At 48.1% G+C, this 144,179-nt stretch overlaps 1 protein-coding gene across 1 annotated transcript; it reads left to right on the forward strand.

Moving 5' to 3' along the window:
- The first annotated feature begins 34,750 nt into the window (after positions 1-34,750).
- On the forward strand, positions 34,751-98,511 carry LOC144773317 (rho-related GTP-binding protein Rho6). The gene is made up of 5 exons (XM_078658266.1): positions 34,751-35,340; positions 72,172-72,259; positions 89,022-89,131; positions 90,200-90,334; positions 97,542-98,511. Exons 1-5 carry the CDS (start codon positions 35,218-35,220, stop codon positions 97,785-97,787), a joined length of 702 nt encoding a protein of 233 aa, XP_078514392.1. The 5' UTR covers positions 34,751-35,217; the 3' UTR covers positions 97,788-98,511.
- Positions 98,512-144,179: the final 45,668 nt, after the last annotated feature.

The raw sequence follows: 144,179 nt of genomic DNA on the forward strand, positions 1-144,179 counted from the left end.
ATCGCTGGAGCTGTTCGGGACTAGCAGTGAAGAAGTCGGGAAAGGCCCGCAGGACTCGGGTGCAGTGCGGAAAGTGCACGCTTTACCAATGCAATGTCAATGGTGCGTAAAAGTTACAAAGTTAGTTAAAAAGGAACCTTCCGAGTGACCTAGAAGGATGAAACTTTAGACACAGACCCTAGAGGTGTGTACCAGTGTGGGAACACCGGCGGAGCTGAGTTACCTCACCCACAGGAAGCGGGTGCATAGGGTCGAAGTAGTGTCGGGTTTCGTCACGCAGGTCGATGGTGCTTGGAGCTGAAGATGCTGCAGGCGACTCGATGTGAAGAGTTCCGGTGGATCCAAGGGTGGATCTGAAGAGGTGAAGACCTGAAAGCAGAGGGAACAATGTTCAAAGTCACTAGCCAGTGACTACCGTGTAACCAGATTGGAACCAGGCGATGTCGGGTGCAAACAGGTGATGTCGTGTAGCTTCTCTCTGCAGCCACGTGGACACGAGGGGTCAAAGACGTCCAGGATTCGGTCACGAGCTGTCCCACGCAGGCTTCTCGCTTTTGGCGGTGTTGGCAACTTGATTGGAGCAAACAAGCCTTGGCTAGTGCAAGCCATGCAGGAATCGAAAAAGGCTTGTTACTCGGACCAGCAAGGTCAGAGCAGGTACTCCTTTTTACAGGAGCAAGGGCAAGTCTGGAGCAACCAGACCCGCAGTGAAAGTTGTAGGTTTCGTCGCCAAGATGGCCGCTAGCCACGTGGCAAGTGGCCGGGATGGTGCGTCGAGTGGCACGGTGCAAAAGGGCCCCACGCAGATCGTGGAGATGCTGGGGGGCTGATCTTTGGTGCAAATGCTGCTCGAGGTTAGGGCTTCTCAAACCCCAAAGCACAGCGTCGAGGGTGCCTCTGATGCTGCGCAGTCAGCGTTTCGGGGGTCTTCCAAGATGTCCGGTCCCACGGCTCTCAGTGCCTCCACGGGTCCCTTCTTTGCAGGGACTGTGGATCGGGCGGTGAGAAGTCTGGAAGTCTGGGTCTTGTCAGGCTCTGGGCTCGGGCTCCGGCGGGAGGCGGCGGCAAAGCAGACGTCGAGTTGCTGGTTGGTGCCTGTGTTCACAGGGTGGTCACTCCTTGGCCACAAGGGAGATTCTCTTCCGTCTTCTGTGCAGCAGAATGTCGAAGTGCAGTCTTCTTCTGTATTTCAAGTTGATTCAGGATGATCTCTAGTCTCAGGACACAGCTCCCACTCTTATTCGAATCTGGGGGGCCGGATCACCTACTAGGTCCCTCCTCTGGGTGGAACCAGGAAGGGGGGTGGTTACACCCCCTTTCCTTTGTCCAGTTTCGCGCCAGGACTGGGGCTGGAAAGCCCCAGCACCGGTTTGAACTGGCCTATGCACAGGGACACCTTGTGTGCCCCAGGCATGTCTGATTCTATTCAGCCCTGTCCTACCCAATACACAAAATCCTGTCTGGAGTGGTGCTAGCACCTCCCCAGGCAGGAAACCCTTTGTCCAAGCTGCCCTCGCTGGAAGGACTCCCAGCAGCAGGAGGTCAGACTTGTGTCTGTGGTGGCAGCATCCATTTTGGGATGCTAAGGCTCTGTTTAACTTTAACCGGGGTTCAGGCTAGGTACATGTCGTGTCCCTCTAGAAGGGTGGAATGCTACCCCCGTCGCCAGAACTGGCGAGGGGGTAGTATTCCAATTCGTATGACACCTTACTCGACATGTTTTGATAAAGCCAAACCCAAGATAGCATTTAACCGCGAGGTTCATAATGCACTTAAGAGTATATGGTATGGCAATATCATGAAACAGCTAAAGGACATGGTTCCGAAAGCTGCAGACAGGCTCAGCTCATGCCAGAGCACCATCTCACATATTTCCAAGCACTCTGCCTCCAGGATTGATGAGGTCTTCCATAGGAGTGGCTGATAGGAACATATGTGTCCATTTTAGGTTAGGTATAGGCATACTACACCTAAGTAAGGGGTGGTTACACCGACTTACCCCAGCTGAGTGATCAGCCAGTTGTGTCAAATATGGAGGCCAGGCCAGGGGTGGCACAATACATGCTGCAGCCCCTGGTAGGCCTTGGAAGCACCTATGCCCTGGGTACCTGGGTACACTGTTTCAGGGGCCAATAAGGTGAGCCAATTCCAATTGGGTATGTACCTAAGGTACATGGAGTCCATTTTAAGGAGAGAGCAATTAGCCTGGGGCCCTGAATAGCAGGATCCCAGGCCAACTATGTCAAAAACCAGTTAAACACCAGGCAAAAAAGTTTTGGGGTAACCATAGTCAGATATCCACCTTCCTACATAACCCCCCCCCCAAACGAAAGGAGATAAGGCTATCCTTGACCAGGTAAGCCTATATTGCCTAAGAGGCCATATAAGAAAGTACCAGCTCTGGCTTGGTTACCCCCTTTCTCATGGTCCACTAAGCAATCCCTCACCCTAAGGTTATCTGAGGGTCTCCACCAAAGGGAATCTCTACCTGTGGTGTGTCTTTGCAAAGGTAAAGGCTGGTGTTGGGATGGAGTACTGAAGTGAGATCCCTCTGTAGGACTCAGCTTCCTCCAATCACTCTCCACCATGTGTGCCTTTCTTTCTTTGACTGAGTTGCACTGTGCTCTCAGGGTCAACCTCTGGCTACCTAAAGCTGGAGGCTGGGTCCCTCTTGTTGGCTTACTGGAGGGACAGGTCAGGTTTGGGGCCCTGGGGTCCCAGGTTTGGCTGTGCCCAACGGAATCCATCTGTGGGAGGTCCCTAACTACTTTTAAGGGGGCTCCCTCAGGAGTTTTTAAAGTTTTCACCTCACTAGGGCTACTAGTTTTGGTGCCCCTAATCTGTTGATGGGGGTGCTTTATTTGACAGGGAGCCCTTTGGGGCTCACTGTCCTTCTTGTCCTCTGCAGCCCTGGGCTGAGTAAGGCAAGGTAGAGAGGGGCAGGATACCTGCTCCAGACTGGGTCCCACCTGAGAAGAGTCCACTGTCATCAGAGGCTCTGTCAGGCCAGGCCTAACAACCTCTGGGACAGTTCCTTCATCAGGGGTAAGATCAGTTCCCTGAGGAGGCTGATCCTTTCCTAAAGTCTGGTGGGAGGGAGATTTCTCTTCCTCCTCAATGCTCTCTGTTTGTGTGGAGTGATCCATCTTTTCAGGCTTCACAACACATTTATCAGTTTGAGTTTGGGCTGTGGCCATCACAGCCCCACCAACCTTTTCAGGAGGAGACTCAGTTTGGGTATGGGCTGTTACCATCACAGCCCTGCTAATCTTTTCAGGAGGGAAGTTAGCTAAAGATGGGGCTGAGGTTTGCTCAGCCCTACCAACCTTTTCAGGAAGGACATCTTGGATTGGGGCTGTAGCCATCACAGCCCCACTAACCTTTCCATGGAGATTTACCATTCTAGAATGGGTTTCCTGTTCAACCTCAGCCCAGGCTGAGATTTCTAAATCATTCCCCAGTAGACAATCTACAGGCAAGTTTGATGACACTGCCACTCTCTTTGGGCCAGTGACACCTCCTCAGCTAAGATTTACTACTGCCATGGGGTGATTGGTTTCGATTCCATCAATGTTGGTCACCTGATATGTGGCATCAGGTAAAAGTTGCCTTGAGGGGACTAGACATTCAGCCAACATGGTGATGCTAGCCCCTGTGTCTCTAAAGGCCTCAACTTTCAAGCCATTGATGAGGGGCTCCTGTCTATACTTGCTCAAAGTATTTGGGCAAGCAGTGAAATTGGCAAACCCCATGCCAGTCTCATAGACAAGAGTATCTGAGGTAGGGGACCTGGTTAGGCCAGAATCCACCTGTCCTCCAAAAGTAAACCCACCCAGATTCCTGGGTGTGCTCCCACTTCCTGGGGGATTACTGCTGACAGTAACAGGAGGTGTTGGAGCTGGCTTTGGAGGTATATTCTCTTTATTGCCATTCTTGGGACAACAGCTGTCTGTTTTGTAATGCCCAACCTGTTTACAGGCATAACAATAAGGCTTTTTCTGGGTTGAAGAAGTGTCTTGGGACCCACCCCCATCCTTGGAGTTTTGGGGCCCTGGGGAAGTATTTTCCTTACTTTTATCCCCACCCTTCTCTTGAGGCTTGGTAGTCTCTTTCTTTTGGTCACCACCCTGGTTCTTAGGCCTGATCCTGGTTCTGACCCATTTGTCTGCCCTCCTACCCAATTCTTGTGGGGAGGTCAGATCAGAGTCAACCAGGTGCTGATGTAGAAGCTGATTTTGACAATTACTTAAGATTTGCTCTCTCATAATTAAATTATACAATCCTGTATAGTCAGTAACCTTTCTTCCCAGCAACCAGCCCTCCAGAGCCTTAGTGGCACATTCAACAAATTCAGACCAGTCCTGAGTCTGTGTCTTCTGGGTGTCTCTGAACATTAACCTGTACTGTTCAGTGGTTTAGCCTAACCCATCAATCAGAGCACTCTTCAGGACCAGGTAGTTTCTAGAATCCCCATCACTAACTGTGAGGAGTCTGTCTCGGCCTCTACCTTCAAAGGAGAGCCACAAGATTGCTGCCCACTGCTCCTGAGGGACCTGCTGTACTTTGCAAGCTCTCTCAAGTGCAGTCATCCACTTGTGGATATCATCCCCAACTTTGTAGGGGGGCACAATCTTACTCAGGTTTCTATTGTCATAGGACCTGTCTTTATCCTTAGGGATAGTGCTGCCACCAGTGGAATCTAATCCACTCTCTCTAGGCTGCCTTGCTCTAGCAAGTTTCTCTTTGGCCAGGGCAACTTCAAATTTTTGTCTCTGGATCCTAAGTTCAGCCTCTCTCATTTTGGCCTCATGTTCCCTTCTCTGAGGGCTAGTGAACTCCCTTCTGGAGTTACCATGAGAACCTTTAGAAACATGGGAAGTATTGGACTCACCTGAGTGATTCCTCCTCCTCCTATGCTCCTGGTTAAGTCCATTTGGGGGTCTGAATGGGTTGGACCCACCTTCAGTCCCAAATAAGCTTAGGTTAGCCTGGTTAAGCCTGCTGACTAACACCTGGCTATTTCTACCATCATCAGAATCACTTTCTTCTCCCTCCTCCTCCTCTTCTTCTTCCTCAGGCTGAGTATTCCCAGGGGTCTGGTCTTCCTCATCTATCTGGATGACAGGGGCAGGGGCATCAGGGTTATCATCTTCAGTGGGAGATCCTCCATCTCCAGTCCCTGAGGGGCCTGGTTTGGAGTTCTTTAGAGCTTCAGACTGGTCTAACAGCTCTCTGAGGTGTCCTGCTGTAGGAGTAGGACCTGTTATGATTCCTCTCATGGAACACAGTTGCCTCAGTTCCTTAAATGGAAAGATAGCAAATTTGGATGGTGCCCTTGGAGGGTCACTCTCAACAGAGGTGGTTCCAGTGGATCCCTCTGCTCCAGACATTGCTCTAGTGTGGTGGATGTGTTGCAATCTACCTACACTTGTGTTTTCCTACAAAACCTATCTAGTAGTTGTAGTCAGGGTGTGCTACTCCCTATCCTCTACAACAACTAAGTTCAGTAGAACTTAAGTATATCTAGTCTTGTTTTAGTGTACCTATCAGGTACCTGTATGATCTTTCAAATGATATTTTCAAAGACTGTAATGGTAAAACAACAGCAAGCTCAAATCCCAATCCGCTGCTCACCAATGTGAGAAGTTGGCCTGGTATATGATGCTCACTAGTTCTAGTGATCACCTTGTACCATGCCAAGCAACCCTTATGGTGCAGGTTGTAAAGTCAACCTTATAGACAAGCTATCCTAGGGGTAGCATGGACTAAGCAGTCTTAGGCTAAACTCTGTAAAGGCATGTGAAGCAAGCTGTTTTACCATACACAATCCCTTGAATACCAAATGAAAGGACACCACACAGATATATATTGAAAATATATATAGATTTATTTCTACAAATAACCCTGATACTCTTTATGAGCACAGAAGCAAATGCGTTAAAACAAAACACAGTTTCAATACACAAAAGTTGCACAATTATGGATGAGCCCTAGGGGCCACCTAAACCATATACTAAAATAGTGGTATAATAACCACTATGGGGAAAGTGAAGAGGTCTAGGGCGGGGGAATCGCTGGAGCTGTTCGGGACTAGCAGTGAAGAAGTCGGGAAAGGCCCGCAGGACTCGGGTGCAGTGCGGAAAGTGCACGCTTTACCAATGCAATGTCAATGGTGCGTAAAAGTTACAAAGTTAGTTAAAAAGGAACCTTCCGAGTGACCTAGAAGGATGAAACTTTAGACACAGACCCTAGAGGTGTGTACCAGTGTGGGAACACCGGCGGAGCTGAGTTACCTCACCCACAGGAAGCGGGTGCATAGGGTCGAAGTAGTGTCGGGTTTCGTCACGCAGGTCGATGGTGCTTGGAGCTGAAGATGCGGCAGGCGACTCGATGTGAAGAGTTCCGGTGGATCCAAGGGTGGATCTGAAGAGGTGAAGACCTGAAAGCAGAGGGGACAATGTTCAAAGTCACTAGCCAGTGACTACCGTGGAACCAGATTGGAACCAGGCGATGTCGGGTGCAAACAGGTGATGTCGTGTAGCTTCTCTCTGCAGCCACGTGGACACGAGGGGTCAAAGATGTCCAGGAGTCGGTCACGAGCTGTCCCACGCAGGCTTCTCGCTGTTGGCGGTGTCGGCAACTTGATTGGAGCAAACAAGCCTTGGCTAGTGCAAGCCACGCAGGAATCGAAAAAGGCTTGTTACTCGGACCAGCAAGGTCAGAGCAGGTACTCCTTTTTACAGGAGCAAGGGCAAGTCTGGAGCAACCAGACCCGCAGTGAAAGTTGTAGGTTTCGTCGCCAAGATGGCCGCTAGCCATGTGGCAAGTGGCCGGGATGGTGTGTCGAGTGGCACGGTGCAAAAGGGCCCCACGCAGATCGTGGAGATGCTGGGGGGCTGATCTTTGGTGCAAGGGCTGCTCGAGGTTAGGGCTTCTCAAACCCCAAAGCACAGCATCGAGGGTGCCTCTGATGCTGCGCAGTCAGCGTTTCGGGGGTCTGCCAAGATGTCCGGTCCCACGTCTCTCGGTGCCTCCACGGGTCCCTTCTTTGCAGGGACTGTGGATCGGGCGGTGAGAAGTCTGGGAGTCTGGGTCTTGTCAGGCTCTGGGCTCGGGCTCCGGCGGCGGCAAAGCAGACGTCGAGTTGCTGGTTGGTGCCTGTGTTCACAGGGTGGTCACTCCTTGGCCACAAGGGAGATTCTCTTCCGTCTTCTGTGCAGCAGAATGTCGAAGTCCAGTCTTCTTCTGTATTTCAAGTTGATTCAGGATGATCTCTAGTCTCAGGACACAGCTCCCACTCTTATTCGAATCTGGGGGGCCGGATCACCTACTAGGTCCCTCCTCTGGGTGGAACCAGGAAGGGGGGTGGTTACACCCCCTTTCCTTTGTCCAGTTTCGCGCCAGGACTGGGGCTGGAAAGCCCCAGCACCGGTTTGAACTGGCCTATGCACAGGGACACCTTGTGTGCCCCAGGCATGTCTGATTCTATTCAGCCCTGTCCTACCCAATACACAAAATCCTGTCTGGAGTGGTGCTAGCACCTCCCCAGGCAGGAAACCCTTTGTCCAAGCTGCCCTCGCTGGAAGGACTCCCAGCAGCAGGAGGTCAGACTTGTGTCTGTGGTGGCAGCATCCATTTTGGGATGCTAAGGCTCTGTTTAACTTTAACCGGGGTTCAGGCTAGGTACATGTCGTGTCCCTCTAGAAGGGTGGAATGCTACCCCCGTCGCCAGAACTGGCGAGGGGGTAGTATTCCAATTCGTATGACACCTTACTCGACATGTTTTGATAAAGCCAAACCCAAGATAGCATTTAACCGCTAGGTTCATAATGCACTTAAGAGTATATGGTATGGCAATATCATGAAACAGCTAAAGGACATGGTTCCGAAAGCTGCAGACAGGCTCAGCTCATGCCAGAGCACCATCTCACATATTTCCAAGCACTCTGCCTCCAGGATTGATGAGGCCTTCCATAGGAGTGGCTGATAGGAACATATGTGTCCATTTTAGGTTAGGTATAGGCATACTACACCTAAGTAAGGGGTGGTTACACCGACTTACCCCAGCTGAGTGATCAGCCAGTTGTGTCAAATATGGAGGCCAGGCCAGGGTTGGCACAATACATGCTGCAGCCCCTTGTGGAAAAGTAAATTTTGCCATGTTCTGTGTCCCTACGAGTCCTCCATCTTATGTTATGTGTGCATGATTAAATATGCATATGTATCCCCCATGTTTGATTAAAGACGCAATTACAGTTGTGCCCATCTCTAGTATGCCAGTTTCCAGTTCTCGTGAAAGCTACGAGTATTAGGCCTATGTAAAGCTACGTTGCCACGTTTCTCAGTGTGCACGTTATTTCATTGTAAAGTCCCCGTTTCTAGGCCTCAAAAGGGCCCGGACACCAGATTCAGCTCCTGTCTCCTGAGCCTCGCTGAGGAGCGATACAGCCCCCACCTGTATCCTCGACCCTTCACTTACTTCCTGCCTCACAGTGCCCGGCTCAGCCTGGCTCTGCCTACGAGTCTGCCAAGAGTGTGTTATGATTCTAGTTATCAGTCCAGCCCTCCTTCTCTGCATTCCTAAGCTACTGAACCGCATCAATAGTTTCCGTCATTGTCTAGCCTTTACGTCTCCATGTAAGAGAAATACTGCATTTAATGGTCATTTAATATTCTTCATCACGCACTACATGTAGAATAATGCATGCTCCAGTCTTAGAGTCCGTTAGCCTCTCCCCTCCTGACTCTTAGTTTATATCAACATGTTCTCTAAACATCAGATACTAGATACTGTTTAGTTACATGTCGCCCTGACTCTCCAGACTTCAGTCTCTGCTCCTAGCACAGAGTTCATAGCCCCCAGCTTCTCCTAGTAACACGTCATTGTCAGTTTGCGCGCACCATTAGGTTAGAGGTCCCGGCTCCTTAGGTAGCCCCCTCCATGTTTCCGCCCCATTTATGACATATTCTGTTACGTTTACATCACATGTCTATGTATACGCCCCTGTTACACCCATTTTCACCCTTATCTTTCGCGACTGCTATTGACCACACCCACTGCTCCGCCTATCATATGTACTGTAATGCAACTGTTTTACTATATATGCTTGTGTATTGTTATTAAATGTTACGCCAGTCCTTTCCCCAGAGCGCGCCGATTCTGATCCTGCCCCCGGCAGCGCTGCCATCCTGTTCCCGTGCAGGTTGTCCTGTTCCTGTCCTTTATGCTGTATTAAACCTGCAAACTCCTACTACCTCGAATCTTGACTCTTATTTATTGAGCTATCTGTTATTCATTTATCCATTCAAAAATAGAGGTATTATTTATTTATTTACCACATAATGGCGCCCGAATAGGGACTTGCCCTTTCCCCACGCGCCGGTGAAGCCACGCCGGCCCCCTGACCCTCTGCAGCCGTGACGGAACCATACCGTGCACGTGCAGATATTTCTGCTTCAAGTATCCCTCAGGCCCACGGAGGAGACGGAGGTGGCGGTCCAGCATCCAGACGAGGCGGTGGAGGAAAGCGGCGAGTCCCGACCAGAGCCCAAGCCGAGAGTCCAAGGTCCGAGGTATCCGGAGGCCCACCCGTAACAGAAGTTCGAAGTTCGTCCGTCCGGCGTCGAAGCAGTCCAGTCGAGTCCGAGGCCTTCCGTTCTTGCTGCCCGGTGAGTACCATTGCTGGGGTAGTATCTAGACAGGGTCAATCTAATTGACTCTGGTCCGTGGGTTGGTGGTACACAGACCCAAAACGAAGTGTCCACTTCGGTGGATGCGGGTCCTGACGTGTCTCTTTATGAGACCGGTAAGTTTCGTACTGTTTCAGCGGTGCATCTAGTTTCTGTTCTAGTCAGTTCTGTTCTCAAGAAAATTCATGTATTCTGTTTTCAGTATTCCAGGTAGTATTCTGTTCGAACTGTTATTTTAAATATTTTTAATATTCTTCATGTATTTTAATGTCGTGGTATGAATGTGAAGTAATTATCGTGTTCATTGTGTATTGTATTGTGTCTAGATTACAGTTCAGTCATGCCCTTATTCTCGAAATTACGTCAGTTAAAAACTAGACAAGGTCTGCTAGAAGCAGCAGTTCCTGTCCCGCCTAGGGACAGTCCAGGTCATTTTATGTATCAGAAGCATGGCATAAGTGCCATATTATATCTAGATTTATGGGTAGAGTATACCAAAGAGTTAGAGGAAAAGTATAGATGGCCCGTATCAGGTACGTGGGATGCCGAGTGCATCATGAGAGTAGAAGAAGCATTATGGAAAAGGAAAGCCAGACAGTCACAGAAAGATGCCATCGAGTTATGGCGCAAAGAATCTCATAAAAGAACCGAAAAAGAAATCAGAAAGTCAGAACTAAGTAGAGAATCCTTGGAACGAGCCCAGGAAAGGGAACTAATCGAGATAGGTGAACGAGTTAAAACAGAACAGTCAGACAGACAGAGGCATGCCCTTATTAAGGGTATGTATCCTCTTCTTGCCGAGGGCTTGCCAAAAGCGACCCCGGAGGCATCCAGTAATTTTCCGGCACCACTAGTTCCGACTAAGCTACGTCACAAACCGACCGCAGTTGATATTTTCATCTCGTCCTATTTGGACGACACAGTCCCAGAATATGCGAATCCTGTTCCGCCAGTCCCTGTAAATAATGTAAATCTAGCTCCCCCAGACACCGGGGCACCTCTTGCAGTACCTGCTACGGTACCCCCGGTCCAGCCTACATTACAATTTCCCGCCGCGCTGGTACGAAGAGTATCAGTCGACGATTCCAGTTTAGGGGCCGCAGGAGGAGGTCCTCCTGGTACCCCGCCACCGCACCAACGTAGAACGTTGGCCAAGTTACATGAATGTGCGTTACAGCGTACGCCCAAATTTAAGTCCGTTGCAGAAATCCGACGAGCTCTCACTGAATGCCGCTATGATCCAGTTGCAGGTGATGATAGTACAGTAATATATTCCATCCGTGTAAGACGGGTGACCGGGTATTTAGACACCCTACCAGATATGAAAGGGGATCTAGACAGAATATATCGTTTCATCCGTACAGGGGATGATCCAGAAAGTATTGGCGAAGCCATGTCTCAAAGGAAAGCTGAGATCCAGCTCATGATATTAAAGTTTCTGATTAATTGTCTAATAAGAGAACAAGATTACCCGACTAAAGATCCGGCCGAAATGAAAATCCTGACAAGGTGGAGTGATAATATAGCCGAGGGTAAACACAAGACTATCAGTAGTATAGAGAGTATGTACAAGAAAATTCGTAAGGAAATACTAAAGTTACACGAACAACGTAAAGCAGCACAAGTAAGCGAGAAAGAAAATGACTCTACTGAAGAGGTAGAGGACAAGAATCCCACTAGAATAGCGTATGTAGGAAAATCTAGATTTCCATATCGCCATTTGCGCCTAGAACACAAGTCAGTTTTACATCATCCAGCACCAGAACAAGGTTCTCTGGAACAAGTATTTCAAGCTACCGATCACATTCTGAAATCACGAATCGGTTACAGTGAGTTAAGTACTATGCATGAACAAGGACTAGCCAGATCAGCAGTCCGATGGATTACTGATTCTACCACTTTTCCAGACGAAATAGTGGCACAAATGTTCCTGAAATTGCCCCCAGCCGAGCAGCGACTGGTGGGTATGTATATGATCCAGCACCTCATTACTTTGTATGAGGGTCAACATTCTGATCCAGGTCCGTTACACGATGTCCTGAACGAGTTACTCCAGTATAGATGGAAAGGTTTAGGTACCGATTTAATTAGTGTCATTCTAGAACAGCGCCACAAATATAGTATGTTTTTGAATCCGCATTTTGTTCATGTCTCACCTCCAGAAAGTAAACCGTTTTACATAGACAGACAGAATCCGTTACGAGAAGTACACCCAGTTAGGACAACAGATGGTGAAATGCAACGAGTGTTTGTTTACACTCCGATTACAAAGATGGAACTCTTAGAGATGAAAAAGTTAATTCCCTGTCATGATAAAGATCCAGCAGGGTTCCACCGAGAATTAAAGGACATGCTCCGTATGGGAGAATACACGTATCCAGATATAATTAAAATGTTAAAAGTCCTGTTGCCCGCAGGGGTATATGAGAAACTCAAGGAAAAAGAATGGGAGGTGGGAGAGAAAAAGATCGATTGGGCAGTTCTCGAAGCTGAAGATAAGGCACGAGTACCAGGTACCGGTCTAGGAGAAAAATGTAAAGAATTACCAGAACTGTTAATACAAGTTTTGCCAAGATTAATAGCCACTAAAAAGGAAGACTGGGATGCAATCTCAGCCTGTAAACAGAAACAAGACGAAGACACTAGTGATTTTTATTCTAGATTTGAAAAATGTTTTAGTATAAACAGTGGCCTCAAGACAAGTAGCGAGTCATACCCTCATCTTTTTGTTACTAAATTAGTCGAGAATTCAAGTCCACAAGTTAAGAATCGAGTTTTGAAAGTCGAAAGTACCTGGCAAGCTAATACCCCGTCCCAGATGTTACAGATGCTCCAATACCACCAGAATAGAATCAGAGAAGAGCAAGATCATGAGAGAAAACGTATGAAAGACACGAAAATGAAAGTACTAGTTGCACAATGTATTCCTCAAGACAGTCAGAAGAGGGGTCCGAATCAAGCCAGTCATCCTGCAGTTCCCGTTAAAGGGACATGCAATTATTGTAAACAGCCAGGTCATTTTATAAACGAGTGTGCAGTTCTGAAACACAACATAGCTACCGGTAAAACTAAAGAAAGACCACGTCCGCCTAGACAAGAACAAGTTTCACAGACTTCTCAGCCACAGAATGCACAACAGACAGTTCCAGTACCGCAGCCTATTGCTGCAACACAGCATGTTACACAGCAGATGTACCAGTATGCGCAGTCTGAGTATCCAGAGTATCAGCCATATTCATGAAACAGCCTAGAGAGGGAGGTAGGCTTGCCTCTCATCGAGATACCTGTAGATCAAGAGGGTCCCTATGTTCATAGTCAAGTATTAGGGAAAGACAGAAAGTTTTTGATTGATACAGGGGCAAGTAGGACCACCATCAGTCACGCCGAAGTTCCAGGGGCTCCGCTCTCAGGCTCAAGAAATGTTTCCCTTGGTTTTTCAGGAAAGCCTATTGTAAATGAGATATCTCAGCCAGTTACTCTAGAAGTAGGTCCATTGTCCAGCACTACTGATCTGTTACTTACGAAGTCATGTCCAGAAAATCTGTTAGGCATTAAGACACTGAAAGAATTAGGTGCAGTCATATGCTGCTCCCCCGAGGGAATACGATTGTTCCTACGTGACTTCAAGGGTCACTATGTATTACGAGATTTTGATCCGAGATTGTCCAATGTTCCGCAGCATCTATGGGCACAAGGTCCAACTGATGTTGGTTATATGCAAATCACACCCCATCGTGTGACTCTCAAGCCAGGTGTAGTGTTACCACGAATCAGGCAGTACAGATTGCCACCTGAGGCTGTAACAGCCTTATCCAAAATTATTGACGAGCTCATCGCTCAAGGAGTAGTTGTAGAAACTGACTCCAATGTATGTAATTCTCCGATCATTCCAGTCATGAAACGTACTGATCCAAATGCACCCCCAGTATATCGATTAGTGATTGATCTCCGAGAGCTTAACAAATGTATTATTCCCCAGTACCCAGTTGTCCCAGATATCTCTTCCCTATTGACAGCCATTGATTCTGAAGCCTCATTTTTTACAGTCATAGACCTCAAGAACGCATTTTTTAGTGTCCCCATTCATCCAGACAGCCAGTTTCTTTTCGGATTTTGTTTAAATGGAAGGAGCTCTATGTTCACACGCGCTCCTCAAGGTTTCACAGAAAGTCCTAGTATTTACAGTCAAGCACTTAAGAGACAACTAGACAATATTCACATGCCAACTGACACTGCCCTGCTCCAGTATGTCGATGATCTACTGATCACAGCCCGTTCTGAACGTGCTTGCGAGCGAGCATCCCTTACAGTCTTGTATTTCCTAGCCGAGATGGGGCACAAGGTGTCCCCTTCTAAGCTTCAATTCTGTGTCCAGCAAGTGATCTACTTAGGCCACTTACTGTCCAAGAGGGGTAGGCAGTTGATACCCGACCGTATCCAGTTAATAGCGAGTCTTCCTCAGCCCAAGACCCAGAAGGAGGTACGTGCTTTTATTGGCCTCACTTCTTACTGCAGACAATGGATTCCTCAGTATGCATTTCTAGCTAAACCACTGATACAGTTAACGACACAGGAGGCAGCCGTATCGACTGTCCTCCCTTGGACATCTGACCATACACTTAGTTTTAATGAGTTAAAGAAGGCTCTATGCCAAGCTCCAGTTCTAGCAACACCGAACTACAGTAAGCCTTTTACACTTTTCGTCACTGAGCGCGAAGGTACAGCATTATCTGTTCTCACACAAGATCAAGCAGGACAATACAAGCCCTGTGCTTATTTTTCGAGCACACTAGATCCTGTAGCCCAGGCTCTGCCTGCGTGCCTCAAGTCAGTTGCAGCCACAGCACTAGCTATCAGACAAAGTGATTCCATAGTATTAGGACATTCCTTGACAGTACAAGTCCCACACTCCGTGGAAGTTCTTTTAAACCGAACACAGACTCAACACTTGACGATTGCACGTTTAACAGGTTATGAATTGACACTGTTCCAGCCACACATAGAAATCAGACGCTGCAACGTTCTAAATCCTGCCACACTGTTACCGTCAGTAAATTCAAATCCTGTCACACACGACTGTGTGGAAGTAGTTAATATTATGACTAAGCCAAGACAAGATCTGACAGATATTCCATTACCAGATCCAGACCTGACACTTTATGTGGATGGTTCATGTATGAGAACAAGTACAGGAGAACTAGTAGCCGCGTATGCAGTGACTACTGACACTGAAGTTATAGAAACACACCGTATTGACACCCTGTCTGCTCAAGCAGCAGAGCTAGTTGCTCTGACACAAGCCTGCATACACGCCAAGAACCTGAAAGTTAATGTTTACACAGATTCACGTTACGCATTTGGAGTCGTACACGACTTCGGAGTGCTCTGGCAGGAGAGAGGTTTCATGACTTCTCATGGAACCAAGATTCAGCATGGTCTCCTTATTCAAGCTCTGTTAGATGCCATACACTTACCGACATCCATTGCTATCATGAAATGCAAAGCACATACGAAAGTTACTGACACTATTTCTCAAGGTAATGATCTAGCAGATCGCACAGCCAAGCTTACAGCACAGACACCAGACATTCCAGTTAATAAGACACCGACATACACTCCAGATCTGACTACCTGTATGACAGTTAAGGACCCCACTCAAGATGTCATAGATATCCAGTTACATGCTACTCCCGAGGAAATCAAGAAATGGTCCGAACAAGGAGAGGTTCAGACAGATCAGGGATGGGTAACGAAGGGTAAAGCCACATGGTTTCTCCCCGACTCCATGGTTCAAGTCATTATCAATACCGCACATAGTCCAGCACATTTAGGAGAAAAAGCTATGTTAGACAGTATCCAGAACATTTGGTTCAACAAGCATTTACGAGCTGCAGCCAAGCAGAAAGTCCGTACCTGTATGATATGTTGTCAGTTTAATCCAGGTAAAAGTGTTCCGGTGGAACAAGGTGGATTCCAGCCCCCTGACCACCCTTTTGAAGTCCTCCAGATGGATTATATTCAGATGGAGCGATGTTGAGGTTTCAAGTATGTCCTCGTAGTTGTATGCGCTTTGTCCAGGTGGACGGAAGCATATCCAGTCCCAGATTACACAGCCACGACTACTGCCAAGCAGTTGGTTCGTGAGTTCTTCCCCCGTTATGGACTCCCTAGAGTCGTATATTCTGACAACGGCCAGCCATTCTCATCCGAGTTGATGAAACATGTTTCCCTTTTGTTAGGGTACCAGTGGAAGTTCCATTGTGTACGCCATCCAGAAGCAGCCGGTCTCGTAGAAAGACATAACCAGACCCTGAAAATCCGAATTGCAAAAGTTTGTCAAGAGAAAGGTGTGGACTGGCTAATAGCTCTGCCAGTTGCCCTGTTCTACATGCGCATTGTCGCACATTCCAGATCAGGTCTGTCCCCGTACGAGGTCGTATTCGGCCGCCCCCCTAACATGTGGGGTACACCTAGACCCCGAAGTATTACCGATGTTTCAAGTAATATGCTGACAGATTACCTAGCTTCCTTGATGTCTGCCCTCAACTCTTGTCGTTCACAGGTTGCCGCCGCATTTCCAGACAATACCGAGGTGGCACCGCATGAAATCGTCCCCGGATCCATGGTCCTAGTGCGAAATTTTGATCGTTCAAGTCCGCTGGAGCCTCGCTGGAAGGAGCCCCGACAGGTCCTCCTGGCCACCCGTACAGCCGTAAAGTTGGAGGGACGCAAAGGCTGGGTGCATCTTTCGCATATCAAAAAGTTTTATGGATTGAAGCCTGTTTCAAAGAACATTTCCGAGGATCTTAAAGACTGCCAAAGTACTATTCTTAAGGACTGTCCCGCAAAAGACATTGCTACGAACCCTTCCCTGTTAGAGAAAACTCCGCAACAGGAGTATAAGCTTAAACTAAGGTCTAGTAAAATAAGTCAGCCAGTTTGATTGTCTAAGTCCTCCCCTAGGTGAAACGGTTAGACCGGTTTCTGACATGTATATAATAGACCCCCACAGAGAGAGAGTTAGTGAGAACTCTAGAAGTTGCACTATTATTTTATGTTTTCTGCTATATTTCAGCATTATGATTTCCTGCACCAGTTATGCATTTTATTTGTGTTTTTCAGTTTCTCATGTAAATAAGTCTGCTAATGTTACAGTAGAGCACACGTTTAGTGATCTGCCTCCTCATGAACTCTCTTACCGCCTCGCTATGCGTAACAATTCTTTTATCCGCATGTTACATTATTCACACCAGACCAGCAATGCCACAAATTGTTGGGTGTGTGGTCGACTCCCCCCTTTCCAGACACCGAAGGGAGTTCTGCCACTTTTTCCTTATCCATTTTCACATAATGGTTCGTGTGGAGCATGGTCCACGTTAACGTCATCCTCGACAGATATGTCTTTACTTAACAGTACATGTTTCCCAGACAAGCAAGGTCTTCCCCACAGAACAGGGTCAGATCTAGAGAATGAAGTTTATAATTTAGGTAATTATTCTTCGAATTTCATGGTCCTGAATGTTCAGTCTGATTCTACTCCAGACTTACCTGCTATTTCAGTACTACCAGTCAAAGGTGAATTATGTGTCCGAAATAATGGTTCCGTACATGTAGGCCATAGTGATTGTACTACTATTGTCAAGTATAGTGACAGTAGGAAATCTATTTTCAAAGCTTCACGTCATTCTTATTTTGTTTGTGGTCAGACCGCATATGTTCGTCTGCCCCTCGATTGGGAGGGTACATGTTACATTGCCTTCCTACTGCCACCAGTTTTCCTAGCCCCACCTGATTATCATAGGAATTCCCACCTAGTACATACTAGACACAAGAGAAATTTCCCGATTGTCGATTATACTGAAACTGCTCTAGAACAATACATAGATATCAATAAAGGTGTCTTCCCCTACTTAGGTACTGTTGTAAATAGTAAACTGATACGTAGATTAACCAGAACACTTGAAGCAGTAGTGATTGAGACTACTTCTGCTCTAGGTAACTTAACCGAAGAACAATCCTTTATGAGAATTGTCGTGCTCCAGAATCGTCTCGTCCTTGACGTCATACTGGCCGATAGGGGCGGGGCATGTAGAGTCATCGGATCTAGTTGCTGCATTTTCATTCCTAATAACGCGCCGTCTGTTTATTCAGCTATTACCAGACTCCATAAAATTGCCCATATGTTACACCAAGATCCAGGCACCTGGACATGGTCCGGTTGGTTTTGGAATATAATTTCCGCCTGGGGATGGAAAGTATTGTCATTTCTGGGTATTGCAGTAGCGATCATATTCAGTTGCTGCCTCTGTTTACAATGTGGCCCTGCGATTTGCGGCATTTGTGCTACATCATGTGTTCCTAGTCCCAAGTCCCGTCCTAAATCCAGTTCCAAGAAAACTCGAGACGAGCAAATGATACTGTATGAAATGATAGATGGTATCATGAATATTGATGTTTCCTGATGGAAACGTAGTGACAAGGAGGGAATGTGGAAAAGTAAATTTTGCCATGTTCTGTGTCCCTACGAGTCCTCCATCTTATGTTATGTGTGCATGATTAAATATGCATATGTATCCCCCATGTTTGATTAAAGACGCAATTACAGTTGTGCCCATCTCTAGTATGCCAGTTTCCAGTTCTCGTGAAAGCTACGAGTATTAGGCCTATGTAAAGCTACGTTGCCACGTTTCTCAGTGTGCACGTTATTTCATTGTAAAGTCCCCGTTTCTAGGCCTCAAAAGGGCCCGGACACCAGATTCAGCTCCTGTCTCCTGAGCCTCGCTGAGGAGCGATACAGCCCCCACCTGTATCCTCGACCCTTCACTTACTTCCTGCCTCACAGTGCCCGGCTCAGCCTGGCTCTGCCTACGAGTCTGCCAAGAGTGTGTTATGATTCTAGTTATCAGTCCAGCCCTCCTTCTCTGCATTCCTAAGCTACTGAACCGCATCAATAGTTTCCGTCATTGTCTAGCCTTTACGTCTCCATGTAAGAGAAATACTGCATTTAATGGTCATTTAATATTCTTCATCACGCACTACATGTAGAATAATGCATGCTCCAGTCTTAGAGTCCGTTAGCCTCTCCCCTCCTGACTCTTAGTTTATATCAACATGTTCTCTAAACATCAGATACTAGATACTGTTTAGGTACATGTCGCCCTGACTCTCCAGACTTCAGTCTCTGCTCCTAGCACAGAGTTCATAGCCCCCAGCTTCTCCTAGTAACACGTCATTGTCAGTTTGCGCGCACCATTAGGTTAGAGGTCCCGGCTCCTTAGGTAGCCCCCTCCATGTTTCCGCCCCATTTAAGACATATTCTGTTACGTTTACATCACATGTCTATGTATACGCCCGTTACACCCATTTTCACCCTTATCCTTCGCGACTGCTATTGACCACACCCACTGCTCCGCCTATCATATGTACTGTAATGCAACTGTTTTACTATATATGCTTGTGTATTGTTATTAAATGTTACGCCAGTCCTTTCCCCAGAGCGCGCCGATTCTGATCCTGCCCCCGGCAGCGCTGCCATCCTGTTCCCGTGCAGGTTGTCCTGTTCCTGTCCTTTATGCTGTATTAAACCTGCAAACTCCTACTACCTCGAATCTTGACTCTTATTTATTGAGCTATCTGTTATTCATTTATCCATTCAAAAATAGAGGTATTATTTATTTATTTACCACAGGTAGGCCTTGGAAGCACCTATGCCCTGGGTACCTGGGTACACTGTTTCAGGGGCCAATAAGGTGAGCCAATTCCAATTGGGTATGTACCTAAGGTACATGGAGTCCATTTTAAGGAGAGAGCAATTAGCCTGGGGCCCTGAATAGCAGGATCCCAGGCCAACTATGTCAAAAACCAGCTAAACACCAGGCAAAAAAGTTTGGGGGTAACCATAGTCAGATATCCACCTTCCTACATAACCCCCCCCCCCCCAAACGAAAGGAGATAAGGCTATCCTTGACCAGGTAAGCCTATATTGCCTAAGTGGCCATATAAGGAAGTACCAGCTCTGGCTTGGTTACCCCCTGTCTCATGGTCCACTAAGCAATCCCTCACCCTAAGGTTATCTGAGGGTCTCCACCATAGGGAATCTCTACCTGTGGTGTGTCTTTGCAAAGTTAAAGGCTGGTGTTGGGATGGAGTACTGAAGTGAGATCCCTCTGTAGGACTCAGCTTCCTCCAATCACTCTCCACCATGTGTGCCTTTCTTTCTTAGACTGAGTTGCACTGTGCTCTCAGGGTCAACCTCTGGCTACCTAAAGCTGGAGGCTGGGTCCCTCTTGTTGGCTTACTGGAGGGACAGGTCAGGTTTGGGGCCCTGGGGTCCCAGGTTTGGCTGTGCCCAACAGAATCCATCTGTGGGAGGTCCCTAACTACTTTTAAGGGGTCTCCCTCAGGAGTTTTTAAAGTTTTCACCTCACTAGGGCTACTAGTTTTGGTGCCCCTAATCTGTTGATGGGGGTGCTTTATTTGACAGGGGGCCCTTTGGGGCTCACTGTCCTTCTTGTCCTCTGCAGCCCTGGGCTGAGTAAGGCAAGGTAGAGAGGGGCAGGATACCTGCTCCAGACTGGGTCCCACCTGAGAAGGGTCCACTGTCATCAGAGGCTCTGTCAGGCCAGGCCTAACAACCTCTGGGACAGTTCCTTCATCAGGGGTAAGATCAGTTCCCAGAGGAGGCTGATCCTTTCCTAAAGTCTGGTGGGAGGGAGATTTCTCTTCCTCCTCAATGCTCTCTGTTTGTGTGGAGTGATCCATCTTTTCAGGCTTCACAACACATGTATCAGTTTGAGTTTGGGCTGTGGCCATCACAGCCCCACCAACCTTTTCAGGAGGAGACTCAGTTTGGGTATGGGCTGTTACCATCACAGCCCTGCTAATCTTTTCAGGAGGGAAGTTAGCTAAAGATGGGGCTGAGGTTTGCTCAGCCCTACCAACCTTTTCAGGAAGGACATCTTGGATTGGGGCTGTAGCCATCACAGCCCCACTAACCTTTCCATGGAGATTTACCATTCTAGAATGGGTTTCCTGTTCAACCTCAGCCCAGGCTGAGATTTCTAAATCATTCCCCAGTAGACAATCTACAGGCAAGTTTGATGACACTGCCACTCTCTTTGGGCCAGTGACACCTCTCCAGCTAAGATTTACTACTGCCATGGGGTGATTGGTTTCTATTCCATCAATGTTGGTCACCTGATATGTGGCATCAGGTAAAAGTTGCCTTGAGGGGACTAGACATTCAGCCAACATGGTGATGCTAGCCCCTGTGTCTCTAAAGGCCTCAACTTTCAAGCCATTGATGAGGGGCTCCTGTCTATACTTGCTCAAAGTATTTGGGCAAGCAGTGAAATTGGCAAACCCCATGCCAGTCTCATAGACAAGAGTATCTGAGGTAGGGGACCTGGTTAGGCCAGAATCCACCTGTCCTCCAAAAGTAAACCCACCCAGATTCCTGGGTGTGCTCCCACTTCCTGGGGGATTACTGCTGACAGTAACAGGAGGTGTTGGAGCTGGCTTTGGAGGTATATTCTCTTTATTGCCATTCTTGGGACAACAGCTGTCTGTTTTGTAATGCCCAACCTGTTTACAGGCATAACAATAAGGCTTTTTCTGGGTTGAAAAAGTGTCTTGGGACCCACCCCCATCCTTGGAGTTTTGGGGCCCTGGGGAAGTCTTTTCCTTACTTTTATCCCCACCCTTCTCTTGAGGCTTGGTAGTCTCTTTCTTTTGGTCACCACCCTGGTTCTGACCCATTTGTCTGCCCTCCTACCCAATTCTTGTGGGGAGGTCACATCAGAGTCAACCAGGTGCTGATGTAGAAGCTGACTTTGACAATTACTTAAGATTTGCTCTCTCATAATTAAATTATACAATCCTGTATAGTCAGTAACCTTACTTCCCAGCAACCAGCCCTCCAGAGCCTTAGTGGCACATTCAACAAATTCAGACCAGTCCTGAGTCTGTGTCTTCTGGGTGTCTCTGAACATTAACCTGTACTGTTCAGTGGTTAAGCCTAACCCATCAATCAGAGCACTCCTCAGGACCAGGTAGTTTCTAGAATCCCCATCACTAACTGTGAGGAGTCTGTCTCGGCCTCTACCTTCAAAGGAGAGCCACAAGATTGCTGCCCACTGCTCCTGAGGGACCTGCTGTACTTTGCAAGCTCTCTCAAGTGCAGTCATCCACTTGTGGATATCATCCCCAACTGTGTAGGGGGGCACAATCTTACTCAGGTTTCTATTGTCATAGGACCTGTCTTTATCCTTAGGGATAGTGCTGCCACCAGTGGAATCTAATCCACTCTCTCTAGGCTGCCTTGCTCTAGCAAGTTTCTCTTTGGCCAGGGCAACTTCTAATTCTTGTCTCTGGATCCTAAGTTCAGCCTCTCTCATTTTGGCCTCATGTTCCCTTCTCTGAGGGCTAGTGAACTCCCTTCTGGAGTTACCATGAGAACCTTTAGAAACATGGGAAGTATTGGACTCACCTGAGTGATTCCTCCTCCTCCTATGCTCCTGGTTAAGTCCATTTGGGGGTCTGAATGGGTTGGACCCACCTTCAGTCCCAAATAAGCTTAGGTTAGCCTGGTTAAGCCTGCTGACTAACACCTGGCTATTTCTACCATCATCAGAATCACTTTCTTCTCCCTCCTCCTTCTCTTCTTCTTCCTCAGGCTGAGTATTCCCAGGGGTCTGGTCTTCCTCACCTATCTGGATGACAGGGGCAGGGGCATCAGGGTTATCATCTTCAGTGGGAGATCCTCCATCTCCAGTCCCTGAGGGGCCTGGTTTGGAGTTCTTTAGAGCTTCAGACTGGTCTAACAGCTCTCTGAGGTGTCCTGCTGTAGGAGTAGGGCCTGTTTTGATTCCTCTCATGGAACACAGTTGCCTCAGTTCCTTAAATGGAAAGATAGCAAATTTGGATGGTGCCCTTGGAGGGTCACTCTCAACAGAGGTGGTTCCAGTGGATCCCTCTGCTCCAGACATTGCTCTAGTGTGGTGGATGTGTTGCAATCTACCTACACTTGTGTTTTCCTACAAAACCTATCTAGTAGTTGTAGTCAGGGTGTGCTACTCCCTATCCTCTACAACAACTAAGTTCAGTAGAACTTAAGTATATCTAGTCTTGTTTTAGTGTACCTATCAGGTACCTGTATGATCTTTCAAATGATATTTTCAAAGACTGTAATGGTAAAACAACAGCAAGCTCAAATCCCAATCCGCTGCTCACCAATGTGAGAAGTTGGCCTGGTATATGATGCTCACTAGTTCTAGTGATCACCTTGTACCATGCCAAGCAACCCTTATGGTGCAGGTTGTAAAGTCAACCTTATAGACAAGCTATCCTAGGGGTAGCATGGACTAAGCAGTCTTAGGCTAAACTCTGTAAAGGCATGTGAAGCAAGCTGTTTTACCATACACAATCCCTTGAATACCAAATGAAAGGACACCATACAGATATATATTGAAAATATATATAGATTTATTTCTACAAATAACCCTGATACTCTTTATGAGCACAGAAGCAAATGCGTTAAAACAAAACACAGTTTAAATACACAAAAGTTGCACAATTATGGATGAGCCCTAGGGGCCACCTAAACCATATACTAAAATAGTGGTATAAGAACCACTATGGGGAAAGTGAAGAGGCCTAGGGCCTGGGGAATCGCTGGAGCTGTTCGGGACTAGCAGTGAAGAAGTCGGGAAAGGCCCGCAGGACTCGGGTGCAGTGCGGAAAGTGCGCGCTTTACCAATGCAATGTCAATGGTGCGTAAAAGTTACAAAGTTAGTTAAAAAGGAACCTTCCGAGTGACCTAGAAGGATGAAACTTTAGACACAGACCCTAGAGGTGTGTTCCAGTGTGGGAACACCGGCGGAGCTGAGTTACCTCACCCACAGGAAGCGGGTGCATAGGGTCGAAGTAGTGTCGGGTTTCGTCACGCAGGTCGATGGTGCTTGGAGCTGAAGATGCGGCAGGCGACTCGATGTGAAGAGTTCCGGTGGATCCAAGGGTGGATCTGAAGAGGTGAAGACCTGAAAGCAGAGGGGACAATGTTCAAAGTCACTAGCCAGTGACTACCGTGGAACCAGATTGGAACCAGGCGATGTCGGGTGCAAACAGGTGATGTTGTGTAGCTTCTCTCTGCAGCCACGTGGACACGAGGGGTCGAAGACGTCGAGGAGTCGGTCACGAGCTGTCCCACGCAGGCTTCTCGCTGTTGGCCGTGTCGGCAACTTGATTGGAGCAAACAAGCCTTGGCTAGTGCAAGCCACGCAGGAATCGAAAAAGGCTTGTTACTCGGACCAGCAAGGTCAGAGCAGGTACTCCTTTTTACAGGAGCAAGGGCAAGTCTGGAGCAACCAGACCCACACTGAAAATTGTAGGTTTCGTCGCCAAGATGGCCGCTAGCCACGTGGCAAGTGGCCGGGATGGCGCGTCGAGTGGCACGGTGCAAAAGGGCCCCACGCAGATTGTGGAGATGCTGGGGGGCTGATCTTTGGTGCAAGGGCTGCTCGAGGTTAGGGCTTCTCAAACCCCAAAGCACAGCGTCGAGGGTGCCCCTGATGCTGCGCAATCAGCGTTTCGGGGGTCTTCTAAGATGTCCGGTCCCACGTCTCTCGGTGCCTCCACGGGTCCCTTCTTTGCAGGGACTGTGGATCGGGCGGTGAGAAGTCTGGGAGTCTGGGTCTTGTCAGGCTCTGGGCTCGGGCTCCGGCGGGAGGCGGCGGCAAAGCAGACGTCGAGTTGCTGGTTGGTGCCTGTGTTCACAGGGTGGTCACTCCTTGGCCACAAGGGAGATTCTCTTCCGTCTTCTGTGCAGCAGAATGTCGAAGTCCAGTCTTCTTCTGTATTTCAAGTTGATTCAGGATGATCTCTAGTCTCAGGACACAGCTCCCACTCTTATTCGAATCTGGGGGGCCGGATCACCTACTAGGTCCCTCCTCTGGGTGGAACCAGGAAGGGGGGTGGTTACACCCCCTTTCCTTTGTCCAGTTTCGCGCCAGGACTGGGGCTGGAAAGCCCCAGCACCAGTTTGAACTGGCCTATGCACAGGGACACCTTGTGTGCCCCAGGCATGTCTGATTCTATTCAGCCCTGTCCTACCCAATACACAAAATCCTGTCTGGAGTGGTGCTAGCACCTCCCCAGGCAGGAAACCCTTTGTCCAAGCTGCCCTCGCTGGAAGGACTCCCAGCAGCAGGAGGTCAGACTTGTGTCTGTGGTGGCAGCATCCATTTTGGGATGCTAATGCTCTGTTTAACTTTAACCGGGGTTCAGGCTAGGTACATGTCGTGTCCCTCTAGAAGGGTGGAATGCTACCCCCGTCGCCAGAACTGGCGAGGGGGTAGCATTCCAATTCGTATGACACCTTACTCGACATGTTTTGATAAAGCCAAACCCAAGATAGCATTTAACCGCGAGGTTCATAATGCACTTAAGAGTATATGGTATGGCAATATCATGAAACAGCTAAAGGACATGGTTCCGAAAGCTGCAGACAGGCTCAGCTCATGCCAGAGCACCATCTCACATATTTCCAAGCACTCTGCCTCCAGGATTGATGAGGCCTTCCATAGGAGTGGCTGATAGGAACATATGTGTCCATTTTAGGTTAGGTATAGGCATACTACACCTAAGTAAGGGGTGGTTACACCAACTTACCCCAGCTGAGTGATCAGCCAGTTGTGTCAAATATGGAGGCCAGGCCAGGGGTGGCACAATACATGCTGCAGCCCCTGGTAGGCCTTGGAAGCACCTATGCCCTGGGTACCTGGGTACACTGTTTCAGGGGCCAATAAGGTGAGCCAATTCTAATTGGGTATGTACCTAAGGTACATGGAGTCCATTTTAAGGAGAGAGCAATTAGCCTGGGGCCCTGAATAGCAGGATCCCAGGCCAACTATGTCAAAAACCAGCTAAACACCAGGCAAAAAAGTTTGGGGGTAACCATAATCAGATATCCACCTTCCTACAGTTATACAATTAATAAAAACAGATTGGAACCACCTAACCCCAAAAATGCAGACCAATAACAAATTTAAAAAATCTGTATGCAAACAAACATCAGCATTCATAGAACATTACAACCTGCTCACGAACTATCAGAATGGATTCTGTCCAGGGGTTATTACCGAGTTATCACAGATTGCAATGTGCAAGGATATCAACATAACTGTAGATTATAATGAAGAAGCTACATCTTCCTACTTGATCTGTTTTAAGATTTGAGCATGGTTCAACATCCTCTACTATGTTTCAAAACTTTACAGTTCAAAGTAACTTCCTGAATTAGATGAATTCATTACTTGAAGGCAGGATGCCCAATATATCATTACCATGCAAACCACAGGTGAAGCAGAGCGCATTATTTACTGTGCAAACTACAGAAATGGACCTCTTGTCCTTGTAATCTGCACTAAAGCCTCTTTCTCTTTACTCTCTGTGCATCAATGAAAAAACACACATCAGCAGAGCCTCCCTATGCGTCTCGCATGCCACACTAGAACTTAATGCCTATTCAAACAAGCATTTGCAATGCAATAGGTCTCGCAGTTGCGAGATTTCGACCCATTGGTATTGTAAATGACAATGCCTTTTATTTATATGTTGTTTTTTAAACACATAAATAAAAGGCATTGTCATTTACAATGCCAATAGCTCAAAGTTTAAAAAAATGCGAGACCTATTGTATTGCAAATGCCTGTCTGTCTTGCTCCTGAGTCTCGCACAAGGAAGAGACATGACTTTCTCTCCCCACCACTCTCTCAAGGAGGCTGCCCCAGTAGAAAACATAGGGATGTTTGCTTACCGGCTACTGAAAAACTAAACACAGTCCACTTAAATGCAACTACAACCGCTCATATGACGAGTCTTTCAATATCTACCTTCACATTGTATGAGAAACAAATGCAATAAGAACCCAAATAGTCAATTATAATTGTACAGAGTCAGAATACCAGCTGTCCAATCCAAAGAAAAAGGCAAGGGAGCACCCCAAAAGGATGTGATTACACACAGAACACAGTGTGTATATGCTGATATACAAGCCAAGTGTATGCACACAGAAACACTGCAAAGCATTGTTAGGTTTGGAGGTTTGCACAGCAGGTCTTTGATGCAGGTCCCAAACGTCTCCCCTGATGTAACTCTGCAAGGTAAATGGAAACCCATTTCAAGGATACACTCAAAGGGGAAGAGAGGTGGTGCGGTGGAGAATGGAAGGTCCAGACTGGACTTGACCGGAGCTGGAGAGGGGATGCCGCAGACACAGAAGTGTGATGGATAGTCTGGGCACAGTCTCACAGATCGGAATGGGATAACCAATGCAGGCTGCATATTGCAAAACATATCAGACCATGCGATTAATTCTGAACCGAACCATCTCCCCACATAAACATGCATAAAACCAATTGTTTTGGACCTTACCTGCTACAACCAAAACAGAAGGCGATGAAGAACGCATGGGTGAAGGGGTTACAATTCTTAAGAAAAGGAGAAGCAGGAAGAGCACAGCAGTACAAAAATGGGTGACAACAACAAAACTACCACAACATGAGGAAACCAAAGAGAAAACAAAACAAATGTGAGGGAGCAAAGCTGAGAGCAGACGACAAGCGGAAACCTGAAAACATACAAAAGTTGCTAGGCAAGTTGTTTCCGGCTGACTCTGCCTATATAGCCCTGGAACCTTTTCTATGCAATCTCCTTCTTGATCTGTGTCTCCTAAGCTCTAACCCTATCACTACCCTCAGCCTCTACAGACGCATTCTACAAAGCTTCTACTGTCCTGCTTCTTGTTTCAATTTCTGACTATAACACTTTACAGGTACCTCCCTTCCCGTCCCCGAAATTGGAAGTATTGGTTCTGATTTGACTGAGATCGAATCTTTACCTACACACTGACATACGTCAAGATCTTTACATTATGCAGAAAACACCCACCCACCCAAAAAACACACCATAAACCTTATGTACCTCGACTACCCCAGACTTTTGCTGTGGTCAGTTTCTATACAGCAGCCTTCACCAGGCCTGTAAGCCTCACTCAACCCTTTCTTATGTGCGCATTCCAATCACACACTTACCCATGGTGCAGCATGCGATCCATATGAGAACGTACTTCAACTCCGCACACGGGGATAGGAAGCACCATAAAAGTGCCTCTACTTCTATAAATATGTTATATTAACAGAGCTCTGTATAGTGCTATAGTACTGCTAATATGGATTTGCAGCACAGTCGGGTTCAGGTACTTTCACACCTTTAGCCTCTTTTGCATTTGCACGTAATCGCTCTGTTAATGAGAGAAAAACTAAAATTATGATAATGGGTGCTAGAGGTCTGAAATCATACAGGTCATGGGTCTGTAATGGTGTAAATTAGAGGCTGCAAAAGAGTATGCCTATCTGGGAGAGAGTATTTCAAACAATATTGTGTGGGCCCCTCAGGATAAATTACAGTTATCTAAAGCAAAGTCTATAAGCCTTGGCCTTACGCAGTTTTTTAATGCACAGGGTAAGAGAGATATGCGATAGCTTTTAAAAGTCTATGTAGCAAATGTAACCCCTGTAGAATGGTATAGTATAGAGGCAAGCTCAGTGTACTCTCTTAATAATTTACCTCATCGCCACCACATCGCCGGACGTCGCCTTTCTTACAGAAACCTGGATGAACGCCTCATCAACGCCCGACATCGCCATAGCCATCCCGGACGGCTACAAGATCATCCGAAAGGACAGCACCAACCAAACAGGAGGAGGCATCGCCATCGTCCATAAGAACACCATCCGCATCACGACCAGTTCTGACGATAACCTCGCAGCCGCCGAACACCTTCACTTCCAGATCCACACCGACCCCAAGACCACACTCAGAGGCACCCTCATCTACAGGCAACCAGGACCCCACACACAATTCAGCGAAGACATCTCTGACTTCATCAGCCCACACGCCCTCCTCTCCGAGGACTACATTCTACTGGGAGACCTCAACTTCCACCTGGAAAAGAATAACGACAGCAACACCACCACCCTTCTGGACAATCTTGCCAATCTCGGACTCAAAGAACTTGTTGACACCCCAACCCACTATGCCGGGCACACGCTCGACCCAATCTTCACCTCCAGCAAGCACATCTCCTTCAATCACACCACTGCTCTCCACTGGACGGACCACAGCTGCGTTCACTTCAACTACATAAAGACCACGACCTACAACCACCCACAACCAATTCCCCGCAGAAACTGGAACAAAATCACCACCGACCAGCTCTTCACATCGCTTCACCAAAACCCTCCTGCCAAATCATCGGACCCAAACCAAGCAGCCACCAACCTCACACAATGGATCACCCACAGCGCTGACGAATTAGCACCCTTGAAAAACCATCAAATCAAACAAGGTAGCAAAAAAGCCCCCTGGTTCAATGATGACCTTAAGAAATCCAAGAAGACCTGTCGCACCCTCGAAAAAGCCTGGCGAAAAAACCCAACCACTGACAACCTGATCACCTTCAAGAACGCCACCCGCAAACACCACCAACTGATCAGATCCACCAAGAAATCAGCATTCAAGGATCGACTCGACATCAACGCCCACAACAGCAAGGAACTATTCAACATCGTCAAAGAGTTCACCAACCCCACCGCCGGCACCAACGATATCACTCCCTCCCAAAACCTCTGCGACTCTCTAGCCTCGTTCTTCCACAACAAAATCGCTGACATACATAACAGCTTTGGCGACCAGTCCACCCCACCCTCCTCCGATCTAAAACCCCCCTCCAACACCCTTTGCGCCTGGAACCCAATCACCACCAAAGACACCATCCGCCTGATGAACTCCATCCACTCAGGTTCGCCAACCGACCCATGTCCCCACCACATTTTCAACAAAGCCGACTCCATTATCGCACCCCATCTCCGAGACGTCATCAACTGCTCCCTCAACTCCGCTACCTTCCCGGAAAGCTGGAAACATGCCGAACTCAGCCCCTCCCTGAAAAAACCCACAGCAGACCCCACCGAACTTAAGAACTACCGCCCCATTTCGCTCCTCCCATTCCCTGCCAAAGTCATTGAGAAAACAGTCAACAGTCAGCTCACCGCCTTCCTCGAATCCAACAAATCACTCGACCCTTCACAGTCCGGCTTCTGAGCCAAACACAGCACCGAGACCGCCCTCATCGCAGCAACAGACGACATTCGAACTCTACTGGACAACGGAGAAACAGCAGCCCTCATCCTACTTGACCTCTCCGCAGCCTTCGACACAGTCTGTCATAGCACCCTTACACAACGACTCAGCAACATCGGAATACAAGGAAAAGCATTGAACTGGATCATCTCGTTCCTCGCCGGAAGAACCCAGAGAGTCCGCCTCCCCCCTTTCAATTCGGAAGCCACTGAAGTCATCTGCGGCGTTCCACAAGGATCATCACTCAGTCCCACCCTCTTCAACGTATACATGAGTCCCCTCGCATCCATCGCGCGCCAACACAACCTCAACATCATCTCCTACGCAGACGACATCCAGCTGATCCTCTCCCTCACCAAAGACCCAAACACCGCCAAAACCAACCTACACGAGGGGATGAAAGAAGTGGCCGAGTGGATGAAGAACAGCCGTTTAAAACTGAACTCGGACAAAACGGAAGTCCTCATCCTAGGTCCATCCCCCTCCGCTTGGGACGACTCATGGTGGCCACCAGCCCTGGGAAACGCACCCAAACCAACGGACCACGCACGTAACATGGGCTTCATCCTGGACTCCTCCCTCTTGATGACCAGACAAGTCGACGCCGTCTCATCATCTTGCTTCAACATCCTACGTATGCTCAAAAAAATCTTCCGCTGGATCCCCACCGAAACAAGAAAGACGGTCACCCATGCACTGGTCACAAGCCGACTGGACTACGGAAACACCCTTTTACGCCAGAACCACAGCCAAACTACAGAAAAAACTCCAAAGCATCCAGAACGCCTCAGCCAGACTCATCCTAGACGTCCCCCGCCAAGCTCACATTTCCGGTCACCTGAAAGACCTCCACTGGCTCCCCGTCAACAAGAGAATAACGTTCCGTCTCCTCACCCACGCACACAAAGCCCTCTACGACCTAGGACCCGAATACCTCAACACGCGCCTGTCCTTCTACACCCCCACCCGCCAACTACGATCGTCCAACCAAGCCCTCGCCGCAATTCCACGCATCCAAAGATCCACCATGGGGGTCAGATCCTTCTCCTACCTAGTGGCCAAGACCTGGAATTCTCTCCCCACCCACCTCCGCCTTACACAGAACCACCTCTCCTTCAGAAAACAACTAAAAAACTGGATATTCGATAAGTAACGTACCCCAGCTCCCTCAAGCGCCTTGAGACCCTCTGGGTGAGTAGTGCGCTATACAAATTCTTAACTTACTTACTTACTTACCTTGTATTGAATCTGATCTGTGGAAGCGAAACCTTGGAATTAGTAGTTCTTGTTCGATTTAAATGATTCTTCTTGAGCTAGGTTTGATTTGGGATTAATTATCAACACTATTGTCGGATCATTCGTTATTTCTTTTAACTGTTTTGTAGCATAGAAAATTTGTTTAAAAAGATCCTATGGAGAGAACTTTCAGGGGATAGGAATGGGACTTATACATTTGGTAATATTTATTCCTACAGCTTGAAACAGATGAATTTGAACTCTGATGAGGTGATATCATGTAATAATAGTAACATTTTGAAGCTTTGTTGGTTGCCAAGATAAAACGAATTTCAGGATGATTTGTACAATTGTTTACAGATAAAAAGATTGCAATTGAGCTGTATGTATGCAAGGTGTGGTGTGATGCAACTTTACCTGAAGGCTAATACATGTTACTCCATAGGAAGAATATGTAGGGAATTTAAGTTTGGTCCAATACCAATCGGAGAAAACACATAGATTAAAGAATAGAAGAACCTATTTTCATCCAGGTTGTCAATATTGAGGTACCACGAAACTGTATTTAAGTCAGGTCTTGTTTTTCTGTCTGGGTTTTTTTCATTTACAAAGATAATTCATTTTCTGGGTTATTTCTAAGTATTTAATAGCAACCCACAAATAAGCACTTTATTTACTATTAAATCCGCCTACAGTAAATGTTTGATTTCGCCTGATGAAAATCTTTGGATCTTTTCTTGTATTGTAAGTAGTTGCTAATATATTTCAAACATTCTTCTGGTGATTACTGATTAACATTGATGTATTTCAATGTTCTTTATTCTTTTAATCGTGTATTATATGTATGCTTTATACGCCTTGTATGTGGTGTTAATTGTCTTCTCTAGAAGCACTGTTCTTCTTAGTTATACAAATAAGGTATTTTCACATCTTCGACTTGAGGGTTCTGCAGGACCAGAATGTTTTCTGTTTGTGTCAGTAAGATCATGTGTGTAAGGTTAACATTTTTTGCAGGTGTTTGGTTGTTTGTTTTGTGTAGTCGGAGATCTACACCAATTCCGGTATGTGCCATCTGAACAGTTGGTATGTGCAATGTGTTAGGCCCGCGGTCATTTGGGCAGCCGTATCCCTCTCCAGGCCTGTAATGTGATCTCAATTTGAACTCCCCCATTCACAAGCTTGTGCTCTGCCCTTCCTGTCGCACATCGGCCATCTTAAGATCTGTGCTGTGTCCCCAGTATGTCCTCGTTTATTTAGAGATTTTATAGAGCGCTCTGTGTCTCCCTTAGGTCATTTCAGAGTGCTGGGTGATACACAATGCAACAGAGAAGATGCATCAGCATCAAACAAGTATCGCGAGGGTAAGAACATGAAATGCGTTCATTGGCCCTTTCAGCGCAGCCCTCTATCTTTGTGATTCTCCATTTTGTGTCTTTGCTGACATGCAGAGGCAGGTGTGTTCGCCGCAAAAGTACTGGCCAGTGGCAACTGGCATTTATACCACTCCCACACACACCACCAGCTACACCCCGTCGGTCTCTCCAGGAACCCGCCAGCAGCGACAACTGGCTGTTTGTGAATCCTCACACCTTCGGGTGAGAGCCCTGGAGTCAGGGAGAGGTGAGAGGAGCAGATGGCGCCCAGGGTCACACCGGAGGCGGAAGGCCGCCAGGGTCATGGGGAGCATATAAAGTGAGGGAGGTTGCACCGAGACGGCATGTAGTGCAAGAGCCCTCACTGGGCCATGGGCGGGGGGAATGAAAATATTCAGAAAGAGCCTGGGGCAGTGAGGAATATCAACAGAGGAATGGACACAACAGTGTATTATTTGCAAAATTAAACAATTAGTTATTATCAACGAGTAGTTTGAGGTGTTTTATACTGCCATTTTGCACTTTTACCTCCCAGTCTTTCCTCTCCTTACATCGACTGCTAGTTCCTCAGGACGTATCTGCTGCTCAGCTTCTGCCGGCTGTTCACTCAGCAGCTACATCTAATGGCGACTTTTACTGTCACCTGCAGCCTCTTATTTATGTCCACTAAAACATAACCAACTCGGTTTCCCTTGGACGATGTGCGTATATATTAAATATAAACACAGGTGATTCTAAAGAGAACATCCTTTTGTCTGGATGTATTTTATTGTAAAGCAAGTAGGTCTTGAAGCTTTGGATATCACTAAAAAACTCCAAATTAAATAAAGAGGCAGTGAAGCACTCAACCCACACTCTCACTCCCAGCCACGTCCTCACTCACAACCACACTCAAACTAAGCCAGTCCAGTCACACATGCAGACACACAATCCCATCCTCTCACGCACAATCTCACCCACGATTGTATGCACACACCTCTACTGAAGCTCTCTGCAGGGACGTCTTAAGGATTTTGGGGGGCATTGTTTAAATCCGCTTTGAATTTATGATTCAATTTCAGCTCTTTCATGCCCTCTTTGGCCAGGCAGTGTACAGGTGCACTAGTTCAAATTCTATATGTATAAAATATTCAGCGATAGTGACGTGTTTTCAATATTGTAACACAACATCAGGTCACTAATGTTACTGCAAAAAATCTCTGTGGCTCCCTCCCATTTCTCATGTGAGGCCCCATTGTTATATAAAAGAAACTGTTTTTATATAAATTCTGCATGAAACATAAACACATTACTCTGCAAAATGTCTGTAATAGACTCTCACCCATCACCCACATTACAATACAATAAAAGAATCTGTTTAAGAATTATTTAAGGTCAATAGAGCTATAGGGGGGGGAGGCTGAAAGGCTGGGCCAGGGCCCACTTTTCCCCTGTCTTAAAACGTCTCTGTTATACAATACCCTCCCCCTCCACGCAAACACACTGTTCTTCTCCCGCACACTTCCTCAACCTGTTCCCGCTCCAAGGCGGTGAAGTTAAATGTTTGGGGCAGGGATTCCAGGAATGTACTGAGAATGGATGTACCACTTTTAAGAGGGGGGGGAGCGCCATTCCGTTACAGTCCACGGATGGAAGGAAAACCCCTGCAGAAGCTGTTGGTGTGTTGGTGCACTGTATGTGCGAGGTTGTTGCTGTGATATTTATGAGGTGAACTTCTGGGAGTGTGTTTCCACTGAAGCCTTTGGGAGTGGGCCACTTTTGTGAGGGTGTTGCTATTGAAGTCTATTTGAGACGAACCAGTTTTAGGACGGTGATGCGATTGAATGAAGTCTATGACATCCATAGTGTGCACGACTTTTGGTAGGGGGGATAACACTAACGTCTGTGCGACTGACCTCTTTTTGGAGGGAGGGGGGTTACCATTGAAGGCCGCAGGCGGTAATGAAACTGAGCTCTTTGGGGGCTAAAATACTTTTGGGGTCATTCGGCTTGTAGGACGCGTAATATGGGGGATTTGTGATCCCACGTTGACCGGTGAGTTACCCCCCTTCTTTCCATTACTGTAGGTACAATGATACACCTCAGCTAGCGCCACGCGACACTTCTACACAAAAGAATGGCGGCACCTCTGGTCTTTGGGTATGCAACCGAGGCATTAATGACAATCCGGTGTGAGGGGGGGGGGGGCGCTCGCCTCTCATTGGCCGGGGCCCTCGCCTGTCACTGCCTCGGGATTGGCTAGAGCCCTTTTGGGAATCCTCCTGCAGCCGCAGCCGCCACATTTCTCCGTGCAGGTCAGCAGAGCCCCCACCCCCAGGAGAGCCCGCCAAACAGCAGCAGCAGAGCACGCGCAGCCCAGCCACCGCCGCAGCGCGAGAACCGCCAGCGCCGGGACAGCAGGAGCGCGTGCACAGCCCCCTCCAGAGCCAGGGCCGACGGACCGCTGCACAGCTGCCCGCGGCCCCCAGCTTGGCCAGCCTCAGCAGAGCCCAAGCACCCGCAGCCGGGCGGCCCTCGGCGCGCTGCCCCAGTGGCGTAGTCTGGACACCCCTCAGACAGGAGCCACTGCAGCGGGACAGCCCGGGTCCAGCTGATATCCCAGCGCCGCCACAGTCCACTGCAGCCTGGGGGAGCCGCAGAGGCCTCTGCAGAGTCTGGGGTACCACCACCAGGAGGCCAGCCTCAGCACAAGGGGCCCAGCCCTCAGCAGATCCCGAGTATGAAGGAAAGGCGCAGCCCCCAGGCCCCCGCCGTGGTCAGGTGTAAGCTGGTCCTCGTGGGAGACGTGCATTGTGGGAAGACGGCCATGCTACAGGTGCTGGCCAAGGACTGCTATCCAGAGGTAAGTGTGCAGGGACGCGTATGCATGCAGGACATATTACACAGGCATCTACCCTCTGGCCCCGTCATCATAATCCGACCCCATTTCAGACCGTCTGTAACAACGTCATTTTAACCAGGTCGCCTTAACCCCGTAGTAGCAGACATCCTTAATCAGTCTCCCATTTAATCTGTCTGTCACCCTCCCGCTTTACCCCCTTTTACTCCCAATGAGTAGGCCGGCCACCTTACACAGTCCCACATTTAGCCCCTTTGCAAACAACCGGATCACTTCAGCCTGACCGGCGATGTGCCCTTTTAAACCATGCTCATTTAGCCCGACCACCTCAACTCTTCCTCTTGTACCACCGAATCAGACTACATTTAGGCTTTAACCCGTCTGTAACAAAACCGCTTTACCCAGGTCTCTGTGCCCCTCATGATCAGACCATCTTGACCCCCCTCTTTATTCCTAACAACTCCTGCATCCATGGCTCCTTAACCCCCTCTCTGAGTCCCCTTAAATATTTTCAAGCCAGACTACATTTCCCACCCCTGAAACCGGGCCAGACTTCTTTAACCAGCTCTCCATAGCTTTCTATAGCCAAACTGCTTCACCTCTGTGTCGGATAACCTTTACAATTCTGTGTTTCCAAACCGCTTTAACCGGGCCATCTTAACACCATAACTAGAACACTTGAGAACTTCTGAATCCACACAGCCTTTACCTTATGGAGACCTACTCCAACACCCAGACTACTTTGAAACTGCCTGTTCTAAAACCACCAACTAGACCCTAGTCTCATGGGCCAAGTCCAGGCCTCATCAGTAAGCAGTGGCATAGCCAGCGTGTCCCTGGTTTGGATGTAAGCCAAAAACGCGGTGTTGATCTGAGTCCAAGCTGCCTTAAGACTGAATATAGGTCACTGCGATGCAAACACACACCACACAAGACATTATAGCACATTTACCACAGCGATTACCCTTACAGCGCATCACATACGTTCAGCAACATTAGCATTACTGCACATACCACAGTCGTGCATTGCAGCATCACTACAATGCATTAATGCACGTGTGTGTGTATATACTCACACATATTTCTATAAAACGTTTTACTACTACTTAGCACTAACCATCTCTTGATCCTATAAGAACCGTAGTCCCCTAAACCCATGCCATCGATTGACCCTAAAAAGCCCTTGCTATCCCTACAAACCACCCATCTCTGAACGTTAAAAACCCCATGCCACTACCCACGCCTAAACCCAACAAATCCCTTCCTATCCTGAGTAATACAAATCCTCCTTACTACCCTAAAACCCCTTACCTATACCCATCTCTGAACCCCCAAAAACCCTTACCACTACCTATCCATGAAACCTAAAAACCTCTTGCGACCCCAGAACTTCCCCCAGCCCCTAAATACCACCAACCACAGTCTGCCCACACGAAAATTCCTAAATACCTTGTAAATGTAATGTGTTGAAACTTCCCTGGTTGTAATGGTAAAAGATTTGTAGTGATTTAAGACCATAAGAACTCCAAGATCTGAGTGTGAGCTGTCTTTAGGCCAAATAGTCAAGCATCCTTATTGCTTTAAGGTCTTTGTGGTCTGCGTCCTGGACACATTAACGTTCACGTCTTGTGTTCTGGCACCCTTAAGGCCCCCATGATCAATGTCCCACTTTTTTTTTTAATCCCCCCGCTAACTAAGTCATTTTTAAGAGCACCAGGGCGCCTTCAGATTGCTATTGTCTGAGCCCAGGTCTGTTTTAACATCTCTATGGTCTGAGTCTAGGCCAACTTAAGACCCTCTTGATGTAGGCTCTGACCACCTTAAACCTCCAACTCTCTGTCACGATGAGATTTTTCCTTGGTTTTCCATTTGTATAGTATATTGCTACCTAGGATGAATTGTCCCACTAGGTAGCACCAAGAGACATTATGAGAATGAATGTGTGCTTCCCGAGCAAATATATTAAAATACCAGTAATCTAGGTCTAGGGCACACTGTTCAGTGGTCTGATTTCTGCCACCTCAAGTCCTGAGGACTCTTCCTATTGTACCAAATGCCCCCCCCATGATTTTGATCCAGGCCAGCTTCTCTGTGGTGCGAATCTAGGCTGCCTTTAAACCCAATAGTCTGGGGCCAAGCTGTCTGCAGACTCCAGGGGTCTTGATCGATGCCACTGTTAGTCCTTCTTGTACTTTTTCTAAGCAGCCAAAATACCCCTATTGTCTGAATCCATCCCATTTAGGGTTTCGACTTACTTACTCCAAGGTGCCTTAAGACTCCCACAGTCCGGGTTCAGGCCACCCTGTGTCCTTTTATGGTCTTTTTCAAGTGTCCCAAAATACACCAAATATCTGGACAAAAAATGCCCTAAGTGTTCATGACCCTATTGCAGGGTCCAGGCTGCCTTATGGCCCACGTCATCCTAGTCCAGGCCACTTTATTTCTTCCATGGTCTGAATCATGCCTTGGTTAATTTTCCAGAAATATTGCTCCAGACCGCCAAAGGAAGTCATGAAAAGCTCAATGCAGCCTTACAACTTCATGGTCTGTGCTAAGGTCGTCGTAAGACCACATTCTAGGTTTCAAAGCTCCCTTTAGGTCCTCATAGTCGTGGTCCAGGCCCCCTTTGTGTCCCATGGTCTCTTTCCACGCTACCTTACGATGCCCTTGATTTGGGCTCAAGTCTGCACTAAGATCCATGGGGTTGGATAAAGGATAACTTTACCACTATTGCTAGTTAAAACATGGGTGTATGCTGCCTTAGGGCCATCTTAATGTTCCCCTGTCCCATTTTAGGCTGCATTGTTGCCTCTTGTTCTGAGTTGAGTCCTCCTTTATGCCCCGGGTTATCGTTGGACTACATTTAGATCCCCATGGCTTTGTTGCCAGCCACCTTAAGACCCACACGTTCTAGGTCTGAACGTTCTAATAAATCTGAGTCCTGGGCATCTTCAAGCACACATGGTCTTGGTCAGAACCCTTTTCCCTCACATATGTTGTGAATCCAAGCTACTGAAAACCTACATCACCCTAGTGTTGTCTGCCCTCATCTTCAAGCTACCATCGTGTAGCTCGTTAACACATCGTCTGCGTTTGAGCCTCCAATAGAGCCTGTGTGGTCTGCATCAAGATCCCATTAGGCCCTTCTTGGTCAAATACCAGACCACCTTCATGGTCCCCGCCTTCCTCTGTTTCTTCTGGTGCCTTGGAGCCCCCATGGTTTACTGCTAGGCCTGGCTAAGACCGGGTGGTTATGATCTCCATGTCCAGTGACAAGGCTTACTTCTGGTCCCAGTCTGATTGCGGGGTGTAGACATACTGGTGTCCATTGTTTATCTATTTTCATTTCCATTTCATTCCATTTGTAAGGTGTAGCCTGAAATTTGGATCACGACTAGATGTATTTGTTTGTGTGCCAGTTAGAGACTAAACTACTTGGATAGGTAAAGGAATTGGTGGACTTTTTTTGAATCTAGAGGAAGAGGAAGGGCAGGTGGTGTTTCACATAGCCTGTGCCAGCAGTAATGGACTCCAGGGCCTTTGGTCAGATTCAGGGTTGTTAGCTTTTTTTTGTTTTTACGTTTTTTTATAGCGCAAACTCTACCCAAAGGTATTGGAGCGCTTTACATGAGCACCAGTTACATTACACATGGACACATTCATTATTTGGTAGGCGCGGTGAGATTAGGTGATTTTGCCCAGGATCACAGGATGCTGAACTGCCGCATAGGCTCAAACCCAGTTCCCCAGCTACAAAGTCGGCAGCTTTAGCTGTAAGGCTACATCCTCTCACCAGCTTTTGGAAGAGAAGCTGTTTTTCAGGAAATGTGTTAGGGAGAGTGCCAATGTCGGTTATGTTAACTTGATAATCTCTGCATATTAGGCCAGAGCAATACCATGCCAAGCTGTGTGCATTCAGCATGACTAGTGGCCAACCTTTACTCTTTTGGATTGTACAAATATTTATGCCTGATGCGTAGTGTTCAGCTCTGATGTTTTAATTTATTACAGATAATCATGCACTGACTTGAGTTGTCTTTGTCTCGATTCCTTCAAATTGAATTTGTGAATAAATATTATCCATCTTTTATATAGTAACCGCCTTAAAGTGTGGGTCTGACATTTTGTGAAAGTAAAGAGCGTTGGAAAGGATACCTAACGTTTCAGTGAGATACTGCATTTCTTGGGTGTCTTTTTATAGCAAAATCCCCAGGGTTTATTTGTTTGTGTGCTGTATTACTAAAGTGGTGTAAGTTCTAGAGAACTGAGACTTAGAGGTAACCTAGTGGGGGTTGTGATTCATAGCCTCTTGAAGTTGATGTACACTGGTACTGGGAGTTAACCTACTATTCTTAGTATTGCTAAGTTGAAAAACCCAAACTTACACTTGACGGTAATGTTACAGTATAGATCAAAATTTCCAGGTGTAAAGTATATGTAGGTGACTGTGTATAATATTGACTAGACCACGTGTGGTTCTTTTTGGAACAGCTTTTATGGAGGGCATCTCTTCAGCCGGGATGGACATGATTTCATACCTCCCAATCTGATTTTGCAAGTTCCCCAGGGGAAGTTCTCATTCAGGGTGAACCTTTCTTGTCATGCAGAGGACCTTGGGGTGGGTGTATATGTATGTATGTGTGTATATATGTGTATGTGTGTGTGTATATATATATGTGTATATATATATATATATATATATATAATATTTCAGTGTGGCTTGGTGAGAGGTGCAGGTAGCGGTATGGGCGTGGGTCTAGTGGGGTCTCTAGAGGAGGTTTCTGGAATTGATGCAGATGGCAGGCAGTGGCATGATTAGGGGGTGATTTCTGTAAGGTGAGGTTTACCTGCTGGTCTGTGGACACGTTCAGCTGGTTCTACTGAAGGGCCAGGTAGCTTGGATCTACGTTCTGCTTGTAATTTGGGGCCTTTAAAGGACAAATTCTGGTTTTAGCTTTGTAGGGGTTCTGAGGTTCAGGTGGTGGTCCGAGGGAAGGCTCATCAGGTCTGGGATAGATTAAGGTAGTGGTCTCTAGCAGGTTCTGATGGTGGTAGAACGGCTTCAGGTTTAGTACCCAGTTACAGTTCTCACAATGGCCTGAGAGGAAGGATCTCATGATGGTTTGGGGGTGGTTCTTTGTAACCATGTCGAGATTGATAATATTGACCTACAATTATCACATTCACAGGGCAAGTATATATTGACTGTTCTTAACTCCACACTTACTTACCTATACTTACTATGCAATATCTTGGGGCAGTAGTATATAGCAAAATGATGCCCTCCGCCGAACGTGATGAGGGACATAGTCCCCTAGATTGAGCCAATATCCTTTGACTAGGAGTTCAGTGTGGGCTCTCTGAAGGGGCCCCCCCCCCCCCCCGCCCCCGTCCCCCCGAACGCCTGTGTTAGTGGAGGTCTGTGGGTTGGGGAAGGGGTAAGATTTGTGTGATGCCAGATTCACGTCATGGTGTGGTATCTGATGGTTAAAAGCTGTTTACGGTGCAGGTCTGGGTTGTTAAGTCTCGACCTCTGCCAATGCGCTTGTGCATTGCAGATGTTGAGATCTATAGTAGGCGAAACAAACTCTTGACCAAGCGAGGATTCTCCCCAATGCATGTGAGGTACTCAAGCGCGGCGCTTCCCCAGCGCGCGCTTGGCCTCACTTCTCAATCACACCCCATATGGTCGTTCCCTCGCACTCGCTCGCACATCAAAGGCTATGGTTATTCCCGCCCACTCGCTCGCACATCAAAAGCTGCTGTTTTGTTCATTTGTTTTTTATTTCACTTAATGGTGTTCCATCATGTTATTTATTACTATGGGGAGAACTTTTCCCGTGGTCCAATACCTGTATCCGTAGTGTCAAAACTGAAAGACACTTGAGTTCCCATATTAATAAATAACGTGATGGTTCACCATTACGTGAAGTAAAAAATAAATGAACAAAACAATGGATCAAATTTAAATCCAAATTAATATTCAACACCACATAAAAACAAGCCCGCGTTGGCTGGATGTTTTTAACCTTTGGATATTGGATTCGAATAAAACCTGGAATATTAATGGACCGCAAGACTCGCTCTATTAATTTGTTTACGGGTGCACCGTTTTATCAATTTTTTCATGTTGGGTTAAGTCTTCACAAGAACGTCAGGCTTAGCAGGAACCCGTTCCCCCTCGAACACAGCAAAGGCCGCATCTGTGGTTTTCTAGAAATGGGTTCCATGTATAGGATATGCAAAGCAAGCAGGTGATTCTGTGAAGAAAAAAAATCTGGATTCTAGCTACAGAACAGATGCTTAATTTGGACAGCTAATGGCTGTACAATATGTTCAACTGATGTCTTTTCTGCTATAAAATGTCACCGTCCCACAAGGGTTTCTCCTTGGTGAAAGGCTGCCAGAGGTCAAATTAGTAGATGGCCAGACCAGTAAGCAACTGTTAGAATAATCTGGTATTCCTACTTCCAAGGGCTCCGCTCCATTACGAACTACTCAATCAGCAGATTAAATGTAGCAATTAAAGGGTAGGCGGGCTCTGAGGCAGCCAGCTGTGTGGGGAGTCTGAGCCGGGGGCTTCATGGTTGCATCCGCTCAGCACATGGTAGAGTAATTGGCCAGTGTCCATGCCACTCTCGATGCTCTGGCCGATAGTAGACACTCCTTAACCATGACTGGGTGTGGGAGAAAATGATGGTTGAAGTCCGGCGGGCCAGCCAGCCGGGAGGTGAGCCAGTTGCTGCCAACGTTCCACATTTCCGGGCAATCATAGCTACGAAGGAAGAAGAGGCCTGCACAACCCCTGAGACCTGGCAGTGGAGAGCAAGGACTGCTATTGCCTAGCGCTTTAAAGCTGTGTGTGAGTGAATGCCTAGCCGAGTGACCTAATTTTGGATGAGTCGTGTTTATGGTTTGGAATACCCCAAAGCACTGGGGGCACGCTGCAATTGCCTGCACTGAACTCCTTTCGATGTGCTATTGCATATCGGGTCCGCACAGCAACAACGACAAATAGCGAGCTCCGATGCATCTATGCAATTTTTGGTTAGGTCCCTACCTCCACCCTGGCCCTCCCAGTTCAGTTCCGCCCAGTGAACACATGACTCAGATGTGAGTGCCAAATGTGCAGAGGTTAAGAGTGTACATCTTTTGTGCAGAGCCTGACTCACCATCACACCCTCACCCCCCCCCCCCTCACCCTCCCTCGGGGGACACCACCACATCACTCGGGGACACCACCACATCATCACTCAGCACCACAACAGCACTGTCCTTGCTTGCTACCAACAAGCATTGCCATAGCCAATAGGACTCGCATTAGGAAAGTGTAAGCTGTTGGCTCTGTGAATAACGATGCTATTAATTTATATATTTTCAAAGCCAACACATATTAAAAAAATGTGTCATTTACAATACCAATAGCTCACACTTTCCTAATGCGAGACCTATTGCATTGCAAATGCTTGTTTTTGTGTATTATTGTGGTGACTGGTTCAGGCAGTGGTTTAGGTGGGTTTAGTAATAATTAGTAGAGGCATCACGTTGAAGTGATGGTCTCTGTGTGGCCATGTGTTCATGTCATTTGGGTGAAGGAAGAGGGGTTGGGACAGCTTTTCTGATAGTGCATCAGCGGATGATGCAAAAGATCTCTGGGAGCCTGGTTAAAGGATCAGGGGAATAGAATTAACACTTTTTTCTCTTTATGGAGAGTTACTTATCTTGAACTGCAACTAGTATCTTTGGTTGGTTGCGCTCCAAAATTTCTCTGTATTATTATTATTCATTGCGTTTACTTATTGTAAAAGTAGAGGTATGAGAGGCTGCCTCCCACTCCTGAAATCCAAAGGTATTTTTTGTTCTTGATATTTCTATCTATAGCTTAGCTAAAAAAATATATAGACCGTATGACCAGCTGTACAAAGCTGTTTTGTGGCCACAAGCCCTGCAATTTGAAAATTCACAGGTTTTGCAATCTCAAAATGTCCTTTGGTATATATTAGACCCAATTTGTGAGTTGAAACGACATTGGATTTGCAAAATGGTTTTACTTGCTCTCGCCAAATAGCAGTTAAGTGGTGTTTGCGGGCTTAATTGCGCTTTCGTTTGATTTGTATCAATGGATTACAGTTGTGAAGAAAAAAAAGTCGGGGATCAGTTATGAGAATTTGGCCTGGCATGTGATGTCCACTATTCTAGTGGGCACCTTGCACCAGTCCAAATGTCCCTTATTGATGGTAGGTTTAGACAACCTTTTATAGAAAGCTATCCTAGTGGTAGCTGTGGAGAGCAACCTTCAGGCCAAGTCTTTAAGGAATGTAAAGCAGCTTGTTTTACCAGTCTATAATCTCTTGAATGATCAAATGAAAGAGCACCGCACCAAATATATATATTTTACACACAACCCCTCTAGTCTCTTAATGAGGCTAGAGGCAGAAGTACAATACAAGAACTTAAATAGCACACAGTAAACTAGCACAGTATACGTTTTGTCCTAGGGGCCTCACAAACCATATACTAAAAAAGTGGTGTAAGAACCACGTGAGAGTTGGAAGTGAGGCCTAGGGCCTGTAGAACCACTGGGGCAACCAGGAACCACCCAAGGTAGGGACGAAGGAGACCCACGGGGGACACGTGTAGTGTCTAAACACAGCCGCCAATCACCATTGACTGTAAAGTTTAAGGACACTTAGGAGTGGACTGCGATGAAACCCTTTTAGAACTAGACACTTCGAGAGTCAAGACCCACGGGAGCACCGAAGTACTTGTGTTACCTCACCCAGGGAAGCCGGTACATAGGTGTCTTTTTGTGTCGGGTTTGGTCGTCGATTCCAGTGGAGAGCTGCAAACAAGTGCTGCGTGCGTCCAGGAGAAGAGTGTCCGGATGGATCGGAGATCTGAAGAACCTGAAAGCAGAGGTGACAGTCTGGGTCACTAGTCAGTGACCAGGATGGCGACCGGAAGATGCCAGCCGATGTCTGGTGCTTTTAGGTGAAGCAGCCACGAGGTCCAGGAGACGTCGACGACAACCAGGAGCTGGATTCGAGCTGTCCCACGTCGGATGTCGGGTGCTGCAGCGTCGGTATCCGAATTGGACCCAACAAGCCTTGGCAACAGCAACCCACGCAAGATGACAAGATTGGCTTTGAGGCAGACCAGCAAGGTCTGGGGGACTCACCCTTTGGAGGGGAGTCAGGGCACATCTGGAGCAACCAGGAAAGCCCAAGAAACAAAGTATTGTCCTCCGTGGGACCCACTAGCCAACGGACTAGAGATCGTGAAGGAGCCTCGAGCTGCAATGCAGAAAGCGGGCACACCTAACACTCGTGGAGTGCAGGCCTCTAAGCTTCGGTGCAAAAGGTGCTTGGGCGAGGGCAACTAATAGCCCAATGCACAACTTCGGGAAGTAGGTGCACTTGCAAACTTGCAGGATGTCCAGGAGTTCAGGTCCCACATCTCTCGTGATAGCTACAGGTCTCAGCTCCGCTGGGGACTCGTGTCAGCATTAGAGATGCCTGGAAGTCTGTGTCCTGTGTCTCAGATTCTTCGGGATCCGTTGGGAACCTTGAAAATGCAGTCCGGCAATATGCTTCTTTGGTGCCTGCTTGAACAGGGGAGTCACTCATTGGCCCCAATGGAGATTTCATCCGTCTTCCAGTCGATATGGAATGTCGAAGGTCCAAGATTACTTCTTCAGAGTTTCGTCCAGGGTAATCTAAAGTCCTAATGGTTGGGTTCCTATACTTGTACTAAGTTTGGGGGTTGGACTAACTCTAGGGTCCCACCTGTGGGAGAACCTGGGGAGTGGGTGGTTACACCCCTTCCCCTTTGTCCAGTTTTGTGCCAGAGCTGGGGCTGAGTGCCCCAGCAACCGGTTTGAACTGGTAAATGCAAGGGACACCCTGTGTGCCCCAGGCAGTGTCTGAAAAGCATTCCCTGCATGCAACCCACCCTGCCCCAATACACTAAAGCCTGTCTGGGGAGGTGCTGGCATCTCCCTGGACAGGAAACCTATTGTCCAAGCCTCCCCTGCCGGAGTATCGTCCAGCAGCAGGAGGTCCGACTCGTGTCAATCAATCCATTTATAGAGCGAGCTACTCACCCGTAGGGGTCTCAAGGCGTTGAGGGAGGGAGGGGGGGGGGGGGCTGTGCCGCTACTGCTCGAAGAGCCAGATCTTGAGGTGTTTCCTGAATGTGAGGTGGTCCTGGGTCAGTCGTAGGTGGGCGGGGAGGGAGTTCCACGTCTTGGCCGTCAGGCAGGAGAATGATCTTCCTCCGGTGGTGGTTTTGCGGATCCGTGGGACGGTGGCGAGGCTGGCGGAGCGGAGTTTGCGTGTTGGAGTGTAGAACGTGAGGCGGTTGTTGAGGTATTCGGGCCTATGTCGTGGAGCGCTTTGTATGCGTGGGTGAGGAGCCTGAACGTGATCCTTTTGCTGACGGGGAGCCAGTGCAGGTCTCAGGTGGGCTGAGATGTGGCTGTGGCGAGGGATGTCGAGGATGTGTCGTGCGGATGCGTTCTGTATGCGTTGGAGTCTTTTCTGAAGTTTGACTGTGGTTCCTGCGAATAGGGCGTTCCCGTAGTCTAGTCGGGTGGTGACGAGGGCCTGGGTGACCGTCTTTCTGGTTCCGGTAGTGATCCACCGAAAGATCTTACGGAGCATGCGCAGGGTGTTGAAACATGAGGATGAGATGGCGTTGACTTGCTTGGTCATCGTGAGAGGAGTCCAGGATGAATCCCAGGTTGCGTGCATGGTCAGTGGGTGTCGGTGCGGTGCCCAGTGCTGTGGGCCACCAGGAGTCGTCCCAGGCGGATGGGGATGGTCCGAGGATGAGAACCTCCGTCTTGTCTGAGTTCAGTTTCAGACGGCTGAGTTTCATCCATTCCACAACGTTTTTCATTCCTTCCTGGAGTTTGAGTTTGGCGGTGGCTGGGTCTTTGGTGAGGGAGAGTATCAGCAGGGTGTTGTCGGCGTATGAGATGATGTTGAGGTTGTGTTTGCGTGCGATGGTGGCGAGGGGGCTCATGTAGATATTGAAGAGGGTTGGGCTGAGCGATGAGCCTTGGGGTATGCCGCAGATCTGGGTGGTCGCGGAGTGGAAGGGGGGAGGCGGACTCTCTGGTTCTGTCGTAGAGGAACGAGGTGATCCAGTCCAGGGCTTTACCTTGGATCCCGGCGTTGTGGAGGCGGGTTATTAAGGTGCGATGGCAGACTGTATCCAAGGCGGCTGAGCGGTCTAGGAGGATGAGGACGGTTGTTTCCCCGTTGTCAAGCAGGGTTCATGATGTCGTCGGTGGCTGCGATGAGGGCGGTCTTGGTGCTGTGGTTGGCTCGAAATCCGGACTGGGATGGGTCGAGGGAGCCATTGGCCTCGAGGAAAGCAGTCAGCTGTTTATTGACGATCTTCTCTAACTTTTGCAGGGAAAGGAAGAAGGGAGTTGGTGCGGAAGATTTTTTTAGGTCTTTAGGGCCCGCTGTGGGTTTCTTCAGTAGGGCGTTGATCTCTGCGTGCTTCCAGCTCTCTGGGAAGGTGGCGGAGGCGAGGGAGTTGTTTATGACGTTCCGTAGGTGGGGTGCGATGATGGTGTCTGCTTTGTTGTAGATGTGGTGGGGGCATGGGTCGGAAGGGGAGCCGGAGTGGATGCTGTTCATAGCGTGGGTGGTGTCTTCGGTGCTGATGGGAGTCCAAGCGCTGAGGATTGTTGTAGGGGGTGTTGGTTCGGTGGCTGGGGGCGGAGTCTGGGCGCCGAAGCTGTTGTATATATCGGCGATCTTGCGGTGAAAGAACGTGGCGAGGGAGTTGGAGAGGTCTTGCGACGGCGTGATGTCGTCGTTGCTGCTGATGCTGGGATTGGAGAGCCCTTTTACGATGCTGAAGAGTTCCTTGCTGTTGTGTGTGTTGTCCAGCCGCTCTTTGAACAATGTCTTTTTGGTGGTGCTGATCAGCTGGTGGTGTTTGCGGGTGGCGTTCTTTAGGGCTGTCATGTTTTGTCGTCTGTTCGCGGCACCAGGTTTTCTCGAGGGTGCGGCAGGATTTCTTCGATTCTTTGAGGTCGTCGGTGAGCCATGTTGTTTTTCTGTTGCCGGGCTTGCCTGGAGGGTTCTTCGGTGGTGCAAGGGCGTCGGCGCATTTGGCGATCCACTGTGAGGTTGCGTGCTGCGTCGTTGGTGTCAGCTGGTCTGTGGTGAATTTGCTCCAGCATCTACGAGGGAACTGTTGCGGGCGGTGGTGGGATGTGGTCTTCTTAAAGGTGAAGTGGACGCAGCTGTGGTCGGTCTAGTGTAGTCCGGTGGAGTGGCTGAAGGCAATGTGGCTGTTGGCAGAGAAGATGGGGTCGAGCGTGAGGCTGGCGTAGTGGGTGGGGGTGTTCACCAGTTGCTTGAGTCCGAGGTTGTCGAGCAGGGTGGTGGTGGTGGTGTTGTCGTTGTTGTTCTCCAGGTGGAAGTTCAGGTCCCCTAGGAGGATGTAGTCTGATGAGGCGAGGGCATGGCATGGGGGCTGATGAAGTCTGCGATGGCTTCACTGAATTGTGTTCATGGGCCCGGGGGTCTGTAGATGAGGGTTCCTCTGAGGGTGGTCTTTGGGTTGGTGTGGATCTGGAAGTGTAGGTGTTCGGTGGTGGTGAGGGCATCTTCGGAGTTGGTCCTGACTCCGATGGTGTTCCTGTAGATGATGGCGATTCATCCTCCGGTTTGGTTGGCGCTGTCCTTTCGGGAGATCTTGTATCCGTCTGGTATGGCTATGGCGATGTCGGGGGCTGAGGAGGCGGTCATCCAGGTTTCTGTGAGGAAGGCGACGTCTGGTGCTGTTGTGTCGAGTAGGTCCCAGAGTTCGACAGCGTGCTTGTGGACGGAGCGGGTGTTGAGCAGGATGCACTTGAGGTGGTGGTGGTTGTTGTTGTTGCCTGGTCCGGGCGGTGGGGTGCAGGCTCGGATGCAGGTGAATTTGCAGATTTGGCAGGTGAAGGGTCCGTGGGTGCGCTTCGGGGTGGCTTGGTAGCAGGCGGCTGGTTGGCCGGTGTTGAGTGCGTGGAGGGAGGTGGTGTCGTATCTCAGTCGAGTTTCTCGGTTTCGGCGGGAACCAGGGGTTCTGGCGCTGGGCGCGGTCAAGGCGTGGACGGCGCACCCTCTGTGTGCGTCCGCTGCGCGGCCTCCATATGAGGGGCTATGGGAGTGAGGAGCAGCTGGGAGGCGGGAGCGGGCGGTGAATGGGGCACCAGGGGGCGGGGCCGCAAGGGAGGCAGCGGCGGGAAAGCGGGGGGGGGGGGTGGCACAGAAGGCACAAGGGTACCAGAGGCGACAATCAACAATAAACAGTGTTGAAAAAACAGTTACAGGCAGAAAAATAAAAGGACGGAATCACAGGCAACCAAGCACGGACACAGCGGGCAGCAGGACAACGGCACAGGAGGACCGTGTGGCGGCTGAGGGGGGGCGACCTACCTGGTGACAGGTGTCTGTGGCAGCAGCATCCATTTTGTGATGCTGAGGCTCTTCAAAACTATTACCCAGTTTACCAGTGTGTCCATGTCTTCTCCCTCTAGAAAGGTGGAATGCTACCCCCGCTGCCAGAGCTGGCGGGGGGGGGGGGGTTAGTATTCCAAAGTGTTTGACTCCAAACACAACCTGTTTTGATAAAGTCAAACCAAAGTTAGCATTTAATTGATTGCTAGGATTATAATGCACTAAAGAGTATATGGTATGGCTATATATTAGAACAGCTATAAGGAGGTATTTCCGAAAGCTGCAGAGGGGCTCCGCTCATGCTAGGGCACCCTCTCACACAAAACCAAGCACTCTGCTTTCAGGATTGTCAAGCCCTGCCATAGGAGTGACTTGTAGGTTAATATGTGTCCGTTTTAAATGGTAGGTATAGGTATACTATATCTAAGTAAGGGGTACTTACACCACCTTACCCAGGCTGCAAGTGCAGACCTGTGGTGCCCTTTTGGATGGCTTCCCAGGGGTGGCATAATACATGCTTCAGCCCTTGGAAGGCCTCTGGGGTACCTATGCTCTTGGTACCCAAGGTACCATATACTAGGAACTCACAAGGGTAACCCAGTAACCAATCTGGTATGTACCTAAAGTACATGCAATCAATTTAGAGAGGGAACAGCTAGGCTGTGGTCCTGATTAGCAGGACCACGGCCAGACTAAAGTCGATAAACCAGTGAAACACAGGAAAAAGTGGGGGTAACCATAGGACGCAGATCGTACTCTCCTACACCAGTTACCAACACCTCAAAGGAGTCCGTCGCAGCTGCTGTTTGATGGGGGGCAGTGGGGTGATTCGTCTGAGCGCCGTAGATCGGTGTGCGGACTGGGCATGGGAGGCTTTGCATGTTCCTCACCAGGCTGTGTAAAGCAAGACTGGTGGGGAAGATGCAAAGTGCGTAGGACTGTTTCTCCGGCCCAAGAGGGCCGGCCAAGCAGTCATGCGCACTTAAGGAGTGTAAACCACTCCTCCGTGATCTGGCCTGCCCCGCAAGCCACTGACTCAATAGGAAAATAAAAAGATAAAAATCTGTTTTTATTTTTACTTTTGAGCATTGGGGTGATGCTCCTCCACCTTCGCCGAGGAGCCACCACTGAAAGGAGTCAGTAGCAATGTGTTACATATGTGAATCTTATCTGCAGCTTGGGGGAGGGGGACGTTTGGCAGTGTCTAGAGGACCATTTACAGCTCAAACTGGAAACATTGATGCAGGACCAGTTCATTTAAGGAACAACGGATTATTTTTTAAGAAAGTTTCCTGTTTGAGAAGCAAAGAGAGGAATGGTGTTCTGCTGCTCCTTGCAGGTCATCATCTGTATGTTTGTAGCCATTCACAGCGGGTCGCAAATAGCGATCTGCCTAACCATTATTCATTAGACACACAGATGATGGACGGAATGCAGAGCAAATCAAACATTCACCCCCAGTCGAGATCTGGGTTAAATCCATTGTTCTTTTACTCGCCATGCTATCCCAATTTAGTTCCAGCCATATGCAAATCAATCTTGACCCCGTACCTAATGGGAATAGGCCAGCCCGAACTGCCACGCCAGGTCCTCCCTGGACCGGAAAAAGGCATGCTGGGACCCCTCATCAGCCAGGCTAGCTTGAATCCACTGGCATGGAGACCACAGGACGTCTGGGCATACTCAGCGCCATGTTCTCCCTCCATACTGAGTCTCCCTGTAAGCCTTTTATTTCATTGGTACTGGTCTATTTGTCCACTCTAAAGGCACACTCTTGAACTAATTGGATTCAGGGCAGGCTAGGGGTCTCCATTCAATGTGTTTTACTAGGTCACTTGGGCATTTTATGTTCTGACCATACTCGTCCACCGACATATCTTTCGGAAAGTGGTCAGATGCCCCTGTTGGTCAAATGATCAGCATCCATGCTGACAAAAGGGACCGCCTCTTGCTTGCTCGCAAAGGAGTTGTCTCACCTTACTGACGTCATAGAGGTATTACAAATCATACACTTTAATTAGCATTGTATCGGTGTTCGTGGCTGCGCAGGTGTCAATTAAAAAAAAGTCTGATAGGCCATTATAAAATTGTGTACTATATTTTGCTCCCCTCGTTAAAACTCCTAATGGAAAAACATTGTAGTTCTGCTCCTCTTTTAAAGTCAGGTTTCTAAAATGGAACACTTATTACATTTTGTTATTTTTTTTTATCGCAGCATGTGCCACAAAACGAAAAAGTAAAAAATATACTGCCACAACTGCAAACCGTCACTGATATAGTTAGTTTACTAGTGATGTTTTTACATAATATGCCTTTCAGTTGCTCAATGCATCTATTATTATTTCTCAAGGAGAGAGGTGTAAATCACTACCTACCCGAATCGCAGGAAGCGATTTTAAAAACAGAAAATAAATCACAGGGCATCAGAAGTGCAGGTCAAATTAATAGCTGACATTTAAACTACTAATTAAACAAAAATGAAAAAACACACATTTAACCAGCTTTGTCACTGACGTGTAAAGAACTATTTTTAGGTGCCAGTGAACAACTTGCACATGCTTTATGCAGTCGCTGAAAGTGTATGGAGCCAATGGGCACAATGGGCTGATTCACTGCTCCATGCAGTATGTTGTAGTGGGCAGAAGCAAAATATGGATAAAGCCTGTTGTCCAAAAACCCCAAGATGGATGGATGGATGTGTGTATGTATATCAAATAATTGTGTCTATACGGGTGAACCCGCCTCCCTAGGCCAGACCTAAAATTGTGCATTAGAACATTGATTAAGACTTGTGGGGATTCTGAAACTTGGCTAACCACCAAGGCAGAAAACGAAATTATAGTTTACAAACTCCTGCAGCTATTTTACAAATGGAAGCGATGTTGAAGTTACAATTGAAATGGATAATTTGACTATAGTGATAGTTTGTTCCACAGCTCTGACACACTTTTCCAATTCAACATATTCCAGGTTTAGAATTAATAAAAGCTCCTCAGTGTATTTTTCTAGTGCCAGGGGAAATTATCAAAGTGGATGTAGTAATTTAAATAGTGTAGTAATTGTCTCATGGCCATTGGTGCATGCACTCCTGGTTCGTGGCTGCGGCAGTGATGGGAAAGGGAAACAGGCCTCAAGTCTCCCATGGCCATGCAGTGACAGTGGCAAATTCCAGGAACAGGCTAACTGGCCATCGTGACCTGCTTTAGTTCTTTTGCAATTGAACATTAAAGCGTCTGAGTGGAGTCCAGACCCTCTGCTGAGTTCAAACGCTGATAGAAGCACAGTTCTTCTGAGGGTATCCCAGAGGAGTTGGGTTGCCTACATTCAGGATGAAAGATCCGTCAGCTGACCGTGCTTTTTTATCTGTCTAACAGGCTCTGCGTCGATGTACATGTGAATAAGGTTCTCTAGCGCCAGGACACACTTTCTGAGTAGCTGTGCGCTTTATAAATACCCCTCATATCATATAATAACAGATAAAAACATATTACACAAAAAGTGAATGGAGAAGTTACAATATCAGAAACACGAAGTTAGCATAAGACTGTATACTATTGCAAAATCTTTTTATACAAAAAAGTACATATTTATAGAAGAACAAACGAAAAAGAATAAAAGAAGGGAAAGAAGTAGAAACAAAGTAATGAAAGATAGCGAAAAGAAAATTGAAACCTTGTATTCCTATGCATAAAAAAAAATTAAATAACGAATAATGTATTGTTAGTCTATAGTGCATCACGATGTGCTTGTTCTAATCGGAGGCACTACTTTGCCTCAGAACTCTCCATCTGTATGACGATTTATTGTACGCTCTTCCTCCCACTGTGTACTTCCGCTGCTCCACCAATACCCCTCGGAAAGTGAGGGGTTCTGTCAGCAGCCTCCCACAATCATCTTCGCTTTTGTCCCTAGTTAACTAGAATTAACGGTGCTCTACAAAATCTCGGGAAAAAGTCAGGTAAGGCCCTACTTCCTGGTAAATGTTTACTTTATTGAAATAGTTACTACTTTTTCAGCAGGTTATAGTTGAAGTCTTGGCTTGGAGTTTACTAAGAGGCAGCTAGCTACAAGAGGTAAACTTCCTGCATTTGTGGTGTTCTTTGTTGAAGATTCTTTCGAAACAAGTTCCATCTTATCAGAGCCACACGCACACTGACTGTCCTGGATCAGTTGAAGTTATAAAGTATATACATGCCGTCCACCTTCATGCTATTCTATGGTCCAACCTGTTCAATGCCAGTGGAATAGCTGAGAAAGCCTGGGGGGCATTAAATAACACCATTAGGAGATGAGCCAGCAGAAGCCCAGAATGTCTGCATTGTCACAGAACTTATGACCAAAACAGTGTTCTGCCCTTCGTGACACAAGTCTGCCATATCAGACTGAAAGGCGTAGGCGTATAAGGTGCCCTTGAAGGTTCCAGAAATGTTATTGGCAGGAGAATGAGCAGGGCACTCTGCTGCTTCACTCCGCCTACAGAAGGCAGTGTGCACCACAACATCTGAGCTAGTAGTGGCAAACCTGTCAACTGTCTGCTGCTCAAGTGTGAGAGAGAGAGAGGCTGTTGTAGGAGGATTTACCAGAACCTGTTTCTGAGAACAAGCAGAGGAGGTACCAGTGCAAAGAAAACGCTGCAACGTAACCAGGCCATGGAGGGTTCTGAATGGCTACGTGGGGGCAGGGGCTGGTCATCAAATCGCCCACCCCCAGCTCAGCAGTCCATCCAAACTCCGAATGACATGCAGCAAATTCCTTCGTCATCTGGACCTCCGTGCTCTAAATGCAACACCGGTATACCATCTGTCGGTGCGGGCCGTGTGCTTTGTACATTGTGTTACGGGCACCACTCGTCTTCAAGACAAAGCACTGCTACCATCTGTTGTGGTGGCAGGGTAGGTTCCAGATTGATTATAGAGTCCGACAGCCAATCTTTAGCTACGCGCTCGCTACCATTGCGGACTCGTATGGATGTTTTCTTCCAGCCACTGGGGGACAGGTTCCCATAGGTGGCACAGCAATCTTGCAAGAGATCATCACCCTCCCACTAATGGATCCACAAAAGGAAAGAATTCTGGCAGCACAGTTCAGGGTGACTAATGATAGAACGACTACAGCAGTCGTGGTAAAAGCAGTAGAGTGAGCTGGAGGCTTGGCAGGAAGTGTTCATGCAGCAGAGAAGATCCTTGAGTCCACTGAGGGCATGGTGTATGTAGTGAAAAGTCTGACAATGTGGATTGAAAATGATGATTTATTGTAGAAAGACTGAACAACCACCAACAGGAGCCAGCAGCAGACGAACCGTCCACGCAGGACCCCCCCCTACTCCAACATATGCACATTCTAATAATGTCATGCATTAGAATACTACAGTGTATGTGCTAGAATGCCAGATGATGGACACAACACCTTACCTAGAGGCGATTTTCAGATTTTCATAGTTAAACAGTGTGATTTTAAAAAGAGTGCGAAAATCAAATCAAACTTTTGGATCATCTCAGGTGGTTCCATACCATTCTTTCGATGAAAAAGGTGTGTGTGAAGCTGTTGGAACTGATATCTGATCCTTAAAGCAGCACAACACAGAAGACACCTGGTCTCTCACGTAGTACCCTAAAAGGAGTCGCTATGATCGTAGAGATGGTAACTGCCTCGAAAATTACGATAAAAAAACCTGTGATGCTGGGCAGTGGCTGACTCCTGTTTTTCTTAGCCTAGAACCCAGGTACAATAGGTCAAACGATAGCTTATTGATATTAATAACTGAAGTAGCAAGACCCAAGCGTGGGTAATGTTTAGCTTTTGGAATAGCCAAAGTTAGACTTTTACAGCTTTTGTTTCAAACACAGGGGTCGATTAGGATGGCGGACGGAAACGTGTACCGTCCGCCGCGGAAGGTGGCTAGATACTCCGGACCTGTCCGCGGAAAATCCGCAACAGCAATTAGGATAAAACATGCAAAAAACGCCGACCGCGGCGTACGGAGCACACCAATCCCCGTCCGCGGCGGTCGGAGTACACCTGAGTCCGCGGCAGGCGGACGGAACAGTAAAAACACCGACCGCCGCGTACGCACATGACCGCGAATACATCCACCACCCCCGCGATACCTGCGCAATGTCCGTGTCCGCTATTAGGATAACTCCGCAAGTACCCCGGTAGTCACCGCCATCCACGTCCGCAGCGGTACCAATGCACCGAGAATCCGTGCACCACAGCGGAACGACAACACAAACAACATCCCTACTGTCAAACCAATGCCATACATTGGCACGGAAGTTAATCACCAAACACACGAAAAAAAACGCCCACCCACCGCAAACATCCAAACCAATCACAACACACAATGATCCACCGCCAAGCACCACACAATCCACACCTGGCAACACTCCCACCTAGCACCTGACTGCCAATACCCATTCAGACACGGTCTAGACACACACCATAAAAGAACTCCCACCCACTCCACAACTCCTCTGCATCACAGCATAGCTGCTAGCAGGACACACCACTGAACTGAGACCAAAGAGAAATAGCATTCACACAACCCACACCCAAACACACCCACCACACAAACTTCCACCACACCATTCTTACACACCACACACCTGCACCTCCCCATCCACGCAAACCCACACCCCGAGCACCACACACCATGGCACCAAAAAAAAACCCCAAATTCACTGACACCGAGTTGAAGGTTATGGTAGATGAGATCATCCGTGTGGAACCCCACTTATTCGGGGCCCTAGTGCAGCAGACCAGCATAGCCAGGAGAAACAGCATGTGGGACCGGATAGTCACCAGGGTGAATGCCTCCGGGAGCGTCCCGAGGACGAAGCAGGACATCCAGAGGCGGTGGCACGATCTAAAGACCCGAGTCAAAGCCATACGAGCCAAGAACCATCTCCGGGCTAATCACACCGGCGGTGGAACCCCTCCGGAGCCCTTACCCTACACCGAGTGGGAGGACAAGGTGATGACCATCATCCACCCTGAGAGCCTTGATGGACTTCCTGAGGGAGAAGAGGCTGGTAAGTACAAACCAAGCACCACGAGCACTACTACATGGTGTGCCTCACACAACTGTGAAGACACATCTCCCAGACCCCAACCCATGCATGCAGTCCACATACTCACCAACGTCGAAATCACTCCAACAGGCCCCCATGTCCATAGGGATGGCGGTGGTGGTGGGTGTGAGGGGATGGAACTACAACTCCCAACAGGCCCCCATGTCCATAGGGATGGCGGTGGTGGTGGTGGTGGTGGGTGGTGGTGGGTGTGAGGGGATGGAACTACAACTCCCAACAGGCCCCCATGTCCATAGGGATGGCGGTGGTGGTGGGTGTGAGGGGATGGAACTACAACTCCCAACAGGCCCCCATGTCCATAGGGATGGCGGTGGTGGTGGTGGTGGTGGGTGGTGGTGGGTGTGAGGGGATGGAACTACAACTCCCAACAGGCCCCCATGTCCATAGGGATGGCGGTGGTGGTGGGTGTGAGGGGATGGAACTACAACTCCCAACAGGCCCCCATGTCCATAGGGATGGCGGTGGTGGTGGTGGTGGTGGGTGGTGGTGGGTGTGAGGGGATGGAACTACAACTCCCAACAGGCCCCCATGTCCATAGGGATGGCGGTGGTGGTGGGTGTGAGGGGATGGAACTACAACTCCCAACAGGCCCCCATGTCCATAGGGATGGCGGTGGTGGTGGGTGTGAGGGGACGGAACTACAACTCCCAACAGGCCCCCATGTCCATAGGGATGGCGGTGGTGGTGGTGGTGGTGGGTGTGAGGGGATGGAACTACAACTCCCAACAGGCCCCCATGTCCATAGGGATGGCGGTGGTGGTGGTGGGTGGGGTGAGTACCAGTGCAGACAGAATCGGCAAAAAAAGTGAAAACAACCTGTCAAGTCCACATTACTCATCCTCACATTTTTGTTTTGCAGGTCATCCTAATCTGACAGCTGGAAGCAACACCCGCCCTCCAGACTCGCCAATCACAGACGTCTCAGGGGACGATTGGCCAGCCACCTCCGGGGCAGAGGATGATCCCGGCACAAGCAGCCAGCCAGGGCCATCTGGCTCCCAGGTCACCCCTGCACCAACAACTACGGCCTCTGCCATTGTGACAACACCGGCCACTGTGACCTGCACAGCCACCACCAGCACCACCTCCACCACCACCACTACTACTACCACCACTCCTGCCCCTGCCACCCTGCCCAACCCAACGGCCAACGCCGTGCCAGCGCCATGCCAGCCACGCAGGGAGAGTGTGAGGCAAGGCAGAGATGCAAGTCCAGATCCGGCAGGCAGGAGCATACGCCAAAGAAGACGGGAGGATACCAACACACCCAATCCAGTGCAACAGTCATTGGAGGCACTGGGCAGGGTGGAGGTGAGCTACCAACGTGGTCAGGCACAGGCAGACCGGGCCCACCAGGACTTTGTAGATAACACTGCAATGTTGGGGGCCATTGAGAGGCGGCTTGGCCAACTAGTGGACATCTTCACCAGGACAATCAGGCCACAAACAACGCCACCGCCACCGCCACCTGCGGCGGATGTGGTACCCGATGCCCCAGCGCAACCAGCTGACTCCGTACCGGCACAAAGACGGAGGGGCCGTCCGAGGCAGGAAGTGGGCGACAGCAGTGTGGAAGCAGCTGCCACACGCTCCAAGAGGAACAGAAAATGACTGTACCAGTACCTGCGCATGCCATTCACCCTGGCAACTATCCGGTCCCACCTGCCACAGGCCTGCTGTACTAGGCAGACACCACCCTATGTGGTGTCCGCACGGAATTTTCATCTGCCATAACCTTCTACTCTCACTCCCCCACCCCTTCACTCATTTGTAAATATGCACCTACACCCATGCACAATTTGTAAATAAAAGCCACTTACTCACTCAATCATGTGTTGCCTCCATGTTTATTCACATGAATGCATCAGAAACAGATGTTACTAGGTACAGGTATCCAACTGGTACAGAATCATGGCGCTGCGGGAGTGACCTAGGGAAAATAGAAACCGCAAAGACACGTCAGGAAACATGATCACACTCATCAGAACACACTGCAGTGCAACATATAACAACCCACACGCATCACAACAGTAATGGATGAGACGACACACATCATGGAGACGTGCATTGGCCACAATTTAGCACACACACACACATGCATGCATCACATAGCAGAACACAGAGATGAAGCACACCACTATGCCACAACACCAGCACACATTCACAGGGCATACCCAAGCAGCACAAGAGGAGCACACTCACAATCAAGGGAAGTAGCGATCAATGATCTGGCGCCTCTGGTCCACACCTTCCTCCTCACCACTATCCTCATCAGTTGACATGGCTGGGTCGGGAGGGCGAGGAACTTGCAGTTCATCAGGGTCCAAGAGCAGTTCAATGTTATAGCGCACAGCCAGGTTGTGAAGCATGCAGCACGCTATCACGATCTTGCATACTTTGCCTGGTGAGTAAGGCAGGGCCCCTCCAGTCTTATCCAGGCACCGAAACCTAGACTTCAGCAGGCCAAATGTCCGTTCTACCACTCGACGTGTCCTACCATGGGCATCATTGTATCTCATTTCTCCAGCTGTAGTGGGATTGCGTAAGGGACTGAGCAGCCAAGGCCTGTTTGGGTACGCCGAGTCGCCTGTGTTGGTGGAAGAGAGAGAGAGAGAAACATCACAACCTGCATTGTGGGTCACACCATGCCACACAGATATCACTCCTGTCACCACAGCATACTCACCAACAAGCCACGCTTGTGCCGGACGCAGATTAGCCATCAGTTGGGGGACCATGCTGCTCCGCATGATGTGGGCGTCATGTGCAGAGCCAGGGAATCTTGCACACACATGTGAGATGATGTTGTCGGCCTGGCACACCACCTGCACGTTCAGGGAATGGAAGTGTTTCCGATTCCTATACACCTGCTCACGTGCCCGTGGTGCAATGAGAGCGATATGCGTGCCATCAATGGAACCCACAACGTGTGGTATACGACCCAGGGCATAGAAGTCAGCTTTGACCGCTGCCAAGTCCGCCGCCTGAGGGAAATGTATATAGTCATGCTTGTACAGCATCATGGCTGTCAGTACATCCCGGAGTACCGTGCTGAACATGGCCTGTGACATTCCCCCGGCATCTCCAACTGTGTACTGGAATGTGCCTGTTGCAAAGAAATGGAGTGCCGCCATCACCTTTTGCGTGGGTGTCATGGAACCTGGATAGTTTCTTCGCGGCTGCAGGTGAGGAGACAATAGGGTCACAAGTTCCAACAATCGACGGCGATCCAGCCTGAATTTCCGGATCACCTCCTCGTCCACCATATCCTCCAGCACAGTGTATGGGCGATGGACATTTGGAGCCCTCCTGTGTGGGGGTAGATGGAATGGAAGTCAAATCACATACAACGCATGTGTGTGCACCTCAATCACATGTCAACGCCCTCTACCAACATGTAGTATCCAGTGTATGCTTGTCATATGTGTGACTCCTCTGATTGTCAGGACAACATGGATCGACGTGGCAACAATGTGCATCCACTAGCAACATGATGTTTAGCAACATGTGCAATGCACACTGTCTCACCTCAACATCACTGCCAACCAGACATGTGACATGACCCACATGTGTAGGCCCAACATCACATGCACACATGTAAGTACATGCACACATACTAAATTAAACACCCCCCCACCCCCCCATATCATGATGCACCAATGGCAACACCAGGAATGGTGGGCATACAGACATCACATGCATGGGGACACAATAGGCAACACACATGTACAGTACACAACAGAACCCCCACCATAGTCATCATCTGACACATACCACTCACTGACAACTGATTCACAGGTGCCCATACATACGGGATCTACTGTGTACATGTGAGGTACGACAAAATTGTGTAGGGTACTACCCGATGTGGACATGCACACGTGATGGACACTTGTGGCTCACCGATGCCCATGGTATGGACACACATGGGATGGAGCATGACATGTGTAGCCACGCAATCACGCACACAACCGTGAGCAGGCAGCTGCAGACAATGGTACAAGGTGCATCATCGGCTAAGATGCTAACATTGACCACGCCATGGCGGTGCACTGCATCCGCTGTTTACGTCTGGGCATACGCGGGCCGCCTTCGACATTCACATTTTCTGCACGTGCACAGACCGTCACGCCCACACACCGGCAAGTGCATGTGCAAGGATCCGGGACGGATGGTCGATTTGCAACAATGTTGTATCACTGGCGCCTCCATGGCGGTGCACGTACACAGCGGGGGAGGTGCAGGCCTATACACCCTGTAGATGTACTCAATGGACATGCCAGTTCATGACCCCCCTTACAGTCACCTTGCATCATCCACCGTACACCGGCCGGAGCGGCCGGCCCTTCCACTACCGCCGTGCCAGGCCCTGCCCAGGACCGCCGTGCCGGCCATGGCAACAACCGCCATTGCACGGCCCTTCCACTACCGCCGTGCCAGGCCCTGCCCAGGACCGCCGTGCCGGCCATGGCAACAACCGCCATTGCACGGACCGCCAGGGAACGCCGGTAGTGGAAGGGCCGTGCAATGGCGGTGGTTGCCATGGCCGGCACGGCGGTCCTGGGCAGGGCCTGGCACGGCGGTAGTGGAAGGGCCGGCCGCTCCGGCCGGTGTACGGTGGATGATGCAAGGTGACTGTAAGGGGGGTCATGAACTGGCATGTCCATTGAGTACATCTACAGGGTGTATAGGCCTGCACCTCCCCCGCTGTGTACGTGCACCGCCATGGAGGCGCCAGTGATAGTACATTGTTGCAACTGAAGCATCCGTGCCTGAGGCTTGCACGTGCGGTTGCCGATGTGGGCCCGTGACGGTCCCTGCACATGCAGCCAATGGGAAGAGGGACGCTGGCCGCATACGGCCAATCGCAAGTAGCGGAAGCTGTGCACCGCAACAACAGGGCCAGTCATTGGCCCATTTCACGATCACGCTTCCAGGGCTGACCAATTGCTGGCGACGTATGCCACTGACACGTGCTGAGGGCCCTATATATGTGTCTTGGCCAAAATGAAACTTCCTACCCTGGGGACCATTGCTGCCTGTGACCATCACCTCGACCTGCTGCTGCTGCTGAGCTGACCACCGACTGCTGCTCTAGTGCCATCACCTCGACCTGCTGCTGCTGCTGAGCTGACCACCGACTGCTGCTCTAGTGCCATACTCCGTGATCTTGCCATGTCGAGAGGCAAAGAGATCCGGTCTCGACCCTTCACCGCCGCGGAGCTTGATGTCCTCGTGGACGGTGTACTCCGCAACTATGGACGCCTCTACGGCGCACCGGGACGGGTGGTAAGTGCAGTGTGGGACATGTTGGTGTGCATGAGGGGGCCAAATGATCAGGCCTATTTCTATCTTAGCTGTGTAGTGTGGGCTAGACATATGTTCCTGATTGTGCATGGCTGCTGACAGTAACGTCTTGCCCCTATGTGTGTGACAGGCCACCTGTCCACTGACTTACACCCTTTTGTCTCCCATCATGGTAGGTCAAGCTGCACCTTCGCAAGGACCTGTGGAGGAGCATAGCACGGGAAGTACGGGCATTGGGGGTGTGCAACAGACGACATACACACTGCCACAAACGCTGGGACGACATTTCCAGGCTGAGCAAGAATGTAGCGGAAGTAACACTGGGCCTGATTCCAAGGACGCCCCGTCTGTCCCGACGCTCCATGACCCCTCTCATGCACCGTATCATTGCAGTGACGCATCCTGAACTGGCCGAACGTCTGAGTGCCGATCAACAGCAAACTAGCGGTGAGCATACTGTCTGTGTAGGAAACTTGTGAGTGCTATGCATGTATTGGTGCACAGACACACTATTGAGTTCCGTGTTGCGTATGTATGCCTGTGAAGCCATTTTGGTCCCATTGGGTGGTACTCATTTGACATCCAGGTCCGCCATGTTGACACGCCACTTGCTTAGTAGTTGAGTGTAAAAGCACATCCCCTAGTGGTCCATGGCCCCATGGCAGAAAATGTGAGGATGACTGGTAGGGGTGGGCCATGTGCAGGATGAGGGCTCCTAAACCTTTGTCTGCTATGTGATTTGGCTATCCTGTTCCTTCTGTACGTGAGTGTGCCCATGACTCACACATCTTTTCTGTGCATTTCAGCTTTGACAGAGGACACTCAGCCACAGACGGTGGAGAGTAGCCGAGGAAATGAGTCCGGCTCAGACTTCGCACACACGCAGACTGACACGGAGGAGGCCAGCGCCGGAGAGGGGGACAGGACCGTCCCTGAGGACTCGCATGTGGAGACACCATCGTCCTCCTCGTCGGACACTCGTGGTGAGCCTGCACTGTTGACACAGACTGGGAGTGGGCACTCATCACCTTCTGTCGTAAGACAGCACACAGGGCCCACACTTCCGCCAACTGCACCATGTACTGTTCGTGGCCGGAGGAGTAGGGGGAGCAGAGTGGCGTTCGGTGCAGGCACCGCTGCCCCTGCCACGGTGAGCCAAAATGCACTGTGTGCTGAGGCCGTTGATCTGCTGCGACAGCTGTGTGTGGGGCAGACCAATATGACAAATGCTTTCCAGGACCATGATAGGAAGTTGGGGCAGGTGGTGGCATTCATGGAAGGGATGCATGGCGATCTTGCAGGTCTACACAGGACAGTGCAGTCATTGGCAAGCAGTGTGTCGTCTGCAATAGTACAGTCGAACGAACAGGGTGCTACTTCTGTTTCACCATCTACACCGCTGGATGTCTCAGGGGGTAGTGATTATTCTGAGCAGGACTCAAATACAGGTTATTGCACTAGAAGCAGCGTCAGACAGCACGTCAGGGCACGCAGGGCACAGACCCCATCCCCTAGATCAGCTAACTCTGTTCACGTAGACGACGTCAGATGCACTGGAGTACACACACAGGATCCACAAGTGTTGTTGGGGGACATGCCTTCCGGAGCTACACAGGCATTCAACACGAAAGGTACTCCCAAGGCAAGGGATACTCACATGTCCATGGACTGTTCCTTGGACAAGGCCAGTCAGAAGACTAAAGCACCTACTAAGAGCAGGGAGACTCCCAAGAGCAGGCCCACAGCAGAGGTAAGGGACACTCCCAAGGACAGTGAGAAGACTAAGGCACCTACTAAGAGCAGGGAGACTCCCAAGAGCAGGCCCACAGCAGAGGTAAGGGACACTCCCAAGGACAGTGAGAAGACTAAGGCACCTACTAAGAGCAGGGAGACTCCCAAGAGCAGGCCCACAGCAGAGGTAAGGGACACTCCCAAGGACAGTGAGAAGACTAAGGCACCTACTAAGAGCAGGGAGACTCCCAAGAGCAGGCCCACAGCAGAGGTAAGGGACACTCCCAAGGACAGTGAGAAGACTAAGGCACCTACTAAGAGCAGGGAGACTCCCAAGAGCAGGCCCACAGCAGTGGATAGGACCACTCCCAAGGGCAGGGACACACACAGAGAGCAGGTGTCTGCTGGAGACAGGTGCACCACAGACGACAAGTCTGCTGGCAGGAACAGGGCGGCGAGCAGGGCACAGGCTACATCCAGAGACAACACTCCACCTAAGGATAAGGCACATCCTACGGACAAGGCATCTCGCATGGACAATGGCGCTATCAAGGACAGGCATACATCACTGAGGCTGATGTTTTCTACTAAACGCCAAACTGATGTCTCCGCGGCGGAGTCCCCCCATACCTCCACTCCCATCCAGGCCAGTCAGAAGCAGAGGAGGGTGTCCCCTGTTGTTGCATCCCCCATTACACATCATTCCGAGTCCAGGCGGCAGGCACAGAGCAAACGGCAGGCAGGCTCCAGCACGTCCCCCGAAACAAGATCCCCGGCAGCAGTTGCTCCACCTATGCTGGGTGGTGATTCTTTGGAGTCCCCACCACTTGGCAGTCCTGTCCTGTCCAGGGTGCACTCACACCTCCCTAAGAAACGCAGACACACACCATTGACACCTGCCAACCCCGATTTGGCTCTAGGTGAGCTATCCCCAGCTCCCAGGCCCACCCTGCCTCCTGGCCCATACAGCCCTGTGGCTCATCATTTCAGTAGTCCCAGTGGCGCTGGTGCAGTTGACTCTCATGTATCAGATGGTGGCACAGTGTCAGTTGTGCCCTCTCCTGTTGCAGATCCTGGCAGGGTATGTGGGTCTATGGCTCACGTGTCAGTTAGGAGATCTGTGTCTGTGTTGCACACTCCTGTTTCTGGTGCTGGCAGTCTGTCTGGGTCAGTGGCTCACGTGTCAGTGACTACATCTGTGGCTGTGTCTCACACTCCTGTTGCTGGTGCTGCCAGTGTGTCTGGGTCCGTGGCCCATGTGTGTGTCACTCGGGCTGTGGCTGTGTCTCACACTCCTGTTGCTGGTGCTGCCAGTGTGTCTGGGTCCGTGGCCCATGTGTGTGTCACTCGGGCTGTGGCTGTGTCTCACACTCCTGTTGCTGGTGCTGCCAGTGTGTCTGGGTCCGTGGCCCATGTGTGTGTCACTCGGGCTGTGGCTGTGTCTCACACTCCTGTTGCTGGTGCTGCCAGTGTGTCTGGGTCCGTGGCCCATGTGTGTGTCACTCGGGCTGTGGCTGTGTCTCACACTCCTGTTGCTGGTGCTGCCAGTGTGTCCGAGGCAGGTAGTTCACGCAGTCCCCCTGATTCTGTGATGTGAGGTGCTGTACACTTCACTCAAATGTTAGTTCACATGGTGTGTCCATTGAGAACTGTGTGGCACTCTTGTGGTCCCTGTGACGGTTTGGTAGGGACACGTAGTTGTGCTGCCTCTGATGTACCTGCTCTGTACTGCACAATGCCCTGTTGATGCTCTGATACTGCATGCTGCCCTCTCGTTACCTGCCTATGATGTACCTGCTCTGTACTCTACAATGCCCTGTTGATGCTCTGATACTGCATTCTGCCCTCTCATGTGCTGCCAATGATGTACCTGCTCTGTACTGCACAATGCCCTGTTGATGCTCTGATACTGCATACTGCCCTCTCGTTACCTGCCTATGATGTACCTGCTCTGTACTCTACTATGCCCTGTTGATGCTCTGATACTGCATACTGCCCCTCTCACGTGCTGCCTCTGATGGGCCTGCTCTGTGCAATGGACTGTTGATGCACTTAGCCCCTCTCACGTGCTGCCTCTGATGGGCCTGCTCTGTGCAATGGACTGTTGATGCACTTAGCCCCTCTCACGTGCTGCCTCTGATGGGCCTGCTCTGTGCAATGGACTGTTGATGCACTTAGCCCCTCTCACGTGCTGCCTCTGATGGGCCTGCTCTGTGCAATGGACTGTTGATGCACTTAGCCCCTCTCACGTGCTGCCTCTGATGGGCCTGTTCTGTGCAATGGACTGTTGATGCACTTAGCCCCTCTCACGTGCTGCCTCTGATGGGCCTGCTCTGTGCAATGGACTGTTGATGCACTTAGCCCCTCTCACGTGCTGCCTCTGATGGGCCTGTTCTGTGCAATGGACTGTTGATGCACTTAGCCCCTCTCACGTGCTGCCTCTGATGGGCCTGCTCTGTGCAATGGACTGTTGATGCACTTAGCCCCTCTCACGTGCTGCCTCTGATGGGCCTGCTCTGTGCAATGGACTGTTGATGCACTTAGCCCCTCTCACGTGCTGCCTCTGATGTACCTGCTCTGTACTCTACAATGCCCTGTTGATGCTCTGATACTGCATTCTGCCCTCTCGTTACCTGCCTATGATGTACCTGCTCTGTACTGCACAATGCCCTGTTGATGCTCTGATACTGCATACTGCCCTCTCGTTACCTGCCTATGATGTACCTGCTCTGTACTGCACAATGCCCTGTTGATGCTCTGATACTGCATACTGCCCTCTCGTTACCTGCCTATGATGTACCTGCTCTGTACTGCACAATGCCCTGTTGATGCTCTGATACTGCATACTGCCCTCTCGTTACCTGCCTATGATGTACCTGCTCTGTACTGCACAATGCCCTGTTGATGCTCTGATACTGCATACTGCCCTCTCGTTGACTGCCAATGATGTAGCTGCTGTGGTGCCCACTTTGCCCATGCTCACGCATACACTGTGATTTAACCCCTATTTTGTACAATAAAGGTAGTCTATCAGGTCTCGTGGTCTGTCGTTGTCATTCCTGCTTGCGTACTACTAATGTGTATTTGTATTTGCTTCTCATCAGTGGTTTCGGTAACATGACACTCCCCCTCCCTACGTCACGTCCCTTACTGGTATTCCCCTGCAGACGGCCAATGGTTTGTGCCTTACCTGCGTCGTCGTCCATGGTGGGCCATGACTAGGACGTGGTGGATCGCGAAGAGCATCGGGAAAGCGTGTAGCGCTGGGTCCATGGTGTTGGTCAGCTTGCGGTGGGTATCTCTGCTATGTCACCTGTCTTCGCAGTGGGGATTCCGCCGTGTTCAGACAGGTTGTTTTTCCGCTGCGGTTTTATGTGTATTTTCCGCCATCTTGATTTGGGGGACGGTCTTCGACGTCAGTACGTACGGCGGGGCATCCGGATGTGTTCCGTCCGCCACGGTCTCGTGTGTAGTTCGGCGGCGGAGCGTGCTCTTCCGTCGCGGACGGAAATTTGACACGTTTTCCTATCCTGATATGGCGGACGGAGTATCCGCGGCAGGCGGACACGGAAAAGGCTTTTTCCGCCTACTCCAGGGCCGCGGTGGCTCTTCCGTCCGCCATCCTAATGAGCCCCACAATCTTTTTATTATGTATTTTTCATGCAAAAGCTTTTTTAGAGGTCACACTTTTTTATAATTATGTTTTAAACGTTTATCTTGATGGCATTTAAGGCATCCATTCTAGATATTTGCGTGGAACCTGAAGGTTACGATTTTAAATCCCTGCGGATTTACCCAGCCTCTTCCTCTTCCACAGTTGATAAAATGTGTAGCATTCAACACCTACTATTAGTGCCCAACGTCTAGACAAATGATAGTGTACTCTGTAGGTATAGTAATTATTGTTACTGATCTGGGTTTAGAAAGCGCTAGGACATGTCTCCTGCCAAATACAACTAAGGTAATCCTGCACACGGAGTAAAATCCTCTTGATCTCCATTTGGTTGAGGAGCGTTTCTCTGTTAGAAGTGTGGTAGTAAGAATGGAATAGGACGTGCAATTTAGTACAGTAAAGAAGCAACCAAAAAGGGTTCATCACTCGCAACTCAAAGAAAAATGGAATAAAAATAAAAGTGGAATACAAATATAACCTGCATATACAGCGCCTCACGAAAATGTATTATCCTATACCATTATTAAAAATGTAATCCACTTCTAGCCATTATCACCTCAATTGAGATGTCCAAAGTCGAGGTATTAGAAAATACCGAACTTCGTTATGTGAGCTCCACAACCTGTAGTGATAAAGGAAAACCTTGAAAGGGACCTTCCAGATTCCAAAGCCATGGAACGGAGATCAGGGGGAAAAAGTGGGAAAAAAGTGGGTTTGACTGATGAAGGGGTCTGCCTTGGAACTTAGGATGCATGCTGGTTGTCTGCCTATATACAGAGAGGATCTCATGACCTTAGACTGGACACATCTCTTAGCTGTTTCCAGTGAAAGAACTGCTTCTTCTGAACTTACTTTCAAGGTAAAACATCTGCCCACTGGGCTCTTTGTGTTATAAAGCTATTGTCTAGTGCTCAACTACACTACTATGCTGCTGTATCACTCTTAAATTGCCCAGACCGATTCCCGTGTAGTTTGAGAGTGTGTATTGTAGTATGATCTATACTAAAGTGAGGGGTAACAGACACTTGACCTGGTCAGGCTGTGGCATACATGATGCTGCTGCTGCTGCTGCTGCTACGCTTGCAATAGGTTACAGAAGTATGTGAGATGACGAGGTGTGCTCTTCATGCAGCATTTACAATACAGTCCTCATCTAAAAATAGTCTGAAGGTGGGTTTGCTACGCCAATATGGACCAATGGGGTCTACTCAGAAATGGGTGAAGGAGCAAACCAAGGAAGTATACAGACATCACAGGTAGTGATGGTTCCACCAAGAATTGGTTAAGAACATCCCTCCTGCATGGGTGAAATTAAGGCACCTTTAGTGCAGACCTCCAACATGTCTTTCTCTGAAAAACACACTCACTCACTCTTCTAGGGAGGACTCTTCTTCACCACATGCTGCTGCTGCTTTTTTCCTCAAATAGGCAGTCTGGTGACAGATGTTACAGTAGGTTTGAAAACCCAAGTAGAACACATAACACAAAGGAACACTCTGGATCGCCTTTTGCTGGTGTTTGTTAGCGATGCAGGGCCGAGGAGAAATAACCATTTTTCTTTACATTAGATGACCCCTTTAACATGTAATCTTGAATAAAAAGGGACACTTAATCAGATTTCCAAATTGAGAACAAGAATAATGCACACAAACATCTGCAACAACTGATGACACTGGGCCTAAGATGGTACACACCAGTTGCCGAAAGACCCTCATACCAGAAGTAATTTGGTGATTCCAAGACACTGAAGCACTAAATGAAATATTTTAGGGATACAGTGATGAATGAGGAATACAAAAGGGATACAGAGACAAAAAAGCTGACCTGCATTGCATATCCGGCACCAATTTGAAAACAAAAAAACTACATTGGCTAATGCCTAGACCACAAAAGAGATCACAATTTCAGGATTCATGCACAACCCATTGGTTTTTCTGTCTAAAATGTTGATTTGTTCTGAGCTTATATATACTTTCTTTATTTGGCTCAATTTGCCGTAGCTAAGATGCATGCTTCAGTCTGGCACTGGATACTTTGCTTTGCACAGCGATCAGCCTACTCTACTCTTGCATGGGCCTTTTTACATCCTTGCCCAGTTGTCCAGGATATACAAGAGCCCAGACAGCTAGTGACCGGTTCCAGCCACACAAAAAAGCAGAACAGATTATTTTTAGGTCGAGCCTAAACAGCGCGAATGCGCTGCTCTGCGAGGCATGCTGTATTAGGGCATGGACTTGAGCTCTGCCCATTTCCCGCCATCTTTTAAATTGGTTCCTGTTGCTGTCCTTTCTAAATCTTTGCTTTTGATTCATAAATAGGCTCAGTAGTCTTTCATTAGTACCGTCTTGTCTGCGTTTTTAACCTCCCATGAGGACTGGACTTTTTACTTGTTTTGTTACATGGTCTGTTTTATCTGCAGTCTATTTCTCCCTATTCTACCTACGACGTGCTTTCCTACAATACAGCATGCTGTCCGCTTTTATATTTTTATTAGTAATGGCTGCCGGTCCGCTTTAACTATAGCAGCTGCACTTTATTTCAGTTGCCAGTGTGGCTGCGGTTACTATAGGGGGTGTGGTCCGGAATAGCTGTTGTTGGGGGGGGGGGGGGAAAGCACCCCATATGGTGCTTTCACTTTAATGAGGACGCTGCTTGCCATATTCAGCTTACAGCGAGCCATTAAAGTGAAATCACAGCATGGGGCACTTTTACACAAAAAGATTGTTTGTCAACTTTACAAACGCTTATTTTTAGTAAAAGCGCCCCATACGGCGCTTTCACTTTAATGGCGGTCGTGCACATTTCTCTAGACAAGGCTAGTCTAAAGGGGCGTGGCCACCATTAAATTGAAAGCACAGCATGGGGCGCTTTTGCAAACCAGCTTTTGCAATGCAATAGGTCTCGCATTTGCGAGAGTTTAACCTATTGCCATTGTAAAAGAAAATGCCTTTTATTTGTTTTCAAAACCAGCACACAAATAACAAGCATTTGCAATGCAATAGGTCTCGCATTTACGCGAGTTTGAGCTATTGGCATTGTAAATGACAATGCCTTTTAATTCATGTTTTCGTTTTTGAAACATAAATAAAACGCATTGTCATTTACAATGCCAATAGTTTAAACTCGTGTAAATGCGAGACCTATCGCATTGCAAATGCTTGTTCTATATTGTCTTCCCAGGGTCTAGACATTGACAAAAAAATACCCACCTTCCTAGACCAGCACAAATTATTTAGGTCCAACACGTACCTTTTTTTTTAATCCAACTGCTCTGTCCTTACTCGGTGCTCTCATCTGCCCCCTTAAACTGTTCAAAGTGATTGGCAAAGTGATTGGCATGGTATGGGGCGGCTGTGTTTTATCCTCTGATAAAAGGAGATGCAGTAAGTGTGGCCCATAGTCCGGGTCCCGTTTCAATGGGGAATCCGCCAGCCAAGCGGCGTCATCGTTACAAACCCGGGCTGGCCAGGCGGGAGGGAGGAGAGCGCGAGAGAGAGAGGGAGAGAGAGAGGGAGAGAGAGATCATGAGAGGGAGGGAGAGAGAGGGGGCCAAAGTGTGCGAGGAGAGAAAGTACAAAATGTAGGGCCAGGGAGAAAGGGGTGAAGTTTGAGGGATGAAAAAATACGGATATGGGATTGGTGGGTACGAGGGGTGAGAGAGTGTAGAGTGAAATTAGAATGGAGCATGTGGAGTGGGGAAGAAAGAAGACTGAAGTCATGGAAGTGGAAGTGGAAGAGGGTTAGGGAGGCAGTAATACTAGTGAAAGGGAAGATTGCACATGTGGAGCGACTGGTATGGGGATTAGAGGAATAGAATCGAAGAGACCACTTTCCAACTCGGGAAGGATGGCGGGCGAGTGGTCCCTGCCAGGATTCAAACTCTTGACCTGCAGATCACCACCTCGCAGAGGCCAGCGTTTGACTCACGAGCCGTCCCCGTCAGTAAGTGGATTCACAGTCAATAATATGCTAATATGAAAATACATCCACACCTGTCCGCAGGAAAAACGCAAGTGCTCAAACTAATAGTTGGGTAAGTACAGGGACTAGTGCAGCGTTTGGAGAACGGCTTCAGGGAGCTGCAACGGGTAACACATGACCCCTGTAATGGCTCCTTTGGAGAGGGTCCACCGAGGCTGCTGAAACGGCGGAAGAGTGATTCTGCATTTGGTAATTACACAAGCCTACGGTCATGATACTGCAATTCGGTATTTTGTTGCAAAATAACGGTTCCGTGATTATAGAGAATGCGTCAGGCAATCACAGCCACACCAGAATGCAATCACACCTATCAAACAAACTGGAAAACCATGCCGCCTTCTTACTTTGATTCAGCTTCCACAGCACAAACCTGAAAAGCCAAGACAAAATATAAACTGTGTTTTACACGTCGAGCCAGACTTAACCAAGTGTTTTTCAAGTTAAACAGATGCGCAATGAGCACTTTTGTTTTGTAAAACCTACACCGAGAGCCCATTAAAGAGAAATATAAGAATCTAGTATCAAGTCATGGTGGCATTGGTTTAAAGTTTGCCGTTTTGGGACAGATTCTCGGAGTCGGAACAAAAAACAAGTGAAAGCGGGATGTAAGTAGGGGGGAGGAGAAGTCTGGGCAGGCAGGATGACTCAGGGGAGGGGGCGGAGCGGGGCAGAGCGGCATGTGGGTGTGAAGAAGCCGGGCCTTTGAAGTGAAGCTAAGCTTCACTTCAAAGGTGTCGGAGGAATGCGGGCGGCTGTGCACGCGCTTTTAAGCTCAATGCACATGCGCATTGAGCTTAAAAGTCACGGGCACTGCAAGGAATCGCCACGATTCCTTGCAAGTTAGATAAAGAGTCGATGAGCCCCTATAGTCTCGCTTGCTCGATGCGCATGCGCATCGACAGGCGAGACCTAAAAACCATTGTAATTTACAATGCCAATAGCTCAAACTCTCGCAAATGCAAGACTTATTACATTGCAAACACTTGTTTCACCTTCTGGCTCCCACGGTGGTCTCTTTCCTCTGGTGATGGTATTAGGAGAGTGGTGATGGTTGTTCATCTGGTGGCAGTGTGGTCCTCTAGTAGCTTTGGCAATGCTGGTGTCCCTTCAGTTGAGGTATGCAAGTGAAGTAGAAATGCCCCATAGATGTCCCCTGTTCTTTGTGGTGGACTACTGTGTCTGTATCTCTGTGGTGACTGTCTACCAGCCTATGGTGGAACTTGTGCTTCTGTGGGAGTTTCTGTATTCTGGGATTTGCTGCTTCTGTGTTAGTTACTTTCCACTGCCTGCCTTTGGGAGTTGGTTGGTTAATATGCATTGGCCTAACTTCTGGGTTGTCTTACAAAGCTTTTGTTGGTGGGTTTCTGCCTAACTTTGATGGATCACTGTCTCTATGTAGTCGATCTGTCGCTCCCTCTCAAGGCCGCTACTGCTTTCTCTGTATTATTTAATCTCCACTGTTTGCCTTTGGGGGTGGCTGGTAGGTGTCAGCGCTGATATTATATGTGGTTCTGTGTTCTTTTCTTGTTGGCTGTGTGTTGCTGCAGTGGTGTCAGTCATTGCTTTATGTGTGTCTCTCTGTTTCCAGACCTATGTCCCTACAGTGTTTGAGAACTACACAGCCTGCCTGGAGACAGAAGAGCAGCGCGTAGAGCTCAGCCTCTGGGACACCTCCGGTAAGTCCAGCATAGCCCTTTCAGATGGGGGGCTGCTGTCTGTGCCCCTCCATTCTACACACAATCAATGAAGTCTGGTGGTCATGCTCCACATTTGCATTCTTCCATGGTGGGCTGCTGCCAGTTCCCTTTCCTTGTGTACGTTTCTAAGGATGGTGAATTGCAAATGGCAATCCTCTTTCTTCCCTCTCTGGGGTCTATAGTTTTTGTTTCAAATCTGCTAAACATGGCTCTCCACTGGCCTCTATGTACGTGAGCTGTAGTTTGGAGATGTTTATGGTCAGCGTGGGTCTTGTGAAATATTTTACCACGGACTCCTTTATTGTCCCTCGTACAAGTGCACACACTTTTAGCAATCAATGGCTGTATGGAAGCACCTGATGGGAGGGGGGGGGGACTAGAATGGCAAAGGACTGGTGAATGGTGCCAACAATCTATAGATGGGGCAAATAAGAGCTCAAGGGTGCAGCCAATGAGTGGATGGGACAAATGATGAGTTGATGTGGTTAACAATATGTGGGTGGTGAAAGAAAATGGGTGGATGGTGCGAAGCTAGGCAGATGGTGGCAAATAATTAGCCACAAGTGCAAAAGATGTGTGGATTGGGCTGAAAAATAGATGGATTGGAGAAATAATGGGTGGATGAGCACTGCATGAGCGCCCTTGCCTCTCCTGAATGTTGCACTGCTGTCCAACTTCCTATCAAATATGCAGGTGCTTGGTGCAGACCGAATGTCCTTGTTTTTCTGTAGATATCTAAGTAAGATCTCCATATCAACTTTAGTTTATTTAGTAGCATTTGTATTTTGATTGTGATGTGCAGTTGCTTCTTTGTATTCCTTCACATCTGCCTATCCTTTTTGAGCTGCTTCCCTCTTGACCCATGTGCTCATCCTGTAAGCACCTATGGTCTGGTGGTTCAGGGGAGTTCTGATGCCTCTATTGAGCTTTTGTTAATGTGTCCACTCCTCTAGGTACACCGTCCAGGACTATCTAGTTAGATTTAGAACTTGCTTCCTATGTGGCCCTTCTACTTGTTTACTTTCTGGGAAGCAGTAGTTGTGGGAGAGAGGTTTCCCTGTTGCTGCCCTTTTGCCTGCTAGAAAGATTTATGTTGCTTAGTCTTGGTGCCTCCATTGAGATCAGATACCCAACGTCATTTTCTGAGTTTGGTTAGTACCTGGGGCATTTTTCCCTTGGGTATTTACTTCCCCTCTTTGTATGCGCTTATGGTACCATTGCTAAGTATTCCTCACGTTTTGTTGTTAAGTTGTTACCAGCTTAGGTCCTCCATGTCCATTCGCTCTCTATTTAAGTGGGATTGTTACACATCCTTTGTTTTTGTTCATTTGCATCTTCTTAGTTTGTTGTTGGGTTGTAAGTATCGCTTGGTCTGTATGTTTATGGCTGGATTGTTAAATGCTCTTCAAAGTCTTGTTCTTTGGGCATCGTTTTACTCTGTTAAAGGTCCATGTATATTTTATATATGAAGTGTAGACATATGTTTATTGCAAGATTTTGTACACCACTTTCTTCTCCTCTTGGTATCTTCTTTGGGTTTTCGTTATGTCTTGGCCTGTATAATTATGGTGTTATTGTTGCATGCTCCTTAGCTTTTGTTGTGTTTGTATTGATTCACTCTGGCTAATGTGTTAGCGTTGCCCCTCCCCTGTAGGTTTATGGTTGGTTTCTTACATGTTGCTTTGGTCTCACTCGGGTGGTATCTTCTTGATGCCAGTATCTGGCTCCTGCGTTTTTATAATGTGTTTGTTATGTGAATCTCTGCTTTCTCTGTCCTGAGATTAGGCTTCCTCTACTGAGGTGCCCCTGTATGCTTATGGTGTGATAGTTGCATTCTCTGTCTTATCTTTTTATATCTGCATCCCATAGATCTGTATGTTTAGGATTGGATTGTTGCACACCCCTTTGTTCTTATTCTGTATGTAGTATTTTACTTTGTCAAGCGTCTTGATGGCTTGCTAGGATAATGGTGGGATTGTTACACGCCTCTCTAGTCTCTTTTGGTTGGTAAAGTTGTACTCTTTGGTTATTGGTGGGATTGTTCTGTGCCTCCTTATGCCTTGTTGTTTTGCCCCATGTTTCCTCTATTAGATTGACCCTGACCCGTAGCCCCCTATGCCTATTTGTCCTATAATTGCCTGCTTTGTTTAACTGGTGTAGCTTTTCTATGAATGGATTCCTCTGTGGTGTTGCCATTTGTATGCTCTGGTGCAGTTTCCCCGTCCCTTGTGTTTGCATGTCATCAATAATGTTTGCTCTGTGTGGCCCAACGCTGACTCTTGGAGGTGCGAACGCCCCAACTATCAAATTTAAAATGATTTCTGGTGAGCCAGCTCACTCTGCAGGTCATCTCTTTGACCCAATATTTTCCAATATCAAAGGAATTACAGTTGATAAACATATACCTTTAAAAGGTCAGACAATCTAAGTTATCCCGTTCATGTTTAAAGTGCCTACAGATATCTATAGTATCTTTTTTGAAATCACAGTAGAAGAGTGACCCTGGAGATTAAATTCTGCCTTCAGGATCATTAAGCAAGTTGTAGAATTACAGAAAGTTTCCTGACCAAGAAGTACCTGATGGTCCAGAATAGGAACTTAATATTTCTATTCTTCAGGTCTTAAATTAACTTTTACCAGTCCAGATCAAAGTGAAAACAACCAAATGGTAATATAAGACTTGCTTTACTAAGTAAGTTGTCTACGGGAAATTTCAACTATGGTTGATTGAGTGCAACTGGTGTTAAACATATGACCCAAGTTTAAAAATTGTATTCTTAAAATAATTTAAGGGATATGTCAAGCAGGTCAAACATTCTAAATAAGTCTACTTCTCAGTGTTTACATAATGCTCCAATCTCTCTACATAACTTTGTAGACTAGCAAAAGAGCTACAATCTCCATAATGTAGCAAAGTACAAATTTCTTCCATATTCAGTCTGTGTGACCATCTTGCATCCTTTTTCCCTATAAAAATAGGAAAAATTAACACAAAATTAAGACCGACCCAATAACTAGACCGTGTAATATTCCCTCACTGATGCCATAGGATGAACCTGATTTGGTTTTTAACATGTTGTTTTCCAATTTCAGAATCCATCAAAAGGGATACCAGCATACAAAGCCATCCTTCTGGTTCCCCTATTGGCATCTGCCCTGCAAAATTTATGAAAGCACGATCTCTAGATATGACGGAGGAAATCTTTCTTATTTTCTCCGATTCACTTAAAACTGACATATTGCCCAAAATTTGGAAAATGGTTGTTATTAAACCATTGTTGAAAAAAGCTTTTCTAAACCTCACAGACCCCAGCAATTATCAGCCAGTTTTGTTGTTGAAGAAACTGGTGTTTTTGAAATTCTGTGAATTTGTTGATCAAGACAATCCGTTGAATACTCAACTAGGAGATTTCAGACTGGGCCAGGGAACCAAACTTGTTTGTTCTCATGGAGCTTTCAGCAGCATTTTGACACAATTTACCACAAGATCTTATTTTAAAAAACTATTGATGGGGCTCAGAGGACCTGTCTTGTCCTGGCATAAATCATGCTCTCAGAATAAAACACAAACGGTCTCCCTTTTTAGGTCGAACCCTGCCAGACAGCACCACTGGCTGGTTCGCTATAGACATCTTGGGGACATTCAGAAAGCTTCCCTGGGTGTGCATTCTGCCCATTGCTTACCATTGGCTTTATGGTTTGTAACTAGCGTGTTCTTGCCTTCTATTTGCTGCCTTTATTTGTTTTAGGCTATCCAGGTTCAGTTAGGCCCTCCCAAGGGGCAACGCCTTTTCAGACTACCTCTCCTGCTTGTATTCTTCCACAAGTGTTCCTTTCTGTAAACAGGCCTTTAAATATTGTTCTTGTGTCATCACATTTGCTGTGCATTCAAAGACCGAGGTCAAATGTCAGACTCTGTCTTCCGAGGGAGCTTGGTGTTTACTTTTTCTTTCTCGGACTTCAAAGTAAGTGGATTTATGGGATAATCTTGCAGGATACAAGGGATAGAGGAAAAGTTGTTTAACCTAGCACACAACATTTAAATCAACTGTGACAGTATTTTAGAATATATCAGAATTTGCAAAGCACAAATGTAGCAAATTTTTTGTTAATTCGGAAGTGTGTTGGGAACAAATACTTTTAATATGATTAAATCAAAACACTAGTTGATGCCGTCTCCACACATTATTTGCGCACTGTATTGTTTTATTAGTAAAACTGTATGTCTGTTCAAATATAATGGTTGGTTCAATTGAAATGTGTTGTCTGTAATAGCAGTGTGCTGCCACACTATGCATAATCCACTCTACTCTACACCACTCCACTGCACTCTGCTTTGCGCCACGACACTCTGCTCTGTGGCAATGCACTCTACGCTACACCACCCCAATCTAAGCTACGCCACTCGGCAAAACTGCAATCTACACCACTGCACTCTTGGCTGATGCACTCCACTCTGTATCACTCTACTCTGCGCCCCTGCACTCTATGCCAATCCACTGTATGCCACTATACGCTGCGCCACTACACTCTATACCACAATGTTGCAGGGATTTTGCTCCTGCACAGAACTATGCACAGGAAAACAGGTCCTTAGTGAATTGTGGTGTATCAAAAAACTCTCCTCAGTACCCAGAACCCCTATCCGACAAGCATACGTGTCTCATTAGCTCTCTGTCTTACAGCGAAGCTACCAATGATTAGACAACCCAGAACCTGGGACTTAGGGTACTCTCAGGAATGGTGGTAATCAAGAACACTCTTTAGTTTTATTCTCATACCAGTCCACAATGTGAGTAATCAGACACGGAAAAGTTTCAAATTTTATTTTAACGACGTGCTCATAGATGCAGTATTTTGGCTAACATAAGCAGGCATATGATTAGAAATAAAACAATCAGCATTGTTACAATCCCATAAAACACAAAAGGAGAAATCATATTATTATGATAGTGCAAACAGGTCCTATAGCTCCTTGTGAACCACCCTCCCCTGCTAGGAACTAGGTTTTGTAATAAAAGTAGGTCTCTTGGGCTTGAATGGGGAACCCCATACCTCCAAGATCAGCACAGGTGAATCACATCACAGGATCAGCAAAGCTCTCGGTCACTGGAAAAGGTTTTTCTCCAAGTGCTCAAATCATGCATGTAGTGTAATATCAAAGGCATTAGAATTTCAGTTTGTTGCAGCTGTGTGCGTGTTGTGTCTAGAGCGTCGGCCTATCAACCTGAATAACAGCTTACATTGTTATGGTGACCTTGAAGACTTCTGCACGCAGTGTACAGACTAAGGTTGTGGTGTAAGTCTAGGGATGTGAAAAACAGACTGTTCTCAAGCGAGGAAAATGAAGCAGTTTAACTTGCAACAACAATTATATGTACTGCAAAGTTAAATTTGTAACCAAAGTCCGCAAACCTAACAATGATGCGGTTAACGCAACACAGATGCGACCATAATTTGTCTGTGAGATAAATATCATCAACATACAAGTACGCATCATGGCCGATCCGCTCTAACAGAGACAACACGTGCGGCAAAAGTGCCCGGCTGTCTTTTATAGCCCATGGCCAATCTTTTGAACTGTCTTTGTTTGCCGCCAGAAGTGAAAGCTGTCCATTGACTACTAAGATAGGACAGGTTATGGCTAAAAAAGCCATTGGATACGTCAAGTGTGGTCTTAAACCTTTTACTCACAAGACTATCCACAAGGGCTGAACTGTGAGTATTCTGTACCACGCAGGTCCGACAATGAGAGTTCAAATGTCGGTAATCCAATACTAGGCGGTACGACCCATCAGATTTGGTTACAGTAAAAAGAGGTTTATTCATGAGTGACGCACATATTTCAATCACACCTTGATATTCCAATTGATCAAGGATTTCTGCAACAGGAGCCCTCGCTTCTCGCCGTACCGCATGGGATATTGGGGCTGAGGCTGTGGCATAGACCGCAATGGAATCTCATGTCTTAGCGAAAGTTTGTCCCATCCGACTTGAGTCCGGTGCAAGCACCTTAGCCCACTCTTCTGCAAAATTCTGCTCCTGCTCCTTTGGCACAGTGTGTAGAAACTAGGGAGGATCCCCTCCTCCCCTCTCGGAGCGGCCAAAACGAAAGGTGGGGGCCAGTCTGCCTCTGCCAACAAAATTCAATTTAGACAGGACGACGATGTGCACACCTTCTTCAATCAGTTTTAAGTTCATTCCCTTTTCTCTGTTGATGTTTTGTTTCGCGTGCTTCCCGAGATACGTGGTCAGCCCTTTGTCACGCAGGGTAATAATGCAGAAAATTTGGGAGCAGAACTCTGCCCCCATCCAGGAGCACAGCCTTCATGCATAATAAAATGCCGCAAACTTTACATGTTTTCCCAATTGTTTATTTGTATAATTGTAATCCAAAGTTTATCATTATTTCGAATTTTATACATGTCACAAAAAAGACGCTTATGCCTTTATTTCATTCTTAATGGAACAGGAATGCCAATCCAGGCCTTCTCCTGCAACATGACGATGTGCATAGATAAATTCATGAGCGTCACTTTTCATTTCCCAATGCATTTCGAGCCTTCACTCTGGCTCTTCGTCAGGGGTTTAAGTGTCTATAAATGAAAACACATCTGTTAAACTCTATATCTGACCCTGTAATATTCATTAATAGTTACACATGCGGTTATTGCTCTTTACCCAAATCAACATTTTCCCGCTAAATGATGCAACCTTCTGTTGCCATTTTTTTTTTTTTTTTTTTTTTTTTTTAAAACCTTTATTGAACAATGAAAGCTCACAAATACTGGCCTACAACCCCACGGGCTGGCCAGAACAGAATGGTCGAATAACCAGCATACAAAAAGATCTGCACAGGATATAACATCAGGAGCACTGGTGAAGCAATAAAAACCATCGAGCGTTCAGCAAGAGCAGGATAATAAAGGTTAATTTTCTAGCACGGGGAGGGGACCAAAGGAATAACGGGCCGTCTATGAGAATACAAGGGAGGGACCGAGGCAAGCCGCCATTTTATAAACACAACGTAAGAAAATGACTCCATATAATCAAATCTAGCAAAGGACAGAAACAGAATCAGACCATAAAATAGCGACAGTGGCAACAGTCAATCGCGCTCACTCACCTCCGCCCCTACCCGAACAAAGAAGACGTGATCAAAAAGCCCCATCACAAAGACTATGCAATACGCACCCCAACGGAAAAGGGGGACCTCCATAAAGGAGGAAGGGAAAGAGGGAGAAAATGACAACAAAAGGAACACCCGCCAGACCATGCACCCCCAGGGGGAAAAACAGGACAATAAAACCGGCATGCGATGTAACAGAAACACGATACCAGAATAGGCAGCGAACCACAATCAGCCACGCACCGGAAGAAGGACAGAAAACCCCCGGGGGAGACACGAGGTGACAGAGTCCCGAAAAAGTGAATACACAAGAGCCATAGAACAAAAAAAAGGGGAAAATAAGGGGGGAAAAAGACCCCCCGACACAAACAGACCCCCCCCCACCCACCCCAAAGCCCACCCTGCACCCCTGCAGAAGGCTACGGCCTACCCCCCCCGCAGCGTGCCTGTCGCCCTAAATAGAACCCGAAATATAGTGGAGCAAGAAAAGTTGGAATTAAAAGACAAAAAAAAAAAAGGGGGGGGGGGGGAAGGAAGGGAAGGAAAGAAGGGAGTAAAGACATACAAACATACACACGGGGGAGGGCCAAAGACAGGAGTAAACGCACCCATCCACCCGCCCGGGTTAAAGGTCCAAGTCCTCGGGAAGCCAAAGAGTATCAGGCCAAAGTCCAGGAACACTAACCAATTACACCGAACCATATCAGGACACAGAGATCTTCCAAACCGTTCATGAGCTACCGCATATAAAAGTCAGTTTTCATCAGCCCTGACCCTTTTTATCCAAAGCAGTAAGGGTCCGATCCAACGAGGACCCTGCCATAAAGAACAGAAGGCAGGCAGCAGGAGTCCAACGGGAGTCCAAAAAAGTCACAGGAAGAAAAGCACGGAAGATCCAGGAAAATCACAGAATGTAGCAAACGATGCAGGCACAGTTCCAAGGATATATCCATAAAAACCGACCCATCCGGGCCGGCACAGGAGACGTCATCGGGCAGTGGTGATTGAGAGGGACCAGGAGAATCACGAAAGTCCGGCAAAACAAAATCCAGCTCCCGGGCCAAGGGCAGAGGAGGCAGCACAGGAGGAGAAGGCGCCATCAGGTTGCGCACCTCCGGGGCGGCAGCCGGGGCCGAGTCCGCCAGGAGAGTACCAGCCACACCCCGCGATATCAATGCCTCATCCGGTCGTGGGGGCCCGGGAGGCCCGCAGTGAGGAACCGTCTCCAGAGCCAGGAGTGGCGCGGCCACCGAAAGCCGCCAGGATAGCAGGATGTTCAAGATCCCCTTAAGTGCAGGAAAACCTTCACAGTATCCGACACCCGGGCCTTGCGGCGGGCCCCCAGTGCTCGTCCGGGCCCGGCCCAAACAAATGGGGTTGGTCGCCATCTTGGGAGCCCGAACAGGCCGCGCGGCCAACAACCTCCGCCGGGGCGGCAGTCAAGCAGATGAAGTCCCGCCGACAGGCAGAAGAACACCCCGGACAGGAAGGGGGGCCACCAGAAGAAGGGGATTCACCGGCCCCCCAATGTCGCCAGTCCCGTTTTCCGAGTCCGGCGGCAAAGAACAAAATGGCCGGACCGGAGAACAAAGGGGGAGGAAGCTGAACACACGAGGAACCCCAATAAGGAAGGGCAGCGTCACCATCCAAGGCTGCCGCCACACAGGAGTCTCTCAGCCAGGAACCTCCGGCTCACACGAACAGCGGCCCTCCAATCACCTCCAGCGCGCCCCGAAGGGCAAGCCCGCAGGCTGCATCCGGCCCAGGAGCCGGGACGAAGAACCAGGCCAGTCCGCTCTCGAGTCCCGGGAATGGTCGGGGGCACTGCACCGGACCCACAGCAGCCAGGACAACCGGAACAAGTGGTAAGTGCCTGCAGTGCGTCGTAGTAGTACCACACAGCAAGGAGGGCTTCCCGGGGCAGGATAAATGCAGGATAAATGTGAAAAACACAGGCGGGCGAACGGAGCCGAGCTAAAGCGCGGCCATCTCGGTCGCGAGCTAGGCTCCTCCCCTCTCTGTTGCCATTTTTAATGAGTATCCCTGCTTCTTGAACTTTCTCCCCTTCTTCTCTCTAACCGATACCAGTTATCTCCATTTTACTGCCCCACCTCCTTATCAACCCCCCTGTTTTTATGACAAAAGCATATTAACCATCCTTAGAAATAATCCTCCTTGAAAATCCGTACCTTTCAAACAAACAGTGCAAACGTCCTCCCCACGTCTTCATTCCCCGAAGGGATTCAACCTACTTCTTTGGATCTCTGATTTTAACCTTTTTTCATCACTTGTCTCCTCCCCTCCCATTCACCTGTTCCACATTGAAACTCTCTCACTGATTGCCCTGTAGTTATTCTCCTTTCTTTCCGGGTTGCTACCTACAAATCCCACAATGCACTTAATGTAACCCTCCGTTCCTCACAGTAAGCGTGAAAACAGGTACTCTCCTGAGTGCGTCTCCCTTCCCCCTGACCCTCCCAAAGCACTTAAAATACTCAATAATGCTCCGCCCTCCCACAGTTCTCATCTCCAATGTTAATTGCGTAATGTTACGATCTTTCCAATAACAGCTTATTCAGCAAAGCAATAGAATACTGAGCAACAATAAAATAAACATCAGTAAGTTATTAAAAATGAGCCCTTAGATACAGCAACTGTCCAACTTCAAATGCACTTCATATATATTTTTACGTTAGATTCCGCTCTTGAAAAAGTTCTTCCAATTGTCTCTTTTGTGACAGTTCGCAGTTTCCTCAAATCTTTCATGCTCTGATGGGTGCTACTCGTCAAACGGGCCGAAAGTAATACATTCAATTTAGACAGGACGACGATGTGCACACCTTCTTCAATCAGTTTTAAGTTCATTCCCTTCTCTCTGTTGATGTTTTGTTTCGCGTGCTTCCCGAGATACGTGGTCAGCCCTTTGCCACGCAGGGTAATAATGCAGAAAATGTGGGAGCAGAACTCTGCCCCCATCCAGGAGCACAGCCTTCATGCATAATAAAATGCCGCAAACTTTACATGTTTTCCCAAATGTTTATTTGTATAATTGTAATCCAAAGTTTATCATTATTTCGAATTTTATACATGTCACAAAAAAGACGCTTATGCCTTCATTTCATTCTTAATGTCATATGTAGAGGTCAGATTTTCCCCAAAAATCCCTTTTATTTTACGCTGTATGTCACCTTCAATTAAAAGGACTATGTCCTAGTCTTTCAGGGGAGCCACTCTAGTGTCCGCTGTCTCTACAGTGATGAACGTTTCAGTTGCTGTCGCCTTCAGATACGGATGCAGTGCTTGCCGCACTACCGTAACCTGCGCTGTCTAGCAGCGTTAGCGCCCATGTCTGGTTCCGAAGCTGTGTTCTCACTATCCGTGGCATTCTTCGCGGTTAAAGCAGCAACTTTCTTTTTCTGAAACTGAGGGCGTTGGCATTGAAAGTCGTCCTGCTTGCCTTTACCTTCTGTCTGGCGGGGCTCCTCACGTCCTTGTGGGGTACTCCGGCCTCTGCCGCGTACTGCGCCACCGGTTTGTGAGACCGTAGTTTCCTGTAAAGAACTAGGAGAACGTTGATCAGGAACCTGAAATCTATCAGGTGACTTAATACTCGCGCAAATCATGTGTGTGCTCAGTAGACACAGGTATCGGTGATGCAGGACGCGACCCTAGTTTCTTTTGCTGCTTCCCCTGTTTATAATTTTTCCTATTCTGTTTAGGAAAAAATGGACGGTCGTCTTTTTTAGACTTAGCCGTCTGAGTTTGCGATTGAGCTGCTATTTTAGCAAAAGGCTTAACACCCAAACTATTGTGGACCATGGTCTTATAAGCCTCTGCAGTAATTTTCGGCAACTGCCGGGGTTTATCGGCATCTGGGACATCGCGCAACGCATTGGACACCTGGAAGGCAATCAGGTGTTGGTTGTCTACAAACTTTTGAAAATATCAAGAATAAACTATGACTGCCTGCTTTTGTGAGTGGCACCAAAACAAATTTACTGTGCGACTTCAATTTATTCAAAATACTTGGCTTCAACGTCCTGTAAGGCAATTAGCCTATAATTTTTAGGAATGGATCTGTCATCTATTTTGTAAATAGGGGTAATGATCATTCAACTTTCTAGAAATTAATAATCTAGTTCCATAAAGTTGGCATGGATCAATAATTACCCCCTATTTACAAAGGAGGTGACCGATCCAATCCTTAAATTTATAGACTAATTGCCTTACAGGATGTTGAAGCCAAGTATTTTGCCTCACTTATCGTTAAGGATCTGGCAGACTGGTCAAGAGAATGTAATTTAATACCCAAAAATCAAACCGGATTTAGAAAGGGCATCTGAAGTATCTCCGATATCCTGTCAATTTCACTGATTGCTGAAAAATGCAAAACCAGGAAACAGGACCTACATCTGTGTTATATAGATTTAATAGCTGCTTTTGACAATGTGGCCCGGAACTTATGTGGATTAAATTAAAATCCTGGAATATCCCGGAGAGAATATTGAGGGGTCTACTGCTGTTTTACACAGATACTTGGGTTTGTGTGAAGCTTGGGAATGGAGCTAGATTATCCAGAAAGGTGTATACCACCATGGGTCTAAAACAGGGGTGAGTGCTGGCTCCGCACCTATTTAATTTATTCATCTCCGAAAGCTTGATGGAATTAATTCACATTCACCGAAGTTGGGCAAACTACAATTGTTGCATCTTGCCTACGCAGATGATCTAGTTCTTTTTAACTAAGGTGGGCTTGACAAGACTATTAACCTAACTCTGAATTTCTGTCTGTAAATAAATTGGAACTCAATTTTTCTAAAACTAAATCAATGCTCATTACAAGCTTAATAGCCTCTCATCATAACATTAGGCTAAAAGCCAACTTATTAGAGAATGTATCGTGCTACAAGTATTTGGGATTATGTAGATAAGTTATTTCGAGACCAGAAAAAAATATGACGCAGCGAGCGGTCCCGAACATTTGCCCATAAAGCACTTGCAAAAGAAACTGGAGGGACCTTCATTAAGAGTTATTGCTGACTATTTCTGTTAAAGCACTGCCAACACTATCATACACCAGTGCTTCTATGCAAGGGAAGGATTCTGAAACTCTAAACCAACTAATAACGAGTATTTATTTATAAAAAGTTTCTACAGCTCCCTAAGACCGCCTCACCAGCGCAAATGTGCTTAGAGTTTGGGCTATTGAACGAAACATTGGGAAGAGACTACACATACATGAAAGTGTGGTATCAGATAAAACAAAATGTAGAGGAAAATAGTCTCAACAAATCCTTATGGCAGGGATTGGAACAGGATAAAACCTCGCCAGCCAATATATTCTTGGAACATGCGCTAAAGGTTACCTGTACTACTGATCTATGGAATAAACATATGCCCTACCCAACATTCAAGTTAACACTAAACTAGGCCGCAAAGTTCCATTCGCTGCTGGTTGATTAAGGCATATTTTCCAAAAGAACTCATTCTTTGACAGTATCAATAGTTAGAAAACACTGGAACAAGCGGCCTATTTGGACTCCACTTTTTCTTTTCACATAAAAAGACAATTAATTGCATTGCGGTTTGGAAGGTTCCTCACTCTTGCAGATGCCCCGCGAATGGATGCATATGGAGAACCAAAAATGCCGGCTTTGTGGAAATAAAAAGGAAGATTTGGTTCATCTTGTATGCCACTGTAAGAAACTGCAACCAGCGCAAATTACATTTCTACGGAGAGTGTTCTTGGACAGAGGCATATAATCGTGTAGCACCACGATTATAAGAGGACCGGACTCTACCAATTCCCAAATGAACTGCAAATTGATAGTTTTCAAGCATTCATGAACAAGGACTGAAAGCTAAAGCAGCTCAATGAGAAAAGCTGAAGAATAATTGTGTACATCTTATGTTTTTAGAATAATGTAACTTTTAGGTAATTTTTTTAAATAGTGCATGTAATATTGATATGGTTTTAACTAACTAAACAATAGATTATTATGGTTCCAAATGTAGCATTCGCGTACTTTCTGAATTTGAATAATCTTTATCTAGGGACCTCAGCCAGAAACTAACTACATCCACTACCAGTGCAGGGCAGAGTCTTCTTCACAGCTTTAACTATTGTACATACAGCTGATCATACTAATATCTCTGCTTGTATGGCCCAGAAATGATCCTTTGGCTCCCTTCCAGGTGGTTTTACTCAAATGGGAAGATTATTTTGAAAATCCCCATAGTTTGCTTCTACATTCTTCGTTCAAGATTTCGCAGTGACCCCAGCCGAGCTGTGGAATGCCTTATGTGTTCAGTTACATTAACAATCCTCTCATCCTGTTCAGGAAATCTTAGAGAATGCACATATTTAAGTAATACTGATTACACAGCCACTTATGTAGCACCAAAAAACCCTTTTGGTGAGTTAGTGAATCACTTAATACAGTAACTAAACCAGAACACAATTGTTCACCGTGCTTCCATGACTGGTTCTGGGGAAATGGTGATTTTGGATGGTATCGACTGAGCGGAACACTCCTGGTATCTAGGGGTACTTCTTCACTAGACACCCCCTCACCTACGGCAGGAGATGGAATTACTGGTTGTCGTTGACTAACTGAAGCACACACCATCTAGACTGTACTAGCATGGGAAGGTCAACCCTTGAAAGTGGGCAGAATGTATCTGCCTCAGAGAGCTCTGTGCTGGAGGGGGGGGGGGGGTCTGAGAGTAGGTACCGAATCGTAGGTTTCGGGGTAACAGTCCTGTCCAGGTGGGGGGATTGAGTGCCCTAGTGTAAGGGCTTGTGCACAACACTGACCTCTGTGTGTGCCTGTTTCCTGGGGGTGGGGGCAGACGTGCTCCTTGTAGTGAGTTAGTGGGTGACTGGGTGTGTGAGGTTGTGGTGGATTATTGGGTGAGGAATTGAATGAGCAGACATCTGGGTGAGTGAATGAGGTAGTGAGTGGGTGCTAGAGAAGCGGGAAGGAGAGTGGCAGAACAAGTAAGGAAGTGAGGGAGTGGTTACATTTTAGATGAACGGGTTGGCTGAATGAGATACTGGTTGAGTGAGCGACTGGTTTGAAAGAGTCACTGTTTGTAAGTTCTAGTAGAGTGTTTTGGTAAGTGGGTGATAGATGGATGTGTGGCTGAGCCTTTACGTGAAACAATGTTTAATTTGTTTTTTTTTAAATATATATATGCGAGGGCCCTCGTCAGGAGGCCACTGCAGTTTACACTAACCATTGGCCGCGCTAGCGCTGCCGATGACCCTGCCAACACAGGCTACTAACCATCACTCTCCTACAAGTGACAATTCCGACTATTCCAGCCCCCCAAGCTATAAGAATGACTTGGACAGCAGATATTGCATTTTTTTTAATGTTTAATGCATTAATAAAGAACTGTTGTGTTAATCTCTAAATTAGACAAACCGCGCCAACACGTGGCAGACTTTCATAAAGGCCGGTGTTGACAAATGGGTGCTAATGCCGAGCACCGGAAACCACAGTTGCAAATTAAGCACGGATGTGAAAGTTTGGTGAGTCAGGTAGTGGCTGAGTGAATTGGCGAATACTTCAGTTAGCGATTGAGGGAGGAAAGGAGGGAGTCATTTCAATACGTAGATGTTTGTTAGGTGTGGTTGAGTGAGTGCAAGTAAGGAAGTGAATTGTTAAATGCTTGAGGACGTGATTGTGTGAGGGAGTGTTTTGAGTTATTTTGTGTCTAAATGAGTGTTTTGACGAGTGGGGGGTGGATTTGCGAGCAGCTGTCTCAGTGAGGGAGTGGCTGTGTGAGCAGCTGCGCACTGGAGTTGGAATGTGTTTTAGGGAATGGTTAATCGAATGTCCTGGTGAAGATGTGGGAGAGTGTATGGGTGAGTGACAGTGTCCCAATGAGGCAGTGGATGAGTGAGTGAGTGCCCCAGCAAGAGCGTCTCTTTGTGCACTCGCACAGTTCAGACTTTTAGCGGACTCTCCTCTTGGCAAAATTTGTAGGTTTGGTGTCATAGTGCGATAATTGGGAGCTAAAACCCTCTACAAACGAGCTTCTCTTAGTGCTCCTGTCGCCACCACCGTGCTCACTCATCCCTCTCCCTGACATTCCTTCCTCTGAGAAACAGAGTCCAGAATGTGAAACGGAGGCCTTGCCGTAAAGGGCCGGGGTGAGGGTTGTAGTGGGGTGCATCCTTGAGTTACAGCTTGTAAGGGGGGTCATGCATGAAGGCTCAGAACACGCCTGTTTTGCGACGGGGATGTATGTTTGCATCTTCTGCGCTCCTCTCCATCTCAGTGGTACCCTCGTTCCTCCATCCAGTTTCCATGGCAACGCTCTAGGGGTGTTTGTCATTCAGAGCACAGATTGTCTGGGATGAGAGTCTGGATGGGGGAGGTGGGGTGCAATGGTGGAGACGAACGCGGGTGGGGTCGCTCGCATGGCCCAGGCAGTGGCAGCCCTAAAAATATAACCCATAAGATCCTGTTACACTGTTAACTATATGAAAGGTATAGATGGGGTGATGGCACCTAAAGAGGGAAACGGGGACTGGAGAGAGTTGGCGGTGGAAATGGGGGGGGGGGGCGCAGTTTCCACGAGCCCGGGCTGCCCCCTGTCCTGACTGTTATTGGGTGGGCTCGTTCTTTGCACTCCGAATATTCTACCCGTACCTTTGCTTGCCTTATTTTTTACATCTCAACTACAGTTGCATTTTACACCTTCACCTTGAAACGTCATTTAAAAAAATGCTATTATCCTATTTTTAAAGCGGTACGCCCTAGGGAGGCTTTCGTAGGTGCATGTTGAACAACACCGCATCTTCTCACGTGTTGCTATTCCTCTTGCTTACACCCTACTTTGTAGGAAAGCATTGGTCATTGTCTGACGCACACCCTTCCAGCATTCCACGGTCTGTAGGTACTGTCATGGGGCACCAGTTTACCTAAGGACAGCCATAGTCATGTACATGCTTAGCAGAGCCATCTCTCAGCCTGTGGGTCCTTCAGCCTTGGACAGAGAACGGAGTAGGCAGACTTCCGCCGGCAGAGCTACACTCAGGTTTCGCAGCTCTGAGCCGGACAGCAGTGATGCTCTGAGGTTACACAGCTTGTACAGGCCAACGAGTCGGGCAGCAGAGCCATCGCTCAGGTAACCTCGTTCTAAGGGCCCACGTCTCCGACGTTAGGGATACGTCTGGATATGGCGATCTTATTGGCTGTAGGCCGGACAGCAGAGCTATCTCGTGGAGCGTTTAATCCGGGTTTGGCTCCCACCGCGAAGTTCTGTCTTGTCACCCGAGCTCATTCACTCTGGGTCTGCATAGCAACACTGAGCCCCTGTCGGGCAGCGCCTACGCAGCAGCAGGGCGTAGCTACCATCGCTGCAGCAGGTGCAGTGGCACCGGGGCTCAGAGTCCCGAGGGGATAACTGCTGTAGTTTTACCCTAACTGCAGTCAAAGGGACGGTTTCCCACACTTGCACCCGGGCCCACGGCGACCTTGGCACGGTGCTGGACAGAAAAGCTATACTTTGGTCCCACATCAGTCACAGACACCAGACTGCCTTGTAGCGCCAAGTGGTCTGTACCAACTACCTCAAATCTTCCCTTGTTTCTTCCAGGCTCTCCGTACTACGACAATGTGCGGCCCCTCTGTTATAGCGACTCCGACGCCGTCCTCCTGTGCTTCGACATCAGCCGGCCTGACACCCTGGACAGCGCGCTAAAGAAGGTGAGTGGGCGCTATGACCTCAATGGAGGGCGGGGGGAGTGCGTGCACCCAACTGCACCGAGGGTGGGCAAAACGTGGCCCACATCAGTCTTGAGCTAAATTCTGCTACTATAGGCCACTGTTTAGCTCTCCTCGTCTGCCTGTGGTGGGAGGGAGGAAAAGGACAGACCAGAAACTGTAGCTCAGTCAATCTAGGCTTGTTTGTTTAACTTCAGTTCTGGTAGCAGTGGCGGCTCAACAAATCTCACAGGGCACAACGTTTTTTTTCTTAAAGGCTCCTGCCACCTTTCACCATGGCACAACCAAAGCTTGAAGTGTTTTCGTGCTGGGTGTTTAGGGGAACAGTCCGGGTGTGCCTAAATCTCGATTTACCATTTACATCAAGTACTCGCATGCACTACTGCAACACATGGATAGATTTTGCCTTGCATGCTCACATTTCGCACACTCGAGCCATGGATAGCCACAATATGTCACTAATTGACGATATCATGTTATGGGCAGGGCATGCTTAGGAGGAGTATCATCCTGTCATGAATGTCCATCGTATGCTAGGAATTGTCCTCATTATGCCTGAGCAAATATTTTACCAGTGGTGGGCATCATCGTGCCATGGATGCCCACAATAGGCCAGGAATTCACACCATTGTGCCAGGGCCAGCATTCTACCAAAGAAAGGGAGTGCGTGCGCATGGATGCCCACCTTATGCATATTTGTCCACCTTTTTGTCAGGGCACTCAATACAAAGTGAGGGCATAATCATGCCATAGCTGCCCAAAGTGTGCCAAAAATGACTAATATACCAGGGCAAGTTTTTTGGCAGAGGTGGGCAATATCTTTTAATCTCCAATTTTTCTGTTGGAATTAGATTGTCTGGCCACATGCATATTGTTTATTTATTGTGTCCTTTACCCTCTGCTTGTCACAAACTATAGTGATGTTAGTGTAAGAACTTACAGTGAGACTCTAACCTTGCCATTCCATTCCAGGTGTGTGATTAGCGTTTTTCTGATTTTACAGCACGCCAATTCTGATTTGTAATATTTGGTGTGTTTTTCCCTATGCAGTGGAAAACGGAGGTGCTGGATTTCTGCCCCAGCACCAGGATGCTGCTGATTGGCTGCAAGTCTGACCTTCGCACTGACTTGAGCACGCTCATGGAGCTTTCCCACCAGAAGCTGGTTCCAGTGTCCTTCGAGCAGGTGTGTGCCCGGAATCTACCCAAAGTCAGGGGCAGGGATTGCCACAAGCAGACAAGAGCACGGGCGGAAGATCCAGTGCTTAATTTGTGCCTGTGGTTGCCGGTGTTGGGCACCGGCATTCATTTTTGGGGATTTTTCATCATTAGACATTGACCCAGAGCAAGATCAAGACCGGAAAGTGAAAGATTTTTTTAAAACGGGGATAAGGGGAGAAAGATGAAAACAAACCTGCAAGCGTGAGATATAGGAGTAAAGTATAGTGGTGGTAGAATCAGAATTAGACAGCCTTGCTATCAGGCATCCTTGGAATGCTGCAACAGTGGGCACTTTAGAAAAACACTGGGCTACTCCACCTTTTTATTTGTATAAATTAAGACCTGGGCCCGTTTCACTAAGCGGTTAACAGTTTTTTCTAACGGCAGCCACAAGAAAAGGGTTCCCATTGGCAAGTAAAACCAGCATGCATGCAGTGCTCTGAGAATCTGGCAGAGATTGACCCGGGGCATACCTATGAGAGTCATGGCAGCATTTGGGAGATCCCAAAGGTAGTCATGGGTACACAGTTTAACTGAGAGGCAGGAGTTGCAGTTTCCATTGAGCACTTTGGGTGAGACGGAAACCTCTGCTGCCAGCCGAGGATAGTGAAAAGGGATGTCTTATCAGCAGGTTGCTGTAGTAAATCTAAGTCAGTCCAACCTGCAGGCAATGTGGTCCAGTTGGCAGTATGAGACCAGGGAGTGTGATTCTAATGGCAATCTGGTTCAGAAGAACCTAGCCAAGGACAAGGGCTGCTCTTTGAGGCCAGTGTATCCCACAGACCGCGATGGAGTCCCACCAGCAGACCGGGGCAGGAAGTCCTACTAAAAAGCAATTGCAGGCCTTTCCGCAACATGGATAATGGGCTGTCTGTTAAGGGCCAACAAATTCCACCTGCTGGCAAAAGTTCCCCTCCACAGTTATGGTTGTCAATTCTAAGACTGGGATGAGTCCAATGGTGTAGACACATGACCTGTTTCTGTGTAGCGGTGACTTGGCTTGTGGTACCTTGAGGAGCATAGTGCTGGGAAACCCTTGTTGGGTAGCTATGCGCTTTATAAATTTGGTATTATAATAATGTTAATGATGAGGGTCTGCTGGCAGCAGACGATTGCTTGGTAAAGCCAGCTGACGGTGACTAAAGTTCAAAATTACCCTCTGCATCTCCATCCTTTTGGGTGCATGCTATCTTTTTCTTGTGCCTGGTTCTGCACTTATGGTTGATCTTGGAGATATTCAACATCTGCACTCAAGGGCGGGTCCGCTACAGATTTGAGTTCCCAAATGCATATGTATCCAAGAGTCTGTCTCTCCATGTTAGCATTGTGGAACACTCTTTATCCCAATGCAGTCCACATGAAAGTGCTCCTAAGAGCTCTGTTTTTTCTGAAGAAGTGACTGGCAACTTTTACTCTTGTTTGCCCATTGCTACCTCTGGTCTCTAAGGCCATGAAGTCAGCTGTAGAAAGCAAGCAAACTGAGCTCCAGAAGCACATGAGTATTTCTGTAGTTTGTATTCCTCCATCCATTAGCCCCTCTGCAACGAACAGGGGCCTTTTAGGGGCTAATAGCAGGAGAAGAGGTCAACTCCATGATTTTATTTATGTGCAAATCTTTGATGTCATTTCTGTGACACCCACATTTTGGTTAATCCGCGTCCGTGGTTATCCAGTAGTATGGGTGTCTTTCATAGATTCACATGCCTGAATCATTCCCCGTCGTCGAGACAGGAGTCTCCGATACATAAAAAAGTAATGTCTTATAGACCTACATAGTGAATAGTAGGCCTAAAGGCCTCACCTTAGTAACATATCCATGTCTTTTTGTAAAAAGGACCAAACTCTAGAGAAGAGCCAATCAGCTATCACCTCCCTCTAGAACCTTCCTGGCAGGAGCCTCAGCCCCTCAGATTTTCTACCGCACGTTGTGCTAAGGGAGTCTCCTCTGAGCTCTGCTCAGATTCTGTATTTTTTTCACTTCATTAAATGACTTTGTTGTCAAGGATTCTTTTCTACTATGGATTATCTTCAAATACATTCTTTAAAGAAGGTCTGGTAAGGAGAAGAAAAGATTTTTTTAAGAGCCTATGCAACTTGTTTCTGGAGGTTGCTCTGCTCTGATCCTCACACGGACCGCATTTTCTTTCTATACCGCAGGCCAAAGACTGCAAGGTATGTCGCACTTTCTCAAGTAAGTTTTTGAGAGGTCGTGAAGGGCGATTTTTAATATGGTGTCAAACCTAAGACCAGAAAGGAGGTTTTTTTATTTTCTCCAGTGACCGTGATGAGGCGTTATCTTCAACATCTAGGAGACCTCAAAAGAGAAGAGAATCTCCTCCGACTCATTCCTCAGGGGAACATCCTGAGAAAGCCCTCAAAAAGACCACTCATGGGACTTCTGGGCGCAGTTCTTTAAAATCTCCTCACTCTGTGGAAAAGGAGAGTAAAGGACTTGCTTTTGGAGAAAAATCATGTAAAAAGACGACTTCTGAGCCGTCAAAATCACCTCCTCTGGTCATAGGACCCTTCAGGAAGGCGTCTTCTATACCTCCTGAGGTAAAGACTAAGAAGCCAACATCGTCAACAGGATTGTCGATGAAGAAACCATCATCATTGCCTATTACAGCCTCTTCGTCTACGATGGCCTCGTCTACGATGGCCTCGTCTACGATGGCCTCGTTTACGATGGCCTCGTCGACGACGGCTGCCTCGTCTATGACTGCTCGTCTACGACGGCCTGTTTACGGCGTTGACGATGGCCTCGTCTATGACGGCCTGTTTACGGCGTCGACGATGGCCTCATCTGCGATGGCCTCATCTGCGATGGCCTCATCTGCGATGGCCTGTCTACGATGGCTCGTCTACGATGGCTCGTCTACGACTGCGTCGTCGTCGACGGCCTGTCTACGGCGTCGACGATGGCCTTGTCTACGATGGCCTTGTCTACGATGGCCTTGTCTACGATGGCCTTGTCTACGATGGCCTTGTCTACGATGGCCTCGTCTACGATGGCCTCGTCTACGATGGCCTCGTCTACGATGGCCTCATCTACGAGGGCTCGTCTTCGATGGCTCATCTACGACCGCATCGTCATCGACGGCCTCGTCTATGGCTGCTCGTCTACGACGGCCTGTCTACGGCGTCGATGATGGCCTCTTCTTCGATGGCCTCGTCTACCATGGCCTCGTCTACCATGGCCTCGTCTACCATGGCCTCTTCTACCATGGCCTCGTCGCCGACGGCCTCGTCTGTGACTGCTCGTCTACGACGGCATAGTTTGACGCCGATCTCGTCGACGGACTCGTCGACGCGGGAAATTCCGACAATTCTGGAATCTCTTATGTGGTAGAGAGGGCTGCTCAACATTTTAAGATCTCGATGGTCTCTCAAGAACAGGTCTGCTTCTTGTATGACTTCACAGAACCTCTCAAGAAGGCAGTAAGGTCAATACCGATTATCCTTTACCTATAGTCAGAAGGGGTAAAGGTCGTGCAGAACCCCTCCTCTGTATCACCAGTGATCCCTCAGTTGGATAAGAAGTATAGGGCGCCAGATACAGCACCGGCGTGTTTAATAGGGGCCCAGAAGACCTCCAGGAATCCTTTGGCCCCTTTGTCGCTTCCTCCTAATAAGGAGGTAAGAAGAGTGGACAACATTGGGAACAGGTTTTCCTCAATATCGGCATTGACGGTAAAAGCCGCGAACGCCCTAGCGCTCTTGTGACGCTATAATAGGCAATTGTGGGCCCACATAGCCCCATAGCTGTCGGAATTGCCAGATTCATCCAAAGAGGAAGTAAAGAGGATTCTGCTAGATGGTGAAGCATCGGTGTCAGAAACTATAGACTGCGCGATGGATATCGCTATGACAGGGTTCCGCCAGTTGGCTGGAGCAGCAGGATAGAAGAAGAGGACAGTCTTCCTACAGAGGAAATTATTCATACAAGTCTTCCTGCCCTTCAGGCCACAGTAGACCGCAATACCAACAGCGCCAACAAGAGCAAAACAAGCATCACAAAGGTACTTGCGATTTGAAGTAGCGGGCAGACACTTGCAGTTTCGCGTTCTGCCCTTCGGGCTCAAGTCTACACCGCGCATATTCACGAAATGTCGTACCCCAGTGGCGGCATATCTCAGACAGTGCCATCACCAAGTCTTTCCGTATCTGAATGACTGGCTGGTCAGGGCTCCATCCTTAGACGCGTCCAGGTCTTCCAACGCCTGTATAAAGCTTTTCGATTGCTTGGGTCTCGCCCTCAATCAGGAAAAATCGGTCCTACAACCTTCTCAGTGCATCAGTTTCCTAGGTGCAACCCTGGACACACGGTCAGCAAAAGCTTTCCCATCCAGAGAGAGGATGGACAAGCCCCTTGCACTAGCTGCTATAGTAGCCTCAAAGAAAGTCTTGACAGTCAGTCTCTTCAAATCCCACCTGGGGATGATGTCAGTGTGTATCCTCCTGATTCCTCACTGTCGACTATGAATGAGGAATCTACAGGAGGCGCTCTCGAAGCAGTGGGTCCAATGCACAGGGTCATTTGACGACCACATAAAAGTGAATCCTCAGATGGTCGGAGCCCTGCAATGGTGGATGTCATCTCCACCTGTCTCAAGGCTTGTCATTCCAGCTTCCGGCTGCTCCTCATGTTGTCACAACAGGCGCCTCCTTGGGAGGCTGAGGAGCTTTTCTGCAAGAGCTACAGATAAGCGGGTAGTGGTCTCCTATGGAGAAGAAACTACGTATCAATCTGCTCGAACTGCGGGCGGTCTTCCTGGCCCTTCAAGCTTTCCTGCCAAGAATAAAACATTCCCTGCTGCTCATCCGGACAGACAACACCACGACTAAGCACTACCTCAACTAAGAGGGAGGGACCCGCTCGCTGACACACTCTCGCGAGTTGCAAAAAATAATATGGAATTGGCTCATACTCCACAATATAACCCTAAGAGCGGAATATGTCCCAGGCATGGACAATGTGCTCACCGACGTGTTGATCAGCCAGAAAACATCGTCACAAGAGTGGGAGCTAGATCAACTAATTATCGACCAGATCTTCTCCAGATGGGGCATGCCGCAAATCGATCTATTTGCGACGACAATGAACGGCAAATGCCCACACTTCGTACGTTGGCATCCCCAGTCAGGGTCTCTAGGGAATGCATCTTCCATCGCATGGCGCAACGTCGTTGCGTACGCCTTTCCGCCATTCCCGATGCTTCCCAGAGTCCTCAGGAAAATTTAGGTGGAGCCTTGTACTCTAATTTTAATAGCCCCAACTCGGCCGAGACAACATTGATTCACAGAGCTCCAACGTCTATCCCTGGAGCCGCCGGTCCACCTGCGGCAGTATCTATCTCTGCTTACAATGAACAACAATAAAGTTCAACATCCGGATCTGAAGTCTCTCAGGTTAGTCGCCTTGCTCCTGAGTTCAGAGAGTTCCACAATCTGAATATTCCACAAGACTGTAGACATTCTTGCTAGAGCAAGGGCGGATAGCACGACCAAGACTTATTCCCTGAAATGGAAGCGCTTTTGTCTTTGGTGTACAGATCACGGAATTCGGCCTTTCTCCACATCACCGGAGCAAATATTACCTCATCTGTTGCATCTGGCACAGACGGGCCTAGCCCACTCCTCCATTAAAGTACACTTAGCAGCAATATCTCGTTATAAAGAACTTCAACGAATCCATCGCTCTGGTCAAGCGGGTTGATTAAGCAATTTCTAAAACGATTATACAGATCTTTCCCGCCAGTAAGGATGTTGCCACCTACCTGGCATCTCAATGTGGTTCTTAACTAGCTCATGAAACATCCGTTCCATCCAGTACTCAGAGTTGACCTAAAGTATGCCTCGTGGAAATCAGCACTCCTCCTGACGCTCACATCTGCAAGGGGGGTCAGTGAGCTACAGGCATTTTCAATCCAGGATCTTTTTCTAGTTTAATAACGACAGAGTATTCCTGAGAACCAATCCTAGGTTTATCTCAAAAGTCCCGTCGGACTTCCACCTAAATGAACCTGTGGTTCTGCGTTCTTTCTTTCCAAACCCAAGCACGGCAGCTGAGGATCGCTGCTTTCTTTGGATCTCAAGCGATGCTTGAAGTTTACACTGACAAAACGAAAACATTCAGGAAATCTAACCAGCTATTCGTAGCTTACAGCAGACCTAGGAAAGGTCTACCGCTTGCCAAGCAGAGCATCTCCAGATGGATTTCTGCAGCCATGGCTTTCTGTCATGACCAACCTGGACAGCCATTGCATTCCAAAGTGAGAGGGCACTCCACGAAAGCTATGTCCACTTCTATAGCTCTCTTTGCAGGGGTGCCAGTTATTGACATTTGCAGGGCGGCAACATGGAAGTCGCCGCATACCTTCACTAGGCACTACTGCCTGGATACGGAGCTGATGACTGATGCAGCAGTGAGACAATCAGTGTTACACCATCTTTTCAGTAAGGTGAGCCTTCCTCCGTCCCTCCATCCTACTCTGGTGTGCACATTTCTTTAGTAAAACTTATTGTGGAGGTCTAATGATGATTCATGTTCACATGATGTGTCTTATCTGAGGACTTGTATATGCTGTTCCATCAGAAATGTGCACTCTGCATTGCTTGCTACTCTGATTCAGGCATGTGAATCTATGAAAGACACCCATAATACTGGATAAGAAATGCGTTACTTACCTGTAACTGCAGTTATCCGGTATTGGTGTCTTTCATAGATTCACATGCAACCCTCCCGCCTCCCCTGGAAGGACTCACCTAACTCTCTGTGTCACGCCTACTTCGCTTAGTGCGTACGAAAATCTGAGGGACTGAGGCTTCTGCCAGGAAGGTTCTAGAGGGAGGTGATAGCTGATTGGCTCTTCTCTAGAGTTTGGTCCTTTTTACAAAAGGACATGGATATGCTACTAAGGTGAGACCTTTAGGCCTACTATTCTCTATGTATATCTATAAGACATTACTTTTTTATGTACCGGAGACTCCCGTCTCGACGACGGGGAATGATTCAGCCATGTGACTCTATGAAAGACACCAATACTGGATAACTGCAGTTACAGGTAAGTAATGCATTTCTTCCTGATGTTCCTTAACCCTCATGTAGCCACTCTCGCCCCTTCACTGTCTAAAGATGCAGTGTCCTGACTTATCCTTTATTCTTTCCACAGGGTTGTGCTGCATCCAAGCAGTTAGGTGCTGAATTGTACCTGGAGAGCTCCGCCTTCACCTCGGAGAAGAGTGTGCATAGCATCTTCCGGAGCGCCTCCACGCTGTGCATGAACAAGGCCCCACCCCCAGTGCGCAAGACCCCTGTGCGCAGCTTGTCCAAGCGGCTGCTGCATCTCCCTAGCCGCTCTGAGATCATCTCCTCCACCTTTAAAAAGGAGAAAACCAGAAGCTGTTGCATCATGTAAGACCTGCAGCTCCTCCCGCCGCCGGGAGGGGGGTCACTCATTGACATTGGACATTATTTTGCGTTTTTCAAGGTCACCGCTTGGCGGGAGGGGGCAGAGGGAGGGGCTTGGACAGGCTGGGCCTGCTTTGAGGGTTGTGCTGGACCAGGCCCTCATACCTAGGGGCTACCCAGGGAGACACCCAGGGGGTACCCAAGGGAACCAACAGACTAAGGCGAGTGGGCTGGGGGAAGCGGCAAATGGTGAACCGTTCCCCTCTCAGTGCCAGCAATACATTTGCACAAAGACTTTCAATGCACATTAGGGGGAGATCTGAGAGCTGGGTAAAATATGAAGAATCAAATTCTTTTACCCCCTTTCTGAGCCCCCCCTTCTTTTCCTTCCAGTGCTGGCCCAGTATCCTAAAAGTGGGCATCACCAACAGCGCCAAGTAGTTAAAACCACCAGTGGCAGCTGCACTACTAGCTTTCCAGAAACTGAAGGGAGCAGTGTAAAAAAAAATATTAGTAGCAAATCTCCCTCCTCCAAGGTGGTTCTCAGGCTAGGCAGGGGTTTTGGGAGCTCAGTTGTATGTTCAACTTAAAGCTGTGAAATGTTTTCTTTTTTGCGGAAGGCCAGTGGGAAGGGACTGGTGTAAGTTATAATTTTTTTTAAGGTTACATCTGTTAAAAGTGTTTGCTCAATGTCCCAGAACTAATAAAATTGTATTTATTGAAAGGATAAATTCATGATGTCCCAATGAAGTCCTTCTAACAAGCGAACACCTCACCGAGGTGGTCGGCATTGGTGGCTATGACCTATTATGAGTGTTTGCTTTTTTTCAGCTTTCAAAGGTTGCAAAAGCTACTCCGTTAAGGTGAGTGCCTCAGAACTGCCCAGTCTTGGAATTTATCTTCCTTAGTCCTTGAAACGCTTCGATTTTCCTCTACCTGTGCAATGTATCGGGTTGCGTCCTTACTTCCATGTATCTTTTTAGGCCTTTTTTGATAGCTGAGCTGCCTGCATGATTTACAGGTCACAATTCTTTCAATTTTGTACATGGAGTGAGCTTTGGCTATGCCCGTAGGAGCATTCCTATTTCACCTTGCATTATACATGTATCTTTCTGTCTCTTATGGAGTGCTGCGATGCAATTCAGGAGGGACTATTTCACATCTAAAAGTAAACTGCATCATCACACATTACATTCTATATCTCCTACATGCCATGTATGCAGAAAGCAACCCTTTTTTGTTGCTTTAAAAAAAAAAGTTTAGTCTGGACTTGTGTGTTGATTTTCCCAGTTTGTCCCCCCTCCTCATTGCCCCCCCCTTGTCTTTCCTGCTATCTTTCTGTTTACATTTATTTCCTGTAGTTTTTAGGTCTTGACTGGCGTTAGCAGCACGCATGTGCTGCTCTCGCCATTGCTAGTGCCTTTTGCAGTCGATTCAGCTAAAGCCAAACATGCACGCGTACCGATGGATAAAGATGGCTGCTCTCGCCATTCAGCCAAAGCTAACATGCACACATACGTACGGACAGTGGACAGTCCGTTTGTCATCTTGTTTAAATTAGCGTGGACTTTCACAGGTGTGCTTGTTTTCTACAGAACTGTATATCGGGTTTTTGTGTGTGAACATTTATTTTCCGGTGGTTCGCTGGAAGGAAGGTGTTGCGGACTTCGTGAGAAACCACCAACGATCTCGGTGAGCCACCAAGAATGGCCAAATGTTTACAAACAAATGTTGTTTTCATATGCCTCGAATGTACAAAATACCATGCCAGTGCATGCATACCATCTGCACACAAAAACCTACAAGCATTGCTTAGATTTCCATTGATTACATGCTTCTGCCATCTGGTGGTTACAAGTGGAAATGTTACAAAAGCACAGCATCTCTTTCAAATAACAAGCATTTGCAATGCAATAGGGCTCGCGTTCACTCAAGTTTAAGCTATTGGCATTGTAAATGACAATGCCATTTATTTATATTTTAAAAGTAAAAATAAAAGGCATTGTTATTTGCAATGTCAATAGCTCAAACACGTGTAAATGCGAGACCTATTGCATTGCAAATGCTTGTATTTTCTCGTCATGAATTTTTTCTTATTTTGCTGCATCTGTTTTCCTTTGTCAGTTTTCGCATGAAAGGTTTGCAAAAACCAGAAAGCCTGGTTTTAATAAATAAGACCTACAAATTCTGTTCATGTGTTAGCTTATTAAAGCCAGGCTTAGAAATTTGCCAAGGCTTGGTATTGTTTAGTACAAATGAGTCTTTGGAGAGTTGAAATATTGGTTGCCTTCAGGTTTTCTGGTTTGCTGTGCATGTAGTAACTTCCACTTCAATCCTGCTTTTCCTTTGAGCTTTTATTTTCCTTTGCTCTACTAATCTTATTGAAACTGAACAAGCTAAATCTCATCTTTGTTGGTGCAAAAATCGCACTGGCGGATTTATTTATTTTTATTTTGAAAGTTTTATATAGCGCAAACAAGATCTTTGCAGATATCAGAGCGCTTTACATAGAAAGGGGGAACATGAGGGAACTTAGTCAAACAGGTACGTCAGTAATGCTAATAGTACAAATACGTGGGAGCATAGAAAATCACGTAAGTCGATAATGCAGGTAAAACAATATAAGCAAAGGTGTTGAACAAGTAGTACAGATCAGTACAGAGTCTTAAAAGATTTCAAAATAATACTTCAAGTGTATTTAGCCATGAGGATAGCTTTTACTTCTTTCTTAAACAGTGTAGTGGAGGAGATAAGCCTCGTTTCAGGAGGGAGTGAGTTCCAGATCCTGGGTGCCATTCCTGAGAAGGAGCGTTTGTAAGTTTTTTCCTTCCGGAATCTTCGAGGCTTCAGCAGAAGATTGTTTGTGCCTCTGGTGTTTCTAGAGCCTCCAGAAATTGTCAACTTCTGAGTGAGATAGCCGGGTGAGCTCAGGTGGATAGCCTTGTGCGTCATGCAGGCGATTTTCAGATGTATTCTGGCTTCAAAAGGCAGCCAGTTCAGGAATTTCAAGTCAGGGGAGATATGTGAGTGTTTTTTTGACCCAGTGATGAGTCTCGCTGCAGCATTTAGAGAAGCTCTTAGGGGTGCGGTAGTAGTTAGGGGGAGTCCGCAGAGGGCGATGCTGCCATATTCTATTCGATTGACTAGTGCTTGTACTGCAGTTTGGAAGTCTTTGGCAGGGAGGAAGGGTTTAAGTTTCCTCAGGGTATTGATTTGGTGGTTCGCTCCCTTGGTTGCCTTGCTGATATGTTGTTGCATGTTGAGATTGGTGTCAAGTGTTATGCCTAAAGATTTTGCTGAGTCCACGATGGTGGGTTGGACATTGAGTGCAGTTAGTTGTTTAAGCCAATTTTGAGTGGTAGAGATCTTAGCGGGAGGTGAGATAAGAAGGAACTCAGTTTTCAGAGCATTGAGTTTGAGATGATTATCGGCAAGCCAGGATTGGGTGCTTCTGATCGTTGAGTTCAGGAGCAAAATGTCTTTGGGGGATTGTAATTTGAGATATAGTTGGGTATCATTGGCGTACATGTGAAAGTGTACATTGGATGCTTGCAGCAAGGAGGTGAGAGGTTCCATAACTAGGTTGAACAAAGTTGGGGATATGGAGGAGCCTTGGGGGACGCCTAACGAAACAGGTATTGGCGAGGACATCAGATTATTGCTCTTGAATTTCTGCGACCTGGGTTGAGGAGATCAAACTGATCAACGTGTTTAGTTAGTTGTAGTTGCGCGCATTTTTCCAACAGTTTGGCGAGAGTGGGGATATTGGTAATAGGACGGTAGTTGTTTAAATCAGAGGGGTCAGCTGTAGGTTTCTTTAGTAAAGGTGTGACTTGTCCGACTTTGAGGGAGTCAGGGATGGTTCCTTGTTGAAGTGAGCTGTTGATAATTTGAGTCCATAGTGGAAGGAGCAAAGGAGTAAAGTCTTTTACAGCGTTAGCAGGAAGGGGGTCCGTGAGGTGATTGGATGGTTTCAAGGTGCTGAGCAGTTTGCCAATTTCTTCTTCAGAGTAGGTGGCAAAGGATGACCATGTAGCATTGTGTTTCTGTTCAGTGGGTGCTATGCAGTGAGGTCTGGAGTAGAGGCTTGCGTCAATGATAAGATCGCTCTTTATGTTGTCAGTTTTTTGGATAAAGAAAGCAGAGAAGTCTTCACATGAGGGAGCCTCGCGCATATTGCTGAGTGGCTGGAGTTGCTCCTTGCATTGAGTTCTGATTAGCTCAAACAGTTTTCTCGGACGGTTTTTTGCTTGGTCGAGCTGGAGGCTGAAGAAAACTGTTTTTGAGCGTTTAATTTTCCTGAAGTAGGCGTTTCTCTTTTTCTTCAGTGTTCTTAGGTGCAGTGCAGAGGGAGCTGATCTCCAGGTGCGCTCTGCCATTCGCATGGCTCGTCTGTCCTCATTGAGACTCCCGTCGTACCATGGATTGGAGATTTTAGTGGAGACTCGTTTTAGTTGCATAGATGCAGCCTCATTAATTATTGAGGTCATTGCGCTAAGATAGTTGTCAGTCAAGGATTCAACGTCCGTAGTGCCGTTAGGGGGAAGAAGGAGATTGCAGCTGTTAGGGGGTAAAGAGTTTGGGTTGAGTTTTTTCAGGTCTCTTTTCCAGATTTTGGGCTTGGCGGATTGAGCCGGGTTGAATTTGAGTTTTTCATTGATGAAGAATGTGACAATATGATGATCTGACCAGTCACAGGGTTGGATAGATTCGAGTTGGATAGAGTCTTCTTTGGAGATGATCAGGTCGAGGATAGAGCCTTTCTCGTGGGTCGGGCTGTTGCATATTTGGGTGAGGTCGAGGGCATTGAGGACATTTTTAAGACTATTTACCACTGCGTCATTGTGATCGTTCCAGTGGAGATTGAAGTCACCGAGGTATATTTGGGTGAGCTGCCGTCCGGAATTGGTTGAGATCATATCCATGATTTGTTGGGAGAAGGTGGGGTTGTCTCCTGGTGGGTGGTAAATGCCGTGAAGAGAGTATATCTGTTTGCCTTCACTGATAATATCGAGGCAGATGTATTCACAGGAAGTTGGGGAGGGTAGGGAGGGGGAGGTGACTTTCAGCACAGAGAGGTTGTTCCTGTAAATGCATGCGATTCCACCACCTATTTTGCCGGGCCTGTCAAGTCTAATGATGTGGTAGTTTGGAGGAACCAGAATGTCCATTATAGGAGTAGAGGATTCGGTTAGCCATGTTTCAGTCATGATGATTAGGTCCAGGTCCAGTGTTAAGATGAGATCAGCGATGGCAGAGGAGTGTCTTTGCTTAAATCCCCAACAGGGCATACCATTCACACAATCCTCCTGTCCTTGGTACTTAAGATCAATGTGGCGGTCAGCTCTTGTCAGTTGTACTTAGTTATGAAGATGCATCAAACCCTTACTCTGAGTCTTCAATAATAGTAAATCCAACCCCCAGTTTGCGCAAGCCCATGTGTTCCTTTTTTATGTTGTGGTAATCTACTATTGTAGATTCTGAATCTTTGACTGAGGATTGTTGTGAGAAAGTGACCTCTTTCTGCATGGTTGCCCCCACTTTTTGCTGAACAGCTGAGGAGCTTTGAATGAGTGTGTCCTGGGCTCCTGCTAATCCGGTACCCAGGGCCTATGTTCTTTCTCTAAAACTGCATTGAAACCCAAACCCAATTGGCATATCTGGCCACAGGTCAGCCCCAGGAAAATTGTACCACAGGTACCCAGGGCACTGTGACCAGGGAAGACTTCAATGGGCTGCAGCACTTCTTGTGCCACCCTCAGAAGTCCTGTACATACATATATATATATATATATATATATATATATATATATATATATATATATATATATATATATATATACACACACACTACCTTTTGCAGGCTGCGTGTCTTGGTGCAGAGCACAGTGAAGAGTCGACATGGCACACATCCCTGTGCCATGCCTACTACCCACTGCCTTGGCATAGACCAGTCACCCCTCTAGCTGGTGCACTATAACAGTGGTAAGTGTACAGGTACATGAGCCCTATACTCCTACAGTTTCTAAGTCCATTCTTAGATATTGTAAGTGCAGTGCTGCCTTTAAGATTATATGGTGCTGGGAGTTTGTCATTACGAACTTCACAGCACCATAATGGCTACACTGAAGTTTGGTATCAAACTTCTCAGCACATTACACCCACGCTGATGCCAGTGTGGGATTTAATGAAAAATGCACACAGAGGGCTTCTTAGCCTGGACACTAGTGGTAGGTCGTTTTTTAGGGGGCATCTGAGTGGGTGCTTTCAGCTGCCACCACTAGACATGTTTCTGGACCCCTGGGTCGAGAGTAGGCTGCTTTCGGGGGCCTGAAACAATGCACATCCTGGCACGAGGTGCCAAGCCTCCTCCCCCAGGATGGGCAGGGTCCACGAAGGGGAAGCTTTAAAGACTTTGCCGCCTTTGTGAGCTACCCCAGGCCACTTGCTGCTTTCAGTAACTGGTTCTGATTCCCACTTTGGGCGGGAGAACTGGCAGGAAAAACAAGTGAGGAAGAGAGGTGTGCCCACCTCTGCCAATTCCACCACTCGGGTGTGGGAGGCGAGGTGAAGCACAACTGTCCCCGCCATCTTGCAGATGGGGGTCCCCCTCCCACTGGAGGGTGGCATAATAGGGGGTGTACCCACACCAGGGAAAGGACCCATTGGTGCCAACCTTTTACCTACCTGTAACGCCCCTAAATCTAGTATTTAGGGCCACCCCTGAACCATGCTTCCTCAAACAAGAAACCAGAAGAAGAAAAGAAGAATCACCGAACAACCATGCCGAAACTAGCAAGAGGAGGACGCCCACTGACTTGGCCCCAGCCCTACCGGCCTGTCCCCACCTCGAACCTGCAGAAGCGAAACTCCGGTGTGTCCTGCAGCCAGCAACCTCAAAAACCCTGAGGACCTGCCCTGCCTTCCAAACGAAAGACTTTGGTGAACAAATCCGGTGCTCACAGGAGACAGACTCCAGCTCCGGCAGGATCTGCAAGTCTGCACCACTCTGCACCTGACACCACCAGCCCAAGTTCGAGTGCCCCAATACCATGGGGAGGTCTCCCTGGCGATCCTCACCCAAGATCCGGTGACGCCTGACCTGCGTCAAACCTCCAGCTGACGCCTGCAGCCTAAATTTGGAAGCCCCCCCAACTGCGACCAGGAGCTGGTAAGATCTGACTCTAAAAGGCACCCCTGCACCCGACACCCTTAACAAGAAGCCAATTGTTTGTGAAGATGACCACTGTTAGAATTGGGGGTCTCTGGTTGGCGCAAGTATTCACTTGTGACAAGCAGGGACCCTCTCCTCTAAGTCAGGGCGAAGGATGACCCCTTAGAATTACCCTTGCTCACCCTCTAGGTGTGTGGCGTGAGCAGCCAAGGCTATTCTTCAGGCGTTATTCAGTTAAGCATTTGTAATCACACACACACAGTAAAATGTACCAATCCCCCCACAAATGGACACCAGGCTGTGGATATATATAAAAATACGATTCTTTATGTAAAAATAGGTATATACATATATATGCAGTTCAGACTTATTTACAAGACCAATAACGTTTTTGTATCACCACAGATTGTAAATAGGCAAGCTTCTCTTTTAAGTCCAAGTTCAAATGGGGGTTTACTGGTTAAACCACTGCTTTCACAGTTCTCTTAGCCCAAAGTACTTCACTCTTGCTTCCTGTGCAGGTTCTAGGTTCCTCAGGCCAATCTTAGGCCTTCCGTGCGCTTCGCAGTGCGCTGCTCGCTTTCCGCGGGGAAATTGATTCAGACCCTACCGCGGCTCACGCATCGGGCGTGAGCACGCCTGCGCCGTGACCGGCTCTTCCCCTCGGCTCGGGGACAGAGTCAGTTGCGGGCTGGCTCGGCGGTGCGGAAGGGCTTCGGGGACAGCGCGGCAGGCAAGGGAAGCTCGGGGTCCCAACCGGGGAGTGCCGACGGAGCGCACAGCTCTCACTCACCCGGGGGGACTCTGAAGATGCGCAGACTTCTTCCTTCGGCTCCCAGGCAAGGAGCGGCTCCGGTGACGGGGAAAGAACAAGTTGCGGGCCCCGAGCCCGATGCAGGAAACAATCTTTAGTCACTTTGGTGAGAGTCGGCACAGGCTTGTGCGACACAGGCGATTAGGGGCACTCTTGGATCTTGACGCCAGCGGGCGTGTGCAGTCAGGCAGGCGCGGCCCGCGACCCTTGGCACGACGGTGCGGGGTCTCCTCAGCGGGCGCGGCCTGACGAGTCTCTGAGATCGCAAAGCGGGGTCACAGGGCACGGCCTGTGCAGCTGTCGACCCGGCATGGATCGTGATCGGCAGAGGAATTCCGGCGGGAGGGGGCAGAGCGCTTCAGCTCTCAGTAGCAGGCGAGGGGCAGAGGAGCAGGAAGCCTAGCCTGGGGGCAGAGAGCGACTCCGATCGGAGCGAGGCTCTCACAGGGACAAAGGCAGGCAAGCTCCCGAGTGCCACAGCCCTAGGAGGGGGCGATGAGGGGCGCAGTCTGGTTCCAGCGGGATGCACACACTGCTCGAATGTCAGGACGAGCAAAAGCACCAAGGACCCACTAGTCCTGGGGTCCAGATTAGGGGGCAAGCTCAATCAAGCCCTTGGAGAAAAGTTTCAAGCACAAGTCAGCAAAGTCTTTTAGAAAAGTCTTCTCCTCTCCTTCCTCAGCAAGGCAAGTGGCAGGCCAGTCCTTCCAGCGTCTTCTTCTCCTTCTATTCGGGCAGAGGTTCTTTGTGGGAAACAGGATTCTAATTTACAAGGAGCAGGGCTCCTACTTTTATACAGAGTTTCTTTTGTTCTCACAGGCCAGGGGGGCCTTTGCATAACTGCTTTCAGTCTCTGAGCACTTGTTGGGTGTACTTCTGGCTTCTGCTTTCAGTGTGTGGGCAGGCACATCAGACGCTCCACAGGGGGGCGAGCCAGCATTGTGTGGACAGGGGCAGCCAGGAGTTACTTGTTGAGTGCTTCGCCCTTCCTGGGCCAGGTGCAGGCTGAGTCATCAGTCGCTCCCCAGGGGGGCGGAGCCAGCATTGTGGTGGCAGAGCACAGCCTGATGAAGAGTCCAGGGCCACTCCTACCTCCCACTAAGGTGTAATCCTTGCATTCACCACCTGTCATCCCCCAGCCCTGTCACTCACACAACCCAGACAGTCAGATACACATCCAAGCAGAGGCGGGCTGAAATGGTTAGGCAAGCAAATGCTAACTTTCTAAAAGTAGCATTTGCAAACACAGGATATTAAAATAAACTTTACTAAAAAGTATTTTATTATTCTGAGTTCAGGCATACTGAACTTGACTTTCTACCATGTTCCCTGAGCCTGCTGGGATTATAGAGTGTAATAATTCCAGCAGCCCATCTGGCCTAAAGGGAACAGGTAGCCTCACAATAGTGAAAAACGAATTTGGCAGTAATTCACTATTAGGACATGCCACACTCCTCAGAGCATGTCCTACCTTACACTTACAATGTACCCTGCCCTTGGGCCTACCATAGGGGTGACTAATATGAAGTTAAGGGAAGGTTTAGGGGCTGGCAAGTGTGTGCACTTGCCCAGCCAGCATGACAGTACCAGACTGCACACAGGTTCTGCAATGGCAGACCCTAGACACATTTTAAAAGGCTGCTTCTGTGGGTGGCGCAACCAGCGCTGCAGGCCCACTAGCAGCATTGGTATTTACAAGCCCTGGCACTCCTGGTGCACTTTACTGGGGACTGACAGTAAATCCAATGAACCAATCATGGACATCAATCACATATACACTAGGGAGCACTTGCACTGCGGCACGGGTTGGCCGTGGCGCAGTGCCCTGAGCAGCGGACACCAGCAAAAACATCTGAGGCACATCGGCAAAAAGTGGAAGGGAAACTCACGCCAAGGTGCCAGGTCTAACACGTGTCCCCTCCAGCTGAAATGTGGGGGGAACTACCCTTCCCCAGGGAGTTCCTCATCACTAAGGCGGAAAAACCTGGACAGACCGTCAGCATTGGCGTGATCTGTGCCAGGGCGATGTTCCACCGTGAAGTCCATACCCTGTAGGGAGATGGACCACCTCAACAGTTTTGTGTTCTCACCCCTCATCTGCATCAACCATCTGAGGGGCCTGTGGTCTGTCTGAACCCGGAAGTGAGACCCAAACAAGTAGGGTCTTTGCTTCTTCAGTGCCCAGACCACAGCAAATGCTTCTCGCTCTATTGCACTCCACCTACTTTCCCGTGGAAGTAACCTCCTACTGATGAAGGCTACAGGTTGGTCCCAGCCCTCCTCAGTCATCTGTGAGAGAACAGCCCCTACACCATGCTCTGAAGCGTCTGTCTGCACCAGAAATTCCTTGGAAAAATCAGGAGCCAAGAGCACGGGTGCCGTGCACATGGCAGTTTTCAGGGTGTCAAAAGCCTTCGGACAGGTGTCAGTCCAAATCACATTCCTGGGCTGCTTCTTAGAAGTCAGCTCTGTCAAGGGGGTCACAATAGTGCCATAGCCCTTGACAAACCTCCTGTAATACCCAGTGAGCCCCAGGAAGGCTCTCACTGCAGTCTGGGTCTTGGGGGGGTTCCCAAGCCAGGATGGTCTCAATTTTGGGTTGCAAGGGTGCCACCTTGCCACTTCCCACTTGGTGTCCCAAGTACACCACTGAACCCTGCCCAATCTGGCACTTGCTTGCCTTGATTGTGAGGCCTGCCTTGCGCAGGGCCGTCAACACTTCCCAGAGGTGTCGCAGGTGTTCTGGCCGGGTACCACTGAACACTGCGATGTCATCCAGGTAGGCGGCACTGAACTCATCCAGTCCAGCCAACACCTGGTTGACCAACCTCTGAAAGGTGGCAGGGGCATTCTTCATTCCAAATGGCATGACCTGGAACTGGAAATGCCCATCTGGTGTAGAGAATGCGGACCTCTCCTTTGCCCCATCGGTCAAGGCGATCTGCCAGTACCCAGACGTTAAATCAAACGTGCTGAGGAACCGGGCAGCCCCTAGCCGATCAATGAGCTCATCAGCTCTGGGGATAGGGTGCGCGTCAGTCTTGGTGACTGAATTGAGTCCTCTGTAGTCCACACAGAACCGGAGTTCAGGTGTGGCTCCTGGCGCGGAAGCCTTTGGGACCAAGACCACGGGGCTGGACCAAGGACTACTGGAGGACTCAACCACCCTAAGAGCAAGCATTTTGGAGACCTCCTCCTTACTCGGTAGGCCTTATGCTTCACCGGTAAGCTGTCTCCTGTGTCCACATCATGGACGCACCAATCTGTGACACCAGGAACCAGGGAGAACAGATCTGGAAACTGCCCCAGCAATTGGCGGCAGTCTTCCTGTTGCTCAGGTGTCAGGGTGGCTGAGAGGTTAACTCCATCCACTGACCCATCTTTCTCAGAGGCTACCAAGAGGTCAGGAAGAGGCTCAGACTCCTCCTCCGTTCCATCATCAGTTACCAACAACATGCCCACTTCGGACCTCTGCAAGTGGGGCTTAAGGCGGTTAACATGTAGGACCCTTAAAGGGTTCCTGGGAGACTGCATGTCCACCAAGTAGGTTACCGGACTCTTGCGCTCCACAACCTCAAATGGACCTGTCCACTTATCCTGAAGTGCACAAGGCTCCACTGGGGCCAAGACCCACACCTGTTGCCCAGGCTGAAGCTCTACCAGAGTGGCATTCTGGTCGTACCACCGCTTCATCTCTTCCTGGCTGGCTTCCAGATTTGCCTCAGCAAGTTGTCTGAAGCGCCTGGTCTGGTTTCTGAAGGCCAGCATGTAACTGTATATATTCTGGGGAGGTTTCCTGGGAGATTGCTCCCAGCCTTCCTTTACCAAACTCAGAGGTCCTCTCACTGGGTGACCATACAGCAGTTCAAAGGGGCTGAACCCTAGGGACTTCTGTGGCACCTCACGGTATGCAAAGAGCAGGCATGGTAAGAGGACGTCCCACTTACGCCTCATTGGACCTTCCAGGCCCATGATCATGCATTTCAGGGTTCGGTTGAATCTCTCAACCAACCCATTTCCTTGGGGATGGTAAGGGGTGGTGAACTTGTAGGTTACACCACACTCTTGCCAAAGGGACTTCATATATTTGGATATGAAGTTGGTCCCCCTGTCACTCACCACCTCTAGAGGGAATCCCACTCGTGAGAAAATTCCCATCGGTGCACGTCCCACCACGGGGGCCGTCACTGTCCTCAGAGGGATGGCTTCAGGGTACCGGGTGGCATGATCCACCAAGACCAGGATGAACCTGTTGCCCATGGCTGTCTTGGGGTCCAGAGGCCCAACAATGTCAATACCCACTCGTTGGAATGGAGTACTGACCACTGGGAAAGGTTGCAGAGGAGCCTTGTGCTTCCCTCCGCTCTTACCACTTGCCTGACAAGTCTGACAGGTCCTACAATGAGCATCTGAGCTCTTGTGCATTTGGGGCCAGTAGAAGTGGGTGACAAGCCTGTCATAGGTCTTGTCCATCCCCAAATGTCCTGCTAACGGCACATCATGAGCCAGTCCCAGTAGGAAGGCTCTGAACTTCTGGGGTACCACCAGCACACGGGCTGACCCAGGTTCAGCAGCCTTAGGCTCTGAATACAGGAGGTCATTCTCCCAGTACACATAATGTGTCTTGGCCTGAACACCATTGGCCTGGTCTGCAGCCTGCTGCCGCATACCCACGAGAGAAGGGTATTCTTTCTGCTCCCTGCAGAATTCCTCCCTGGAGGGGCCTCCTTCTTGCTGCCAATGGGTCCGCTCAGGCAGGTCCCCCAGTTCAGCAATCTGTTCCCCAGTAGGCTCCAGGGCATCCCCCTCAAGGTCTGCGGGAACAGGGGCCAGTTTCCCGTGCCCCCTGCGCCTTCTCTCTAAGGCCGGTTCCTGGGCCTCTCCTTCAGGCCCCAGGATCTCTTGAGCACCCCTACCGGCTGCCATTGACCGGGTGGTCACGCACGCCCAGTCAGGCAGACCCACCATCTTCAGGTGAGTCGTCTTCGCCACCTTTTCCCAAGGGGAGTCCTCCAAGTCATTCCCTAGCAAACAGTCCACAGGCATGGTTTTCCTCACACAGACCTGCAGAGTACCAGAGACCCCCCCCCCCCCCCCCCCCCCACTCGAAGGGGACTTGAGCCATCGGACACTGACTCTCTGAATTGTCAGCGTTGACAACCCTACAGTAGGCATGGGGTACAACCTGCTCTTGAGACACCAGGTGCTGCCTCACTGCAGTCACACTGGCTCCTGTGTCTCTAAGAGCCTCATCTTTCCTACCATTGATGGTAACCACCTGCCCATATTTCTTAGTGTTAGAGGGCAGGTAGTTCTCAGGGACCATCTCACTGTCTCCTAGCGAGACTAGGGTCATCTGGACAGGATCTCCACCCTCTGGGACCATTACTTCTCCTAAGTGAACACTAGTCACTTGCCGGGGTGGAGCACCAGTGGGTGCTGGTTTACCAAACAGGCGACACTTGGGGGTCACTGGCTATGTGCCCTGGGACACCACATTTGTAACAATTGAAGGGCCCCTTTGGAACAGGTCTACCTGTCGGGGCCCCGTTCTGCTTTGGGGGTGAGGGAGGCTGAGAACCTTTCTGCTGGTTCCCCTGGGGATTACTTTGGGGGCCTTTAGGGAACCCTTTCTGTTTACCCCTGTCCCCCCCACTCTTCTGCTGGGGACCCTGCCCACCCTTGGCGGAGTCTCCCACTGGACCCTTGTGGACCCTGGTGCTGAGCCAGCGGTCCGCCTCCTCAGCAAGCTTCCTCGTGTTGGACAGCTTGCTATCAATCAGGTGCTGGCGTAGCTCAGGAAAACAATTTGCAGACAAGTGCTCCCATGCAATTAAATCAAAGAGACCTTGAAAATCATTTACCATATTATCCTTCACCCAACCATCCAGGGCTCTGCAAAAAAAAGTCACATACTCCACATATGTACCCCCAGGACGCTTCTCACACCCCCAGAACCTCTGTCTATACATTTCAGGGGTAAGCCCATACCTGGTCATTAAGGCTTCTTTCATGCGGGGATATGAACTCTGTTCTTCAAGGGGTAAATCTAGCCGGGTATCCCGCCCTTCGCTAAGGAACTTCCCCCACAACCCCGCTCCCCAATCCTTGTCAGGGACCCGGTGGGAGGACATGGCTACCTCATAGGCCCTAAACCACTGTCCTATGTCATCCCCCCTAAAGAACTCCTCAACTATATCTTTGGGGATGTACACCCTGGACTCTACCTGCACCGGCGTTGTGCTGCCACCAGAAGGAGTTGTTCCCAAACCTCTCAGCTCCAACTCCTTCAATCTCAGGTCATGTTCCATTTGGCGTTGCTGCGCCTCCATGGCCAATCTTTGCTTGTCCATTTCCATTTGCCCAGCTAATCTTGCCATCTCCATTGCATGTGCCCTGTCTGCTGCCCTGTCTGCCAGCTCCTCTGGTGACAGGCCTCTGTTGGTCTCCACAGTGCCATCTGGTGGTAGGATATCTACCGGAGTCTGTGGATCTCTTGACTCCTTCCAGGCTCTCAGCGCCTTGATGAAGTGGGCTTTCTTTTTGCACCCAGTGTGTGCAACTCTGAACTTTACACAGAAGCCTCTCAATTGCTCTACTCTGTAGCCCTCCAGACCTCCATGTTCCCAATCCACATCTTCAATTCCAGAAATCACAGAGCGTGCTCTTCCAGCAGGGAGTGAGCCAGGCATGGCTTCAACAATGGTAGATGTCCCAACAAAATTTTAAAAAAAATGGAAATCTGTGGCTGCGTTATAGGTCTGCTCTCACTATGTGGTGATCAGCAATTCACTGTATGTAAACTACAAATGCAAATTCGCAAATCCTCACCGCTGCGTCCAATGTTAGAATTGGGGGTCTCTGGTTGGTGCAAGTATTCACTTGTGACAAGCAGAGACCCTCTCCTCTAAGTCAGGGCGAAAGATGACCCCTTAGAATTACCCTTGCTCACCCTCTAGGTGCGTGGCGTGAGCAGCCAAGGCTATTCTTCAGGCGTTATTCAGTTAAGCATTTGTAATCACACACACACACACAAAAATGTAGCAATCCCCCCACAAATGGACACCAGGCTGTGGATATATATCAAAATACGATTCTTTATGTAAAAATAGGTATATATATATATATATATATATATATATATACAGTTCAGACTTATTTACAAGACCAATAACGTTTTTGTATCACCACAGATTGTAAATAGGCAAGCTTCTCTTTTAAGTCCAAGTTCAAATGGGGGTTTACTGGTTAAACCACTGCTTTCACAGTTCTCTTAGCCCAAAGTACTTCACTCTTGCTTCCTGTGCAGGTTCTAGGTTCCTCAGGCCAATCTTAGGCCTTCCGTGCGCTTCGCAGCGCGCTGCTCGCTTTCCGCGGGGAAATTGATTCAGACCCTACGCGGCTCACGCATCGGGCGTGAGCACGCCTGCGCCGTGACCGGCTCTTCCCCTCGGCTCGGGGACAGTCAGTTGCGGGCCGGCTCGGCGGTGCGGAAGGGCTTCGGGGACAGTGCGGCAGGCAAGGGAAGCTCGGGGTCCCAACCGGGGAGTGCCGACGGAGCGCACAGCTCTCACTCACCCGGGGGGACTCTGAAGATGCCCAGACTTCTTCCTTCGGCTCCCAGGCAAGGAGCGGCTCCGGTGACGGGGAAAGAACAAGTTGCGGGCCCTGAGCCCGATGCAGGAAACAATCTTTAGCCACTTTGGTGAGAGTCGGCACAGGCTTGTGCGACTCAGGCGATTAGGGGCACTCTTGGATCTTGACGCCAGCGGGCGTGTGCAGTCAGGCAGGCGTGGCCCGTGACCCTTGGCACGACGGTGCGGGGGTCTCCTCAGCGGGGCCTGCGCGGCCTGACGAGTCTCTGAGATCGCAAAGCGGGGTCACAGGGCACGGCCTGTGCAGCTGTCGACCCGGCGTGGATCACGATCGGCAGAGGAATTCCGGCGGGAGGGGGGAGAGCGCTTCAGCGCGTTTCAGTAGCAGGCGAGGGGCAGAGGAGCAGGAAGCCTAGCCCGGGGGCAGAGAGCGACTCCGATCGGAGCGAGGCTCTCACAGGGACAAAGGCAGGCAAGCTCCCGAGTGCCACAGCCCTAGGAGGGGGCGATGAGGGGCGCAGTCTGGTTCCAGCGGGATGCACACACGGCTCGAATGTCAGGACGAGCAAAAGCACCAAGGACCCACTAGTCCTGGGGTCCAGATCAGGGGGCAAGCTCAATCAAGCCCTTGGAGAAAAGTTTCAAGCACAAGTCAGCAAAGTCTTTTAGAAAAGTCTTCTCCTCTCCTTCCTCAGCAAGGCAAGTAGCAGGCCAGTCCTTCCAGCGTCTTCTTCTCCTTCTATTCGGGCAGAGGTTCTTTGTGGGAAACAGGATTCTAATTTACAAGGAGCAGGGCTCCTACTTTTATACAGAGTTTCTTTTGTTCTCACAGGCCAGGGGGGCCTTTGCATAACTGCTTTCAGTCTCTGAGCACTTGTTGGGTGTGCTTCTGCTTTCAGTGTGTGGGCAGGCACATCAGACGCTCCACAGGGGGGTGGAGCCAGCATTGTGTGGACAGGGGCAGCCAGGAGTACCTTGTTGACAGTGCTTTGCCCTTCCTGGGCCAGGTGCAGGCTGTGTCATCACTCACTCCCCAGGGGGGCGGAGCCAGCATTGTGGTGGCAGAGCACAGCCTTATGAAGAGTCCAGGGCCACTCCTACCTCCCACTAAGGTGTAATCCTTGCATTCACCACCTTTCATCCCCCAGCCCTGTCACTCACACAACCCAGACAGTCAGATACACATCCAAGCAGAGGCGGGCTGAAATGGTTAGGCAAGCAAATGCTAACTTTCTAAAAGTACCATACCAAAAATTGCCTCATCACCAGCATTTAAATCCACAATCAAGGAACGTTGAACACGCTAACCAGTCGTATTCAACAAGGTATTTTTATTTTTACCTGATTGACTTCAATTATTCAAAGGTTCAAAAGAGACGAATTAAACACATACAAAGACACATATCTACATCACATATTCATATAAGTACCATGTTATTCCGCTATACAAGTATGTGTTTAATTCGTCTCTTTTGAACCTTTGAATAATTGAAGAGTCAATCAGGTAAAAATAAAAATACCTTGTTGAATACGACTGGTTAGCGTGTTCAACGTTCCTTGATTGTGGATTTAAATGCTGGTGATGAGGCAATTTTTGGTATGGTATTTTACAATAAGGTCCAGCCTCCTCACCCGTCCCTAAGGACCTGGCTCATGTCGTTTTCCTAACTTTCTAAAAGTAGCATTTGCAAACACAGGATATTAAAATAAACTTTACTAAAAGAAGTATTTTATTATTCTGAGTTCAGGCATACTAAACATTATTTTCTACCATGTTCCCTGAGCCTGCTGGGATTATAGAGTGTAATAATTCCAGCAGCCCATCTGGCCTAAAGGGAACAGGTAGCCTCACAATAGTGAAAAACGAATTTGGCAGTAATTCACTATTAGGACATGCCACACTCCTCAGAGCATGTCCTACCTTACACTTACAATGCACCCTGCCCTTGGGCCTACCATAGGGGTGACTAATATGAAGTTAAGGGAAGGTTTAGGGGCTGGCAAGTGTGTGCACTTGCCCAGCCAGCATGACCGTACTAGACTGCACACAGGTTCTGCAATGGCAGACCCTAGACACATTTTAAAAGGCTGCTTCTGTGGGTGGCGCAACCAGCGCTGCAGGCCCACTAGCAGTATTGGTATTTACAAGCCCTGGCACTCCTGGTGCACTTTACTGGGGACTGACAGTAAATCCAATGAACCAATCATGGACATCAATCACATATACACTTTACAGTAGGGAGCACTTGGGTTGGCCGTGGCGCAGTGCCCTGAGCAGCGGACACCAGCAAAAACATCTGAGGCACATCGGCAAAAAGTGGAAGGGAAACTCCCGCCAAGGTGCCAGCTCTAACAACCACAATGACCTAGAGGACCAGGTTGAGGAGATTGACTTCACCCTTTACCTTCACTTGTCTTCCAAGGAGGTACGTTCCCTATGTAAAATTAAAAACATTACCTTCGGGTCTCATCCCACCAAACAAAAGCTCCAGGAGGTGTTGGCTGGGTATGTTAAGGACCACCCATCTGAAAATGGTGAAGACCAATCCGATGAGGAAGAAGATGAGAATGCTTATCAACCCCCCCACTTCATAGTGAAAGAAAGGCCCCAATGGCCCTGAATCCAAAAATCAACCTGTCAGTACCTAGAACCCACACAGGTGGATCAGGTACTACGGAGGACCACCTCAATGAGGACGACAACCTGCTAGCAAGGTTGACCAAAAGACTGGACCTAGAGACCAGACTCCTGGCTCTAGAGAAAGAGAGAGAGCAGAGATGGGCCTAGGACCCATCAACGGTGATAGTAATTTACTTAAGGATAAAGAGCAATCTCATGATCCTAAAATCCCAAAGTGATTGTCTCTAAATATGCAGAGAGTGATGATATCACAAAATGGTTCATAGCCTCGGAGAGGGAAGAAGTCACACGGGGCACTCCTTTGGGGAACTGTTCTCTGGTAACTGCAGAGACATACTCCTGACCCTTTTTGGGGCAGATGCTGGGTCTTACGACCTCATGAAGGGAATTCTGATTGAGGGATTTGGAGTCCTAACTGAGTAATATAGAATTGGATTCAGGGGGACTCACAAAACCCAAAACCAATCCTGGATTGACTTCGTAGACTACTCAGTTAAAAAAACTAGATGGTTGGTTAACTGGACACAATGTGCATGATTTCAATGGACAATTTGTTTATGAAAAAACATATTTTAAGTAATCGCACTAATAAAGTTACATCAGCATTTGGTAGAGCTGGGTCTAATTTCTCCCCAAGAATTGGGAAAGAAGGCAGACAATTGGGTCAAGACAAGGGTGACAAATACAACCACTGGGGGTGATCAAAAGAAAGGGGGGGGGCAGTCTGCCTTCCAGGAAAAGGGAGATGTCAGTGGTACCCACAGAGTTTATTGGTAGGGGCTACTGTACACTGAGGCCAGAGACCCCAACCCTGGAGCCACTAGGAGAGTGGGAGTGCCTCAGAAGAACAGGAAGTTCTTACTAACTTTAGCTCCTGACATCCACCTAGCTGGACATCTGGGCCAAACCAAAACCTGGGATAGGCTAGTTAGCCACTCTTATTGGCCCCAGATGTCTCAGAAATTAAAGCCAGTGGCAAGACAGGTGGACATCCAATGGCCCCCGTGATACCACTACCAGTGGTTTGGGTTCCCTTTGGAAGGGTAGGTGTGGACATGGTGGGTCCACTCGAACCTCCCACAGCATCAGGAAACAAATTCATACTAGTGGTAGTGAATCATGCCACTTGGTATCCTGAGGCAATTCCCCCCTTAGGACTACTACAGCTCCTGCAGTAGCCAAGGCCCTCATTGGTGTCTTCACCAGGGTAAGGTTTCCTGAGGAGGTGCTTTCAGAAAGAGGTTCCAACTTCACATCTGCTTACCTAAAGCACACGTGGAAAGAGTGTGGAATGCAGTACAAGTTTATTACAGCCTATCACCCACAGACCAATGGTCTTGTTGAAAGGTTCAACAAGACATTGAAAGGCATGATTTTGGGGCTCCCTGAAACTCAAAAGTAGATGGGATGTCCTCTTACCATGCTTGCTTTTCGCCTACAGAGAGGTGCCTCAGAAGGGAGTAGGGTTTTCCCCCTTTGAACTTCTGTTTGGCCATCCTGTCAGGGGACCACTCTGTCTTGTACAAGAGGGTTTGGAGAAGCCGCTTCAAGAACCAAAACAAGACATTGTGGAATATATGCTTTGCCTTAGGTCCAGAATGGCTGGGTACATGGAAAAAGCATCCAAGAATTTTGAGGTCAGCCAGGAGCTTCAGAAGCACTGGTATGTAGAATTTCAACCAGGGCCAAAGGTGTGTGTTTTGGAGCTAGTGGCACTAAGGGATCTCCAGGACAGATGGAGTGGCCCTTACCTCATCTTCGAAAAGAAAAGTGAGGTCACCTGCTTGGTGGACCTGGGCACAAGCAGGACACCGAAAAGGGTGATCCATGTAAACTGCGAACTGCCGTAAGCTTTTCAATGATAGAGCTGACATCACCATGCTGATGCCCAACTGCAGACTGATGGCAAGGAAGTCTTGCAGTAGTATTCAAAGCTCTTTTCCATGACCCCATGTCTGACAAACTGGTGTAACCATGATGTGGGCACTGGTCACAGTTCACCTGTCCAGAACAAAATCTATCGACCGTCTGATCAAGTCAAAGAAAGCATCAGAGCTTAAGTCAGCAAGATGCTGGAGTTACGGGTTATTGAACCCTCTGAGAGCCCCTGGGCCAGCCCAGTGGTTCTAGCCCCCAAACCTCATCCACAGGGGGAAAGAGAGAAATGAGGTTCTGTGTGGCCTATAGAGGGCTCAACTCTGTCACCAAGACAGATTCTCACCCTATCCCAAGAGCAGATGAGTTGATCGACCAATTGGGTGCAGCCAAATTTCTAAGTACCTTTGACTTAACCTCAGGGTACTGGCAGATTGGCATGGCACCATGAGCAAAAGAAAATACTGCATTCTCCACACCTGATGGGCATTATCATTTTAATGTTATGCCATTTGGTTTAAAGAATGCCCCTGCCACCTTCCAAAGGTTGGTGAATCAAGTCCTTGCTGGATTGGAATTCTTTAGTGCAGCTTATCTAGATGGTTTTGCTGTCTTTAGTTTCACCTGGCAGGATCACCTGATCCACCTCGGGAACGTTTTAAATGCCTTGCAAACTGCAGGCCTAACTATTAAGGCATCTAAATGCCAGATAAGGCGGGGGACTGTGGTGTACTTGGACCACCTTGTTGGTGGAGGTCAAGTGCAACCCTTACAGCCCAAGATCCATGCTACCCTGGGCAGCTCCTTGGCTTGACTGGGTACTACAGGAGGTTTGTGAAGGGATATGGGTCAATTGTGGCTCCCCTCACAGAACTCGCCTCCAAGAAGATGCCTAAAAATGTAAACTGGACAGTTTGCTGTCAACATGCTTTTGACACCCTGAAAGAGGCAATGTGCCCAGCACCAATTCTCAAAGCTCCAGACAATGCCAAGCAGTTCATTGTGCAGACTGATGCCTCTGAGCTAGGAATAGGAATGGTCCTATCCAAAAGCAATGATGATGGCCAAGACCAACCTGTTGTTTTTATAAGCAGAAAGCTTCTCCTCAGGGAGTAGCGTTGGATTGCCATTGAGAGGGTGGCCTTTGCTGTATTTGGTCCCTGAAGAAGCTGAGACTGTACTTGTTTGGTACTCCCTTCCTAGTTCACTTATCACAGACCTCTCAGGTGGCTAATGCAGATGAAAGAAGAAAATTCGAAACTTTTGAGGTGGTCCATTTCCCTACAGGGAATGGACTTTGTAGTGGAACACAGACCGGGGACTGCCCATGCCAATGATGCAGATGGACATTCCAGGTACTTCCACTTAGAAAAAGAGACTAACCTTTCCCTAGAGTCTTCATTTTTTTTCCGGGGGGGGGGGGGGGGGGGTGGTGTGAGAGTAAGTGCCCTCTAAGCTTAACTGCTGATGTGCTTTGACTGAGTGCCCTGGGCTCCTGCTAATCAGGTACACGTGGCCTATGTTCTTTCCCTAAAACTGCATTGAAACCCAAACCCAATTGGCCTTTCTGGCCACAGGTCAGCCCCTGGTAAATGATGCCCAGGGCACTGTGACCAAGGAAGCCCTCTATGGGCTGCAGAACTTATTGTGCCACCCTCAGAGGCCCTGTACCTTCACACACACTAACTTTGCAGGTTGCGTGTCTTGGAGCAGAACAAAGTGAAGTCGATATGCCTACAACCCACTGTCCTGGAATAGACCAGTCAGCCCTCTAGCTGGGTGTACTATACCAGTAGTGAGGGTAGGGTACAGGTGCATGAACCCTATACCCCATACAGTGTCCAAGTCCATTCTTAGACATGTAAGTGCAGTGCTGCCATTAAGAGTATATGGTGCTGGGAGTTTGTCATTACGAACGCCACACCACCATATTGGCTACACTGAAAACTGAGAGTTTTGTATCAAACTTTTCAGCACATTAAACCCACCCGGATGCCGGTGTGGGATTTAATGAAAAATGCACACAGAGGGCATCTTGGAGATGCCCCCTGAAAAAACGACCTACCACTAGTGTCCAGGCTGAGTGGCTGGTTTCAGCACCCACCACCAAACCTGTTTCTGGACCCCTGGGTCGAGAGCCTGAAACCACGCACATCGTGGCATTAGGTGCCGAGCCTCCTCTGCCAGGATGAGCAGGGTCCACGAAGGAAAAGCTTCAAAGGCTTGCCGCCTTTTGTGAGCTTCCCCAGGCCACTTGCTGCTTTCAGCAACTGATCTCCACTGGTTCTGATCCCCACTTTGGGCGGAAGAACCGGCGGGAAAAACAAGTGAGAGAGCAGTGTGCCCCCCTCTGCCAACTCCACCACTCAGGTGGGGGAAGCGAGGTGAAGCACAATTCTGTCCCCTCCATCTTGCAGATGGGGGGACCCAGCCAACCAGGGTGAGGCATATGCCTCTCTCACACTGGAAGGTGGCATAGGGGGTGTACCCACCCCAGGGAAGGGACCCATTAGTCACAACCCTTTACCTACCTGTAACACCCCTAAATCTAGTGTTTAGGGGCACCCCTGAACCTTGCTTCCTCAGACAATAAATCAGAAGAAGAAAAATACCGAACAGCCGTGCCGAAGCTAACAAGAGGAGGATGCCCACTGACTTGTCCCCAGCCCTGCTGGCCTGTTCCCACCTCGAACCTGCAGTAGCAAAACTCTGGTGTATCCTGCAGCCGGCAACCTCAAGAACCCAGAGGACCCGCTCTGTCTTCCGAACTAAAGACTTTGTTTATCCAGTATTATGGGTGTCTTTCATAGATTCACATGCCTGAATCATTCCCCGTCGTCGAGATGGGAGCCCCGGTAATAGAAAAGTAATGTCCTATAGACATACATAGAGAAAAAATAGGCCTAAGGGCCTTGCCTTAGTAGCCTATCTATGTCCTTTTGTAAAAAGGACCAAATTCCTAAAGGTAGCCAATCCGCTACCACCTCCCTCTAGAACCTTCCTGCCAGGAGCCTCAGTCTCTCAGATTTTCTACCGCACGTTGTGCTAGGGAGTCCCCACCTGAGCTCTCCTCAGGTTTCTTCAATTTCTCTACTTTTCTTCAACAAACTTGGATTATACTTCAACTATGACTGAACAACAGAAAAAAGGACTCTTTAGAGCCTGTTCTTCTTGTGGCAAGAAGAGATTGCACGTCGACGACAAGCATGAGACTTGCCTCTACTGCCTCTACCCTGACCATACAGCTAAAGACTGCAGGGTATGTAGAACATTCTCTACCAAAACACTGAAGGATAGAGAAGGAAGACTGCTCCTCTGGTTAAACAGACTCAAAACCAGAGATGATGAGGTGCTCTCCTCGGAGGGCAGTGAAATGGCTTCAGTTTCTTCGAAACTGTCCTTGAAAAGGCCAAGGGACGCTTCCCCTGGCCATTCAGACGTCCCTCACAAAAAGACTGCTTCAAAGTCTTCTGAGGCAAGATCTGACACGTCTGTGAAGGATGCTGCAACCTTCAGAAAGCCATCGCAGTCATCGTCGACTACTTCCACGACGTTCTCTTCAAGAAAAACGAACTATGTCTCCACATCGACGACGACAGTTTCGACGACGGTGGCATCGTCAGCCTTGACTTCAACGACGACGACCACCCACTCGTCGACGATGGGTAAGCCAATATCGTCGATTGTACTTATTAAAAAGCAGCAGTCGATTGTCAAAACTCCGTCGACATCACTGTCGACGTCGACAAAACAAAAGACGCCTACATCGTCGATGAGGATACAGTCGACGCCAACCGCATCGTCGACGAAGACACCGACGACGGTAGGAGCACCGTCGACGACATATGCACCGTCGACGGATACTACGCCGACGACGACGAAAGGGCCGTCGACGGCCACATCGACGACAAAAGTACCGTCGACGACCACATTGACGACGGCGAAGGCACCGTCGACGACCACGTCGGCGAAGGCATCGTCGACGGCCGCACCGTCGACGACAGCACCGTCGACGACCGCTTCATCGGCGAAGGAACAGTCGACGCTTGAAAAACGATCGACGTCGATACCGTCGACGACACCAACGACGACCTCGTCAACGACGACGGCATCGTCGACGCCATGGAAAAAAGCGGAGTTAGTTCCAAAAAAAAAGGTCACCAAACTCCCTATTACGCCCGATTTAACATCACCCAGTAGGGTTCAAACACTGCTCTCTTCTCGCATACTACAAGATGACGAATCGGATGATGAACAATTCGAACAAGCTACTAGTCCGTCAGATCTCAATGTCAAATGCCAGAGTACTGACGATGACGGAGATGTTATTTTTACAGAGGAAACTGTTCAGGCTCAAGTACAGACTCGAGTCACTCCAATGATCGTCTTACCGTCTGAGATAGTCACTGATCTTCAATTCTTGATCACAGACTACAAAAAACGATTCCCAGAATCGTCATCGACTCCTTCAAAAGACAACTCTCAGGAATCTTCATTGCCGCAAAGATCACCAAGGACCAGACCAGCGCCTTTGGTTATTCCTCAAGATAGTGAACAGGTTCACAACATCCAATCCTCTGATGAGGACGACGACCCTCCTGAAGAAGGTGAGGTTAGAGATGACCTCTCTCATAACAGAGATGACGAAGATTACGTTGCTCATTCTCCGGCCACACCGGAACCCAGCACGTCAGACTCTCCACCAGTGGATATCGGCGGATTCCACAATTTAATAGAGAGCGCGGCCACTAGATTTCACATGACAATGGAAACAAAAGTAACAGATTGTTTCTTATATGACTTTAAAGATCCTATAAAGAAAGAGGCAAGGTCCATTCCCATAATAGATCACATCTGGGAACAGGGTCTACAGCTCATGCAAACACCTGCATCTGTTTCAATAGTGATACCTAGACTGGATAAAAAGTATAGGGCTCCGTCAACGGCACCCACTTGCTTTAATTCACATCCTAAACCAGATTCGGTCGTCACTCAAGCCGCCCAGAAAAACTCCAGAAACCCATCCTCGCCACTGTCAGCACCACCAGACAAGGAGGGCAGGAAATTAGATGGCATAGGCAAGCGCTTCTCCACAACGTCAGCCATGACGGTCAAAGTGGCCAACGCCATTGCTCTGCTAGGCAGATACAATAGACAATTATGGGAAGATATCGCTCCATATCTAACACATGTACCTGACGACTTGAAGGATGAGGTCCAGGCACTCCTTCATGAAGGTCAAATGTCAGCATCGGAAATCATAGATTCAGCTGTCGATGTCGCCATGACAGGCTTCAGACAGCTGGCAGGCGCCGCAGTTCTGCGCAGACAAGGATGGCTCAAGGCGACATCCTTCAGACAAGAGGTCCAAACCAAAGTTGTAGATATGCCCTATGACGGACAACAACTATTTGGAGCAAAAATTGATGAAGCCTTGCAGACGATCAAGAAAGACACCGACACTGCAAGAGCTCTCGGGACCTTACAATTCAGAAACCAGTCCTTTCGAGGGCACAGAGGAAGAGGACAATCCACATACAGAGGATCCTATCAAGGAAAATCCACATACTCATACAATCAAAATCGCTCACAATATCAGCAGCGACAGCAACAACAAGGTCGTCAGACCTCCTACGGGAGATCGAACTTCAGGGGCAAATCTCAAAAGAAAACGGCTGGCGGAAGACAATGACCTTTTCCCGCAGCCAGTCCCTCCACCGTCCTGTCCGCTCAAAATTGGAGGCAAATTGACACATTTCCTCCACAATTGGAAATCGATTACGACAGATCGGTGGGTACTACAATTAATCCAGCACGGTCACACCTTGGAATTCAACTCCATCCCACCGTTCACTCCTCCTCACAAGCATCATCACAAACACCTTCGTATGTTACTAAAGGAAATCTCTTCCATGATAAAAAAGGGAGCAATAGAGCGAGTACCATCAGCTCAAAAGGGAAAGGGATTTTATTCCCGCTTCTTTTTAATCCAGCAGAAAAAGAAGAAATGGAGGCCCATTCTAGATCTCAGGGCGCTCAATGCCTTCCTGAAAAGCCAATCATTTCGAATGGTGACTCTCCAGGAAATCTTAGGTTCCCTAGAGGAAGGAGACTTTATGACGTCTTTGGACCTGCAAGATGCATATTACCATGTCCCAATACACAAAAAATTCCTACGATTCGAAGTAGCAGGTCTCCACTACCAATTCTGTGTCCTCCCATTTGGCCTCAAATCAGCGCCACGCATTTTTACAAAGTGCCTGGCTCCTGTGGCAGCTTTCCTGAGACAACAAAATCACCAGGTCTTCCCCTACCTGGACGACTGGCTGGTGAAAGCACCGTCTCTCACAGACGCGCAGCTGTCTTCCAACGCCTGTCTCAGACATGAGTCCCTTTCTCACTGCTCCATCAGGATTCAAGCAAGCCGGGCCGAAGAGGCTGAAATGCCAGAAACCGGTCCCCGGTAGCTTGTCTCCTTTCTGGTGAAGAATTGGCTTGGTAGTTTGGTCTGCCCTGTTCCCATGATGCACTGGGCCAGGGACAGACTAATTTGCATATAGCCAGGTTCTGAGCTGGGATGGGGCAGTGAGATAAATAACGGTGATGGATCAAGCCCTGATCTTTGGACTGGGTAAGAGTGGTCTGCTTAATTCAGACACTCTGTTCATCACCACCCCCTTTTCTGTATCGTTTTTGGCCACTATAGGTGTGGCAGGGTATACTCAGACATGAGTCCCTTTCTCACTGCTCCATCAGGATTCAAGCAAGCCGGGCCGAAGAGGCTGAAATGCCAGAAACCGGTCCCCGGTAGCTTGTCTCCTTTCTGGTGAAGAATTGGCTTGGTAGTTTGGTCTGCCCTGTTCCCATGATGCACTGGGCCAGGGACAGACTAATTTGCATATAGCCAGGTTCTGAGCTGGGATGGGGCAGTGAGATAAATAACGGTGATGGATCAAGCCCTGATCTTTGGACTGGGTAAGAGTGGTCTGCTTAATTCAGACACTCTGTTCATCACCACCCCCTTTTCTGTATCGTTTTTGGCCACTATAGGTGTGGCAGGGTATACTCAGACATGAGTCCCTTTCTCACTGCTCCATCAGGATTCAAGCAAGCCGGGCCGAAGAGGCTGAAATGCCAGAAACCGGTCCCCGGTAGCTTGTCTCCTTTCTGGTGAAGAATTGGCTTGGTAGTTTGGTCTGCCCTGTTCCCATGATGCACTGGGCCAGGGACAGACTAATTTGCATATAGCCAGGTTCTGAGCTGGGATGGGGCAGTGAGATAAATAACGGTGATGGATCAAGCCCTGATCTTTGGACTGGGTAAGAGTGGTCTGCTTAATTCAGACACTCTGTTCATCACCACCCCCTTTTCTGTATCGTTTTTGGCCACTATAGGTGTGGCAGGGTATACTCAGACATGAGTCCCTTTCTCACTGCTCCATCAGGATTCAAGCAAGCCGGGCCGAAGAGGCTGAAATGCCAGAAACCGGTCCCCGGTAGCTTGTCTCCTTTCTGGTGAAGAATTGGCTTGGTAGTTTGGTCTGCCCTGTTCCCATGATGCACTGGGCCAGGGACAGACTAATTTGCATATAGCCAGGTTCTGAGCTGGGATGGGGCAGTGAGATAAATAACGGTGATGGATCACGCCCTGATCTTTGGACTGGGTAAGAGTGGTCTGCTTAATTCAGACACTCTGTTCATCACCACCCCCTTTTCTGTATCGTTTTTGGCCACTATAGGTGTGGCAGGGTATACTCAGACATGAGTCCCTTTCTCACTGCTCCATCAGGATTCAAGCAAGCCGGGCCGAAGAGGCTGAAATGCCAGAAACCGGTCCCCGGTAGCTTGTCTCCTTTCTGGTGAAGAATTGGCTTGGTAGTTTGGTCTGCCCTGTTCCCATGATGCACTGGGCCAGGGACAGACTAATTTGCATATAGCCAGGTTCTGAGCTGGGATGGGGCAGTGAGATAAATAACGGTGATGGATCAAGCCCTGATCTTTGGACTGGGTAAGAGTGGTCTGCTTAATTCAGACACTCTGTTCATCACCACCCCCTTTTCTGTATCATTTTTGGCCACTATAGGTGTGGCAGGGTATACTCAGACATGAGTCCCTTTCTCACTGCTCCATCAGGATTCAAGCAAGCCGGGCCGAAGAGGCTGAAATGCCAGAAACCGGTCCCCGGTAGCTTGTCTCCTTTCTGGTGAAGAATTGGCTTGGTAGTTTGGTCTGCCCTGTTCCCATGATGCACTGGGCCAGGGACAGACTAATTTGCATATAGCCAGGTTCTGAGCTGGGATGGGGCAGTGAGATAAATAACGGTGATGGATCAAGCCCTGATCTTTGGACTGGGTAAGAGTGGTCTGCTTAATTCAGACACTCTGTTCATCACCACCCCCTTTTCTGTATCGTTTTTGGCCACTATAGGTGTGGCAGGGTATACTCAGACATGAGTCCCTTTCTCACTGCTCCATCAGGATTCAAGCAAGCCGGGCCGAAGAGGCTGAAATGCCAGAAACCGGTCCCCGGTAGCTTGTCTCCTTTCTGGTGAAGAATTGGCTTGGTAGTTTGGTCTGCCCTGTTCCCATGATGCACTGGGCCAGGGACAGACTAATTTGCATATAGCCAGGTTCTGAGCTGGGATGGGGCAGTGAGATAAATAACGGTGATGGATCAAGCCCTGATCTTTGGACTGGGTAAGAGTGGTCTGCTTAATTCAGACACTCTGTTCATCACCACCCCCTTTTCTGTATCCTGAAAAGCCAATCATTTCGAATGGTGACTCTCCAGGAAATCTTAGGTTCCCTAGAGGAGGGAGACTTTATGACGTCTTTGGACCTGCAAGATGCATATTACCATGTCCCAATACACAAACGCCACAAAAAATTCCTACGATTCGAAGTAGCAGGTCTCCACTACCAATTCTGTGTCCTCCCATTTGGCCTCAAATCAGCGCCACGCATTTTTACAAAGTGCCTGGCTCCTGTGGCAGCTTTCCTGAGACAACAAAATCACCAGGTCTTCCCCTACCTGGACGACTGGCTGGTGAAAGCACCGTCTCTCACAGACGCGCAGCTGTCTTCCAACGCCTGTCTCGATATTTTCCGGAACCTAGGTTTGACTCTCAACTTCGAGAAATCTATTTTACAACCCACCAGGATTATAACATTCCTGGGGCCCACTATAAACACCATTTCCTCCAAAGCCTTCCCATCTCAAGAAAGAAAACCCAAACTGATGACTCTGGCTACCGCAGTATCTTCATAACAAACCATCAAAGTACGGATTTTCAAATCTCTTCTAGGGATGATGTCTTCCTGCATACTACTCATCCCTCACTGTCGGCTCAGAATGCGCCCCTTCAGGAAGCCCTGACCAAACAGTGGACCCAATGTACAGATTCCTTCGAGGATCACATAGTCATCACTCGACAAATAACCGAGACGCTGCATTGGTGGATGAAGAACAAGAACCTATCCAAAGGTCTCACGTTCTTGTTACCAGAAACTCCACACGTCATAACGACGGACGCATCTCTCGAAGGATGGGGTGCAGTCCTTCAAGACTTACAAATCAGCGGCAGATGGTCAGAGCAAGAGAAGGCTCTGCATATCAACCTACTAGAACTACGAGCAGTCCTTCACTCTCTACAGGCATTCCTCCCTCGCATCAAAAACTCAGCAGTGCTTGTGAGGACGGACAACACGACCACAATGCACTACTTAAACAAGCAGGGAGGGACACGCTCGCTGACACTGTCTCGCGAATCACAACAAATTTGGAATTGGCTACTGCTCAACAACATCACATTAACATCGGAGTATGTCCCAGGAAAAGACAACGTCATAGCAGACGCTCTCAGCAGACAGAGGTCACTGTCCCACGAATGGGAACTGGACCAACAAGTTCTAGACAACATCTTCTCGACATGGGGAAAACCGCAAATAGACCTCTTCGCCACCAGGGAGAACAACAAATGCCACAGCTTCGCAAGTTGGCATCCCCAACAGAGGTCATTAGGAAATGCATTTTCCATCGCATGGCGCAACGTGTTTGCGTACGCATTTCCGCCATTTCCCCTGATAAGCAGAGTCATCCGGAAAATGAAAATGGAACATTGCACATTGATTCTCATTGCCCCATACTGGCCGAGACAACATTGGTTCGCAGACCTCCGTCGCCTCTCAGTCCGACCATCAATCCAACTGCATCAACATCCCTCTCTACTCTCGATGTCCAACGGCCAGATACTCCACCCGAATCTGAAATCTCTCAGATTATCGGCTTGGCTCCTGAGTACCGAGAATTCTGTCACCTACGCATCCCGCAGGAGTGCAAGGAAGTCCTAGCTAAAGCAAGAGCAGTTAGCACGAACAAAACTTATTCCTTGAAATGGAAGCACTTTTGTATTTGGTGTAAAGACAACAATATACATCCTTTCAGGATCACTCCAGAGCAGATACTGCCTTATCTACTACATCTGGCCCAAGCAGGACTTGCGCATGCTTCCATCAGGGTACATCTGGCAGCAATCTCACGCTTCACAAGGACTTCAACAGGTCCTTCCCTATGGTCCAACAGACTGATAAAACAGTTCCTTAAAGGGCTTTATAGATCTTTCCCTAGACCAAGACGAATACCACCAACGTGGCATCTGAATATTGTACTCAATCAATTGATGAAGCATCCATTTGAACCTATCCATAGGGCTGATATCAAATACATTTCATGGAAGACTGCACTTCTTTTAGCTTTAACGTCAGCCAGAAGAGTCAGTGAGTTACAAGCTCTTTCGATACAGGATCCTTTCATGCAATTTAGAGAGGACAGAGTAATTTTAAGAACCAACCCCCGTTTCATTCCTAAAGTCCCTTCGGACTTCCATCTCAATGAACCGCTTGTGCTTCGCTCATTCTTCCCGAACCCAAGCACAGTGGCTGAAAGATCTCTTCACTCTTTGGACATTAAAAGATGTCTAAAATTTTACCTGGACAAAACGAAAGATTTCAGAAAAACAAAACAACTTTTCGTCGCCTTCAGCAGGCCTAGAAAAGGCATGCCACTCTCCAAACAAGATGGATATCGGCAGCAATTGCATTTTGTCATGATAAAGCCGGACGTCCATTACATTCCACAGTCCGAGCACATTCCACGAGAGCTGTGTCCACATCGGCAGCACTATTCGCTGGAGTACCGATTCTGGACATCTGCAGAGCGGCCACCTGGAAATCGACGCATACCTTTACCAGACACTACTGCCTGGACACGGAACTGATGCAGGATGCAGCTGTGGGCCAAGCTGTACTTCGCCATCTATTCCAGTAAGATGAGCCTTCCTACTTCCCACCGTCCTGCAATGGTATGCACATTTCTTTACTTTACTCATTATATTACTGATGGTATCTAGTCACATGATATGTATTATCTCAGACTGTTATATTCCATCGCATATGTGCATAATGTATTGCTTGCTATTCTGATTCAGGCATGTGAATCTATGAAAGACACCCATAATACTGGATAAGAAATGCGTTACTTACCTGTAACAGCAGTTATCCAGTATTGGTGTCTTTCATAGATTCACATGCAACCCTCCCACCTCCCCAGGAAGGGCTCATCTCTCACTACAGAGCATATGTTACGTCTACCTAGCGTGGTGCGTACGAAAATCTGAGAGACTGAGGCTCCTGGCAGGAAGGTTCTAGAGGGAGGTGGTAGCTGATTGGCTACCTTTAGGAATTTGGTCCTTTTTACAAAAGGACATAGATAGGCTACTAAGGCAAGGCCCTTAGGCCTATTTTTTCTCTATGTATGTCTATAGGACATTACTTTTCTATTACCGGGGCTCCCATCTCGACGACGGGGAATGATTCAGGCATGTGAATCTATGAAAGACACCAATACTGGATAACTGCTGTTACAGGTAAGTAACGCATTTCTTCCTATTAACACCGGATTTGTTCACCGAAAATACTCCAACTCCGGCAGGATCCGCAAGTCTGCACCCGCCGCCCCCGGCCCAAGTTTGAGGTGTCCAACACCATAGGGAGATCTCCCCAGAGTTTCTGACTTGAGATCCAGTGACCCCTGACTTGCCTCAAGCCTCCAGCCGACGGTGCCTAACCAACCCTTAGCATCTCAACTTACCTCTCCAAGTGGTGGTCGCACCCAGAAGACCTTCTTCCCTGAGCCTGCAGTGTATTTGCAAACCGGAGACTTCCCCTTGAAAGCTACAGGGCGCCCAATGCAAAAACCGCACTATGCACCCGGCTGCCCCAGTGCCGCTGAGGGTGTACCTTTTGTGCTGACTTAAACCCCCAGTTGCCCTGAGGTTAATTCCAGGAGCTTCGCTCCCACAACCCGGTGGCCTGCTCTTAAGCAGCCACCAACCGGAGGCCCCCATATCCCCCATTGGATAACATTGGGTCAACACTCTGCACCCGGTCGCCCTAGTGCCGCTTAGGGTATAACAAGAGTGCATCCTTGACCCTGGGGGATCTCTGAGTCTATGAAACCCTTTAAAACTGTAACTAAACAAAAACGCCTTTACTTGCCTGTTTACAGGAAATGTCCCAGTGCAGTATCAAGGTATACTGCACTGTGTAAGAAAAGTAATCTGTAAAGTAATCTACTTAACATTCTACCAAAAAGCCAATACAAAGTATATGTACAGCTCTACTGTAATCGAATCAAAGTCCATGTACAATTGCAATTCAAACGGTTTACAACCTGCTTTACTACTGTAAAGAATGTATTGCTTACCTCTGCTAGGCTTGCTTGGTTCTAGAAAATAAAATAACTAGAATATTTTTATACAAAAAACAATTGGTCTGAAGTTCAGTCTTTGAGTGTGTGTGATATCAATTGCGTGTACAGCAAATGCTTAACACTACCCTCTGATACAGCCTTACTGCTCGACTATACTACCACTAATAGAGAAATAGAGAGTACGGTCCTATCTACTTTAACCTCTACCTACCTTTGGGGCTCCACTGGACTCTGTGCACACTATACCTCACTTTGGTATAGTATACACAGAGCCAGCTTCCTATAATTGTTGGCTAATCCCACTGATTAGATGTCAGCAGTCTTCTAAATACCTGTGACACATTACTCAACATTTTCTCCTATTTCCAGCTTTTTCCTTTTTCCAAGCTGTTGTGATGGCACGTCCCCGAAGATGGTTGTGAGCAATAAACCTACTGAAAGTACAACAGTCCTTGTAAATGGGCACATCCCTATTAAAAGGCATGACCCTAACCCATAAAACATTCCTTTGGGAATGTACCAAAATGGAACAGATGTACCCGTGCCTTGAGGACAGCACCTTAACAATGCTTCCAAACTGCATTCTTGTTCGCCTACCTCTTGCAACCTCTGGGGCAGGAGCTTAATGGCAACTTGTCTGACTTAGCCCAGATTGAGGAACGTTTCTCTCTGATACCTCGCGCCTACTTATTCTATTCCATGCTATTGGAAGAGGCAACAGACAGTCGCACTGCCTTCCTGTAAACTGTAAAACCTTTATTACGTACAACTCTGTAAAATAGGCAACATTTTCTAATGACTCGTCTAATTCGGTCTCCTTGATGATCTTGATGACCAGGAGCATAATATACTGGCCAACATTTTAGAAGGGGTGGCTTCAAATTTTTGAGAGCTCAATACCTGCATGTTGTGGAAAAAAATCCCATCTTTTTCGAGAGCAAATGTAGTAGTCACTGGCCAGCAAATTTGTGTATGGTGAAGTGGTACATAGTGTACTAATAATTACTTAGCGTGTTCATCAGTTAAAGACTTAGTTACATGGGTTTTCATTGTTAGTGGACTCTGCATAAACTGTGGTATTGCATATACATTGGTAATGTTATTGTCGAACCCTTAGCTGAAAGGCTGTCATCACTGTTTGTCATCATACTTTATTCATGAAGGCTTTCATCAGGGTTTATTGAAGCAATTTTGAGCAATGGGTTACTGGGTATACATATTTAGTTCCTATAGTAAGGAAGCCATTTTAAATGTTAATGTGTGACACTGAAGGAGAAAAAAAATAGGTTTTGCAGCCTGAATCTTTTCTGGATTGACATGCTGTCCATTATTTCCCCATTTAGTGGTTGGGTCCAGGATTGTCTCTTCAACCTCTTCCCAGCCCCCTTCTGGGGTTGTTCTTGTCTAACACCATTTGGTGGTATGTTTATCTACTTGTGATACCTGACGTGCCGTGGAAATTCCTGTGCAAAGTGACACTATAACCGGCATCCACCAAAAAACACACGACTGGTAGGAGAACATGAACACGGAGAATGTAAAGAAATTGAGTCATGTGAGGAAATTGAGTTCTACCCCACGTGCCACCACAATTTCACCCAGAAATATCCCCATGGGGCCAGCAACCTCTACTTTCTGAGGGAACTCTGCACCAAGGGGTGTGAGACCTGCTTGGATTTCCAACCAAAAACTGGAGGTGAGAGGAAAAACAACATTGAACACTTTACATCATGGTGGAGGCAGAAAAAAGCAACCCTCCCTTCAAGACCTCAGCCTGATCAGCGACCAGGAGGAAAACGCTAAACTGACTTGAGATGGGGCAACAGACATCGAAGAAAAGGTAATTGACATATAAAGACTGAAGGCTCAGAGGAAGGTGTTAAGAGAAGCAGACTCTAAGCAGTGTAATTTAACAACCTGGCCAAGGACTCTGACTCTAATTGGTCACCGATGAAGGTAAACCTTCAATACCCATCAGGGGACTATTGGAGAAAAGGAGAAGGAGCATATGGGCAAGAAGCACTTGACTCCTAAAGGAAAAACTCTGCAACACCCAAAACTGAACAGCAAATGTTCGAGGTCTAACGGAAAAAGACATGTCTCGAAGCTGAAATGGCAACACTCCTTCAGAGGAAGAAGGATTTTGATAAAGCACTGAAGGGGATTCGGCCCCTAGCAAGGCCATTTGGGTTCTAAATCCTCCCACCATACCAGAGCCCCATGAAGAAACCAGGGTTTCTTTGAGGAGGGGCGCTACCATCCTTGTAGACTAAAGACCTCAGGAGGAAGACTAGTAAGATCTTGATGTGACTCCAAAGAGGAAGGTGTGGACATGGATGCTTCGAGGTCTTCGCTGCTGGACGACAGGGTGGTGTACAATGTGCTCTTGAAGTGCACTTCGGCAACTATCTGGTGCACCTCGTAGAGGAACAGACTGCAGTCTTCCTCATAGGTACCACTGGCAGAAGGAGGAAATGTCCCTACATCATCTGGGCCTCCAACATAGAATACCACTGATGCCGAACACTTGGTAGAGGTCAAGAAGAAAAGATACTGACTCTAGGCCAGAATGGTGGCGTTCCTGCAACTTAAAAAGGAGTTGGACTCCCTAAAGGTGTTCTGCATCCCCACGAAACCCTTTGAGCCAAGGGTTTTGAATGATGGACCTACCCAACATCGAGGCGTCCTCCATGCCGGAGCTGCACAAAGTGGCGCAGGAAGCCCTCTTTGACTACAAGGAGAACGAAACCTCCACAATGGAGAGACCGGGTCAGTTCGACAATGAGTGGCAGTTCTCGATGCTGAATCCCCCAGGAGGGTTTTGACAGATATCCCTTGAGGGCCTCACCCCCTCGGGCGACTTGTTCATGTACACTGGATTAATCAAGAGGGCAGACATGTATGGGGACCTGCTCAAGGGAGAGAGGAATCATGCTTCCTCCTCTCAAGCCTGAGGCCATTGCAGAAGGCAAACCTGTAGCTTCCCAGCATACTGTACCAGGGTAAGGAAGCTTTCAAGGAACTTGCTAGAGCGGTTACTCCTTGAGTGGAGAAAAGATATAAGTATTTGTTGTGTCCTGATTCTAATATTATTCTTGCCCTGCCAATGGAATCTTGCTGTAATGACATAACATGGAATGTTGGGAGTCAAATAGGCACAGTTGGCTGGGTTGAGCAGCATGCTGGCTGCTCCTGGTGGGGTCTTGATATAAGCTCAATGTGATCTTGTAACTATCTGGAATAAATCTCTCTATACCACCTCTACTTGTGTGGACTTGATCACTACAATTTTTGGCGATGATCCTGAAATGAACCTGCGTATGTCACCTCATCAAACCTCAAGTATGCAAGGGTTTTAGTCCTTCTCGCATTATTATATGGGTTCCTATCCATATCTGTTTGTCTACATCACTCGACCTCAACAATGCCAATTTTACAAGGACTATTGTTTCTATGGGTCTTAGTCCCTTCCGTTACTGCTTTAATCCTGTATCTCTGTAGGGGTTTGCTTTTGGGTCATAGTCCTCCCAAATTTCACTTTTAGGTATGTTGTTATTATATTAAATATTGAATATAATATTTACACTGTCTATATTTTTCATTTTGTATTGATGAGGGTGTTTGACTTGGGTGAGGATTATCCTTTTACTTTTCCTCATCTTCCTTGTTTTCTTCCTTAATTTCTGTTTTTTTGTGAGGTTTTCTCCTGGTGTCTCGTGTGGATTCTGAGCTTTCCTCTGTTTTTCTGTTGTACTTTCTTTTTTTGTGTTTTCCACATCCTGTAGTCTGGAGTTTTGTTGGTTCTTTCCTCTTCTGCTTTCTTACATTCCTGTTTTGGCCAGTGGGTGTGTTTGGGTCAGGTGCTTCTTTTTCTTCTCTGATCATGTTGTTTCTTTCCTTTGCTGCGGTGTGTAGAAGGGAGGATGGTGCCTATGTTTGGTTCTTATGTTTTGGTTTTCCTCTCTTCTTTCAATTGTTTCTTGTTCCTGCTTTTCCGCTTCTCATTTTTGATTCTTCTTTCTTGTTCCTTTCTTGTTGTTTTATTTATATATAGAAGAAAGGGGGATATGTTGTATCCTGACTCGAATGTTATTCTTGCCCTGCCAATGGAATTTTGCTGTAATGACATAACATGGAATGTTGGGAGTCAAATAGGCACAGTTGGCTGGGCTGAGCAGCATGCTGCTGGTCCTGGTGGGGTCTTGATATGATCTTGATGTGATCTTGTAACTATCTGGAATAAATCTCTCGTAACCACCTCTACTTGTGTGGACTTGATCACTACAGTATTCCATTCAAGACCCCAATACATCAAGGGAATTGTGATGGCAGATTCCATCATAGTGGCGGCAGCCAGGAAGAGGATAATGTTCCCATGTCAACCAGCCCACCACCCGGGAAGGACAGCAAGGAATGGACCTAGTGGGTAGAATGATGGAGAGGGAAGTTGTGATGGAATGCAGAATTTTGATTTCTAGTGCACTCCTCAAGAGGTACAGCTGCCAGCAGTGGGAGGAAATGGAAGGACTTGTGCAAAACATTCTGGAGGAAATAAAGAGCCAACTCCTGCCTGAACTTAGCAGGTGCGGAAGTTGGTTACCTTAGACAATTGGATCATAAACATAATAGGACACGGTTACTGCATAGAACTCAAGCCACATCCTAATGTTTCTCCACAGACAAGAACTCTAAGGGAACAGGAACTCTCACAGTTCGAGAAGAAATCAAAGAACTAATCAAAAACAAGTCAAAGAGAGAGTTCCCTTCAAGGGAGGCAGGCAGTGGCGTCTACACAGTGTAGGTCCTAGTACCAAAACAAAACTTAGGCCCCAGATACCAAAAGTGCTAAAACACCTGTTCTCAGGAAAACGTTTAATTTCTACCCAGCTTCTTCAAGGAGATCGATCATGCAACAAAAATCAGCGCACAGCATGTGAATCACGAAGAAATTCATACTGCAAATTGAAATGGATACTTACCTGTGGGAGTAGTTTTGCAGCTGGAAGTATTTTCTGGATTCACATGCGACCTTCCTAAACGCCCAGAAATTATGTGGAAAATTGGGTGAGAAGAGGCAACACACATACAAGGAAATTGTAGAAAGTTGTAAAAATCTCCAAGTTGCAAAAGGGGGAAAAAAGCCTGAAGGTTACAACTACGCATAGGAATGTCCATGGCACAGGAAGATGAAAATACCACCATATGGTAGTCGACAACGATATGCATGAAAAAAAGCGCCACAGAAGAGACACAATTCCGGGCCCAACCACTACATGGTGGAATAATGCACAGCTCGTGAATCTGGAAAATGTTCACGCTGCAAATCTGCTCCTCCAGGAAAGTACCTATTTCGTTTCTCTTTGTACAACTTATTTTTCTTAGTTTGTCTTTTAACTTCCTTGATACACAAGGGGCCCTGGATTCTGTGCTGTCTGTGGTCCCCTTACATTAGTTTGCACTATATAATAAGCATATGCATTAATTAAGCGCATTGGCAATAGTAATGCTGAATGTTTGTCGTCGTCTTTTTCGTTCTCCAGATTGATTTCTACAGGCATTATTAAGGATGGGACTGTTTTCCGAAAGTAATTTGAGCCCTCTCTAACTTGGCACTTCATGTCTTCAGCATGGGCTGCTGTAGGTCACATTGGGCTTGGACGCTGCAAGCTGTTTTTCTTCCAAAAAGGTTCAGTTTTTCGGTGACTTATAATGTCCCCTGAAGCCTAAAATGGCCCACAACACATCTCGCTTTAGGCAGTTTTTTTGTCTATCATCTGGTTTGGAAATATTGCCACTGTTCTGCGCCACAAAAAAAAAAGAAAAATGTTCGAGGCATATGAGCTGCAGATTACACACTGTGCATAGATCGCCACCGAATGTTGGGCCTGGATGTTTTCAGTTTGTTGTCCTGAAAAGTTCTTTGGAAGTCACGAGATAAGTGACTCCTTCTTTGGACCACGTTGCGCATGGGAATCGGCTCCATCCTCGGATTGTTTTTTCCCGCCATCTGGCTCAGATGTTTCCTGCGCTCCGGTTTGGAACCGAATTTCCTTTGGTGCGCAATCCTCACCCAGTTCGACGGTATTGTTTTGATCGCGCTCCACATCGATGCGATTCTTCACCACTTCGAAGTCTTCGATTCCGGTCATCGACTAAAGCCTTCGGGCCTACCTAGGCCTTACTCTCTGGCTCATGGAAAGTACGCCATTCAAGAAGTGTCCTTGATGTGGGTTGAATTTTACCCACTCTGATCTACATGAGGTGTGCAACCTTTGCCTCTCACCAGAGCACGAGGCCAAAGACTGTTCCGCTTGTGCCTCTTTCCACTCCAAGAAGACGATTCGGGACCGACGAGCTCGAAGAACAATGGCTCGCTCGTCAGCTTTGATCCCCGATGACATCTTTGAAGAGGGCGTCGATGTGCCAGGACACCAGCACGCCGAAGAAATTGCCAGCTCCTCTGATGCCAAAGACTCAGACGTCGAGGACATCACTCCAGCTCAACGGGTCGTAAGTAAGACCATCGACCCCAACCCTTCTTCGACACCCTCAAAAAAGGCTTCGGTCACACCCTCACCTTCGGGCCCGGGTGCACACCGAGAGACTGCTTCCCACGCCCCGCCTTCGGGCCCAGCAAAGAAGCCTACTAAGCCTTCAGGCGGTTCGGGCTCAAGTCAGCCTATTCCCGGTGCCGATCCCATACCGACACCGAAGAAGAAGCCATCTTCCTCAACCACGCCGACCGCTGCTCCGTTCCTCAACCACGCCGACCGCTGCTCCGACAACTAAGCACTTGGTGCCGGAGACTGGCAGCGTCTCATCGATGCTGAAACTGCACTCTGAGGCGAGTAAAAAACTGCCTTAAGGTCCCGATTCACACGCTTTGGAGCTGAAAAAACACCCGCAACCGAAAAAACACGTTCCGGTAAAAGACATTTCAAAAGGTCACACTTCTAAACCAAAAGACCCTAGACCAGCTACCAACTCGGTGCTGAAAAAATCTACGGAACCAAAAACTTCGATGCCGAAGGATCTGCCCTACACAGAAGAACTTTTTACACCAGATCCTACTCAAAAAACTTTTGTAAAGGATCCTAAGACTGGCTAACTAGCTCTTAGCTCCAAGAAGAGACCACTAGAGGCGCCTGCACCACCACCACCTCCTCCTCCAAAGAAGAGGGACATGGAAACCTCTCCCTTAAGGGTCTTTTCTCCCTTAAGCGTCCCGATACTGTTCCTCCTCCTACACCTCCTCCACCACATCATTTGCCTACACCATCCACTAATCCAGATGATGATGATGTAGATAGACTGATGAAACTGGTGGGGTGCACATGACCCAGCAGAGACAAATAGTCCCCCTCAGTAACCTAATCCATGGGATGATTATAACACCCCTGATGTGCTTACGTTCCAGAAGACGATGTATATCCTTCCAGACCTTTCCCACCAGAGGACACTATAGATTTTAACCTATTAGTCCAGAGAGCTGCCCAGTACCATGGGGTTGACTTGCACACTGATACTGTGGAGGAAGATTTCCTATTAGACACTTTTGAGAACACACAAAGGTCTACTGCCATTTTGCCAATGCTTAAAGGTGTCATAAAGCATGCAACAGAAGTTTTTAAAGATCCTGTCAGGGCTCGGATCCTCAACCATCGCATTGAGAAAAAATACAAAGCTGCCCCTACAGATCCAGTTTACATTAAAGGTCCAGCACCACTAGATTCTTTAGTAGTGTCTAATGCACGTAAACGTGCTAATTCACAAACATCAGGTGAGGCCTCACCACCAGTTAAAGAATCTAAGCTTCTTGACTCCTCCGGAAAACTAACAGCGTCACAGGCAGCTAACATTTGGCGCATTGCCAATACCCAAGCGTTGTTGGCAAGATATGACCGGGCACATTATGATCTGGAGTCCATAATGCAGCATCTACCAGACAAATATAAAAATAGGGCCAATGAACTCATACAAGAAGGTAAAAACATTATTAATACTTCCATTCATTGTGCCCTAGATGCTGCAGATACTGCCTCAGGGCCAATCAATACCAGTACCCTCCTGCGTAGACATGCCTGGCTACGTATTTCAGGTTTTAAACCTGAGGTACAAAATTCCATCCGTAATCAGCCATTTGATGAGACACATTTATTTGGCCCAAATGTTGATGTGTCTTTAGAAAAAAATTAAAAAGACACCGACAGAAAAATCTATGGGAGCCTTGCAGCAGCAAGCTCCCAGATGTTCTTTTCGTTGCTCATCATATAGAGGCAACACAAGAGGCTACTCCTCTGAAAGCCCCTCCACTTCTCACAAGACCCCTAGCCAATCCACATTCACTAGGGGCTACCAAAGAGGGGGTTACAGGGGTAACAACAGCAGAGGCAAAACCAACAACTCCCGCTCTGCCTCCACTCCTACCCAATTACTTTCCTCCCCTTCCCCCCAATCATTCCACTCCTGTGGGGGAAGACTGCAACAATTCCTTCCTGCCTGGAACAACATCACATCAGACAGGTGGGTGCGACAAGTTATTCTGTCAGGTTACTGTCTAGAACTAACCTCTACCCCCCAAACAGCGTCCAATGTCACAACAACATCTATCACTGTTAAAGCAGGAAGTAATATCTTTGCTACAAAAAAGTGCAATAGAACCAGTTCCAATGCACCAACAAAACAAGGGGGTTTACTATCTATATTTTCTTATCCCAAAGAAGGACGGCTCTCTAAGACACAGCTTTCCAAACTTTTCATGTTGGTGACGCACTTTTTGTCGATGCATACGTTTTGTGACACGGTAAGGGAGTGTAGCAAGCGAGAGTAGCGAGCAAGCCCAAACCACTCAAGTGGTGGTTTATATTTATACCCGTCTTAACCGTAGGCAAGACATGGGATGGGGCTAACAGGTGACAGTTGACAACTATACCACCACACACCCTCATGCTTTAACACACAGGAGGCTGAAGTAGGCCAAGGACAAGTGACTACTACTTGCTGAGAACTCTGTGGACATTAGATAACAGGGCACTGGGACATCTTGTCATCTGCCCAGTTTCTCCGTGGCTTGCATCAAACCGCAGCCTAAAGCGGCCCGAGTGCCAGATTTTTACAATAACAGGTTATAGTTCCTATTAATCTCACTCACGTTCAAATGGTAATTATTAATGATATCCTGTAAAACATCTAACACAATACAAAAATAAATATGAATATATACATATATGCTAATGCTCATGTTTATTAACCCCTTCTGCGCTCATGACGAGCTGAGCTCGTCATGAGTTGTGCCGCTCGCATGCTCATGACGAGTTCAGCTCGTCATGTAACGCGGCTTTTTGAAAAAAGCCGCGCAGCGCAAAAATAGCTGCCGCACGCATGCGTTTAAAGGGTAGTAGAACCCACTGACTTGATACAAGAACCTCCCTCACGGATAACCCTTCCCTGTCAAATGTTTGTATAAAAACGAAACGTATGGTCGAGGCAATTAGAAATTCATAATCAGTTACTCAAAAGTCCATAAAGAAATCATGCCCATGAAAAACAGAAGGATTTCCTGTCAAGACCCCATTAAAACAGTCCCAAAGAATGCTTCATGAAAGCTTCAGGTGAACTACGCACAGTAATTTCCCGTTATTTTTTAAGTCAATGTGAAAATAATGGTCTCTAATGGGTCTAATGTTCTGATCTAGTAGCTATGGATGCGTTTTTTTCCCATTACAACATAGTTCTCACGATGCCTATATTGTAAACATAGTTCGCATGCTGCCTGTCAGGGCGCTGACTGCTGATTATTTAAATGCAAGGGCTGCAGGCTCAGCGATGGCAGCGCCATAAAGTAGAACCCCACCCAGTCTGAGCGCTCACTTCAAGACTTGGAGAGCCACTGGCGCAGTGCTAAATACAAATGTGCATACCATGCTGAACAGTCTGCATAGTCTCCTCTACCCTTTGCCACTGCCCACATGCATCGCGTTTTTAAATGAATAAAAAAAAAAATAGACATTCTTCTTTCAAGACACAAGCCCGTTTCTGAGTAATAATTCTATGGTAGTGTTGCTCTGGTTGGACGTTAGTAGGGGAATGGCGAATCATATTTCTGAACCGATAAGATAGCTTGATGATTTAAGTACAGTCAACCCGAGCTCACCGCAATAGTGAAATAATAGTCACTGCTTTCTGTCTTAAAACGCTCATGTGTAAATGTGATAGGAGCACATTAATAATCTCTTTAATGGGAGTGAATAACAAGGCTAAAAATGCCCTGACTGAAACATTTAACAGTGTTTTCAGTCTGACTCACTAGACATCCAAGGGTAGCGGAACGTCTGCTACCCTTAGATTTCTAGTGAGTCAAACTGAAAACAGTGAGAAAAGACTTCACCAACACTCACATAGCTTTTCAAAATATGCGGCGTTCTTGTTTCAAGTCGTATTCATGTATATTTATAGCTCTAATACTCACTGCGCATTCAAAGTTCAACACGGGCGGGAAAGGGTACCGGCCGGGCGCACACTCTCCTGCCTCTGCATACCGTGTATTGTACTGCGTCCCTGACATGCACAGACGTCCTGATGTACGCACTGTTGCGCGACACATCCACACATGTCATGCGACACAGTACAGTGGCGCGACACATTCTTTGGAAAGCTCTGCTCTAAGGCCTATTCTAGATTTCAGATCGCTAAACATATACATGCAGTCAGACCATTTTCACATGGTCACACTCCAAGAAGTCCTTCCTCTCCTGTTACAAAACAACTTCCTTGCTACTCTAGATCTCAAGGACGCATACTTCCACTTTCCCATTCACAAAGCTCACAGGAAGTATCTCAGATTTGTAATAGACTGGCAGCACTATCAATTCAAAGTACTCCCATTCAAAGTCACAACAGCACCAAGGGTATTCACCAAGTGCCTAGCAGTAGTAGCAGCACATTTACGAAGACAGCACATCCACTTTTTCCCGTAGCTCGAAAACTGGCTCATAAAGGCCAGTCATACAACCAGTGTGTGGAACACACACCTACCACGATCCAACTGCTCCACAACTTGGGGTTCACAATAAACCACAACAAGTCTCATCTGCAACCATCCAAAGTACAACAGTACCTCTGTGCCACAATAAGCACCTCAACAGCGCTAGCGTATCCCACTTCTATTTAAAGGAAACCCAAAGGTAGTAAACTAGGGACCTTGGGTAAGTAATTGTTACTAAAGACAGGGGTCCCTAGACAATGGTTATGCATAGGGTGATCAACATAAGCTAAATAGACAGTATGTTCTTTGTCCAGACGGACAGAATTTATTTAAACAATACTTGTTAGTCTGAAAAATATTTAAGTGGAGCGTGACCTGCGACCCACACATACAAACAAGAAAACACAATAGAAGGGAGGGGGTTCACTTAAGAGGAGAAAAGGTCTGTTTTTCAGTGATCAGTAAACCGACTTGATTATGCATTAGTACCATTATGCATTACAGTCATAATATAAAGTGGGTGTTGATGTTTCAATCCCTTAACTCAAATACATGGGATCATCTTCAGGACAGCAATAATGAACATGCCTGTCTAGTAGCAAAAAATATTGCGACCTTTACATAGAGGTAATATACATTTCAACAAATTACAAGAAGAAGTTTGGGAGAAAAAGAGAAAAAAAGAAATAAAGCTATTAAAAGCAATTGGGCAAGTACAGACCAAGTTTGAGCAAATGCCGTGACTTTATATACAGCAAAACACACAAGATGATGGATGGAATGTTGCACAATGGCAAAACATTCACCCCCCAGTCACAGATCTGGGTTTAATCCATCGTTATTTTGCTCACCAAGCCACCCCAGTTCAGACATGGCCATATGCAAATCAGTCTTGACCCTGTGCCTCATGGGAACAGTCCAGCCAGAAACTGCCAAGCCATGTCTTTCCTGGACTGGAATCAAGCATCCTAGGACTGGTTTCTGGCTATCAGCCGTCTTCAGCCAGGATTGCTTGACTCCAGTGGCTTAGTGAGCAAGAGATCCACGTCTAGGCATACCCTTCCCACATAGGGTGAACAGCAAAACACACAAGATGATGGACGGAATGTTGCACAATGGCAAAACTTTCACCCCCAGTCACAGATCTGAGTTTTATCCATCGTTATTTTGCTCACCAAGCCACCCCAGTTCAGACATGGCCATATGCAAATCAGTCTTGACCCTGTGCCTCATGGGAACAGTCCAGCCCCAACTGCCAAGCCATGTCTTTCCTGGATCTGACTTTATATACAGGCACACAGTGGGGGAGAGGAGTGGAGGAAATGAGCGCTGGCCATACAGTGTCGTGAAACTTCTGAGGAGAGACTGAATTTCAGAAAAGACCAGCCGCGTGAGTGGGGACCAGGCCGATAATTAAATATGCGCGCTCATGAGTTTGTGTGAAATGAGAATCTTTAACGCAAATTAGGAATAAGAAGGAGATAGACGTTGTAGGCTTGGGATTGAAAATGTTTTACAATACTATTGTGAAGGGGTGATGACAAAACAAATGGACGATAAATCACCGTAAAATGCAAAATGGACATTGCTCATAAGTACTAAGCCCTATGTTGCATGAAGTGCCGGGGGGAGGGGGAGGGAGTTCAATTACTGCACAGCAGCAGATAGGAGTTATCCAATAGTGATTTTGAGATAAAGGGGGGGGGGCACCACTATAGAGGAAAAGGAAAACAAGGAAAATGGTAAAGTCGTTAATCATATTGTACCGATGATGAAAAATGTTGTATGTATGGCCATAGACGACATGTATATATGGTAAGAATGCCCTTGATATGACAATAAACAAATGTTCAAAAAAAAGAAGGAGATAGACAGATGGTGATTTAAATTGTGCAGAAGTGAGGTGAGAAGAGGGACGTTTAGCGTGATAAATACAATAGATGGTGTTTTATAAAAAAACGCAAAGGCGAGGTGAGAGGAGTATGCCTAAACAATAAGTGCTGCAGGCGCGTAGAGCATATTGCCTGAACCATGGTGTTAAATGGGCATGGCCCGATGGCTATGCCGACAGAACTATAAGTTCCAGATTGTTGAAACCTCTGGGTAAGCACACACTGTCATTTACCCTTGATACATTAAGATCACCACAGGCTTTTAGCTTAACCTCTATTTTCACCTGCAGGTACTTGCCCAAATCAAACCATCTGGCATTATCTGTTGGTAGCCGTCCGGCATTATCTGTTGCCAGACTCACACACTGTTCGAACCTCGCCACAACTGGAAGTGCATCTACACGGCCCTCCGGTAACCTTGCTATTGTTCTCCTTCTCTCTCACATGCGCCGTCTCACCCGTGTTATCTTCCAGCCCCTCCCTCGCCTCAAAATAAACCATTCCCACGGACGTTCGGCAACCTCGCAAATTGTTTCCTTGTTCACTCGCCACGCCGTCTCAACCCTGCCAGCAATTGGTCCCTATCACGTCTCAAACGTCCCAGTTGCGCTTGATTTCTCTGCACGCTAGTTCTGTCGGCATAGCCATCGGGCCATG

This window comes from Lissotriton helveticus, chromosome 1_1 (assembly GCF_964261635.1).
Source record: "Lissotriton helveticus chromosome 1_1, aLisHel1.1, whole genome shotgun sequence".
In the NCBI taxonomy this organism is placed as follows: domain Eukaryota; kingdom Metazoa; phylum Chordata; class Amphibia; order Caudata; family Salamandridae; genus Lissotriton; species Lissotriton helveticus.

Coding starts and splice junctions, on each gene's coding strand:
- LOC144773317 (XM_078658266.1), top strand. CDS start 35,218: ATGAAGGAAAGGCGCAGCCCCCAGGCCCCCGCCGTGGTCAGGTGTAAG. Junction 72,260..89,021: donor CAGCCTCTGGGACACCTCCG/GTAAGTCCAGCA, acceptor TGTTTCTTCCAG/GCTCTCCGTACTACGACAAT. Junction 90,335..97,541: donor TTCCAGTGTCCTTCGAGCAG/GTGTGTGCCCGG, acceptor TTCTTTCCACAG/GGTTGTGCTGCATCCAAGCA.